General features: G+C 38.4%; 3 protein-coding genes and 1 long non-coding RNA gene across 5 annotated transcripts; 1 reads left to right on the top strand and 3 right to left on the bottom strand.

The window, feature by feature from the left end:
* Positions 1-34527: 34527 nt before the first annotated feature.
* Positions 34528-37074, bottom strand: LOC119734896. The gene is made up of 3 exons (XR_005272128.1): positions 36682-37074; positions 35141-35306; positions 34528-34553 (listed from the first exon to the last, which is right to left on the bottom strand). It is a non-coding gene; the product is annotated as an uncharacterized LOC119734896 (long non-coding RNA).
* Positions 37075-41753: 4679 nt separating this feature from the next.
* Positions 41754-52977, bottom strand: LOC119735007 (alpha-N-acetyl-neuraminyl-2,3-beta-galactosyl-1,3-N-acetyl-galactosaminide alpha-2,6-sialyltransferase-like). 2 transcript variants are annotated; one of them, XM_038208684.1, is made up of 6 exons: positions 52382-52977; positions 47554-47970; positions 46941-47076; positions 46497-46718; positions 45828-45935; positions 41754-44940 (listed from the first exon to the last, which is right to left on the bottom strand). In XM_038208684.1, exons 2-6 carry the CDS (start codon positions 47957-47959, stop codon positions 44757-44759), a joined length of 1056 nt encoding a protein of 351 aa, XP_038064612.1. In that variant the 5' UTR covers positions 47960-47970; positions 52382-52977; the 3' UTR covers positions 41754-44756. The 2 variants fall into 2 exon arrangements, with proteins under 2 accessions (XP_038064612.1, XP_038064611.1); XM_038208683.1 differs by lacking the exon at positions 52382-52977 and adding an exon at positions 48258-48828.
* An 81-nt stretch (positions 52978-53058) lies between these two features.
* On the bottom strand, positions 53059-88208 carry LOC119735005 (tuberin-like). The gene is given in 38 exon segments (XM_038208681.1): positions 53059-54675; positions 55410-55501; positions 55730-55808; positions 56482-56495; positions 56498-56620; positions 59045-59231; positions 60500-60586; positions 60860-60938; positions 61579-62378; positions 62722-62837; positions 66241-66517; positions 66966-67338; positions 67460-67768; positions 67999-68157; positions 68355-68446; positions 68924-69026; positions 69371-69464; positions 69683-69872; positions 70342-70476; positions 70828-70950; positions 71345-71480; positions 72367-72473; positions 73002-73124; positions 73926-74084; positions 74639-74794; positions 75291-75476; positions 75863-76003; positions 76319-76462; positions 78792-78918; positions 79366-79439; positions 79858-80032; positions 80454-80540; positions 81106-81216; positions 81385-81464; positions 81994-82104; positions 82424-82510; positions 82650-82818; positions 88099-88208. Coding segments are annotated over 37 exon segments (5799 nt in total). The 5' UTR covers positions 82788-82818; positions 88099-88208; the 3' UTR covers positions 53059-54450.
* A 5119-nt stretch (positions 88209-93327) lies between these two features.
* LOC119735006 lies at positions 93328-95995 on the top strand. The gene is made up of 3 exons (XM_038208682.1): positions 93328-93859; positions 94648-94792; positions 95233-95995. The coding sequence occupies exons 1-3, from the start codon at positions 93817-93819 to the stop codon at positions 95369-95371; spliced, it is 327 nt and encodes a 108-aa protein (XP_038064610.1). The 5' UTR covers positions 93328-93816; the 3' UTR covers positions 95372-95995.
* The last annotated feature ends 13101 nt before the right edge of the window (positions 95996-109096 follow it).

Raw genomic sequence — 109096 nt, 5'->3', positions numbered from 1 at the left:
ATATCATCATTTTTTTCATACTCATTATATATTTCTCCTTATGAATATTCATGGTTTCCTGGTGAATATTCAGTGGTGAAACCACTGTTCAGCTATATCATCATTTTTTTCATACTCATTATATATTTCTCCTTATGAATATTCAGTGGTGAAACCACTGTTCAGCTATATCATCAGTTTTTTCATACTCATTATATATTTCTCCTTATGAATATTCAGTGGTGAAACCACTGTTCAGCTATATCATCAGTTTTTTCATACTCATTACATATTTCTCCTTATGAATATTCATGGTTTCCTGGTGAATATTCAGTGGTGAAACCACTGTTCAGCTATATCATCATTTTTTTCATACTCATTATACATTTCTCCTGATGAATATTCAGTGGTGAAACCACTGTTCAGCTATATCATCATTTTTTTCATACTCATTATATATTTCTCCTTATGAATATTCAGTGGTGAAACCACTGTTCAGCTATATCATCATTTTTTTCATACTCATTATATATTTCTCCTTATGAATATTCAGTGGTGAAACCACTGTTCAGCTATATCATCATTTTTTTCATACTCATTATATATTTCTCCTTATGAATATTCAGTGGTGAAACCACTGTTCAGCTATATCATCAGTTTTTTCATACTCATTATATATTTCTCCTTATGAATATTCATGGTTTCCTGGTGAATATTCAGTGGTGAAACCACTGTTCAGCTATATCATCATTTTTTTCATACTCATTATATATTTCTCCTTATGAATATTCAGTGGTGAAACCACTGTTCAGCTATATCATCAGTTTTTTCATACTCATTATATATTTCTCCTTATGAATATTCAGTGGTGAAACCACTGTTCAGCTATATCATCAGTTTTTTCATACTCATTATATATTTCTCCTTATGAATATTCATGGTTTCCTGGTGAATATTCAGTGGTGAAACCACTGTTCAGCTATATCATCATTTTTTTCATACTCATTATATATTTCTCCTTATGAATATTCATGGTTTCCTGGTGAATATTCAGTGGTGAAACCACTGTTCAGCTATATCATCATTTTTTTCATACTCATTATATATTTCTCCTTATGAATATTCAGTGGTGAAACCACTGTTCAGCTATATCATCAGTTTTTTCATACTCATTATATATTTCTCCTTATGAATATTCAGTGGTGAAACCACTGTTCAGCTATATCATCAGTTTTTTCATACTCATTACATATTTCTCCTTATGAATATTCATGGTTTCCTGGTGAATATTCAGTGGTGAAACCACTGTTCAGCTATATCATCATTTTTTTCATACTCATTATACATTTCTCCTGATGAATATTCAGTGGTGAAACCACTGTTCAGCTATATCATCATTTTTTTCATACTCATTATATATTTCTCCTTATGAATATTCAGTGGTGAAACCACTGTTCAGCTATATCATCATTTTTTTCATACTCATTATATATTTCTCCTTATGAATATTCAGTGGTGAAACCACTGTTCAGCTATATCATCAGTTTTTTCATACTCATTATATATTTCTCCTTATGAATATTCAGTGGTGAAACCACTGTTCAGCTATATCATCAGTTTTTTCATACTCATTATATATTTCTCCTTATGAATATTCATGGTTTCCTGGTGAATATTCAGTGGTGAAACCACTGTTCAGCTATATCATCATTTTTTTCATACTCATTATATATTTCTCCTGATGAATATTCAGTGGTGAAACCACTGTTCAGCTATATCATCATTTTTTTCATACTCATTATATATTTCTCCTTATGAATATTCAGTGGTGAAACCACTGTTCAGCTATATCATCATTTTTTTCATACTCATTATATATTTCTCCTTATGAATATTCAGTGGTGAAACCACTGTTCAGCTATATCATCAGTTTTTTCATACTCATTATATATTTCTCCTTATGAATATTCATGGTTTCCTGGTGAATATTCAGTGGTGAAACCACTGTTCAGCTATATCATCATTTTTTTCATACTCATTATATATTTCTCCTTATGAATATTCAGTGGTGAAACCACTGTTCAGCTATATCATCATTTTTTTCATACTCATTATATATTTCTCCTTATGAATATTCAGTGGTGAAACCACTGTTCAGCTATATCATCAGTTTTTTCATACTCATTATATATTTCTCCTTATGAATATTCATGGTTTCCTGGTGAATATTCAGTGGTGAAACCACTGTTCAGCTATATCATCATTTTTTTCATACTCATTATATATTTCTCCTTATGAATATTCAGTGGTGAAACCACTGTTCAGCTATATCATCAGTTTTTTCATACTCATTATATATTTCTCCTTATGAATATTCAGTGGTGAAACCACTGTTCAGCTATATCATCAGTTTTTTCATACTCATTACATATTTCTCCTTATGAATATTCATGGTTTCCTGGTGAATATTCAGTGGTGAAACCACTGTTCAGCTATATCATCATTTTTTTCATACTCATTATATATTTCTCCTTATGAATATTCAGTGGTGAAACCACTGTTCAGCTATATCATCATTTTTTTCATACTCATTATATATTTCTCCTTATGAATATTCAGTGGTGAAACCACTGTTCAGCTATATCATCATTTTTTTCATACTCATTATATATTTCTCCTTATGAATATTCAGTGGTGAAACCACTGTTCAGCTATATCATCAGTTTTTTCATACTCATTATATATTTCTCCTTATGAATATTCAGTGGTGAAACCACTGTTCAGCTATATCATCATTTTTTTCATACTCATTATATATTTCTCCTTATGAATATTCATGGTTTCCTGGTGAATATTCAGTGGTGAAACCACTGTTCAGCTATATCATCATTTTTTTCATACTCATTATATATTTCTCCTTATGAATATTCAGTGGTGAAACCACTGTTCAGCTATATCATCAGTTTTTTCATACTCATTATATATTTCTCCTTATGAATATTCAGTGGTGAAACCACTGTTCAGCTATATCATCAGTTTTTTCATACTCATTATATATTTCTCCTTATGAATATTCATGGTTTCCTGGTGAATATTCAGTGGTGAAACCACTGTTCAGCTATATCATCATTTTTTTCATACTCATTATATATTTCTCCTTATGAATATTCAGTGGTGAAACCACTGTTCAGCTATATCATCATTTTTTTCATACTCATTATATATTTCTCCTTATGAATATTCAGTGGTGAAACCACTGTTCAGCTATATCATCAGTTTTTTCATACTCATTATATATTTCTCCTTATGAATATTCAGTGGTGAAACCACTGTTCAGCTATATCATCAGTTTTTTCATACTCATTATATATTTCTCCTTATGAATATTCATGGTTTCCTGGTGAATATTCAGTGGTGAAACCACTGTTCAGCTATATCATCATTTTTTTCATTCTCATTATATATTTCTCCTTATGAATATTCAGTGGTGAAACCACTGTTCAGCTATATCATCATTTTTTTCATACTCATTATATATTTCTCCTTATGAATATTCAGTGGTGAAACCACTGTTCAGCTATATCATCAGTTTTTTCATACTCATTATATATTTCTCCTTATGAATATTCAGTGGTGAAACCACTGTTCAGCTATATCATCAGTTTTTTCATACTCATTATATATTTCTCCTTATGAATATTCATGGTTTCCTGGTGAATATTCAGTGGTGAAACCACTGTTCAGCTATATCATCATTTTTTTCATACTCATTATATATTTCTCCTTATGAATATTCAGTGGTGAAACCACTGTTCAGCTATATCATCAGTTTTTTCATACTCATTATATATTTCTCCTTATGAATATTCAGTGGTGAAACCACTGTTCAGCTATATCATCAGTTTTTTCATACTCATTACATATTTCTCCTTATGAATATTCATGGTTTCCTGGTGAATATTCAGTGGTGAAACCACTGTTCAGCTATATCATCATTTTTTTCATACTCATTATATATTTCTCCTTATGAATATTCAGTGGTGAAACCACTGTTCAGCTATATCATCATTTTTTTCATACTCATTATATATTTCTCCTTATGAATATTCAGTGGTGAAACCACTGTTCAGCTATATCATCAGTTTTTTCATACTCATTATATATTTCTCCTTATGAATATTCAGTGGTGAAACCACTGTTCAGCTATATCATCATTTTTTTCATACTCATTATATATTTCTCCTTATGAATATTCATGGTTTCCTGGTGAATATTCAGTGGTGAAACCACTGTTCAGCTATATCATCATTTTTTTCATACTCATTATATATTTCTCCTTATGAATATTCAGTGGTGAAACCACTGTTCAGCTATATCATCAGTTTTTTCATACTCATTATATATTTCTCCTTATGAATATTCAGTGGTGAAACCACTGTTCAGCTATATCATCAGTTTTTTCATACTCATTATATATTTCTCCTTATGAATATTCATGGTTTCCTGGTGAATATTCAGTGGTGAAACCACTGTTCAGCTATATCATCATTTTTTTCATACTCATTATATATTTCTCCTTATGAATATTCAGTGGTGAAACCACTGTTCAGCTATATCATCATTTTTTTCATACTCATTATATATTTCTCCTTATGAATATTCAGTGGTGAAACCACTGTTCAGCTATATCATCAGTTTTTTCATACTCATTATATATTTCTCCTTATGAATATTCAGTGGTGAAACCACTGTTCAGCTATATCATCAGTTTTTTCATACTCATTATATATTTCTCCTTATGAATATTCATGGTTTCCTGGTGAATATTCAGTGGTGAAACCACTGTTCAGCTATATCATCAGTTTTTTCATACTCATTATATATTTCTCCTTATGAATATTCAGTGGTGAAACCACTGTTCAGCTATATCATCATTTTTTTCATACTCATTATATATTTCTCCTTATGAATATTCAGTGGTGAAACCACTGTTCAGCTATATCATCATTTTTTTCATACTCATTATATATTTCTCCTTATGAATATTCAGTGGTGAAACCACTGTTCAGCTATATCATCAGTTTTTTCATACTCATTATATATTTCTCCTTATGAATATTCATGGTTTCCTGGTGAATATTCAGTGGTGAAACCACTGTTCAGCTATATCATCATTTTTTTCATACTCATTATATATTTCTCCTTATGAATATTCAGTGGTGAAACCACTGTTCAGCTATATCATCATTTTTTTCATACTCATTATATATTTCTCCTTATGAATATTCAGTGGTGAAACCACTGTTCAGCTATATCATCAGTTTTTTCATACTCATTATATATTTCTCCTTATGAATATTCAGTGGTGAAACCACTGTTCAGCTATATCATCAGTTTTTTCATACTCATTATATATTTCTCCTTATGAATATTCATGGTTTCCTGGTGAATATTCAGTGGTGAAACCACTGTTCAGCTATATCATCATTTTTTTCATACTCATTATATATTTCTCCTTATGAATATTCAGTGGTGAAACCACTGTTCAGCTATATCATCAGTTTTTTCATACTCATTATATATTTCTCCTTATGAATATTCAGTGGTGAAACCACTGTTCAGCTATATCATCAGTTTTTTCATACTCATTATATATTTCTCCTTATGAATATTCATGGTTTTTTGGTGAATATTCAGTGGTGAAACCACTGTTCAGCTATATCATCATTTTTTTTCATACTCATTATATATTTCTCCTTATGAATATTCATGGTTTCCTGGTGAATATTCAGTGGTGAAACCACTGTTCAGCTATATCATCATTTTTTTCATACTCATTATATATTTCTCCTTATGAATATTCAGTGGTGAAACCACTGTTCAGCTATATCATCATTTTTTTCATACTCATTATATATTTCTCCTTATGAATATTCAGTGGTGAAACCACTGTTCAGCTATATCATCATTTTTTTCATACTCATTATATATTTCTCCTTATGAATATTCAGTGGTGAAACCACTGTTCAGCTATATCATCAGTTTTTTCATACTCATTATATATTTCTCCTTATGAATATTCAGTGGTGAAACCACTGTTCAGCTATATCATCAGTTTTTTCATACTCATTATATATTTCTCCTTATGAATATTCATGGTTTCCTGGTGAATATTCAGTGGTGAAACCACTGTTCAGCTATATCATCATTTTTTTCATACTCATTATATATTTCTCCTTATGAATATTCATGGTTTCCTGGTGAATATTCAGTGGTGAAACCACTGTTTAGCTATATCATCATTTTTTTCATACTCATTATATATTTCTCCTTATGAATATTCAGTGGTGAAACCACTGTTCAGCTATATCATCAGTTTTTTCATACTCATTATATATTTCTCCTTATGAATATTCAGTGGTGAAACCACTGTTCAGCTATATCATCAGTTTTTTCATACTCATTATATATTTCTCCTTATGAATATTCATGGTTTTTTGGTGAATATTCAGTGGTGAAACCACTGTTCAGCTATATCATCATTTTTTTTCATACTCATTATATATTTCTCCTTATGAATATTCATGGTTTCCTGGTGAATATTCAGTGGTGAAACCACTGTTCAGCTATATCATCATTTTTTTCTTACTCACTTATGAATATTCATGGTTTCCTGGTGAATATTCAGTGGTGAAACCACTGTTCAGCTATATCATCATTTTTTTCATACTCATTATATATTTCTCCTTATGAATATTCAGTGGTGAAACCACTGTTCAACTATATCATCATTTTTTTCCTACTCATTATATATTTCTCCTTATGAATATTCATGGTTTTTTGGTGAATATTCAGTGGTGAAACCACTGTTCAGCTATATCATCATTTTTTTTCATACTCATTATATATTTCTCCTTATGAATATTCATGGTTTCCTGGTGAATATTCAGTGGTGAAACCACTGTTCAGCTATATCATCATTTTTTTCTTACTCACTTATGAATATTCATGGGTTTCCTGGTGAATATTCAGTGGTGAAACCACTGTTCAGCTATATCATCATTTTTTTCATACTCATTATATATTTCTCCTTATGAATATTCAGTGGTGAAACCACTGTTCAGCTATATCATCATTTTTTTTCATACTCATTATATATTTCTCCTCATGAATATTCAGTGGTGAAACCACTGTTCAGCTATATCATCAGTTTTCATACTCATTATATATTTCTCCTTATGAATATTCATGGTTTCCTGGTGAATATTCAGTGGTGAAACCACTGTTCAGCTATATCATCATTTTTTTCATACTCATTATATATTTCTCCCTATGAATATTCAGTGGTGAAACCACTGTTCAGCTATATCATCATTTTTTTCATACTCATTATATATTTCTCCTTATGAATATTCAGTGGTGAAACCACTGTTCAGCTATATCATCATTTTTTTCATACTCATTATATATTTCTCCTTATGAATATTCAGTGGTGAAACCACTGTTCAGCTATATCATCAGTTTTTTCATACTCATTATATATTTCTCCTTATGAATATTCATGGTTTCCTGGTGAATATTCAGTGGTGAAACCACTGTTCAGCTATATCATCATTTTTTTCATACTCATTATATATTTCTCCTTATGAATATTCATGGTTTCCTGGTGAATATTCAGTGGTGAAACCACTGTTCAGCTATATCATCATTTTTTTCATACTCATTATATATTTCTCCTTATGAATATTCAGTGGTGAAACCACTGTTCAGCTATATCATCATTTTTTTCATACTCATTATATATTTCTCCTTATGAATATTCAGTGGTGAAACCACTGTTCAGCTATATCATCAGTTTTTTCATACTCATTATATATTTCTCCTTATGAATATTCATGGTTTCCTGGTGAATATTCAGTGGTGAAACCACTGTTCAGCTATATCATCATTTTTTTCATACTCATTATATATTTCTCCTTATGAATATTCAGTGGTGAAACCACTGTTCAGCTATATCATCATTTTTTTCATACTCATTATATATTTCTCCTTATGAATATTCAGTGGTGAAACCACTGTTCAGCTATATCATCAGTTTTTTCATACTCATTATATATTTCTCCTTATGAATATTCAGTGGTGAAACCACTGTTCAGCTATATCATCAGTTTTTTCATACTCATTATATATTTCTCCTTATGAATATTCATGGTTTCCTGGTGAATATTCAGTGGTGAAACCACTGTTCAGCTATATCATCATTTTTTTCATACTCATTATATATTTCTCCTTATGAATATTCAGTGGTGAAACCACTGTTCAGCTATATCATCAGTTTTTTCATACTCATTATATATTTCTCCTTATGAATATTCAGTGGTGAAACCACTGTTCAGCTATATCATCAGTTTTTTCATACTCATTACATATTTCTCCTTATGAATATTCATGGTTTCCTGGTGAATATTCAGTGGTGAAACCACTGTTCAGCTATATCATCATTTTTTTCATACTCATTATATATTTCTCCTTATGAATATTCAGTGGTGAAACCACTGTTCAGCTATATCATCAGTTTTTTCATACTCATTATATATTTCTCCTTATGAATATTCAGTGGTGAAACCACTGTTCAGCTATATCATCATTTTTTTCATACTCATTATATATTTCTCCTTATGAATATTCAGTGGTGAAACCACTGTTCAGCTATATCATCAGTTTTTTCATACTCATTATATATTTCTCCTTATGAATATTCAGTGGTGAAACCACTGTTCAGCTATATCATCATTTTTTTCATACTCATTATATATTTCTCCTTATGAATATTCATGGTTTCCTGGTGAATATTCAGTGGTGAAACCACTGTTCAGCTATATCATCATTTTTTTCATACTCATTATATATTTCTCCTTATGAATATTCAGTGGTGAAACCACTGTTCAGCTATATCATCAGTTTTTTCATACTCATTATATATTTCTCCTTATGAATATTCAGTGGTGAAACCACTGTTCAGCTATATCATCAGTTTTTTCATACTCATTATATATTTCTCCTTATGAATATTCATGGTTTCCTGGTGAATATTCAGTGGTGAAACCACTGTTCAGCTATATCATCATTTTTTTCATACTCATTATATATTTCTCCTTATGAATATTCAGTGGTGAAACCACTGTTCAGCTATATCATCAGTTTTTTCATACTCATTATATATTTCTCCTTATGAATATTCAGTGGTGAAACCACTGTTCAACTATATCATCAGTTTTTTCATACTCATTATATATTTCTCCTTATGAATATTCATGGTTTCCTGGTGAATATTCAGTGGTGAAACCACTGTTCAGCTATATCATCATTTTTTTCATACTCATTATATATTTCTCCTTATGAATATTCAGTGGTGAAACCACTGTTCAGCTATATCATCATTTTTTTCATACTCATTATATATTTCTCCTTATGAATATTCAGTGGTGAAACCACTGTTCAGCTATATCATCATTTTTTCATACTCATTATATATTTCTCCTTATGAATATTCAGTGGTGAAACCACTGTTCAGCTATATCATCAGTTTTTTCATACTCATTATATATTTCTCCTTATGAATATTCATGGTTTCCTGGTGAATATTCAGTGGTGAAACCACTGTTCAGCTATATCATCATTTTTTTCATACTCATTATATATTTCTCCTTATGAATATTCAGTGGTGAAACCACTGTTCAGCTATATCATCATTTTTTTCATACTCATTATATATTTCTCCTTATGAATATTCAGTGGTGAAACCACTGTTCAGCTATATCATCAGTTTTTTCATACTCATTATATATTTCTCCTTATGAATATTCAGTGGTGAAACCACTGTTCAGCTATATCATCAGTTTTTTTCATACTCATTATATATTTCTCCTTATGAATATTCATGGTTTCCTGGTGAATATTCAGTGGTGAAACCACTGTTCAGCTATATCATCATTTTTTTCATACTCATTATATATTTCTCCTTATGAATATTCAGTGGTGAAACCACTGTTCAGCTATATCATCAGTTTTTTCATACTCATTATATATTTCTCCTTATGAATATTCAGTGGTGAAACCACTGTTCAGCTATATCATCAGTTTTTTCATACTCATTATATATTTCTCCTTATGAATATTCATGGTTTTTTGGTGAATATTCAGTGGTGAAACCACTGTTCAGCTATATCATCATTTTTTTTCATACTCATTATATATTTCTCCTTATGAATATTCATGGTTTCCTGGTGAATATTCAGTGGTGAAACCACTGTTCAGCTATATCATCATTTTTTTCATACTCATTATATATTTCTCCTTATGAATATTCAGTGGTGAAACCACTGTTCAGCTATATCATCATTTTTTTCATACTCATTATATATTTCTCCTTATGAATATTCAGTGGTGAAACCACTGTTCAGCTATATCATCATTTTTTTCATACTCATTATATATTTCTCCTTATGAATATTCAGTGGTGAAACCACTGTTCAGCTATATCATCAGTTTTTTCATACTCATTATATATTTCTCCTTATGAATATTCAGTGGTGAAACCACTGTTCAGCTATATCATCAGTTTTTTCATACTCATTATATATTTCTCCTTATGAATATTCATGGTTTCCTGGTGAATATTCAGTGGTGAAACCACTGTTCAGCTATATCATCATTTTTTTCATACTCATTATATATTTCTCCTTATGAATATTCAGTGGTGAAACCACTGTTCAGCTATATCATCATTTTTTTTCATACTCATTATATATTTCTCCTTATGAATATTCAGTGGTGAAACCACTGTTCAGCTATATCATCAGTTTTCATACTCATTATATATTTCTCCTTATGAATATTCATGGTTTCCTGGTGAATATTCAGTGGTGAAACCACTGTTCAGCTATATCATCATTTTTTTCATACTCATTATATATTTCTCCTTATGAATATTCAGTGGTGAAACCACTGTTCAGCTATATCATCATTTTTTTCATACTCATTATATATTTCTCCTTATGAATATTCAGTGGTGAAACCACTGTTCAGCTATATCATCATTTTTTTCATACTCATTATATATTTCTCCTTATGAATATTCAGTGGTGAAACCACTGTTCAGCTATATCATCAGTTTTTTCATACTCATTATATATTTCTCCTTATGAATATTCATGGTTTCCTGGTGAATATTCAGTGGTGAAACCACTGTTCAGCTATATCATCATTTTTTTCATACTCATTATATATTTCTCCTTATGAATATTCATGGTTTCCTGGTGAATATTCAGTGGTGAAACCACTGTTCAGCTATATCATCATTTTTTTCATACTCATTATATATTTCTCCTTATGAATATTCAGTGGTGAAACCACTGTTCAGCTATATCATCAGTTTTTTCATACTCATTATATATTTCTCCTTATGAATATTCAGTGGTGAAACCACTGTTCAGCTATATCATCAGTTTTTTCATACTCATTATATATTTCTCCTTATGAATATTCATGGTTTCCTGGTGAATATTCAGTGGTGAAACCACTGTTCAGCTATATCATCATTTTTTTCATACTCATTATATATTTCTCCTTATGAATATTCAGTGGTGAAACCACTGTTCAGCTATATCATCATTTTTTTCATACTCATTATATATTTCTCCTTATGAATATTCAGTGGTGAAACCACTGTTCAGCTATATCATCAGTTTTTTCATACTCATTATATATTTCTCCTTATGAATATTCAGTGGTGAAACCACTGTTCAGCTATATCATCAGTTTTTTCATACTCATTATATATTTCTCCTTATGAATATTCAGTGGTGAAACCACTGTTCAGCTATATCATCAGTTTTTTCATACTCATTATATATTTCTCCTTATGAATATTCATGGTTTCCTGGTGAATATTCAGTGGTGAAACCACTGTTCAGCTATATCATCATTTTTTTCATACTCATTATATATTTCTCCTTATGAATATTCATGGTTCCTGGTGAATATTCATTAAATCATTCTTTTTCCTTATTTTAAGCTATTAACATGCATTACTATTTCAGTCTTGGACAAATGCTAAATAAAGTGAACACACAAGGTATAAAAGCTTTTATTTCCATTTTGTTTCTCTTTATTTCTTCAATAATCACATCATTACTCTGACAAGTTCTTGAATTTTAAGCACCAAAGCACAAGGTAAAAACACATTTTTATCCAAAATTTACAACGGTAAGGGGTTCGCCTTGCATTTTTATCAAAATGGGGCAAAAACACATTTTTATCCAAAATTTACAATGGTGAGGGGTTAGCCTTGCATTTTTATCCAAAAGAGGCAAAAACACATTTTTATCCAAAATTTAAAACGGTAAGGGGTTAGCCTTGCATTTTTATCCAAAAGAGGCAAAAACACATTTTTATCCAAAATTTAAAACGGTAAGGGGTTAGCCTTGCATTTTTATCTAAAAGGGGCAAAGACACGTTTTTTTATCCAAAATTTAAAATGGTAAGGGGTTAGCCTTGCATTTTTATCCAAAAGAGGCAAAAACACATTTTTATCCAAAATTTAAAACGGTAAGGGGTTAGCCTTGCATTTTTATCCAAGAGAGGCAAAAACAAATTTTTATCCAAAATTTAAAACGGTAAGGGGTTAGCCTTGCATTTTTATCTAAAAGGGGCAAAAACACGTTTTTTATCCAAAATTTCAAATGGTAAGAGGTTTACCTTGCCTTTTTATTAAAAAGGGGCAAAAACACGTTATTATCCAAAATTTAAAACAGTAAGGGGTTAGCCTTGCATTTTTATCAAAAAGGGGCAAAAACACATTTTTATCCAAAATTTAAAACGGTAAGGGCGGGTTAGCCTTGCATTTTAATCAACAAGAGGCAAAAACACATTTTTATCCAAAATTTACAACAGTAAGGGGTTAGCCTTGCATTTTTATCAAAAAGGGGCAAAAACACATTTTTATCCAAAATTTACAACGGTAAGGGGTTAGCCTTGCATTTTTATTAAAAAGGGGCAAAAACACGTTATTATCCAAAATTTTAAACGGTAAGGGGTTAGCCTTGCATTTTTATCCAAAAGAGGCAAAAACACGTTTTTATCCAAAATTTAAAACGGTAAGGGGTTAACCTTGCATTTTTATTAAAAAGGGGCAAAAACACGTTATTATCCAAAATTTTAAACGGTTAGGGGTTAGCCTTGCATTTTATCCAAAGGGGCAAACACACATTTTTATCCAAAATTTACAACAGTAAGGGGTTAGCCTTGCATTTTTATCAAAAAGGGGCAAAAACACATTTTTATCCAAAATTTAAACGATAAGGGGTTAACCTTGCATTTTTATTGAAAAGGGGCAAAAACACGTTATTATCCAAAATTTAAAATGGTAAGGGGTTAGCCTTGCATTTTTATTAAAAAGTGTCAAAAACACATTTTTATCCAAAATTTACAACGGTAAGGGGTTAGCCTTGCATTTTTATCCAAAAGGGGCAAAAACTCATTATATATTTCTCCTTATGAATATTCATGGATTTCCTGGTGAATATTCATTAAATCATTCTTTTTCCTTATTTTAAGCTATTAACATGCATTACTATTTCAGTCTTGGACAAATGCTAAATAAAGGGAACACACAAGGTATAAAAGCTTTTATTTCCATTTTGTTTCTCTTTATTTCTTCAATAATCACATCATTACTCTGACAAGTTCTTGAATTTTAAGCACCAAAGCACAAGGTAAAAACACATTTTTATCCAAAATTTACAACGGTAAGGGGTTAGCCTTGTATTTTAATCAAAAAGAGGCAAAAACACATTTTTATCCAAAATTTACAACGGTAAGGGGTTAGCCTTGCATTTTTATCAAAAAGGGGCCAAAACACATTTTTATCCAAAATTTACAACGGTAAGGGGTTAGCCTTGCATTTTTATTAAAAAGGGGCAAAAACACGTTATTATCCAAAATTTAAAACAATAAGGGGTTAGCCTTGCATTTTTATCAAAAAGGGGCAAAATCACATTTTTAACCAAAATTTAAAACGGTAAGGGGTTAGCCTTGCATTTTTATCCAAAAGAGGCAAAAACACGTTTTTATCCAAAATTTAAAACGGTAAGGGGTTAACCTTGCATTTTTATTAAAAAGGGGCAAAAACACGTTATTATCCAAAATTTTAAACGGTTAGGGGTTAGCCTTGCATTTTTATCCAAAGGGGCAAACACACATTTTTATCCAAAATTTAAAACGGTAAGGGGTTAGCATTGCATTTTTTTTTCAAAACGGGGTAAGCGTTAACTTTTGATCACAAAATCAAAACGGAAATGGGTTAGTTAGTGCAAGTTAGCCTTGCATTTTTATCAAAAACGGGGCAAAAAAACCTTTTTATCCAAAATTACAAACGGTAAGGCGTCAGCCTTGCATTTTTATCAAAATGGGGGAAAGCTAAGTTTTTATCACATATTCAAAACGGTAAGGGCTAATGAAGGGGTTAGCCTTGCATTTTTATCAAAATGGGAGAAAGTTAACTTTTTATCACAAATTCAAAACGGTAAGGGCTAATGGAGGGGTTAGCCTTGCATTTTTATCAAAATGGGGGAAAATTAAGTTTTTATCACAAATTCAAAACGGTAAGGGGTTAGCCTTGCATTTTTATCAAAATGGGGGAAAGTTAACTTTTTATCACAAATTCATAACGGTAAGGGCTAATGAAGGGGTTAGCCTTGCATTTTTATCAAAATGGGGGAAAATTAAGTTTTTATCACAAATTCAAAACGGTAAGGGGTTAGCCTTGCATTTTTATCAAAATGGGAGAAAGTTAAGTTTTTATCACAAATTCAAAACGGTAAGGGGTTAGCCTTGCATTTTTATCAAAATGGGAGAAAGTTAAGTTTTTATCACAAATTCAAAACGGCAACAAACAGGGCAAAATTTTTTTGATCACAAATTCAAAGCGGTAGCGGATTAGCCTTTCATTTTTATCAAAAAGGGACAAAAAGAATTATTTATCACATATTCAAACCGGTTCGTGGTTAGCCTTGAATTTTTATCATAAACTGGTCAAAAGTTAACTTTTCATCAGATATTCAAAACTGTAAAGGATTAGCCTCGCATTTTTATCAAAAAGGGGCAAAAACAAACTTAGTTTTTATGGTAGTTTTTATCAAAAAATAGCACGAATGTAAATTTTCATCAAAATTTCAATACGGTAAGGGTTAGCCTTGCATTTTTATAAAAATGGGGAAAGTTAAGTTTTTATCACAGATTCAATACGATAAGGGCTTACCATTTACTTTTTATCAAGACATGTTCAACTTATGCCTGTGCAAATCCGAAGGTAAAAGTGGCGAACAAGACATTGTTTAGACTTACCACTTAGACGACTTGCATGATGTCAGACTTCTTGGGTGTATTGTTTCAAAATGAATGTGTAAATTGCAAGTTTGCATCGACAGGTCTCGCATATGACCAAGAAAAATTACCGCAAATAAATGTTTAACTGGAAAATACAAAACTACCTAGTCGAGCCTTAAGCTGAACTGTTTACAAAATCAGTCACAAGTCATCACAAGTCAACCAAGAGTCATTCAGTCTCAAATCTATTCAACGTGACTGATCTGATGACATCTTTGCCCAAAACAGCCAAGTCCAGTTCTGCCCTCTGCAAATCTTGGGTGTCGGCAAGCTCACCTTGGCCCCCTCTCCAAGTCTCTTGTCCAGTTTTTCACACTCCTTGTTGACAATGTGATCAACCTCATTCTCATCAATCTGAATGGAAAAAAGAAACAAAAGTTTCATTTAAAACAACATTTTCTCTGTATCTCTGGTAACTGTGATTTTACAAAACTTGCCACAAATTTGTTTCCATGTGATACTTCAAATGCTTGGCACTGAAAGCTTAGTTCTTTATTTTTCTGCTCCTGTAGTATTGAATAGTTATCTTTGGTTCAAGTTAGGGCACATCTTAAAAGTTAAAATGTTCCAATTCCATAAGCTTCTTTTTGGAGCACTGTGTGTTCCCAATGTGGTCCCAACTGTGGCCTAATTACAGACGTTTATTTCTGCACCAGGCGATTTTGACTTTGACTCAACCATGTGTCCCGTCCGAAATTTCAAGTTAGAATGATTTGCTCTTCTTTCGACATTGACCTTCAATACTTAAAAACATAAATCAAATGGCCATTTGTGCTCGTTTTGTTTTGGCATGGTACAAAAACCTGGCTACACTTTTAAAACAATTTGGAACAGCGACTCAACTTCTAAGTGGCATTTGAAAGGACCATGGCACATCTTGATTTTAGACGTAAATCCACTCATGAGCTAGTATATAATATTTGAGCAGATTCGCTGATTAATTATGCAATACCTCTAGATTTTGACCAATCAGAGGGCCCTTTCTATATCAGGCCTTCGGTCATTCACCCATTATCGCATCATACATCATTAAAAAACATCCAGACACGACATGGGATACGCTGTGAATTGAGCACACAAAGGCTGTGGTCATGCACTCTGTGTTATGTTACGCATTACACCCCAAGCTTGTCTAGATTCTATAGATCAATGCCCGGCCGTTGTTTTAGTATAAAACACTGCATCGGAATCAACCAATCACACTTGTACATGTTGTCAAGATTTCGGAATGAAATTACGTCCTGATTTAACGTTGACTCTGATTGGCTACCGTAGCTCATGGCACAGCACACATTTGCATTCCTAGACGTTTGAATGGATTTAGGGCTAGAAGGGGTGATACTCAGACTACTCATGAGCTGAACCTACATGTAATGCAAACTGGTGCAAATCTACAGCAGGTTTGCCTGTCTGAGACATGAGGATAAAATTACGACTGTTGGATAAAAACTCAGTTTTGAGCCGCCATCTACACTTTTAGTGTAAAATTTGTTTGGACAAACATGGTCAGTGATTGGTAATTATCTGTTCAATGGTAATTTCACCTTTGTGAAATGAAAATCTAGTTGGGCTTACTGATTTTTGGGATGGCTTGACTCTTGATCGCCAGTCGGAACCATGTGGATATAAATTGCCAAATAAACACAAGATGTGAGTAAACTTACTTGTTGAGTTCTCTGGGCATGTTTGCCCTTTCCAGCAACTGGCACAGCAATGGTTCCATGTTGCTAGACTCCAGCCCATCAAGCTTGACGTCGATACACAGCAGACTGTTCAAGATCTCCCTCCCTTCCAGAGCCTCAAACTCCGCCCCCTTCCCGAGCCCTCCCATGCCTACAACAAAGAGTAGCCGCCGAAGAAGCGTAAGTAAGCACTGGAGTCATCATTGATGCATTGGACATCATCAATTACTATCAGCGGGGCCGTTTTGGTGTCTAGTTGGGTGTCTTGGACGAAACGACTCAGGAGACGTTAGAGGATTTAGTGCGCCCTGCTGGGGAGAGGCTTGCGACGGACTCATGAGAGAAAAGCTGGGGAGAACCAAAAAGGAACACTCGGTGTCAGGTGGCTTGGAATTTATGCTAGCAGTAACTCTGCATTTGGGTTTCTAATAAAGCAGTTTAACCCATTCATAAAGACATGAATGATTTCAAGGGAATCGATCTGGAGCAAAACATTACCTAAACATGGGCACAACAAGCCAATAACCTATAATGAAATTGAGTACAATCAAATCGTCTTTTACTGAATCAAATACGACTCTTCTGAAAAGCTATTTTAACAGGTTTTTAAAAATAATGTTAAAGGCGTATAGGATCATTTGCATTTAATCAGATCAGACTGGTTTTTAAACGTGTACATACCGGTACAAACATGTATACCGTACAAAATTTTCTTTTGCTGTAATTTTCAGATATAGAAGGATTTGGGGGGTAAGTATTTAATAGCAAGTATTTTAACACTGACCTATTTAAAGTTTTGTGTTCATAGATGCTGGGAAAACCAAGAAAAAAATGCTGTTCTTGTCTTGTAGTATGGTTTCCTCACCCTACTTCAGACAAAACAGAGCAATTTATAGGCGTCAGGGAATTGTACCGATAGGGTCAGGGAACCAGACTAGCTGGCTTTCTCGCACTCACGGATGTGTAACCGATTGCAAACAAAATGTGTACTAACTATAATTGGCAAATTGGGGGCAGTATTGAAAACAGTCAGGTTTTTCCAACGATGGTCGTCCGACAATCATTGGAAATTGATACAAAAATTCCACTTTTCTGGAAAATGACAGCACACCAGGTGCCATGATTTCATAGGACACTTGAGACTATTATTCACTGAAATTTCATAATAATTTAGTAATTTTGTTTTTTGATGTTTGCAAATGTTGCATACCGCGGTATTAAGTTTTACACCCCACAAAATAATTCCTTTTGTCTTGCTGTCATTTAGAAAACCGAGTAATGTAGGGGATTTCCAACGATCAGTCAATCGACTCATTTTTGAAGAAAGAGTTACAAACACACAAATTATGTTTCATGATCAAAAGGTTGAGCACTTTTCTTTTCTTTTTTTTACTGTTTTCTAGGGGGGGAAATGGTATCACTGAGCTGAAACTTCAATAGGTTAGGCATTCAACATTCTTCTTTTGATTTTGAATGGTCTTATTATTTGAAAACGAACAAAAGTCATGAATATCAAATGATCCTATATGCCTTTTAAAATAAAGATCTTCCCTTTTTTTACAATGACCTTTTTATTTTCTAAACGGACTTTCCTACAATGTAGGTGATATTATGCCCATTTGAAGTTTGTAAATTTAACAGAGATACAGCTTGTTAAATTTGTTGGTTATGCGTTCTTGAACTGCTACACAAATGGAATCACTTACTGTCTCGCATTCCCTTGATGATCAACAGGTCATCAGCTTGCCGTAAGGGACGTCAATGACTTCATCAACCCTCAGTCGCTGGACGATGACACGGTCCACCTCGGGGCTGGTCAGATCCTCACAATTCCAGTGAACATTGGCAGAAAAATCATCATCTATGGGAAAAATTACCAAGACAACAATTGTGCAAGAGAACTAGTTCCAAGCAAGATAATCACATGGGAATGAAGCTGGTAACCGGCATCTGCTAAACAATGAACAAATTCTATTCTTTGCAGCGTTGTAACGAGACACTGAATGTTGTGACTTGAGTCGAGTCGAGTCATTTTAAGGAAGTGACTTGAGTCAAATCCAGTCGAATGGAGTAACAGTGTGTGGTCGAATCGAGTCAAGTAGAATCTGTGCTCTAGTCAATTTAAAGCCGGCCTCAGGTCGACCTTGCGACTGACACAGATCAGTCGACGACCGACTTTTCAGGATCAAGCTGTGCCTGAGCTACCACCGGCGGGAAGATTTCAGTCGCCGATTTTTTGCGACCTGAGTGTAACTGCGACGATATTAAGACGATCGGAATTAGTCGGGTCTAAAAAAAATCTACAGTAGCAAGAGAAGAAAAATTTCAACTTCTATGACGACGTTGCGATCGTGTGCGCATCAAGATCATCCTTTCCAATTGTTTAGCCAATTAGCACACTACTCTGGCACTCCACACGTTCTGCGCAACATCACGTAGTACGCAGCACGCGTGCGTCAATCACCATATAAGGCGATTGTTTACCTACTCACGAGAGGATATTCCATACCATAGCTAGAGGGGTGTTTAGAAAAAAAATTAAATAAAACTGTTCAACAAAATCATCGGAAATGTATAATTGTTTGACTTGTGCCGATTTTTTGACTCAAAGCTATTTGTGAATGGGAATACCACAAGTACATTTAAGACCGTATCAGGGGAATGCGCGCTGGTAATGGCTCGAGCCGAGCCAGCCAAACACATATTTACTCCCTTATTGGTAAAGTCTGTCTATGACTGTCTATGCTGTGGAATCGTGGTGGATCGTCGCGTCAAGGTGACCATTTCACAATTTAAAGCCACTCAATATTTGTTTTATATAACTGACATATAGATCCTTGTCATTTGATATATTTGAACTTTTTTGGCGATAGAAAACTGAGGGAAAATGTATTTCTCTCTTCCAAATACCCCTTCACGAAAATTATTGAACCCAACGCTGTAGCGCTGGCTCTTTGGAACAATACGCGCTACGCGCAACGCTGAACGCGCACACCAGCATGCATTTGCACACAAATACCGCCTCATGATCTTAACTGTTGAATAGTATTTCCCATTCCCCATGGGCGGATAGTACTTTTTGAGCCGCGGCGTGAATGGGAGCAATAACGAATGTCACGTGATGTGAGTTCCACCAATCAAATGACTAGGATATATGTCAGTTATATAATTGCGATTACAGTGATGTAGTGCCTTGATGCTGGGCCTTGGCCTTAAGGCTGCCTTAAGGCTGGATTTTGGGGCCAAGGCCTTGAGGCTTGAGGGCAAAAGCCTTGGCCTTGGCCTTGGCCTTGAGGGATCACAGCCTTGCAATTTTGAGTCAAGGCCCTTCAAGGCCCATAGATTTTTGCATTTTCCAGATAAATCTGTTCGAAATTTTGCTGTTACCATTTTAATCGTATTACCATGGAGGAGGGAAACCCCTTGTAGATTTGTGTGTTGGGCACACTTCCACTTTTATAGCATCACATGTTGTTACCATTGTAGTAGATTTGCTGCAAAAATATTCTGTACACTTGTGGGGCTAATGAGATGATCACTTAAATTGCATACAATTATGGAATAGATTGGTCATTCCACCGGGTTGGGGAACAAAGTGTGACATATGACCATATTAAGAAAAGCATGAATGCCTTGCTAGCAGTTGCTCTACATAATATTTGTTGTTGGGTGTTTCACGACTGCAGAAAGTTTGAAATCATTTCAATGTATTTTGCCAAAAATATGAGCAAAAAATGTAATTTTGGATGTAACATTGACACCGTGTCAGTTTTACGTCCAAATATGACATTTGTTATCTTTTTTTTTTAATTTCTTCGAAATATTACCCAAATTTACTTCGCGTACTTCTTACTATAGATGCAACACAATAAGAGAAGCTTTTGTTATGGTAGTCAGACATCAAATGGAGCAGAAATGATAGCTTGTTTGTGTGGATGTAACATTTACACGGTGTAAACCCCAAATGTCACACTTCCATTGAGTGATTTTTACACCGTTACATCCACACTTGAGGTATTGTTTCTGCCATATTTGAACCCTGACTATACCAAAACAAAAGTTTGTCTTGGTGCTTAGGTGTCCAGTTGTAAATATGCAATGTCAGTTTGGGTAACATTTTACATACACGTGTAAAATATGGCAAAAAAAGAATTTTTGGATGTAACATTGAAACAGTGTCAATTATGTTACATCCGAATTAATACATTTTTGCTCATATTTTTGTCAAAGTACTTTCAAATGATTTCAAACTTTCTCAAATATTGAAACACCCTAAGACAAATATTATGTTAAGCAATTGTTTAGAATGCATTGATATTTTTAATAATATAACCAAATATATGGATGTAACATGCACTGCTTCCCAACCCGGTGGAATGACCCAGATCTGATTGGTTGTATGTCTCCCTGATAAGTGCTAAAGATTTGCATGTATCTGTTTTAGATAATGCTGATATTTCTGACCATGTTGGCACAGCAAATAAAAATTTCCCAATCAGTTTCTTGGATCCCCCTTTTGTTACACTTGGGAGAATTGTGCATCAATATAGAAGTAAATCTTTATTTTGTTTTAGTTAAACCACATTGAAGACCTGCACTTATACTTTAATAGATCTAATGCAGTCATAAAACGGTGTATGCGAGCATGTTGATTGCAATTTAAGACATGTTGTTCTTCTTAATGGGCGATTCGTGATGATGAGTCATGTGACTATAATTAGTTCTATATCAGTGGTCATTTTATAAAACAGGGCCTTGGCCTTGGCCTTGAGGATTAAGCCTTGGCCTTGGCCTCGAGGCTTGAAGGTCTAAGCCTTGGCCTTGGCCTTGGCCTTGAGGGTCAAAGCCTTGGCCTTGGCCTTGGCCTTGAAGGTTTAAGCCTTTGCTCCAACACTGTGCGATTATTTAATCGGGATGCCGCTTGTTCAAGAGAATCACACGATTTCTCAGTTTTGTGATCTTAGTATTATTTTTCTGCTTGATGCCGACGGTTCCGTCATGGCGCAAGCAAATCGCAGGTCGACCTGAGGCCGGCTTAAGTCAGTGATATTTGAACGACATCTAATAAATTACAGAATGGAAGAAAGAACACAAGGCACCAGTTTGAAATGAAAATCCAAAGACTTAAAAAACGCTGCATGGTACCCAAAAGACAGTTTCTGCTGGACGTTTCTACCAAAGATCTGCGTACCAATTAACATGAAGTGAACTCCGGTTTCATCTCTGGTTTGGATTCAGGTCTGAAATATTTTTTACGCTAACAAATTGCAACATTTGAAACTGTTTCTGATTATATAGAAAATATCAAACAAAATTTGAAAACATAAATTTAGTTGGAGTTTCATCAAGGGCTTAGGAAATCGCCCGAAGCCGAAGATGAAACCAAGAATTGGGAAAACTCTGGTTCCGGGATAGTAATTTGTGCGCTACATAATAATACAAGAGTTGGGAGTCCGTGATAAGGCCAAAAGAAAAAAAATAATTCTGCTTCCAATTACATGTCATTCGAAAATAGGGTAGGTACATGTAGGTAGGGACTTTTTTTTGGCCAATATTTTTTGGTACGATCATATGGAGGAGTCTGCGTGTAGTCATGGGTTAAAGGCAGAAATTGATGGTTTTTGGTTTTTGCCATTTTTCCCATAACAAGATTAGGGTAGGGGCTGTCAGAGGATTGTAATGGTTTTAATAGGCTGATGCATGTTTTTGCAAAAAGGGCACGACGGCCAAGGTAATTATGGGGCAAGGCAAAACTGGCCGTGAAGACAGGGATTTTTTGTGGGGCACCTCGGCCAGTAAGAAGGCAACGACGACACTGGCCGTCGTGGCCGTCGTTCAATTCAAGCCCTGTAGCCGTGGCTCTGGAAGCCTGTTTCGGACACGGCCTGAGGCGCCCGCCGAACGTCACGTTGGCAGCTGTGTTCATTGTATGGCCTTATGGGATACTTACCCAAGTAACTGGCTCGGTGAGTCGGTTACTTGGGCCAAGCTTGAGTAAGCACGAGAAGTCACGTGAGAGGTAAATCGAACGCTGTCGTGCTTGCACGAGTAAGCGTGGGGGAAGTAATCGAACGCACTCAAATTAAGCAAAGCTTACCTGAATAACCCTTAAGCACTGAAGAAAGATCTTTTGCTGTTAATCCCTCAACCGTTTTAAAGTACAGTATGATTTTCTCTTCAAATATAAAAAGTCTTACTTTGCAGTACTTCGAGTCTGTTCCATCCTTGTGAAGCACCAGCAAGGTAGTGATGTGTACTTAGTGCGGTCCTTCTCCTGGGCCGCATAGTGCTTCTCAAGGGAGCTCTGTTCTGAGTCTCTTCCATCCCTGCGAAGCACCAGCAAGGTAGTGATGTACTTGGTGCAGTCCTTCTCCTGGGCCGCATAGTGCTTCTCAAGGGAGCTCTGTTCTGAGTCTCTTCCATCCCTGTGATGAAACACCAGCAAAGTAGTGATGTGTACTTGGTGCAGTCCTTCTCCTGGGCCGCATAGTGCTTCTCAAGGGAGCTCTGTTCTGAGTCTCTTCCATCCCTGTGATGAAGCACCAGCAAGGTAGTGATGTGTACTTGGTGCGGTCCTTCTCCTGGGCCGCATAGTGCTTCTCAAGGGAGCTCTGTTCTGAGTCTCTTCCATCCCTGTGATGAAGCACCAGCAAGGTAGAGATGTGTACTTGGTGCGGTCCTTCTCTTGGGCCGTTTAGTGCTTCTCAAGGGAGCTCTGGTCTGAGTCTGTTCTCGCCATGAGAAGCAGTCCTTCTCCTGGGCCTTATAGTGCCTCTATAGTGCTTCTCAAGAGAGCTCTCTGATGTGAAGAGAGCTGGTAGAACTGCCATCACCTGGTCAAGAAATTTCAATATTGTCAATTTGGGAAAAGTGTTTGATATTGCTGTCTGTGTGCCAGACGACGGCTGAGTTACGTTAGTAATTCTGCACTGTCATTGGTCAATTCACAACGGGTAATGCATAATGCATGTCTACCAAATCGGTAGACAAAATGTAAGGAAAAACATAAGCATTCTCCACGAGATGGTAAAGGCCCTCGCGGCTTTGCCACTCGTGCTAGTCTTTTTACGTGTCAGCATCTGGGGTGCCTCACGTGCCGGGTAAGCGCGTGGGACTTGACTAAAGGCTAAGCGCTGCGTGACTGACAGCTAACTAAGCACAGTCGATATATCGATATATCAATTTTATCGATATTGGTTTGATATCGATATCGCCGATAACGACTTATCATGCTTGCCTGTTACCATTGCCATGGCATGTTGGAATTTGGTTACATTCAAACGTGTACAAACCAGCCTCCAAACTTTGCTCTGGAAATTGTATGAAAATTGGACGTCTGAATAAGGGTTATTTTGCTATTTGCTTGTAACAAAGTGAGTGTGCATCCAAAGCATAATTAAACTAGCAACAAAGTCTGTACATGTATTTGAAAATAGAAAAAAAAATCCAAGAATTGTCTGTATAACTCAGCTCTGTGTATTATAATTGATCCGTCAGTCTTTAGTGATCTGTCAATAATAAGTAAAGCCTCTGTGATCCACTCTCATTTTTTTAACGATAATTTTAAATAGTTTTACACTCAGTTTTAATCAGCAATGTCTTATCTAAGCAATCTTTAGAAGTCTGTTAATGATAATGAATAATTTCTCCCGTTTTGATTTGTACCTTTTAATTTACAATTTAAAGATGTATTGATTGTATTCTAATTAGTTTTTAAGTAAAATACACATTGTAAATTTGAATGTTTTCAGCCTATGGCCTGCTTTTAATTCAAATAAATAAATAAACCATAATAATAATACATATAATAATAATAACAATAATAATAACTCAATTAAGTCCAGTTAAGAAATGGGGGAGTTTATGTACAGCCTGGGCAGACAAGTACATTTGTATTTTCCAGTTTTCGAGCTGAATTTGATGATAGCCGAGTCCTATAAATACTGATTGGCAAATTGGCATGGTTCAGAGAACTCTTGGGGTTTTTAAGAATGAATTATTGTTTCACTGTAGAAAAAGCGTCTAAAAAAAGTTGCTCCCTTAGGCCTATTAGTCGCTTAGGTCCTATTTGTCCTTGTAGATAGGATAGGAGGCCTGGTTGTATATGGGTGTTTACATAAATGTGGAGGCCAGTGGTATAATGCACATGTATGTTCTCTCCTTACAAGGGCCATTTCCATGTTAAAATAACCAGCTTGCTAATATTTGTGTTTTTACTTCATTGCATTATTTTTTTAGAGGCTATCTAAAAAAATCACGGCCCCTTTAGGGTTAAAATATAAGTAGTGACATATCAAAGGTTATTAATATCACTCAAGCTGAAAATAAAAAAAGAAAACAAAAATCCCCCATTTGCTTTATTCTCAATTAGGCCCTCAAAAAACTAGTCATGCATCAATTTTGATCTATTGCATCATTTCTTAAAAATTTTCGCCAGTACCTACAACAGTGCCTTTTATTGCCGCACCGCCTCAATTTTTTAGCACCAACACAAGGGCACCAAGGCAAATGATGAAACACCATATGAGAACTCAAACAAGCAAAACAGGACCACTTTGTCTGCACAATCCAAGCTTGGGAAAAAAATTGCAAAGAATATTTTTTGAAACGCATCACTACATCAATTACAGAACTCTGGTCTGACCAGATAGAGACCCACTATTTTTTTGGCTGTGCGCAATTCTGTCTCATGTTGGATGAATGCCCCATACATGTATATTATATTGAGAGTCCCAAATTTTCGGACCACATGTAGGTATGAACCAAATAGGCTACTCCTCAATTCCAACTAGGATAACTGAGATTACAACTTGAAATAAAAAGGAATCGAACCTAAAAAGAAACAAGCAGTAGGATCTGAACCAAAGACTTTTCAATTCATTCAAGGATTTAGGCTACACCTTGGAACAGAAGAGGAATTGAACCAAGGTCAAGCCCATACAGGACTCAAACTTGCTACTTACCTTATCATCAATGGTGTCAATCTTAGTCACCACAGCTCCGTCAATCAGTGGAGGTTGATCCATGTCTCAATGGTGTGCTCGATTGATTGCCTGGTCCACTGCTTCGTTACCACCCAAATAACTCCCCAACCAAGAGAACTAGTTGGTTGATTTTTATCACCTGTTTGAGCAAAAATAACAGTAATCATAAGAAAATGAGACATTTTCTGTCTTTGTGCAGTTCTCTCTTGAAGGCATTATGTTCAAAAATTACCAAAATTCAAAAAGGTGTCATTACATTGAGAGAAGTCTGCTTAAGGTTGACAACATCATTTTTTAGAAATAAAAAAATCCTTGATTCTAATTTGATCGAAACAAAACAGGGGCCCTACACAACTATACACGATTGCCAAAATGATGATACTGATAGACGACATAAATCTATGACTGCATGCACTGAGAAACATTCCCAATTGTGTTAGGAAAAGTAACTCAGCAATGACTTTCTTGACTCTCATTCATGTCCATAGACTTTATACACACACACCCACACACACCGTCCTTTTTTTTTGCTATGCTTCCGAGGATTGGCTTTGTGTTTTCCTTTGTCCCTGTAATATAACACTCTCCCATAGACTAAGCACACAAACCTGTGTTCGAGGACAATAGGCACCTTCCTTCGAGGATCAATGGCCCCTTTGTGCTCCTTTTGTTGTCTGTCCTCAGGCGTAATGCCATGCAGGAACACCCCCCCCCCCCCCACACACACACACTATCGCAGAAGTGGCATCAGCCATCAGGTTGCAAAATTTTTTTCCAGTGAGGCAAACACTGACATTTCATTGTTAACTACTTGCATTGGGAGAGTTGGTTGACTTCCCCCTGCACCACCATCTTGACATTGGCTCAACCAACAACAGAAGATAATCAAGCCCACGTGAAGGTTTGCTGGCGATCGTGAATTGTAGACCCCCTGTTTTGTTTTTATCAAATAAGAGTCAAAAATGTTTTTTATTGCGCAAAAATCACCTTTATCAAAAGCAAACGATCGCCGGTTTGCTAGACATGCCAGAAGTCAACCATGTCAACACGAGTCATCTAGATCTACATCTAGGCCCTACATGTACGCAGGTACTCAGCAAAGTCCACTTGATGTTAACGCTGAATATAAGTGATTGTCATGACTACGCCTGCGAACAGCCGAGTAATGTTGATAATGATAATGCAAGTGACTTTTTGTAATTATATCACCGCACCCACAGATTCTGTGTTTTTCAGTGGCCGAGAGTGTGCATCACATAGTATTTACTATTTTCCGTCTACATGTACATGGCTAAAAGGACTATGGCACCTTCCATTTTAATACTGACTACTTTGAGTGGCATAATCAAACTAGCCTCCTTGACCTGTTTTATAATGCCACTCGAAGTAGTCAATATGCAAGACTACATTTGTATAAGCATAGCCTGTAAAGTACTCTGATAGTAAAACAGATCTAAGATGGTAGTTAAGTTAAGGGGTAACGGGTAAGGTGCTTTCTGTCAATGTATTGTTGATCATTTCATTTTTGCATATTTACCATAATAAATGAACTTGGATAAGTGTATTAAGTATAATATATTGCAAGTACCCTTTAAAATAACTTCCTGTGATATGGCACGTTTGGCTTAACCAGTTCACATCAGACAACGTGTATACACGCAAGGTTTTGTGGTAATCGGAATGGATGATGGATAAACACGCAACAAGCGAGGCCCGAAATGTCTGTCAGTGGCCCGCTTGCAGCGAGCTACCCGTAGATGACAGCCTGAAGCCATCTGGCATCCAGATTCATGAAAACAATCCCAAGTCTTGGCCTGGTCAATGTCAAAATAGTCCAGCGCGAACTGGTTAAAACAATCTGCTGGGTCACATAAAATATTTACCTTTTAGACGTCATAGTTGGAAATGATGGCGTTGAACAGCGTGTACAAGGCATTCAACAAGTTAACAACCTGGAAAGTTAAGCGCAAGATGTAAAGGGTAACTCTGGTGACACTATTGGTTTGCAATTATTTTTGGTGCTACTGTAATTGGCGATTTGGCCCCTGTTGGATCCGGTTGAAATAAATAAATAAATAAATAATCTGAGTAGACAATTTGATCAAATTTGAGTGCATTTTATGTTTTGAACTTAAGCCACCTTTGAGAATATGATTGAAAAGTACTAGGCCCTACATGCCCTAGGTGCATGTATATCTAGGCTGATTATAAAAGATTACGTGCACAAACAGTAGATTGTCCCTTTTTGACAACTTTTGAGAGCCCTAGTTGGAGAGACGCATTGCGTGAATGTACTGGTACGCGCCCTTTCGTGTAATTATGTCATCATGCCAATGTTTGTGTTGGACATTCCTCACTAAATATTTGCATAATTTATATAACTGTAGCAAAATGCTTCCGTCTTCAAGTTAAATTTATTATCATTGCACTTCCGGTTACACTGGAAGTAAAGGTCAAATGGTATGCGCCCTGGACATGCTGGAACAAAATATTGCCAGTAGCAATGTCTGAAACAACAAAAAATTAGAATACTACTCTGTTCCGTTATAAAGTTATAGCCTAATTAAAAGTAAGCTCTCAAATGTTCATGTTAACCCGCTTGTAATTTGTTACCAGGTGATGTCATGATGACATCACAATTTCTTGTACATCTTCGGACCAGGGTTCAAATTCCATCTACATGTAGGTTTTATCGTCATCACGTGAACAGTTTGGAAAAGATGTGGTTCGTTTTGATTTTGAGGCTATTCTGTCTGTAATTTAAATTCACCCTACTTTGACCTTCCAGTAGACCCGGAAGTAAAGTTGACGGAGCGAGTTCACGTAGGTTTAGGAGAAAACCCGTAAAGAATTATTGTCCAGAATAAAAACACCAAAGAATAATTATTACCATTTCAAAAAGGTGATCGGGTCGCACCCGATCAAAAAGTCCCCCAAAACATTCAGTGTGATGAATCCTGCTTTTGACAGATTTTTCACTTTTTTCTGTCTTAGTTTTATTGTGCTGAGCATAAAAATCGGGCAAGAAAGATCTTTTGCTGTTACTCCCTCAACCATTTTAAAGTACAGTTAGAGCATTTTCTCTTCAAATATGAAAAAGTCTTACTTTGCAGTACTTCGAGTCTGTTCCATCCCTGTGAAGCACCAGCAAGGTAGTGATCGATGTACTTGATGGCGGTCCTTCTCCTGGGCCGTATAGTGCTTCTCAAGGGAGCTCTGGTCTGAGTCTGTTCCATCCCTGTGAAGTACCAGCAAGGTAGTGATGTGCGGTCCTTCTCTTGGGCCGTTTAGTGCTTCTCAAGAGAGCTCTGGTCTGAGTCTGTTCTAGCCGTGAGAAGCAGTCCTTCTCCTGGGCCTTATAGTGCTTCTATAGTGCTTCTCAAGAGAGCTCTCTGATGTGAAGTGAACTGGTAGATCTGCCATCACCTGGTCAAGAAATTTGAATATTGTCAATTTGGGAAAAAATGTTTGATACTGATTGAGACATTAACTTGTTTTCATTATTAGCTATCCTGCAAATTCGAGTGGAACTAGGTTAAAAAAAAATAGGTTAACCAGTTTGCGTCGGATAACGTGTATACAAACAAAGATTTTGCGGTATTCGTAGCGGATGACAGATGAACAAGCAATGATAGCTGAGTCCTATAAATACAGATGTCAAATTAGTTCCGAGAACTCTTGGAGTTTTTAAGAATAAATTATTGTTTCACTGAAGAAGTGTCTTTGCTCCCTTATTAGTCCCAGCCTTGTAGATAGGATAGGATGCCTTTGATACAAACGAATCCGGCAAATATAAATTTATTGTGACTTGGCATCATTACATCTTGCAAGATGACAGAAGAAAGTCCTGAATAGCGCTCTCTACCCCACCTCAACCGGCCGCAGCATTACATGACAAAAACAATGAAACAAGCTCATTGGTTTTACTTTAAACATGCCTTAGACTAAGGCTGAAACGATACACCTGTGTCACGATACGATACGTATCACGATACATATCAAACGATACGATATATATCGCGATATATCTTGGTATAAAAAAATAAATAAAATCAAAACAGATGAACTTAATCAGGGTCTAAGTCCTCTTTAATCTGTCTCTACTCGTTTCTGATAATACACAAATACAGTAAGGTACTACCGTAATTTTCGGAATATAAGCTGCGCGTCGTAGACAAAGCCGCAGCACGCAAAAATCTACAAATTAAGATCTGAAGTCAGCGTATAAGCCGCACCGCGCCGGCGTATAAAGCCGCACTGACCGCAGCGGTTCAATTTTGTAAGGCCTCTAAATTCTAGTCAAAATGCTCTGAACCAGTTCCATTTCCACTACAGAGCTATAAAAAGGGCCACAAAAGTTATATCAAATCATTTACAATCGATACTCTTACAAACAAATATGGACATTGATGATGAGAAATAAACTACCGGAATTGCTGCCGGCTGCCCCGTCCGGTCCCCGGCCTTAAAAGTTAATGCATGGCCTGGCAGCATGCGCCGGGGAATGACAACATTTTCCCGCTGCACGTGACGTGCATAGTGCTTTTGGCCGTGCACAGAAAGATAGCAAAATTAGAAAGTAACATGTGACTCGCTCTCGGCCAATCAAGACACAGAATCTGTGGGTGAGGTGTTATAATACGATATATCCACTCCACCTACAGCGAACTGCAGGGATACATTAAAACCCGCAACTGGAGTACCGACCAATTCCCCATCTGCAGAGGAATTTTTCAAGGCGACACGCTGTCACCACTGATCTTCACCCTAGCGTTTAACCCAATAATCAGCATGCTGAAACGCCATCAACATGAAGGAGTTTCCCTCACCTTGCCGATACCCAACTCCACCGCCCTACCACCTGAGGGTGCCTCCCTCTACGTCAAGTGGGATGATCAGCCTACAGACTCTGAGTGTGAGGATGCAGCGGGTTGGTACCACTGTCAGGTCAAAACACATGTGAACGACGGATCATCAATCATCCGCTATACCGACGGTTCAACTGAAACGGTGAATCTCCATGACGTGCCATGGCACCTCGCGTGGAAAAGAGACAAAATTTTGCGCGCCCCTTCTGAAACTCCACCGACAAGGAAACTCCCAGCGGTTCACAACCAAATGGGAAAAGTGAAATTCGCCAAGTCGGATCCAATCATCGCTCTCGCCTACGTGGACGATCTAACCTTGATCACCCGGCAACAGACTCCTCATCAGGATATATTGACTACTCTGAATGAGTCTTTCCAGTCCGTCGGTCTGGAAATCCGCCCGGATAAATGCACACACCTGCGCAAATCCGGTCCCAAACCTGTCAGATCTGCCTCAGTTACCATCAGTGGGCAGAAAATAACAAGTGTCTGTGACAACCCCACCAAATTCCTGGGTGCTGTAATAGGAGCAACTAACAGCGAGACGAAACGTTCATCAGCAGCCAACATTCGAGAAACAGTGCTGACAGCCATGGAAAACATCAACCAATGACCAGTGAAACCGGAGTATAAGACTTGGATTTACGCCAATTATCTCTGCCCTGCCATCCGATTCGCACTAGCCGTGGGATCCATGTCCACCAATCAGCTGAAAGTCCTCCAGCGCAAGGTCACACAAACACTCAAAAAATGGTTGAAATTGGTCAAGTGTACAACCCTGGCAGCGATGTTCCACACCAAAACTCTCAACCTTCCGTACCTTCCACAACTGGAACAAAAATGCAAAATCAACCTGAGTCTTTCCATTTTCAAGAATGGAGGAGATCCCATGATAACCCAAAACTTAACAGACTCGCTTTATAGCCGCACCACCTCAGATGAATGGGTAGGCGCTGTGCCCAAAATCTTTCGCTCTGCCGTCGACAAAGTCAGAGATTTGGTAAGCAGTGACCCGGCAACCAACCCTCATCCTCCCTCCCGGTGGATCAAACAACATGTCCGCACTGACCACGATGACCAGTGGGAGAGTCAACTCCAAGACCTTCAAGTGCAATCCAAACTGCTCGATATCATCGTCCTGGAGGATGAGTCGGAGGCATGGAAATGCGTCCGCTATTCCCTCCCTAGCGGCCAACTCGCATTCCTCATTAGAGCAGGCTGTGACACTCTTCCCTCACCAGTTAATCTTGCAAGATGGAAAGTTCAACACGACACTAGGTGTGGGCTATGTCATCAGCCAAGATGTACCCTAGCTCACATCCTCAGCGCATGCCAAAAAGCCCTCACCCTAGGTCATTACACCTGGAGACACGACTGTGTGCTGAAATGCATCGCCAGACACTTAGCCATAAACACCGAGAAGAGCGAGCAGGAACTCCTCCTGAGGGTTGACCTCCCAGGCATGCTCACGGAGCAAAGCACCATCCCTGCATCCGTCTGCACCACCAACTTACGCCCTGACATTTTCCTACAATGTGGGGAATCTCGAGGCATTGTCGGCGAACTGACAATCCCAAATAACAGCACCACCAACCTGGAAAATGCTAAAATTCGCAAGTCCACCAAATACCTGGGACTAGTGGCCGACCTCTCCGAACACTTCGAAGACGTTGATTTAGTGACACTTGAGGTGGGTGCTTTGGGTCACTATCATCCGCATGACCTCATGGCAGCAATGTCCATCCTCATGCCGGGAACATCAAAGCGGACGATCAAGTCCCTCCTAACTGACATAGTGAGAACTGTGGTTAATGCTTCATACACTGTTTTCTCCAATCGTAGAGTTGAGGATGACAAGCCCTTTATCTATTACCACCATGATAAACGTGTGTATGAATAACTGTATATTTTTATCCCTATTTGAATGCTATAACCATTAGCATTTCATGTGCCAATTCATATGTATTTTTATCTCGTATATCTGCATTTACAATGCTATAACCATTTGCAATTCATGTGCCCATTTTTATGTATTTCCTTGATGCTCGCTAAACATGTGCCTGGGTTGGTTTCCCCCCTCCGACCATCTTATCATTGTTTCTCCATATTTTTTACCATTTTTAGATCATGTAAGACATTTTTTTCCTTTTCTCTTATTGAATTTTATCCAGTAAGTCTTTCGATGTACAGTTCTGCCTATTTTAAAAGATAATTGTGTTTTCTTTTACAACCCATTACAGTAGGATTTTTTGTGCAGTTTTGATTTTATTTCACTGTAAACTCTCCCCCATACCCAAATCCTTCCCCACCTCCCCACCCACCCTTCCCTTCCCCCACCCATTCCTCCAGCCAGCCCCCTCCCCCCACCCATACCCCTATCCCTACCCTCCCATTCTCCCCTCCTTTGCTCTTCCCACCCCTTCCCCTTTTCATGATTTTCCCTCCAATTGGTGTATTTTTGTTGCCTTGCCAGGCCTCCTCAAGGTTTTATCCCCTTGTTTTTACGCCTGAGTCCTAGGTTGCTTGTTTGATTTGTGATGTCACCCTCCCACTGTGTAATTTTTGTATTTTAATGTTTTAACAACCTACCGAGTACTGTACATTGTATTTTATTTCTTTTTGTCATTTTAACTAAATGTCAATAAAGGTATTTCAATATAAAACTTAAAAAAATCAAAACCAAAGATCTTGTTCTGTAGCGCCGTAGGAAACGATGCGCTGCTGACATTTTCATGGGCGAATCCATTAATTTTGCAAGGGGTGATTCAGTCCCCTTTTTTAGTTTTACATCGTTTCTTGAATACATTTCAAGAACAAAATATATATTGTGACGTTGAACAACTCATTATTTAATAAAGAAATATTTCGAACACCATAACAAGTATTAGTCGTCATTTTTCTTTTTTTAATCAGCGGAAATATTGGTGATTATTGTTCCCAAGAAAAAACACCACCCCTTCATAACCACAAATGGTGTGGTCCGCTGGGGAATTAAGCATGCTCCATGGTAGCAGCTGCACTAGTCTCACGATGGAGGAATCCTCCATGGTATCACGTACGGCTGGTCGCAAGCGTCTAAGACAGCTTTCACCGTACTTTTTACCGCTCGGTTTTGGTTTCGGTTTGTTAATAACTTTATTAATTGATAATTCATTTCAGCAACACATCTCTTCTTGTACCAGTACATTAAATACACATGTGAATCTTATTTTTATTCTTCAAGGCTCGGCCTATAAGCCGCCCTGCGTATAAGCCGCAGGAGAGTCCGCATGAACTTTTCACGTGCGTGCGCTCGGAAAGGTGAGACTTCAACTCTTCGCACTATTATTTTTACATTTCGTGCTTCTCATGCATCGCAGTTGCTTGCAATTTTGTTTCAGTGTGCTGTCGCTGTTTTTTATTATATTATTATTAATAATATCGATATCAAACATTCGTACCGATATATCGTATCGTGAACGAATGTATTGCGATGCACCGATATATATCGATGTATCATTTCAGCCTTACCTTAGACCTTATACTTCATATTTTTTATACAATTTCCTTAAAACATAAGTAGTGAATATCAAAGGTTATTAATATCACTCAATCTGAAAATAAAAAGAAAACAAAAGTCCCCCACTTGTATTATTGTCCATTCAGCCCTAAAAAAATTGTCGTGCGTCAATTTTGATCTGTTGAGTTAATTTCTTTTTTCTTTAAAATTTCTGTAGCACAAGGGCACCAAGGCAAATGATGTAACACCGTATTGAGAACTCAAACAAACAAAGCAGTACCACTTTGCTATTTTTTCCCAAGCTTGGATGGTACAGACAAGAATATTTTTTTAAACGCATCACTACATCAAGTCCAGAACTTTGGTCTGACCAGAGACCCACTATTTTTCTTTTTTTGCCTCACGGCCTGTGCGCAATTCTGTCTCATGTTGGATGAATGCCCCATACATAGACTCCCCAATTTTCGGACTAGGCATGAAGTTGATGAACCAAGGACTTCTCAATTCCTACTAGGATAACTGAGATTACAACTTGAATTAAAAAGGAATCAAACCAAACAAGCAGTAGGATCTGAACCAAAAACTTTTCAATTCATTCAAGGATAACTAAGGCTACACCTTGGAACAAAAGAGGAATCGAACCAAGGTCAAACCCATACAGGACTCAAACTTGCTACTTACTTTATCATCAATGGTGTCAATCTTAGTCACCACAGCTCCGTCAATCAGTAAAGGTTGATCCATGTCTCAATGGTGTGCTCGATTGATTGCCTTGTCCACTGCTTCGTTACCACCCAAATGACTCCCCAACCAAGAGAACTTACTTAGACTGGTGGATTTTTATCAGCTGTTTGAGCAAAAAATAACAGTAATCATAGGAAAATGAGACATTTTCTGTCTTTGTGCAGTTCTCTCTAATACTAGTGTTTAAAAATTTCCAACATTCAAAAAGGTGTCATTGAGAGAAGTCTGCTTTAGGTTGACATCATTTTTTAGAAATAAAAAAAAAAATTGATTCTAATTTGATCAAAACAAAACAGGGGCCCTACACTACTATACATGATGATGATAAGATGATGATACTGATACTAACAACATAAATCTGGGACTGCATGCATGCACTGAGCATGCTGAGAATTAACATTCCCAATTGTGTTAGGAAAATAACTCAGCATTTTTTTTTTGACTCTCATTCGTGTCCATAGACTTTTACTTTAGGTAGTGGATATTTTGCCGGAGGTAACGCCGGCAAACTAACGTTTACTTAAGGTTTGCCGGCGGCAATCCATATCAACAGTGGGCGCTGTACTCTTTAAGATAGGGCTGAATTATAACATGTTATTAAATTCCCACCAAAGTTGTGTAGCACAGTTGGTGCAGTAGTTAAGCAATGGCTCTAGTGAGTGGGATGTCCCGAGTTCGAATCCTGAACCCCGCAACAATTTTAAGGGTTTTTTTTCCCATCCCCAAATAAATAAGAATATTTTTCTTTTATTATTTTAATATGTATCAAACATTTTATTGCCGAGTATTACTTTTTCTTTTTCAGATTTGTGGCTCTGGAGGATTTTTTTTTAAAGGGAAATAAAGTCCGAAATTAAAAAATGGTCTGATTCCCATCTTGTTAATACAAAAATACAACGATAATATTGGCATGGAGCCAGACTAAAATTTGTCAGCGGAAAATGTTTAAGTACAAAAAAACAGTAACTGCACATGTTCAGTGCATATCCGGCAAACTAACGTTTACTGAAGGTTTGCCGTCTCCAGCAAAATATCCACTGCCTTTACTTTATACACACGCAAACTCACCCATTCTGGAATTTGTATTCCTGTGGAGACATTTCTTTGTGCTGGAATTTACTACCGTACGGAGACATGAACACAATAGGAAACAAAAGATTGTATACGTCTCCACAAGAATTTCACGAAATAGATATATGGATTTTACTCAAAAACTAGGAATTTCCAAGGTAGGTTGATCTGTCGCAAATGGAAGAGTTTTAGAAAAGGGATATTTAGTCCAAATTTCAGCCCAGGAAATTAATTCTGGTTAAAATAAGAGCATTTTGAAACTTCAATTTCACACTCGAAAACTTTACTACACGAGAACACCCTAACACACATACACACACACAATCGCAGAAGTGTCGTCAGCTCAGCTCAGGATGCAACATTTTTTTCCAGTAAGGCAAACACTGACATCAAGGCAATTCTTCTACCTTGGGAAAGTTGGTTGACTTCCCCCACTGCACCGCCGTCATGACATGCGAAATGATGCGATCGGCGATGACATTGCTAAGGCTCATCCAACAACAACAGAAGATGATCATCAAGCCCACGTGAACATGGTGAAGGTTTGCAAGCTAGACATGCCAGAGGTAAACGCGAGTTCATCCAAAGACTCCTCAATAGTCCAAAGGAACGGAGAGACAGAGGTTTACACCATGTCTGCAGTCCTATGAATATTAGAAATACGATAATGAAATAAGAGCATGAAACTGGAGTGGGAGGGTCTCAACCAAAGACCCATAATCACAAACGCAGAAAAGTACACAAACTATCCACACCGCGCCGAGACAGCTGCGTGTTTGGCAATTAAACTGTGTTTGGCGCCCTCAATATTGAGGGCGCCAACACGTTTCATTGACTGCATGCACCAAACCCATGACCAAACCCATTTGATCTCCAAACACAGACCAAACCATTGTACACAGTCTGAGATCAATGGCACAAACCACCAAAGACATAAACGCATAAACCAAGCTGTGTAGAAAACATGTACCTGCGTTTCCCCAAGAGCGGATCCAAAACACAATTTATTTTTTAGGGGGGGGGGGGGGGGGCAAAAAACATTTGGTCCCCCAAAAAGTGACTAAAAAAATTACGGCGTGGGGTTCGGGGCCCTTAAGAGCCCCGAAAAACTTTTGGATTCTAGATGCTCTGTGGTGCGATTCGGAGGAAATTTCTGACCAGTTTAACCAACGTTTTAAGAGGAAAAGATGGTGGTGTACTCAGTGCCTGCTTTAATTGCGACGTCACATAAAAACAAAAACAAAAATGGTTACGTTTTGAAAAAAAAAAAACAATTTTGGTACCCCCAAAAGAGGGTCAAAAAATTACAACATGCCATATCTGCGTTTTCCTCACTAGCACTAGCGCATACGAGCATAGGGGCGTAGAAAACATGCATTAGTGCGTATTATATAACCGACATACAGATCCTTGTCATTTGATTGGTGGAGCTCACATCACGTGTCATTCGTTATTGCTCCCATTCATGCCGCGGCTCAAAAAGTACTATCCGCCCATGGGGAATGGGAAATACTATTCAACAGTTAGGATCATGACGCGGTATTTGTGTGCAAATGCATGCTGGTGGGCGCGTTCAGCGTTGCGCGTAGCGCGTATTGTTCCAAAGAGCCAGCGCTACAGCGTTGGCAGGCGCGGTTCTACGGGGGGCTAGGGGGGGCTGTAGCCCCCCAAAAATTTTGTCTAGCCCCCCCAAAATAAATTCCGTTTCGCCCTTGCTATAGTGTGAATGATTTTAGGATTTTATTGGCGCTCCCCATTGAAAATATGGCATGAGCTCCCCCCCCCCTATTGATTTTCGGAGGCCTAAGTGTCTGGAAAAAATAACCGGTCAACATTTCAGCACGCCTCCCTGAAAAAAATTCTGGATCCACCGTGCTAGCCCCCCCCCCCCCCCCCCCCCCCCCCCCAAATATTGGTTCTAGAACCGCGCCTGAGCGTTGGGTTCAAACATTTTCGTAAAGGGGTGGTTTGGAAGAGAGAAATACATTTTCCTCCAGTGTTGTATTGAAATAAAAGTTCAAATATATCAAATGACAAGGATCTATATGTCGGTTATATAAAACAAATATCATGTGAGTGGCTTTAAATTGTGAAATGGGAGGAATATTATCGCTCGGTAAAATCTTGACTTTCCCAGTACACTCGGCTTCGCCTCGTGAAATGGAAAAGTCCAGATTTAACCTTGCGATAATATTCCTCCCATTCCACGCTGAGCCACTCAATATTTGTATATCACTCGAGCATTAGTGAATTACTACACAGTCATGTTTGTATATGTGCATAATATGGTAGTCTGGTTCCCAATCCAAAAGATTCTGACCATTTGTCACCAGTTCTATTTCTGACGAATTGATGAAGGGGGAATTTATTTGCTTATTTCTCATATTATACACAAACTTTTATAATTATATCCAGTATGTTTTAATCCCATGCGAATTATATTTGCGTTTGTCCGATTGTTTGTATGTCTCTGTATTTGTCAAGTTGTCATTTCGGTTTTGTTTTGTCAAGGCATCGCCATATAAGCCCCCGGCTTCGGAAGATGCCCCCATAATTGCCTTTTTTATGGTCCTTTCTTGCTTAGATATTTCCATGAATATTTAGAATAATATTACTTTAATTATATTACTTATTAATTTATTTGTTACATTTTTTCGGTCTTGTTTTCTTTTTGGCATTATGGAAATAAATGTTGATTGATTGAACTCACATTTGTATGTCTGCATGTTTGCATGCTTCGACTCCGTTCAATAGTGCCCCTGTTGACTACATGCAATTCTGCATAATGTATTGATATAATTAAAACGGCACGAGTTTATTGAGTAGTTTCAAATCTTCAAAGAGCTGACATACCAACGAATAAACAAAAACCCTGTTTCGAGTTATTCGCATTTGAAGTTGGACATTTTCTGGGCGTCGTATTTCACCCTTAATAGTTCGATAATAACGATAATGTATATTCGAAATGAAATAGGAAACTTAATTTCAATCCAATGTGATATGTTGTTTTTGAGTTTTCGTCTCCACAAAGTGTGTCAAAGGAGACTCAAATTCGGAATGAAGTTTTCGTGATTTAACTGCTTTAGGCCTATTTTCTTTAAATCATATTAAATGTATTCTTTACAGTTCACACCAATTTTCAAACGGGTTGTGACAAATGTTATGGTTAATAACTGTCTGCAATTTCAAACCAATGCAATATTTTGTTCTTGAGTTATCGTCTCAAGAAAGAGTGTCAAAAGAGGGTAAAATTCGGAGTAAAGTTTAATTAAATTAAACGCTTAGGCCTATTTTTTCTTTGAATCATATTAAATGTATTCTTCCACGGTTCACGTCAATTTTCAAACGGGTTGTGACAAATGTTATGGTAAATAATCGTTCGCAATTTCAATCCAATGTGATATGTTGTTTTTGAGTTATCGTCTCCACAAAGTGTGTCAAAAGAGACTCAAATTCGGAATGAAGTTTTCGTGATTTAACCGCTTAGGCCTATTTCCTTTAAATCATATTAAATGTATTCTTCCACAGTTCACGCCAACATGATTTTCAAACGGGTTGTGACAAAATGTTATGGTTAATAACCGTTCGCAATTTCAAACCAATGCAATATTTTGTTCTTGAGTTATCGTCTCAAGAAAGAGTGTCAAAAGAGAGTAAAATTCGGAGTAAAGTTTTCTTAATTAAATTATTTATAAATGCTTAGGCCTATTTTCTTTAAATCATATTAAATGTATTCTTCCACGGTTCACGTCAATTTTCAAACGGGTTGTGACAAATGTTACGGTTAATAATCGTTCGCAATTTCAATCCAATGTGAGATGGTGTTCTTGAGTTATATCTCTCCCCAAAGTGTGTCAAAAGAGACTCAAATTCGGCATGAAGTTTTCGTGATTTAACCGCTTTAGTCCTATTTTCTTTAAATCATATTAAATGTATTCTTTTACAGTTTACGCCAATTTTCAAACGGGTTGTGTCAAATGTTATGGTAAATAACCATTTGCAATATCAAACCAATGCAAAATTTTGTTCTTGAGATATCGTCTCAACGAAGAGTGTCAAAAGAGAGTAAAATTCGGAGTGAAGTTTTCTTAATTAAATTAAACGCGGGCATATTTTCTTTAAATCATATTAAATGTATTCTTAAACGGTTCACGTCAATTTTCAAACGGGTTGTGACAAATGTTATTAAAAATAATCGTTCGCAATTTAAATCCAATGCAATATGTTGTTCTTGAGTTATCGTCTCAACAAACTTAGAGTGTTGTATTTTTGTTTAATGGGCAGATTGTGGCCGCGTGCTGACTGTGGTTGTGTAGGGCGCCCTCTTAAAGCGTTTCATTTAATTAAGAAAACTTCACTCCGAATTTTACTCTCTTTTGACACTCTTTGTTGAGACGATAACTCAGGAACAACATATCACATTGGATTGAAATTGCGAACGATTATTTACCATAACATTTGTCACAACCCCTTTGAAAATTGGCGTGAACCGTCGAAAAAAATACATTTAATATGATTTAAAGAAAATAGGCTTGAACGTTTAATTACGAGCAATTCATTCCGAATTTTAGTCTCTTTTGACACTCTTTGTTGAGTGTCTTGTAATTGTACCTCTAGGTAACCTTGAGTAAGGTCAGTACCCACACGCACACTGTATTTTTTTGGATAAATCATTGAGAGCATGTCCAAGTGATCATGCGCAGTCAGTTTAGTTGCGAATGTGAAACTTTTATTTTCTCTGTGTACAGAATACGTGCGTGTAAGTCCCATTCGTTCTAGAATTTGTTTTGAATTCCTTTACATTTTTTTGGTCATTTAATATTTCGAGATGACCACTGGTTTAAGGTTTTTTCACGCATCCCATTCAGTTAAGTTAGTGTGTTCTTATGACCGGTTGCGGTTGAGAATTATGAACAATCGTGCCCTTTAATTGCCCCCCACACGACCAATCTCCTGACTCGAGCATGCACGTGTATACAAACCAGTTCCTGCCCTGATTCTTGTTTCTGACTTAAGAATAATGTTCTCGGTATAAAACACGTAATCTCACTAATAGTACATGTAATGTAATCTCACTTTTTAACGTTTTTGTAGTTGGTAATTTTAATACAAAAGTTGGCTCTAAATAAAGAAGCGAAGAAGACCTCGATGCGAGAATATCTTGGAGTGCTACCCTTTGCACTTTTGATAAGTTAGCCTAGGAACGAGTGCGGACTTCCTTAAGTCATTTTCTCGTGAGAGACATTCTTAACTCCTTCTCGCAATCATTTTGCAAATGATTGCTCTGTTGGTACAGAACACGGAGTCCCCAGGTCACGCTTTGAGGAGTCGACCCGGTTCGATTCTTCGCCCGGCCTGTTCCTGCATGCTTCTCACCACCACCCCTCTCTGTTTGGACCACCGTTCGCTGGAATGTCAAAATGTACTAAAAAGGATTATAACAAATGAAAAGCTAACTGCAAAATAACAAAAAAAACAATTGTTTTTCAAACGGCTGCTTTATTTACTAATAAAGGACAGCTTCGAAAATATATTATGTACACTTTCTTTCAAGACAAAGTATTAAGCAGTGTCTTGTAAATGTTCGTTTGTAGCTGCATACGTGAACTAGGATCAATAAACTTTTGCTGCAATAGATGCCCTTCCCTTATTGTTGGACACAAATTAATTGTTAACATCAATTCAACATTTTCCAGTTATTTTAAACATACAAACAAAACCTACAAATAAAATTTCAATTTTAACTTTGCATTGTTTTAGCAAAATGTTACAGGTTGTAAACATTAACAAGTAGAGATGTCACTTATCACTTCAAGTTTATAGAGGAACATACAAGTTGATCAGTAATTATCTAATTTTTTAAGTCAAACTAAAGAATCCTTTCAACTACTTCACTTGCAAAATTGCAAAACTGCACAACTATGCATTGGGGCTACTGTGACTGATCAAAAGATTCAATATTACATAATGAAACCTAGCCTCCGTAGTTTGTTTTTCATTTTATAAGTAAAACCTTCAATACAAGTGATAGAGATCAGTCTGAGACCAGACATGGACAGAATGGAGACTCTGACACCGGAATAGATTATCCTTGTCCAAGTCTAGTACATGTATACAAACTAAAGTTGAAAAAAAAAGAAAAAGATCTTTAAGAATTTCGAAACTCTTAATAACACCAAAGTAAAGAGATCGAAAGAGTTCCATACCTTCACATCACTCTACACCCTATGTACAAACCCTATCAAACTATTCTAAAAAATTCCAGGTGTTTTGTTTTTCAGTACTTGCTTTCATATTTTCCATGCTAAATCTGACTTTTTAGGGCATGTTATCGCTTTCTGATGGCTGATAGGTCACTGCAGGGACAAATTAGTGATATCCACCTATGGAATTCTTCCCAAAGAGATTGCAAATATCATTAATGCAAATGGATAAACTAAACTGGCAAACTCTACCATTTTCATAACATTCGCAATATCTTCACTCTGATATTGTTTAAAATAAATATAATTTCATTAAAAATCTGCTTTGAGAATTGTTTGTAAATTGTGCAGTTATCTTTGCAAAAACAGTCATATTCACGCAACTGAATCCAAAGAATCATAGGCCACTTCTCCTCTGTAGTAGAGCAATAACACAAATCAAAGCTGAAATTTGCAAATAAAAAGGCAACATGCATGGGTTTCCTACAAGCATTGAACACATACTTGTATTTAAAAAAAAAAAAAATGTCTGTCAACGAAAGCAAACCATTCACCTATCATCAACAATTTATGATTACCAACGTTTCTGCAATAAAAAAAGATGATTCAAGGTTTTACTACAATTTGTTGTCAAAGAAGCTGCAGTCCATGAAATAAAAAGTACTGAAAATACTAATATGATGCTAATAACCAAGGTTCCACAACAACATCTTATTGGCTAAAAAAGTATTTTAAACTTTGTTTCTACATCTAGAATGCAATCAAAGTGTTATCCAAGAGCTGGCACTAGTCTAAACACTGCTAATACTATTTACACTATTTACATGAAACCCTCATTGTGCTTAGCACTTTTAGGCTTCAGATCATTTTTCACATTTTCCACAATAAATAATTTTTTCAACAAGTTTTGCAAACTTGCGACAAGAACTTGTTTAGACGGAAATACTGTTAATATTTCACACAACGATCAAGGCTTTATACAACTCATTAAAAGAAAAAATACAAAAACCAATAAGGGAACAGTTAAACAAAAATAACCAAAACAAACTTTAAAGGACAAAAAGTAACTCAATAAAATGTTCACCCCCCCCCTCCCAGAAAAAAAACATATTGCATTGATGTGCAGATTTTCAAAAAGTTAACCAAAACACAAGTTCTCTACTTTACGTCTTTCATACACACAGTAATGGCTGATTTCTTGCTCTCCAAAGTAATGACTTCAATTCAGAGGAATCAAAACACTGAGATTCCTTGACAATAGAGTTTTGTGAAAAACAAAATCTGGTGTAATGACTTGCTCAGAATGCTTGGAACATTTTAACTTTGATTTTGTCCAGACCAAAGACACTGTTGCTTATCACATGATTCAGGGCAAGCTCTTGCATAGTCTCGCAAATGGCTTATTAGTGGATGGAGCAGGATATACTGGCTAGTAATTTTCTGGTAAGTTCAGTGATGCAATGTTGGCAAATTAGGCTCTTCAAGATTTTCACCAGACTTGGTCCTTCTTTGGCATGATGAAGCTCAAGACATCAAGGCTTAACACAGCCCATGCATATCAAACTGTCAAATGCTGTGACACAGCAATGAGTTGGTATATGTACATGTATTTCAATACTGGTTGTTTTTCATTGGGCTTCAAGCGTCAATTAAATATAATTGTTTTATCGTGCGCTTAGATACTGTAATTTCATTGGTTTAGGGCAGCCAAACACTGAGGGTGATATTGCACAGCATTCACTGCGCATGTTGTGCATGCTTGTGGAACCTGCCAGCGCACTAGCTTTGCACAATGAGAACTGCAACATCAAACGCTCAGTTTCATGTCCAGCAGGACGAGTTATTAATTGATAAATATCGCCCTTTTTGCCGGCTTCCATTGGCCGATACCGAGACCCACGCCAAAACACGACGAGTGACGCTAATGAATATAATCTACCATACTCAGTCAACCATAGCGCACATCGCAGTGATACAACTTGTTTCTCACAGTTACTTGCAACCATTTATCTGTTTGAGTAAGCCAAAAAAGTAATAGTTCTGCTTCCGTTTACTCTACCTACCCTATTTTGCCAGCCCCTACCCTGCTTTTTTTGGGAAAAATTAAAAAACAACAACTAAAAACCATCAAATACTACTACCTTTTCCCCTTGACTACACACAGATACCTCTATATGATTGTACAGTGGGTTTCTAGGCCCCAACCAACATATGATTCAAGTAAATGAAAGCAATTATCAAAACAAAAGATCAGCTTGAAATATGAAATACCCAGTTGTTTATTTCCATGTAGGACTGTAGAAGTTGATGCTGTTTTTCTTTGCCCAGTTGCTGAAGACGCATCTCTCAGTTGCTAATCGTTGTCCTCCATGTTCAATATTCTCATGGTAGTCATACACCATACATTCTGGTAGTGATGGGGTCTTGAAGTAACTGTATGGGACTGTACTGTCCGGGTTCAACCTGAGACAGCAGTTGGGAGGCAAAATACAATGAATAATAAATAGCTGTTCCTTTCCTAGAAATTTGCTAGAATCTTTCTTATGAACATAACAGCTACAAATCTAAAGATACCATCCGTGCAAGAACTGTTCTTTGTCTGAACTCACAACCAAAGTTCCTCATGGGACAATACCATTGCAAGCACACCATCTGTTGCAAGCCTATCATATTGTACTCCCAGTCAGCACAGTCAAAGAAGGTCAACTTGTATGTAAGTCTATATCCACTAAGCTTCTATTCATATGCCGTACTAAACTTTGGAGATAAAAAAATGGTTGGTAGGAGGAGCTATCCTTGATTCTGCAAGATTTTCGCCAACAAATTACACAGAGCCATTGCAGACACGAGGACATGGGCACAACTAGGCATTGATCTGAATGACAGACTGGTGGAGGGTCGGCCAGCAGGACAGTGAAAATGTTTGTCTGTAACTCACTTTCAATTTCAATTTTGTATTTTTTCCATTTATTTGATGTCCTGTTCTGTTATTCCATTTATTGCCTTCACTATCCTGAGGCCCATTGTTGCCATTGTGTTGACAGCAAAAAATCCTATCCTGAACATTGTGCTGGTAGTGTATTTGGGTAGTCACAAAGACAGGCAAGTATCCTTTTCATGCATGGCTGAATATCAGTTTACTGACTATAGTCAATACCCAGACCAACTATTGGCTGAAGAGAGAAACTGGTAACATTTCCCGTTAAGTGGGAGATCGGTCATTTTTTTTACTCAACCTGTACAGTCGTAATTTTAAAACTTTGCTCTTTGCATTCCCATTTATATTAAATGTGGTTATGGAAACTTAACAACAGTAATTAAACATTTTACTCTCATCTTTTTAGACCCACCTGCAATAGTCTTGTGGTGACATCCCATAAACTTTAATATCACTACAAACATCCTTCATGATCTGCAGAGCATGAAAACCGGAAGAAAACTCTGTACCTGACGATATCCTAAAAACAAGGAAGAAAAGAATACTGTTAGGTTCATATTCATGACACCCTGTATCAAGTAAAAATGGAAAAAAAAAACATTCTGAAACAGCTCTCTGCAAATAGTTGACAAGCTTTTCAAATAAATATTCTTACAAAACTTGCAAAATAACATAGACTTTGCTTGTACTCAAAGTTTTCTCCACGTTACTGTTGGGATTTTAATTATTTGATATGACTAAGGAGCATGAATCTTATGAATCTTCATCAAATATTTCAGGGTTGAGATTGGAAGGAACTGACACATCACCAGGCAGAGGGGTCGAGGGTTACTAAGGGGGCCAGTCTGTGCTAGCATTTGCCTACAAAAAAATAATAATGAAAATAATGAGCATTTATAAAGCACCGGTATCCGCCACAAGCAGCACTGATGGCGCTGCACTGCATAACAAACAGAAAATAAGAATAAAGAAATGAATATAAGAACAAAAGCACCCCGATAAAATTGCTGAAATTAGAAAAAAGCCCAACAAATTTTCCGCTGAATAATTACAAAGAAAAAATACTTGGCAAAAATCTGACCTTGTTTTGCCGGTGTACCTCTCATAGTCGGCATTCATTTCACTGTTGACAAGACTGGAAGGTTTGTAGAAGTCTAGCTTGGGATACTTGCTGGACAGATGACTGACTAACTTTGGCAGAGAACCAAATGAGAAGACGTGATCAGGTCCATGGATGAACACAGTCGACAAGGATGGATGATTGTCCAATAGGGTACTTGCATTGGCTATAACCTCTTGCAGACTGAAATAAAGGCAACGTATAATGGTTAAACCCAAATGTTCTAGCACTGGTTCCAAGAAGTCAACAATTGTGAAAGACAGTCACTCCTGTCATGCTAACCTTATAAATGATGCTCTACATCCACAATGAACAATGAAACATAAAAAGAAAGCCAGCATTGTATGGCAGCTATCTCCAATCTTTGATGACAATTGACATTTTTCAGATATTGTTGTAACCTACCCTCCTTGGGATACAACTCTAGCAGTAGTCCTACGCCCCACATCCAGTTCATAAGCCAAGGTTGGTGCGGCATTTAATCTGAAGACACAATCCCCCTCATCAATCTCATCTCCTAGTCTAGAGCCGAGAATGTGACCTAGAATGGAATGCAAAACATTGATAAGATGCATTGTCAAAGAAGTTTTCCTGTCTTCATTTGACAAAATTATCAAACCCATTTTCCTGAAGAACGTTTATTAAGCACATTAAATTGAACAAAAATCCAACAATTTCGAAAAGTACAACAAAGAAAATTGACTGGAGTGGCGTTTAAACCAGCGACCTCTAGATAAGTGTTCCAATGCTCTACCAACTGAGCTATCTGGCCCTTTGTTGGCAGTTCCCCAATTGTCCCTGTCTTTGTTCAAGGGGAATTAATTAGAAGCCATAAACTTGTGGTTCAATTAAACAAATATCAAACAACATACATGTACTATGAAACCTGCTGAACACCAAGGTCATTTATTCACTCTCAGATCAACACATTCCAACATAAATGTCCCACTTCCCAACACTCTATTTAACAAGAATTGAGATGTGATACACTTCCTTCCATCAAATACATGATTCTCACCTGAATTTGAGACAAGGGAGCATGTCCCACATTGAAGCGTCTCTCCCCTGTTAGTCTCCTGCTCAAGCGAGGTGAATCTACCAGATTCATCAACCACCTGCGCCGATGAAGAATGCCGATATTCATTCAGAATTTCTCGTCGTGAGATCAGCTTGGGATGGTTGCTTTCTACTAGCAGCCTACGACTCTCGTATCTTTCACGCATTCCAAGGGGCATGGGATCGACTTCGTGGATGTGGTACGTCGGCCCACGAATTTCCTTGGTAGTGACATGGCGTGGGACAAGCTTGTGTTTGTAAGGAACGCTGGACTGAGCATAGATGTACATGTAGATGATGACATATTGAAAACACAGCACCACAAAGAACATGGAAACCAACTTCTTGATTCTTGATATGGAAAACATCTTGCCAGACACTGGAAAGACAAATGTGGAGGAAAAAATGACTTGTTAACAATAATCTAGAAAAAAGAAGAAGGATGGAACGCATCAAAAATCCCCCCCCCCCCCAAAAAAAAGGATCTGAGGCAGAAGGCAGGCATGCATATCCACAGCCGGAGAAAACTGTTGATTCAAGTTTCAAACGTTTGATTTATTTAATCAAATTAGGTTTTGCCCTTCAGTCACCGACGTTTATGATTTATTTAAACCTGAACACATTTCATAATCACAGTCAACAGAGCAAAGGACTCAATGCACAAACCATGGAGGTGGGAATAGCCATACAAACCAACCACCTCCATGAACCAACTGAAAAAGAACAACTATTATCTGAATAACTACTCTTGACAATATTAACCCAGCCCAGTTGTTAACCTCGGGAAATTTGCATACAACTGGATTACTCCCCACACCCAGCTAGCTGTGCACCCCACATAAACTGTGGACACTTCAATGCCTTGAGAAAGGGTGTCAAGTCTAGCCTCTCAATATCAACAATGGGGATTAGCTAACAATGGTCATCTACAGACAGTATTAAACTCTTATACAATAGAGCAAGGACCAGTGTTTGCTTATGCAAGTCTGACAGTGAGAGTGGTCTATAAAGTAGGCTACTCAAGTTTGTAACATAGCTTACAGGATCATTATATTGATGCTAGAAGATCAGATGAAATAAGTATATGCAGTAAGCCCAGTCAATTCAAGATTTGGTAGTGTTTATTTACAAATGGCAAAATAGCAAAGTCTGTGTTTGATGCTATTTTTTGCAAATAAATTATTCAACCTCAATACTTTTTCAAGAAAAAGATGTACATGTGCTACTAGTACTAGCCTAGGTAGGGTTTATTTCCCAGAAACCCAAGAATGGTTTTGTACTGACAATAAATAACTGCACCCCAGCCCTCACAGAAAACTATATTCGCGTTTTTTTTTTGTTTTCTAAAGCGCGCCAATTATTCACATGACCGAATCTGAGAGCTGGACTGAGAATGGCTGCTGGAAAGTCAGTCATGCAAACAGCACGTGTAGCCTACCGCCCTCAGCAGTACAATACAGGGCTAGCCAGCCAAGCCGGGATAGCTGCGTGATATTTCATCATCCATAACCCACACATCAAGGTCCCCACTCTCAATGCTTACACTCAGTAATGTATGCTATGCAGTTGTATTAGCCCAGGGCACATTCATTGACTGTGAAACATACAACCTAATAAAGGTTCTTTGTAAGTTCATAGAAGGTTACTGATTAAAGGATAAAATAATCTGGGCTCTAAAATATCCAGAACTAGAAAATAGACAATTCTTAGCAAAGTTAATAATATTGTGACTTCTAGGTGTACGTTCATGGAGCTAATTTATAGCTCCATTTATGGTACATTCAACTTTTTCCATTTCAGCTTGCACTTGTGTCAACATACTGACAAAGAAATTACTGATTTCAGCTCGGGGGACAAACACAAGAAAATAAAATCAGAGGTGAAATTCAAATCTGTGCAAGCCAAAAGTTGCTGGTTACCTTTGCCAGTAGGTCCTTATGGGTATACATTTGTACATGTAGACTGTAGTCAGCATGGAATCAGGCTGCCTGCTTGTATTAATGGGTACTGTTTACGTGATTGCATCATCATGCTTTGCTAATAGGAAGCTACAGTTAGTTCAATGTATTTCTTTAACTTTTTTTAATCTGTGTACTTATCTGTAAATTATTTAAGTGTACTTGATGGAATTTTAGATTTTTCTTACTTTATTGTGCCTAGGCCCGTAATAATCTTATGAGCTGTTGACAAAACAATTCTCTATAGGGCCTACTGGCATGACTGGATAATAAAGAGAACTGAATTGATTGATTTATATCAGTGACTTCAGTTCAGATTACAAATCTGGGAAAAACCCAGATTTAAATAGGCCCAGATTTTCAACTTTGTAACAATTTGTCAGAAGGCTTTATTTTTATTAGTAGGGTTCATCAGTATCAACATTTTCTTTCAACAATGAGTAGCAAATACATCTGTCACTTTGGCGCTTGAAAAAAGTGGTGGCCCAGTACCGAATTCTTTCCAAAGTACTTGCTGTATCTGGATTGACATGAGATTCTTGAGAAAGGTCTTAGTCTGGCCCTAATGTTTAGTAAGTACTAAGTAGGCCAAATTAAGGGAAATATGCGGCGAGATTTACAATCAGTAGGCCTAATAACAATTTTACAATTTAGTAAACAAATCCAGACAATACTTATAGTTCCTATGTTGATTAAGACTAGCCCATAAATGTGGCCAATTTACTGGACTACCTCTGTTATACCCAGCCAGTTTTGAGACAAATGAATTCATGGTCTGTGTTTGTAGCACTGCTACATGCTACAAGAAATAGTAAGTTGGGTGATATGTTGATGATTTATTCGAATGGGATGGGCAGAGCCACCGTTCGGTCAAAGAACCAGACCAGGGTGTTCACTGAACACACTAAAAAGTGCTACAACATTGACTTGTGCACAAATTAAATGCTACACAGTGCTAAACGCTAAAATGAAAGGGCGAAAAGGAAGGGGCCGCGGCAAGTAGCAAAGAAGTGCTACACCATTGACTTGTGCACAAATTAAATGCTACACAGTGCTACACGTGTTTGAAAGGGCAAAAAGTAAGGGGCTGTGCCAAGTAGCAAAAGTTGCTCCATATGACATCTGTAAATAAAGGCCACTTGGAACATGTTACAAAAACATGTACTCATGTAGGCCTAGGCCTAGAACTTTGTCATGTTTGTCAAATTTTGATTTTCACATTTAGGCTTAGTATTAGTTTGTAGTTAATATGTTTGCTTTAGATGCATACTCACCCTCTTAATAATAGGCTAATCAGAAAGTGCTGCCTTTTTCAGATGTCTCTTTTTCGTGAAATTTCCAGATTCGTTAGCACATGTTTGCGTATCAAAATTTCAACATGAAATTTCACAAAAAATTGACATCTGAAAAGGCAGCACTTTAAAGAGGATGGTGAGTATGCTTCTAAAGCAAAATAAACTACAAACCATTATTAAGCCTAAAAATGTGAAAATCAAAGTTTGACAAAGTGTTTTTGTAGTTTGTACATGTTCAGAGTCATGCAAGTGTGGCTGTTACGCCCCAACTATCGCATCAGTCCCAACTATAGTTGGGACTGTCCCAACTATAGTGCGGCAGTTGGGTCGGCCCAACTATAGTTAGGGCTGGAGTTACGCCGGATGCTTCATGCTTGATAGATCTTGTTGGATTAAATGTTCCGCGGCGCTGGCACCGTGTATTCATCGTGCATGCATGCCGCAAGGCTGGCCGGTCACATGGTACTACTGTCTAGTTTTTAGTTGGATGAGTTGTCCAGCTGCTGGGTTTTATTGTCCAGCAACATTTTGCAAAATTCAAAGATTGCCATGGCCGGCCAACTATAGATGGGCCCCACCCATAGCTAATGTCAAAGGTCCCAAGTAAAGTCGGACATGTAACAGAGCTGTGGGGAATGTTTTATAGTGGTACATCAAAGTAAACTATAGTTGGGACCGCCAAATAAAAATATTGCGGTGGCCCAACTTCAGATGGTCCCCACCCATAGATAATTTCATTGGTCCCAAGTAAAGTCAGATGTGTATTAGAGTTGTAGGGAATGTTTTATAATCGTACAACAATGTACACTATAGTTGGGACTGCAAAATAAAAAGATTGGGGTGGCCCAACTATAGATTCTCCCCATCAATAGCTAATTTCAGTGGTCCCCAGTAAAGTCAGACGTGTATCAGTGCTGTAGGGAACGTTTTATAGTTGTACATCAATGTAAACTATAGTTGGGACACCACAAAATAAAAAGATCGGAGTGGCCCAACTATAGATGGGCCAGCCCAACAGTGGAACTTACAGTTGGGACTGTCCCAACTATAGTTGGAACAGGCCCAACTATAGTTGGAACAGGCCCAACTATAGTTGGGCCAGCCCAACTGTGGAACTACAGTTGGGACCGATGCGATAGTTGGGGCGTAACATGGCCTTTATTTTACATGTTTTACAGCACTACTGTCACGACTGTTTGTAGGCCTATAGGCCTACTCACACTATTGCATTGGTAGGATCAATAGTCCAGTAAACTGGCCACATAATATTCTGATTACGACCACAAACATGTTAAAATAATATTCCTAAAAAATAACTTTAATTATTCGTAGTAAAAAACTTAGACATTGTAGCACGGTAATGTCAAAACTACAGCCACCTACATAGGCCTAGGCAGTATACGAATCAGTTTGGGAAACTTGAAAAAAATTGAAAACAAAACATGATGTACCACTACCATGTTTGTGTACTAGGCCTAGGGCCTAGCAGTAGTATGTTGTACCAGGCTTCACTTAAAAACACATTTAGGGGGCCTACCTTTCTGTTGACGAAACAAACTGTATGAAATCCAAAGAGCAAGGCAGCGAAAACAACTTGAACAAGCACTAATGTCTTCCCGGGCAAAACATCAGCGAAAATACGAGCGGGAATGTGGGTTAGAATAGAGCGCGATTCCGTAGTAGGATATCATAAACGCACATGGCAAAATACCACAACAACACTCAACAGAGTGAATGGCACGCGTCCAAGTCGTGAACACTACGTGCAGTTAATTCTCCATTTATTACTTTCCCGCCATGTGTACATTTATCATAGGAGCGCAGCAAAATTACCTCAAACTATACCTACACAATTACAAAACAAAATGTGTTCATTTATTGAATATAATTTGTTTTTATTAACATTTTCGAACGGGCATATTGCATAGACGGATTGGGACAAGTTAGCCCATGTATACGTTATAAATTAGTGTTGTATAAAGTTGTCCCTCCGGTTGTTGGGACTATAAACCCCCGCTACAAACTGATGTCGCCCAGTGAAAATGATGCAATCAGTACATGAACGCAAGTCTTTTGCCAGTCGGCGCGTGTGCACGTCGTACACGCGCCCATCCTCACTCAATTGGGGGGGGGGGGGGGGGGGGGGGGGGGGGGGGGGGGGGGGGGGGGGGGGGGGGGGGGGGGGGCTGAATTCTGCTTATTGGAAACATACAGTTTTCTTATTGTCTCACCGAGTGTTATTTACTGACATACAACGAAACACTGAAAGCAGAACAATAACAAAAAAACATGCAATTCAGGTCACTTTGTATGCTGAAATGAGTGCACGCGAGTTTCTGTCTAGTAACATGCAGTTTTGTTCTTGCAAAATGGTACCAAAAAGCCCTCATAAGTGGCAATGAACATTAAAATAACTAAAATGGAACAGATTTCAAGGATTGCAATTAAAAACTGACGTACGGTGTGAAAGGGTTTAACCAATTTTATACCGACAATTCTGTCATATATATTCATGAAAAAGGCTTACTCACTGAGAAGCCAATTAACTTGCCAGGACAATGTTCTTCTTGCTCAATCACATATTACACATAAAGTCTTTTAAATTTTCAAACAAGATTTCTAAATTAGCAAAAAAACACCAAACACACCAACATATCCCCAATCAATCACTAGAACTACCAATTTGTTAAAAGAAACTTGTGTTACAAATTCATCAATGTTTTTAATTATTGATATGAACAGCATTCCAGTTTGACATTAACTTTGTTACAAGTTTTTAATTTCCTGAATATAATTAAATTTGTTACAAGTTAATTACTTTTAATGAATTGTAGTTTCTTACAGTAAGTGATATGGAATGTGAGCTTTAAACAGACCCAACAAGGGTAAGGCTTGCTAAAACCTTGGGAATAAGACTTGAACAATTCACATACACAGACTGGGAATTTAATTATTTCAAATCAATGGATATTTACTTCAAATGTATTTTTGGGGAAGGTCTTTTAATCTAACGGTGCACGGCATAAATGGATTAAATTGGTGAATCACTTGGAAAGGTACATGTGCCAGTTAAAATTCTGCACTGAATTTTACCAACAAAATTTGGTCAGGACTAAAGTGATGTTAAGTGGCATTGCTTCATAAAAGTTACATATACATGTAAATCAGTGGGCTCCAGGTGCAGATCTAGTTGGCAGGAAAGGTGGAGGGGTGATATCAAGGCAGACTGGGGGGGGGGTATAAGGCATGCCAAATGCACATCCTGCTAGGGAGTATAATTAGTGAAATGTCACTGATGATATTTCTTGTCTCCTGTGCTTTTAATTGACAAAACTAGAGAATATGCTTTTGTAAATGAATCACTATAGACAAATGTGGGTATATGATAACTGTAAATGCACAAACTCCCCTTCACTGAATGAAACCATTGTGTGTGGGATTTTACCAAGCAATCAGCCCTTGACAGACTATCTGAACAATAGCTAGCACAATGTTTTTGCCATGGAAGGACACCATTGTGATAGAGTTGACAACATGCTCAGACTGGTCCATAAAATAACAACCAATTCATATCATTGACATTAACTATTACAACACGACCAGCACTCAAGCATAATCAGTGAAGTCATCAAGAGTCACCGAAGATCCTTTCCTTCTTTCATGATGTCTAAGAGACGACGTGGCTGCCATTGCTGCTAACGTATTGGAGGGCGCCCCCTGGGAGATTTTGCCTCTAAGACGTTTGATTTGACGCAATCTTTCCAGCCAATTAGAGGTGTAAGCTTCAGCCAAGCTGCCTCGCATTTGGCTCTGGTAGATTTGAGAAGCAAGCTATTCAGGAAATAAAACTACGTATTACAAACATTTTTTGTGAACATTCAACTGCATGATTGAAACAAATAAAGAGATCCTGATTAATATAAAAGCAATTCATATTCCCAATACGTTAAATTTGAGAAACATTTCTCTAATGTCAACCACATCTTTAATAACTGACTTCCTCTTTTGCTACCTTTTGTTTTCTAGTCTGCACTTATACCCAATGCTGGCGACTATTGTGCTCCAAGCCTCAGAATGATAATTCCGCCACTTAGCCACTGATTAAGGGTGGATCAAAGGGGGTGGTCAGGCCAGGGTACCTGACCCTAACCCCCACCCCACACACTTTTGTTTATAAAAAGGCAACAAACAGTACATTTTCTGAAGATCCCTCAAAAACCTGTTCACTCATGTTGCTTCATCTTTGATTCATCGCTTTAAAATTTTGGGTTGTTTGATGCACTGAATGCAACACCTCACCCCTTGAAGGGTCTTGACTCCACCCGCCCCCCCCCCCCCCCCCCCCCGAAAAATCCTGAATCTCCAAATGACAATTGATTATATTACCTTACAAAGGCCATTAATTGTTTTAGAATTCATGATTCCTCCGCTGGATATTATAAAGTATAAAGTCACCATGGTAAGACTGCTTCTTTAGTGAAAGAAGGAAACAAGGACAATTATTACACAAAACTGAACCAAAATGTGTATTTCACGAAAGGTCGGCATGTCTGCAATCTACTCACATTGGCATGTAGTGCCATCTGACGCACTAACAGTGGCAGGTTCTTGTTGGTGATCATCCGCGGACCACGGCTTCCAATCATTGCCTCCAAGTCTGAAATAGGGGGATTTATGTAATTAAGTAATACTGTGAGAAATAATTACAGCAACAACTGACATCACCTGAGCACATTTAAGAACTTTAATTTTGAAAGCAATAACTCAGAACTAAGAGAACTGACTAAAATGAGATGTGAACATGCAACCTCCAGCATACTTTGGAACATTTCATCCATATTTACTTTAGGGTGCGTATGATTCAGTATGAACCTTGAACTCTGACCTTGTTTGGCTTGGACTGTGACCAGATTGCTCTCACTATCTAGTGGTTCAATGACAATCTCTGCAAAGTTGAACTGGCCCTGAAATGAAACAAAGATAGTACAAGCAGTGTTCAAATTGAGTCCCTTACAAGTCTGGTCCAAAGTTAAATACACTCCATTCAGAAGTCCAGTAAAAGGGATGAAGTGCATTTGAGTAACTTGTGACTTAATTGGAGGCTATGTGATTGACGTGAGGATTTCTTAAAACTAAGATTTATGGTTGACAATTGCTATATGTGCGAATATGTGTGAATTGTTTTCGTTTTGCTGAAAGAACGCACACCTTTTTTTGTGATCCGCGGACAGAACTTTAAAATGGTGGTTGTGTTTAGAACTCCGTAACTTGAAAAGTACATGAGTGATTCGAATGATTCTTGTACTAAAAGAAAGCTTATGAATTTGGGATTTCATATCCTAGATTTTGAAAGTGCTACATCCAGAGCTTCACTAAAACAATAGTCCCGACATATGAGTTTCGGTTTTTTCCCCTCACCCTGTAGTACAGGCTTCCCATTGAATTCAACAACTCATTGCTACTTAAAACTCACACTCAGAATCACAATTTAACACGAGCAGTGAATTACATTGGAATATTGGAATGCAATGTTGTATCAAAATACTACTTACCAATAAGAATGACGAATTTTAAATGAATGGCAGCCATTGGTGAGGTGTAAACATGTAAACATGTAAACAACAGATGGGTGCTCACCTTGATTGTTCCAGCTGGTATGGTTCTTTACTCTCGTTGTACACAATGGACACAAAGTCATTACCAATGTGAAGTTTCTTGCAGTTACAAGTCGGGTCTGATTCCTTATTGGGCATCAGAGTTGCCACATGGAAAATTACTGCAAAAAAAAATTCAAGATAAAATCAAAACCTGTTTTGAAGGTTTATTCATTACCGAGATAATTTTTAACTCATGAAATTGCCTGTTTGATCCAATGAAAATTGACATCAGTGCAGTTAACAATGATATAATGAAGAGATCTGCAATACATTATATGTCATTCAGTATTCATCTTATTCAGATGATATTATTCATGCCTTTCAAAGAGACGAAGTGGTAATGCAGGGTTCGACCTTAGCAGTGGTCCGCTGGCCAAATGCCAGTTGAATTGCCGGCGGACCAGCTGAAACACCTTGCCAAGTGGTCCGGCTGGCCAGCCAAAAAAATCTGCGTCGAAAAAATGCTTGTTGTATTTATTTGGTTTCTTACTTACATTCGCTATTTTTTTCAAAAGAAACCTCCGTTATTTTTACAAATTTGCTTCGCGATATGACTACTTCGCAACTCGATGTCACGGTGACTATAATCATGTGCGTAAACCCAGCTCAATGTGGCGATGACTGGTTCCCGCCGCGCCAATTTAGAAGACACGATGAAAATGCGGTAACTAGTCTGTGCACGGCTATGCGATCGATTACTCCTAGAACTATGAGGCTCCACGTAGTGGAGCCTCATAGATTAAGAACCCCGCAAAATTGTTTTCAGCACAAAACACTAATTAAGTACAAAAACGTCCATCAAAATGCAGAAATTTCCCACAGAACCGCTGCACAGTTTGCCCCCAAACTCCGCACCACACCTCATGACATACATCGCTGGATTTTGTCTTTTTTTTGGCTAAAATGATGAAAAATATGCCCTTTCCGCACTGAGCCAACCTGACACTTGAAACGTGCACGCATATGATCGAGCGATGATTTTCGGTTCGCTCGGAGCGCGCCGCGGGGGGTACGGTACAAGCACTTGTGCGCATGCGCATACTATCATTTCGCTTGTACCGTACCCCCCGCGGCGCGCTCCGAGCGAACTGAAAATCATCACTCGATCATAATTATGCGTGCACGTTTCAAGTGTCATGTTGGCTCAGTGCGGAAAGGGCATATTTTTCATCATTTTAGCCAAAAAAAAGACAAAATCCAGCGATGTTTGTTCTGCGCATATTTTGTGAGTATGTCATGAGGTGTAGTACGGAGTTTGGGGGCAAACTGTGCAGCGGTTCTGTTGGAAATTTCTGCATTTTGATGGACGTTTTTGTACTTAATTAGTGTTTTGTGCTGAAAACAATTTTGCGGGGTTCTTAACCTATGAGGCTCCACTACGTGGAGCCTCATATTTCTAGGAGTAGTGATCGATAGAGCTAGCATGGCTATGCATTGTGCAGGCGCCAGGCACGTGCTCTGTCAACTGGTCGGATTCGACATCGTAAAAATGCCAAGAAAACACCGATGGAGAAAGAACATTTTTTGCAAGTTAATTTACAGAATTGATCTAGCTTGTCTGTGTATGTATTTTCTGTGTTCAACAGTTCATTTTGAGATCGCACTACTCGTATTTGGAGTGATACATGCCGTGTGTTTCCCGAAATTTTTGACCGTAAAAACAGGTCTGTCGGCCCATGGTGGGCCGCTCGCCACACACGCACGCATCACACACCTCGGAGTTTCGGCCAGCTCCCCGCGTCTTGACTAGCGTTGTGCATATGGTGCGAACGACCTGAATTTTCCATTATTTTTTTAAATTATCGAACGTCAATATATTGACAATAATTAAAGGTAGGTTTTATTCACTTTTTGTTGCCATTTCGTGTATAGCTTTCGTAGTGCAATGAAACTAGTTCAGGCTAAAACTTCGCATATAATTGAATACCCCATTCAATCTGCATAAAAAATTGGCAAAAAAAAGAAGAATTTCCGACCGACCGACCCTATTTTTGAAAGGCATGTAATCGGAAGCAGAACTATTTTTTTTTGGCCTAATTAAGGTAGGTTTTATTCACTTTTTGTGGCCATCTTTTTGTGTATAGCTTTCATAGTGCAATGATAATAAAATCAGGCTAAAACTTCGCATACTGATGCCTAATTGAATACCCCATTCAAACTGCATAAAAAAAAATGGCCCAAAAAAACCCAAAAAATCCGACCGACCGACCCTATTTTTAAAAGGCATGTAATCTGAGGCAGAACTATATATTTTTTTGCGGCTCAGATCATGGAGGAAGAAAATAGACCTCTATTGCTCAGGTGACATGACGACATGGGTGTTGATGACTATAGTCTTGTTATGACTTATGTGAAACTGATTAACTGGTGGGTACACGCTGTTAAGACGGACCAGACAAAAACCTGGCGGACCAGTCAAAATTCTAGCCAACTGGTCCGGCTGGCCAGTCAAACAAAAAGGTAAGGGCAACCCCTGTAAAATAAGCCATACATTTGTGCCAATATTCTCAACTTTCTTAACCTGGAATCTTGACGAGACTCACCTTGCATTATATCATCGTGCCACCAGTAAGCAAACTTGCCATCACTTCCTTGATGATCTAGACCACCGGTGTACACCTCGTTAGGAGAGACGTCTTTGAGTGATATCAACCTACCAAGACCTCGAAGGAACTCTACATAACGAGTTGATCCGTAGACATTAGATAAGATGGCTGTCTGGTCTTTTGTCTGTGGGAGAAGGAGAGAGTTGAACCATAGACATTTGATAAGATGGCTGTCTGGTCATAGTCTGTGGGAGAGGGAGGGAGTTGAACCATAGACATTGGATTAGTCTGGTCATAGTCTGTGGGAGAGGGAGGGAGTTGAACCACAGGCATTGGATAAGATGGAGTCTGTGGGAGAGGGAGGGAATTGAACCACAGGCATTGGATAAGATGGCTGTCTGATCATCAGTCTGTGGGAGAGGGAGGGAGTTGAACCACAGGCATTGGATAAGATGGCTGTCTGATCATCAGTCTGTGGGGGAGGGAGGGAGTTGAACCACAGGCTTGGATAAGATGGCTGTCTGATCATTAGTCTGTGGGAGAGGGAGGAGTTGAACATAGACATTGGATAACTGGAGTCTGTGGGAGAGGGAGGGAATTGAACCACAGGCATTGGAAAGATGGCTGTCTGATCATCAGTCTGTGGGAGAGGGAGGGAGTTGAACCACAGGCATTGGATAAGATGACTGTCTGATCATCATCTGTGGGAGGGAGGGAGTTGAACCACAGGCATTGGATAAGATGACTGTCTGATCATTAGTCTGTGGGGGAGGGAGGGAGTTGAACCACAGGCATTAGATAAGATGGCTGTCTGATCATTAGTCTGTGGGAGAGGGAGGGAGTTGAACCACAGGCATTGGATAAGATGGATGTCTGGTCTTTAGTCTGTGGGATAGATATGGAGTTGAACCATAGACAATGGATAAGATGGCTGTCTGGTCTTTAGTCTGTGGGAGAGGGAGGAATTTGAACCACAAACATTGGATAAAATAGCCTAAGCTGTCTGGTCTTTAGTCTGTGGGATAGGGATGGAGTTGAACCTTAGATATTGGATAATATGGCTGTCTGGTCATGGTCTGTGGGAGAGGGAGTTGAACGGTAGACATTGGATAAGATGGCTGTCTGGTTTTTAGTCTGTGGGAGAGGGAGGGAGTTGAACCATAGACACTGGATAAGTTGGCTGTCTGGTCGTGAGTCTGTCAAAGGAAGAGGACAGAGCATGCTAGGCACTATAGGGTAGGTCCAAGAAAAGGTCCCCTTTCTGTCCCATACGTAACACCATGTTTCCTTTAATAACAAAATCATTGCAAAGACTAATAACTAACAAATTCTTATGGTTATTTTCCTGGCAGTAGAAAAAACACTGAAATCCATGAATAGATTAGAGGGTAACACTTTTGTTACATATGGGACATAGCGTACGCAAATTCTACTTAGACAATAACTACCTACCTGGCCTGATCCTACGTACAACACTCCTATCTTGTGTGTGTCATAGGGTGGAATTCTGTCTAGTACCTTGACTGCCCGCTGAGTCACCTGCAAATAAAATGATGAATTTTGGTTGCACATCCGAATGTTTGAGCAAGGAGAAATTAAACACATCAGGGAGTAGTTTTGTAGAGTAAATGTCACACACATAATGATTGTTTATGACTACAATAGTGATAATATTGGCATGAGTTGAAAGATGGATCTTCTACTCAACGAGGCGAAGCATCACCTGGCAGTTCCGATATTTCATCTTTTGTTGATCAGATTTATTAAGGTGTTGTTTTTAATACCCTACAATGAATGCTACAGGCAACACACCTGTGATAAGGGGAGAGCCATTGGTCTTTCTGTGTCATCAGAAAACATCGGCGAATAGTAGATCTGAAGAAAGATAAAACTAGGTGGAAAGAAAGATGAACAGGCATTAATTAAAAAACTGAGTCAAACGTATTACGAATTTGTAAGACTCACATGAATAATATCATTTGATAAGAAAATCAACTCTAAATATAGACTAAACCTACTTTGAGTCCATGTTTGTGTTCTATCAGCATCAAAATAGAAATGAATAGGACTGCTGCAAACTGCTTTCAGACTGGATTGACCTTAAATCTAAACAAATTACAAAAGGTGGCTTGACACCAACACATCTTCACACAATAAAAAAACATGTTTGGGCTCATCAATTCTACAATTGAATCTGAACTTCTCTTCGTAAATTACACAAATTCTGTACATTCTTTTAGGTCTCCTTGTATGTGGTTTTATTTTATTTTGTACTAATAACACCACTGAAATATCTCAAGGACATTGCTGTCATTGCCAAAGAAACATCCCAAGGGTTGTATTAACCACCACAAAACATCTCACATTAATACAACTACATAACCTATTGAAAGAATTGCTGCAATACACACACACACACATTGTGTTTGGTGATTTAGTGATCTTGCTCTTTGATTCAGTGATTCAGTGATCTTGTTCAGTGATTCAGTGATCTTGTTCAGTAATTTCTTGAAGAATGGAGTTGGTGTTACCTTGGACTGAGCCCCGTTCTGTTCATCACCCTTGGTCTGTTCTCAGAAGTTCTTCGTCTTCTTCCTGTATATTCCTCATTGGAAGCAGATGACACCATGGAAGCTACTGTGTGGCCTCTAGGACGTCCCACCGAATGTAGCTCTGTTCGCTGTTGCCTTTTTAAGGCATCCACTCCAACATAAGTCTGTTTCTTGGTATCTGATGTAGCTACATGTATTTGTAACTCCTCCCCATTGGTTTGTGGAGGTAAAGACACAGGTCTTGGTTTCTTTTGTCCTCCACGCCGTTGAGTCTGGTCTGGAGTATATGGTGAGACATCATCAGGTGGCACTAAAAACTTTGCTGATGAAGTGGCAGCAGCTGTTGATACCACTTCAGTTTGGAGCAAGTCTTTATTCATCAAGTCCACAGCATCTTGGAGTTTTGATTCACCTTCTTGATTTGTGGTTTCTTGGACGTTTACAGTTGGGTGAGCATCACTGTCTTTACATGCACTCCCAAAAGCGCTGTCCTGAAGAAGCAGTCTTTGCTCAAGTATAGACATCTCTTTGTAGGAGCTAGAGATAGGAGCTTGCTTCTGTTGGAAGCTCTTGACTACAGTCCTTGGTGATGTGCTCAACTCATCAGGATCCTCTGTCTCTGCTTCCGCTGATCCTGTTGATGTCAAGGTCTCCATGATATTTGGACATGAGCTAGATCGTGGAAAGATTCTACGGTCGGTTGTAGGATCTTCCACTAACTCAGTGATGTTTTCCAGATCAGTGGTTGCATCTTCAATGACTGTTGCCATGTCGACACTCTGAAACCAAAGGAATTATGGTAAGATTTGAAGGTTTACGTGGTGAAGAGAGAAATAAGAGTATGTTTACAGTTGCACCATGTAACTGATCTCTCTGAGACTTTGTGAGGTTCTGATAATGGGAAAGCACAAAACTGGCAACGGATCAGCAGTGTTTGTGTAAGTTTGGTATATAATTTATTCATAACAATGAAAGCTGTTGACATTCATTCAGTGAACTACACAATCAAAATGAGCCAACACTGCCCTGCCAAATGTTAGCAGCCAATGCTTACTGGGCCCATCACCACCCTGACTAAACAGTGAAGAGATGGATGGATTGTTTGTTGGTTGGTTTCCTGACCTGGTCTTCAGTATCTGTGTGTGCTGCAGTGTATCCTGGGAAGTAGGATATTCCATGGTGCACTTGAGGAGATTGACCTAGCTTGGGCTTGGAAAACTTGAAATCCTCATCACCATCTGAGAACAAAATGGGTCATGAAATGAATGAAACAAAGACAGATTTTGTCATTGCTGTCAATCATTTAAGCTTAACAATAAACTGAGATTTGATGTCAAAACACTGTTAATGGCTCAAACAATATACATAGTTAAACTTCGCAATTGATTATGCAGATTTAGAGAGACCAATCCTGGCTGATGATCAGGGTAGACATGGACAAAAATATCTAACTGAAATGAGATGAGATGATTAACAATGAAATGGAAGGAAACTATGAACACATAGGATGGTAAAATAAAAAAGCAATGAAATGGAGAGGTTCCACTTTCTCTCTCTGTGGGTTAAATGCTCTAAGCAATAAATGTATTTCTTATCCTTTGGTACTTGGGTAAGACATGAAGAATAAGGCCAGTAAGGACTGATTAGAAAAAGAATGTTGCAACCTGATGCTACTACAGCAGTTGTGCACAAAGTCTATGGAGGATCAAGACAATTTCTAAGCGTTTCCTAACAAAATTGGAAATGTTTCTCATTGCCAGATTCAATGTCTTATCATTTTTGCAATTACTGACATTCATTGAGATGATATATGAAGAAAAAAGCAGCGTCAGGTACGGTCAGCGTCTTTCCCTTGATTATTTGTTTTTCAAAGTTGAGATTTTGATTGTCACTATACAGCTCAATTCACCACTGTATCATGCAAACTTGGAAAAAGAGGTTTAGTGTCAATGATGCTCCACGAGCCTCCGTCATCTGTGATGGAGGAGATACAAATAAGATATCAATGAAAATCTAATGAACTTCCCTCTAAAAAGATGGGCCACTTTGACATATTTGAAGTTGCTAACCTTTACATATTAGCCAATTATTTTTTGGATTAACCTTCTTTTTAAGTTACATACTAATTTGCCAACCATCCCTTACGATTTTGAATAATAGAGCTAAGGCTATTTATTTATTTCTTTATTAATTATCCACATCCAACAGCAGAAAAAACCGCCAATTACAGGATTGGGTTAAAAATATAAAAACAAATATACTCAAAAAGAATCATTATAAAAAATATATATGTTGATAATATAAAAACAAATTAAAAACTAAAAGGAAAATATAGAAATGTCCATTGTCAGCTTATTGCCATGTATATGTACCTGTAATGAGTGAATACTAAGACAATGGCTGAAGACGTGACATTTGGATGTGGCCTACATGTATGTTGCTCTGCAAACATGATCTTATATTTTGGCCATTTTGCGAAAGTGAAAAATGAGCATGTGGTTGCCCGTGCAAGGTGCTCCTCTAGCCATGAAAATAAGCACATTACTATGGGGTCACTTCAGCACATTGTAAATGTACCACTACATAGCCATGTTCAAGTATAATTCTGAGTTTTGTGCCCAAGAACAGATCAAATAAACGCCGCAAAAACGAAAGTCCACGCTCATTGGAGGGGTCGTAATTTTGAATCTGATCGTCTTATGATGATGTCATTTATATAGACCCATGGGGAATTTGTTACCTACATTTTAATACCCATTTTCTACCAAAGACTGTTAATCATCAAAGACTGATGACGGTTTATGAAAAATGATGTACATGTAGTTGTTAAAGTTGCAAAGTTAAATGATTACATGAGTGGAAATTGTTGTGTGACAATGTTACACTGCCCCACAGTGCTTGTATGCATGGGAGCAAGCAGGCTACATGTATTTGAATGAATCATGCTTTGTCTGAGCACTGTGCAATCAGTAGGGGTAAATTACGGGCATGTGTGTTTGGTTACGCTTAGCAATTTCTGCTCGCGCAATTTTTTAAATTTGCAACTTTTTTGCAGTATTTACTATTATATTTATGAACTGCTTAATAGAGGCAAATGCTAACCATCAGAAAAACTGCTGCCATGGTAGATAAACGAAGGATCAACTACTATGGCAGGCCCCGAACCAAATGGCAACGGTACCATTACTGGAGGGAAGAACTGAGTTTCATCACCAACATCATTAATGCCAGCTGACTCTCCGCTAACATGAAGGTCAGGGGTCGTAGGGGAAAGGTTGTTAGCTGAGACAATCATTAGACATGCAAAAAGGAAAAAAATCAACTACCGGTACATATGTAAACAAAGTGAAAACAGCTAGCAAAGCAACATCAACATGCATTAAATCGGTGATCAGCAAACCTAACAAAGCACGGGACCAGTCAGATACATGTCGACTGTACACACAATCAGTATTTCTCTTACCCCACTGACATATTTCTTGTTCACTTCATGTACTGCTCTTCGTGTAAACATTCATGCTCATGCCTTCTTTAAAATATTTCCAAATGTTTCCAGCGTTTGTCTCTTTTCCTTCAACCCACATCATAAACAATTTTTCAAAACATTCTCATCAAAGCAGAGATGAGTTAATAAAATGGGTTGGCAACTGAAAACAAATACTATTTGAAAAATGTACATTGTATATGGAAACTATTTGAAAAGCTTTTATGGTTAAAATGTGATTCAATTGGACTTCAGGGGACAATATGTCCGATGTTACAAATTGTGCCATTTAGTAAAACTAACCACCCAAATATTGCATAACATTTTGACAGATAATTTCTCACAAAATTGTGTTAGTATGAACAACTCACCAAAGTCAAAACAACACACACAACACCATTAAACAAATGGGAAATTTGTGGTAACACCATGTGAATGATATCTCTTAGAGAGTTGTGTGGTTCTGAGAAGAACCAGTTGGTTTAACTCGAAGTTTTGAACAGCATGCCATGTTCATCATGAGGTGTCTCCTGATGATGAATGGAGCATACTGTTCAAAATGCTGAGGTACCGCATATCCACCATGCAATTCCACTAAGTCTCATTTAATGCCATTAAATAAAGAATAAGAGCTTAGCATGACAAAATGAAACAACACCACCACCAAATAGTGCTTAATTACCCCAAACATTTATCATATTATACAGGCGCAAATACTATCTGTTCAAGAGAACTCTCTGGATTGAATGTATTTGTTTATTTTATTTGCTGTTTTGTTCAGACAAACGTTTGATAAAAGGTTTCCTTTCCATGAATAATAAATGATAATGAAAACATACAGCGCGAGTATCCACCACATTAGACGCTCATGGCACATTCCACAACAATAAGCAATTAAAATTGTATCAAACTGAAGAAAAAAAACGTGAGATGAACACATTTGTCTTAAAGAGATGATTTGAATGACTGCAATAAAGAACACTGTTGTAGTTCAAAGGGAAGATTGTTCTAGAGTTTGAGAGCGGCGTCTGAGAATGAAAGATCCCCCGTGAGTGTTGGAAGTGTTTATTATCTTGAACGAATTTTAAGTCAAGAAAAATATTAGCATTTAACTATTTTGAGTGAGTGTATTCAAAACTTTCAGACATAAGTCTTACCTTGTTGCTTCGCAACTGATTGGTTGCTATGCTCCACATCCTTCTCCTGTGATCCCATCTTGCCATCTCCCTCAAGTATCATCTCTTCTGTATCATCTTTATCATCATCATCATCCTCAAACTCAATGGCATCGATCTCTAAATCCAGCTCTCGATTACGCAGCAAGAGTGAAGAGATATCTGCCAATGGGAAGTCCTGCGTAGTTGGGAGAAGGGCGCCCCCATTCTCAATCCTCATAATCCATGATGTGTTGCCAGTTGGACGTCTCACGTACACCTTCAATTCAAAAGCATCAATATCAAAATTTATTTCCCAAAAACTGTCCTTAAGCCCAGTTCATACTTCACGCGAAAGCTAGTGCAAAGCGAAGTTCATGTCGTCAACAATGGTGGACGCGCTTCGAATGTATTGTTGACGTCACGAATTTCGCTTCGCTTTCGCTTTCGCGTGAAGTATGAACCAGGCTTTAATCTATGTTATGTATTTGTCCATACACTCCGAACACACACAGACAGTACCGTCAATTCTAACACCTTCACTTGCATTTAAAAGAGAATTGTAATGTAAACAGGCCCTTCACTCAATAAAGAGAAGAATAGAAAATCTCCTGCAAACTGCTCAAATTACCGACTGATGAGACCTCAAGTCAAAATACTACGGTCGGATGTTTTAATTCTCTAATGCAAAATGAAAAGGGAACAGCTAAGAGGGGTCATTTACTCACCTCAGCCCACCCCTGACACCAACAGTTGCACTGATAGACATTAAGTGAGGATAGTTTGGCAGCTGAAGACTCTGCTCTCTCATGTAATGATGCTTGAACTCGTTCCATAAACTCCTTAGATGTCTCTGCTTGGGGCTTCAATTCACCTACTACTGGAGAACCAGCCCGGCCTGTACTACAAGGACTTGCTGCTCCAGACTTAGACTTGTGGCTATCACCGCTGGTTCTTCCAGACTTGGGAGGCGGTGGACTATTGGCACGAGATCCTCGTGTCTCAGACACAGACTTCTCAGGAGTTGGTGGGGCATTATACTCAAAGGATTTGGATTTGTCAGTGGGAAGTGGGGATGAGGATGGAGAAGTAGTCCCACGACTAAAAGAAAAAGAATATTTAGAAAAACAACATATTTATCAAATATCGTTGATTGATTTTCCAAGGACACATTTTGCTTTCCAACTCAAAGTGAGAGACTGAGCAGAGAGCATTGGCTTACCTTGATGATTTCTCTCCAGACTTGGACCGTTGCCTTCTGAGAAACCCCTTGGACAGAGCCAGCTGCTCCCCAGAAGGCTCATCAACAGATTTGCTGGATTCCCCTGACTTCCAGATGGTAGAGCTCTCTGTGCTGCACTGCTTTGGATCCTCTCCAGTTTCAAGTTTGATGAGCGATTGGCACTTCTCACAAATCCCGTTCTTCTGCATTCTGGAACTTCCACCACTTGTTGTTATGGTGATGATCTTATTGCCAAGCAACCAGGACTGTGATTGGCCACCAGCCAGGAGAAATTCTGCGACAGGGGACCTAAGGAATTGAGCCATATATAAAGAAGTACTAAATATGGAAGAAATATCACTTCAACATATTTTTTTTGGGTTTTTAATTGTTTTTTTTATCATCTTATTCCTTCTCCATGTGACAACTCACTTATTGAACTTTAAAATGTATAAGTATGCCCCAAAGTTCATAAAAGTTAGGAGCCTTACGTTTTCATCTTCGCCCAATCTGTTCAAACTGCTGAATTATCTACCCACCTCTTTGGTACTGTAGTGCAGTTGGAATGTGCATATCTAGCCATCATGTCAAGACATCCCTCAGTGAGTAATGAGTGTAACTCACTCAGTATCTCAGTACTCGCACGCTCAGATTCCTGAGTTTTCTCTTGGGATTTACCACCATCTTTCTTCGACAACCTGAAATTAAGGATGAAGTAGACATTACAATAACCATTCTGTCTTCTTCATAAAGCAATTTCATATAAAGACATTAACTTCCAAACTTTTGTTTGCGTTGTTTTTCATAACCATAATTTCTTGAAAACCTCGATCAAAAATCTCCCCCACCCTTAATCCTAACACACAATGCCTTGATGATTTGATGGTTGACTTACTGGCTAGTTTTCTCAGTCAAGCTGCTGCTTCTACGTAGTTTAACACGTCCCGGACTGTCTAATGACATCTTAGGTGAACTTGCTCTAAGCCCCTACAAACAAGATTAATAAGAAATGTTATTATAATAGACTGAATCAGAATGAATTCAAGAAGACAAATCAAAATTATGGCAAGGCCAAACAAAAAGTACAGCTGTGAACTGATCAATTCAATTTTTCATGAGAAGCTAGTGTGACTTCCTGAAACATCTGTGGTACAAATTTACAAAATCCAGCTTTGAGTCAACTTTGTAAATTCACATTCCAATTCTTTGCATTGTCATGAAAATATGAATTCACCACACTTCTCTCAGCAAGAAGATTGCAGAGTTTCAGTCTGATGTTTATTATGTTTAAATCCAAACAAACATTGCATGATAGAAGTGATTTGTAACTGACTTTAGCCATTTAAGCTCTGTAATTTGGTCAGATTGGAAAGTCATGATTGCAGATTATACAGTGTTTGATACATGTTCAAGTGAAAGCATTTTAGAATCGGACAAATTGTTTAAATGTCACTTCATGCTTACCCTTGTAATACAATTAACAAACTCTCTGCGGAATGCCAAACGGCATTTGATAAACCACATTGCAATGACGTGATGAGCCAGCGACACTACATACAATGAAAACCTGCCAAAAATCACAACAAATGTGTCATCATTATTGAAAACGTGATTACTACGATTAAACAAGGTCAGTTGCAACACAGACGGCTTTTAAAATAAGGCAAAATAAACTACAATTGTTAAACATTTATCAGAATACCAACAAGACAAATGTAACCATATGGTCTAGTATCCTGTCTTAACATCATTCAACAAAGCTGAGTTTCACCTGCACACAATAACACACATGCTTATTTAATGGAATCTAGGTTAGTACAACCAACATTTGTCCACCATTATTTGAAACAAGTGAATTGACAGAAAGACCATCATTTAGAGGGAAGAAACCAAGAGTGTTCTTTAACTTACTTGAAGGGGTTGGTATAGTGTAACGCCACAGCAAAGATGCTCATATACTGGTTCTCTACAAAACTGGTATATAGATGCGGAAACCAAATCAAACCTATCAGCATGGGAAAAAAACGAAGAAAACAAAATCATTGATTCAGTGAAAGCTGTGTTCAAAGTTGGAAGTTACATTGGTAAACCTAAACATAATAACAGCCATTTTTTACAAACTCCAAATGACTCTGCAAGTCATGAAAGTCCAACTGAGAAGGAATCATTGATAAGGGAGGAGGGACTAATAACCGGTCTTCCATCATCCATCTAATAGCTTACTTGATAGGAACTCCAAGACAGGGATGGCCATGTTAGGAGTGGCTGACATCTTAGACATCTCCAGGATGATAGAGGGCAGTATTTTGACCATTGTATTTTGCATTTCCATGACGCACAGCGTTAGCCCATCTACGCATTGTTGGGCACACTTCAGCTTCAGCCCAGCCTCCAGACATTTGATAAGGTCAACCTGAAATCCACAGATCAAAACAAATCATACACAACTGTTAGCAACACAGAAAATATCCCTGTCACCACTTTGATAGGGTATCTTAAATAATATGCAGAATAGTAGCCAGGCTTTGAAAAGGCCATTAGAGGAAGAAATTGAAGGAATATTTCCCCAAATGTCTGCAATATTTTCAGCATGGGAGGAGGTTATAAGAGAAGGGGCTAAAAATTCATGAGAACTCTTTAAAAACCAAGAAATGAAATATTTATAATCAATACATACCCTTACATTTCCAAGGACCTTCAAATTCTAAAGTCAGAGCCTTTGATTTCATACTAATTTCCATTAGCTTTATTGTTTGGGTTTTCCCCAATTACAACTACTTGGAGAAATACTAACAATTGATGTAGCCATTGCTCAGGAGGGCCATTTTGAATACATCCCTAAACTAAAATTAAGAGTTGAACACTAACAAGGCTGCCCTCACCTGTCGTCTGTTCTCAAGTTGAGTGTGGTAAGGCACTAGGGCTGTCAGAACACGATACACTCCAACATAGAAATCAGCTCTAGTGAATGTCTGCGGTGTGTGATGCAGTCGGCGAATGTGACTTTTATCATCAACCTAAGATGGCAATAAAAATATAGAGGTTACATTGTTTGGACATTAATAACTTCAGCACAAATTATATGTCAACAATGGATACATGGGTTATTTTTAAGCAGCCCAGGGGGCATGCATTCATCACTGGTTACCTATTACCCCTTTTCTTATCCAATATCAAGGCAATAAGGGCAAGTGACGGGCACCAACGTTCAGCTCACCCAGTTATACTGTTGATCTGTTTACATTTAGAACTGTATTTTGCCTTCCAACACAAGTGAAGTTTTTCCACCATCACTCAAGAACATTTAGACACTGGGGAAGTGGACAATGCTGAAGGGATGGGCAAATCATTAGGAACTATTTACGTACCATAGTGCAGAGTGTCAAACACAGCAAATCCAAGTTTGCATTGGATGCTAGGACCAGCGTTCTATTCTGCAGGGCTTTAGCCAAACTCTGTGACACCTTGTTCAGTACGTGCCAGTCTGTCTCCTGGTCACATGACAGAGAAGAAAGAGAAATCTCAAGTTGGATCAAATTTGAGATATGTACCAACATTCATTATGATTTGTGTTCTGAGGCAAATAACTTCAGGCAACTACCATATTGTGCACAATGTTACATCCTAGTTGAATCACTTTTCAATAGATTTAGGACCACTCTGTCCCATACATAATGAAAGTCAAACCCTCTACAAAATTCATAGATTTCAGTGTTTCATATTCTTCTGTTAGGCATCTGCAAGGAGAATACTCACAAGAATTGTTTATGTTAATTAGTCTTTGCAATGATTATGTAATTAAATAAAAAATGGCGTTACATATGGGACAAAAACGGGCCCTTTTCTTGGACTATTATCCATTAGTAAGGAAGGTTCAGCACTTACATATTTCAAGCAGGTCGTGATAACCTTGAAAGCATCAGCAAAGGGAATGAAGGTTGTCTTACAGAAACGTTCCACGATGGGAGGAGATGCACAAACTGAAGGTGGAGAGGTCTTACCAGTGATATCCATCTCAAGTCTACATAGAAAGAACACATCAACAACTTATAATCTGTTATTATTGTTACAAAGCACTGAAGTGGAACACATGTTACATGTAACTTTTTGTGTTTCTGGGAAGCTGTAAATGAAGTGGTTTTTGTGATTTTTGTTTTTTTGATTTGGTTTTTCTTTTGGTTTTTCAGATACCAACTTAAAACGATTCTGATTTGAGTCAAGTCTATAGTACTGACCAATTGAGTGTTTTTAATTCAATTTGGGGTGGAAGTAAATAAATAAAGTGAGATCAATGTTGACTTTAAATGAGCGCACTACCTTTACAGCTGTTGGAGGAAGCCAATTAGCAGTGAAATAAATTTGGCATTTTATATGGAAAGTAGATCGAATAATAATAATAATAATTAATTTATATTGCACAGATTCCACATTAGTGTTCAAGTGCGCAGTACATGTATACATACACAATGTCGTAAAAATCTAACTACCCAGATACAATTAAAATTCACGAGTGAAATTAAAATACCGGTACCCAAATAAACAATTAAATACACAAATATCCATTAAAATACACAATTATCCATTAAAATACACAGGTACAATGCAAGCAAAAGAAGAACTTGATGAAGATCTTGAAGAACTTGATGTAAAAACCTGTGTATACATAGTTTCTCTTGGTTTGTTTGGGTAGATAATGCCAAGAAAATGCAGACAAACACTTATAGTCCAAAAGGAATCTTGACACAGGAAAAAGAGAAGGGGTAAGATAGAAAAAATTGAGCTTGTTTATCATAGTGCTTGAAAGACTGTGGGTTATAGGATGGGAAGTAGGAATAAGAATTGGCCTCATTGCCACGGAGGGTGAGATATAATCATGTCTGTCCATATTATTACAATACAATCCTTACTTGTAATCACAGAGAACGTAGGAGCTGTATCTGATGTTTCCATCTTTGTCTGGGAGACCGATGTGATACATGCTGTCTGAACGAAGCATGAGAAGATACTCAAATACCTAGAGATATTAAGAAACAAAGAGAGCTAAGTAAGATTTGAGGCTTTGCATGGTGGAGAACTAATAAATGAAAGGTTTGCGGAAACACCGTGTGCGAATAATTTCTCAACTAGAGAAATAGTCATGCTATTTGTAATAACACAAAAAATGCTTCAAACGATTGTCCAATGATAAACATATGATAAACGATGTCACATTAAATGAAAAATATGTAGCACATGACAAATTCAATTTACATCCAAATTAACTTGGTTGTGAAACAAGGATCCCCCAAATTTTTAAGAATCATTTGCAAATGCAAAAAAAAAACACACACATTAAGAACAAATAAAAGAAACAAGGGGTTCATTTAGATTTCAGATTGAGGAAATATATGCTGTGTATGCTCTGGACAACTGTTTGACCACTTGTACTTTGATTTGTGTAGTCAATATCTACAGCTATTCTAATATATTAACCATTGGATTGACATCAGTCAATAGTCTTACAGGAGTGACTAATTGACAAACGAACACATTGAGGTCTTACCATGAGTCTGATTGTCCGAGCTGTGACTGAGTTGAATGTATGCTGGTACTGTGCCTGCATATGCTTCACTAACAGCTCAAAAGCAAGAACACAATGATTGGATGGTAGACGATACAACTTAGACTGGAATCAAGCGAAAAGAGAAAACATGTTCATCAGACTACCGGCCCTTGTGTGATGGACTAAAATGAGGAAATAGTTACAAATTAAACTTATTTCCAAAAATGCGAAGAAGTTGAGAATTAAGGGTGTCTGTATGTTTCACCAATCTAAGGCAAATAGTCAACACGGGCCAAGTTCCTGCAAGGACTATAGTTGACCAATGGTTAACTATCATCTGCCCGAACTCTGTCTAGTCGACGATGGTTGACTACGCTAGTCCACTATTTGGAACTAGACTACTGGGGTTGGTTGCTTCGCTGGTAACCAATAGCCGCGCGCATTCATAACGCTAGCAGAGAGCCAGGATCCACAAGTTTGCAATGACATTTTGACCAGCGTTTGACTAGAGACGTTCGCACGTTGCTACCAGTGCGCAGGCGTAAGGTACGTCACAAATCAACCACTAGTCGACTAATGGTCCTTGCCCGAACTTGGCCACGTATTGGGAAAATTTGTCTAATTCCATTCAACTGACCTACCTCCGTTTGCGGCTTAGCCACGCCTCTTAGACAACCCTATGGAAGTTTGTATGTTAAGATTTGTTTGTCTCAGATTTTGCGCATTCTGTGTCCATTTGTATATCATGAATTGGACAATATTTCACAAGCTGCATTTGTGCGATTCTCCCGCGATAGATTAATTCTCATATTCATCCTTCATATCAGTCCAAATCCCTCAATTTTTAACAGTATATATTTTGGAGAAATCGGGTAATGTCACACAGTAACAGCTTGAAAATGTTTGGTTTGAATTTCAACTGACCCTGAAGAGCTCCATGAGACTGAGCACAGCTGCTTTGATATCTACAAGATCTTCATCTGTCTCAGCGACTCTCTGATGCGGGACAAGATTCTTGGATGTATCAGTTGGCTCTAAGGTGATACCAAGACTTGCTTCGGTGTGCATGGGTCTCATGACAACCTAAGGTACAATTGTTGAGAAGTATAAAAATCACTCAGGATATTCATGATTCTTGTGAGATGATTATGTTGATGATGGTGATTGTGATGATGAAGGTGATAATACTGTGGTGACTGGCATTCAACAATGCCCTGAAAATTGATGTTCCGGATTTAAAGAACTACAAACCACGTTGTCTAAGGACCACACACTGCTATCATAGTCATGATGCCAATGCTCCGAACGAAAAAAACAAACAATGTTATTCTGTCATTTAATATTCTTAAGGAGTAGTTTGAAAGATGCAAAGAAATGGGCAAGACAGTTTTTGCAGAGAGGGCTATTATGGATTCTTCAGTCTGTTGCCAATTTCAGCTCTTATAGTATTTCTTTGGCCCGCCATGTATACGATTGTGATATTGAAGGTAATGATAAAAATGACAATGGTGACAAGGACAGACATGGCAATGACAACGATGTATAAAAGACGACAATGTAATGGAATTGACAACGATGATGACAGATATAACTTCAATGACAAGGTTGATGACCCTTGGGACACTGGTACCACCCACCTTCTGTATAATGTCCAGTATGTCCACACAGCGATGAGTTTGGCAAACTTGAGCCACGTCCATCAAAAGATGAACAGCAGCTTGACGGACGACAGGGTCGGGATCCTCAGAGATGTGGCCAAGCTGAGGCAAGACAACCATCTCAATCAAGTCATCCTGAAAACAAATACAAGCCAGTTACAACAATTCATGCTAAACGTACAAAAGATAATCAGACAACTTGTCAACACAGCATTGAAGCCACTTATTAGTAATTCAGGTAAGGAAAAAAAAACTTCAGTAATTGCTGGTCATGAACAAAATCATTCAGTACTGCCCCATGTCCTCTGAATATGTGCTCATAACAAGGGGCAGTCAAACAAAGAGTTGAGTAGAGTTGTTCCTTGACCCTCTCCTGCACCAAGGTTTATTTCCAGGCTCTCTGGTTTTCCTCCCTCTACCCACATGACTTTCAATTTCTGGTTTTGCTTCAAGATCAGACATGGGATGTATGGCACAGGCTAGGGTGCCTTTACATGCCTTTGCCCTGACCACGTTGTAGCTGCATCCCTAGCAATTCAGGTTCAGCTGCGAGTAAGGATGATTAGCCCCCAAATTATTATCATTATTAAACCAGTCAATGGAGGTTAATATTGTTGAGCCTTTCTTGTACCTCATACAGGTGACTTGTGGAGCTGAGAACTGATGACAAGACGCGCAGTGCTGCTTCCCTGATTGCTGTACGGTCTTCAGTTCTGAAATAACTATCCATCAATCCTTGAAGGTTCTGAATCCAATCAACTTTGGTAGGATGGATGGACTGGGCTCGGAATGACACCAATGTCAGGACGGAACTCTCCTGACAAAAACATTGCAAGGTCAGATTTAAACATCACAATAAATTCTGTCTGTAAAAATAAACTTAATAGAGTGAGAAAAAAAATTGGGGGGGGGGGAGATGTATATCACATCTTTTCATGGGTATCAAAATATTTTTCATGAAAGAAATCGGAAAACGACTTGAATTGATTCTGTGTAGGAATTGTTGAGGGCAGAGTTTGGCCAACTCATGAGAACCAAGCAGCACATCAAATGCCTGCAAAGCTCAATTGTGTAAATGTCCAAAAGTGCATCAAATGTACACAACTCATAGCATCTTTATGAGAGAAAAACAGTAATGCAAGTAGCAAAGTGGTAGACAGAGTGAGTACAGACAGGCAGAACTGATTACATATCATGGCTTACCGGTCTAATGTTAGCAAACTCCTCAACAATACCAAACAGCCTGGAAGCAGAACCACTGAATGATTTACTCTCATGAAGCAGCTCGGTTGTCGTCAACAGATCGTGAAGATCATCAGGCAAAAGCTCATGGGTAGAATAGATCTTATTTAAAAGAAACAACACATCTATCTTCAACATCAGAGGTATCTTTTAATAGAAAACAGCCTGCCATTTTTATGCAGAACTTTTAAAACCTTTTTGGCATTAGGATTAGGGCTCCCTCTCACGAAAAATAAAACATAACCAGTTACATTGCCAGTATTTTTACTGATATTAAGTTGAGCCAAATGTAAATTGAGCTGAAATGTACTAATTTTGGTTGAATATGGGCTCTAAATTCGAGGTCTGATGGGATCACTTATAATATCTCAGACTGCTTTATTTATTTTGAGGAAAACACAGGCAAATCCAAGTTACCTGTATGTTTCTGAAGAGGTCCTCAATAATGTCCAGCACAATGTCCCAAGTGACAGGCTGCATGTCCTTGCCATATTTCTTGACCAATCGCTGAAGGGAAAGAGTCACTTCATATGCTACTGTGGGATGCTTGCAACGTAAAGCCTTCAAGAAAAAAAGTGGTCAAATCCAATTTTTAGATCCATAGTGGCTATTCAGAATAACCAATGGTTTATATTTTGAATATGTTTTGACCCACCAACCCACCCCAAAATGCTGAATGACTATTCAATGTAATCTATACACTCAAGAACAACAGCCTCAAATGAAACAGATATTTGGGATCAATGCTCTCCCAGCTCAGGAGTTTTCAATGGACTATCCGGGCTTCCAGCATGCAACTTTTTAGCTGAAACAGAAGTAATTGCCAAGCACTCCAAACTTTGTACAATGTTTTTGCAGAGTCTGAAAGTGTTGTAGATCCAGAGGGGATCTAGCACATAACATGCTGCAGAACATGCTGCACTAATAATCTCCAATTCAAGCCTGTTTCACCATTGAGTGAATGCCTTTATGTTCTGGACTTTGTTGAGCTGCCGTATCGGCCTACGTGCGTTGTACAAAAAAAAACGATCATTACCAATTTGTATTAAAATCTACCTTAATGTTTATGCTAAACCCAACCTCTTCCCAAGATGCTGAAAGGGTCACTCACACGTTCCCCCCACCAATCTATCGTTTGAAGTAGGTGGACAATCGAGACACGGAGGTCGACTATGGAAACAAGGTTCACCAATGAAAACTAAACAGCACAAACATGACAGACATGACAGACAATCTTGAAGAGGCCGCCGCCTTCTTCTTTCTTTTTTTTCTATTACTTTAATTGAAAATTGAATTTTGATTTTCAGTTATTTCTTTTTACCCACCTACCCACTATTTCAAAGATGAAACAAATGAAGATTGATTATTCCGAATGGCCCCTTAGGGACTGGTGATAAACTGCCCCTCTTAATAGAATGCCTCACCCCTCCCCTGCTTGTCAATACCTTACCTTCTCCCCTGCTAGTCAATACCTTACCCCCTCCCCTGCTAGTCAATGCCTCACCCCTCCCCTGCTAGTCAATGCCTCAACCCCTTCCCTGCTAGTCAATGCCTCACCCCTCCCCTGCTAGTCAATACCTTACCCCCTCCCCTGCTAGTCAATACTTTACCCCCTCCCCTGCTAGTCAATACCTTACTCCCTCCCCTGCTAGTCAATACCTCACCCCTCCCCTGCTAGTCAATACCTCATCCCTCCCATGCTAGTCAATACTTAACCTCCTCCCCTGCTAGTCAATGCCTCACCCCCTCCTCTGCTAGTCAATGCCTCACCCCCTCCCCTGCTAGTCAATGCCTTACCCCCTCCCCTGCTAATCAATGCCTCACCCCTTCCCTGCTAGTCAATGCCTCACCCCTCCCCTGCTAGTCAATACCTCATCCCTCCCATGCTAGTCAATACTTAACCTCCTCCCCTGCTAGTCAATGCCTCACCCCCCCCTGCTAGTCAATGCCTCACCCCTTCCCTGCTAGTCAATGCCTCACCCCTTCCCTGCTAGTCAATGCCTCACCCCCTCCCCTGCTAGTCAATGCCTCACCCCCCCCCCCCCCCCCCCCGCTAGTCAATGCCTCACCCCTTCCCTGCTAGTCAATGCCTCACCCCTCCCCTGCTAGTCAATGCCTCACCCCTTCCCTGCTAGTCAATGCCTCACCCCCCCCCCCCCCGCTAGTCAATGCCTCACCCCTTCCCATGCTAGTCAATACTTAACCTCCTCCCCTGCTAGTCAATGCCTCACCCCCTCCCTGCTAGTCAATGCCTCACCCCTTCCCTGCTAGTCAATACTTAACCTCCTCCCCTGCTAGTCAATGCCTCACCCCTTCCCTGCTAGTCAATGCCTCACCCCCCCCCCCCCCCCGCTAGTCAATGCCTCACCCCTTCCCCCGCTAGTCAATGCCTCACCCCCCCCCCGCTAGTCAATGCCTCACCCCCCCCCTGCTAGTCAATGCCTCACCCCTTCCCATGCTAGTCAATACTTAACCTCCTCCCCTGCTAGTCAATGCCTCACCCCCTCCCTGCTAGTCAATGCCTCACCCCTTCCCTGCTAGTCAATGCATCACCCCCCCCCCCCCCCGCTAGTCAATGCCTCACCCCTTCCCTGCTAGTCAATGCCTCACCCCCCCCCCCCCCCCCCCCGAAAGTCAATGCCTCACCCCCCCCCTGCTAGTCAATGCCTCACCCCTTCCCTGCTAGTCAATGCCTCACCCCCCCCCCCCCCGCTAGTCAATGCCTCACCCCTTCCCTGCTAGTCAATGCCTCATCCCTCCCATGCTAGTCAATACCTTACCCCTCCCATGCTAGTCAATACCTTACCCCCTCCCCTGCTAGTCAATGCCTCACCCCTCCCCTGCTAGCCAATATCTAACCTCCTCCCCTGCTAGTCAATGTGATTGTTACCTTCAGGAATGATGGTAGGACAGAGGTGAAGTTGTGTTTGAGTGACTGCACTCTCATTGATCCCCAACGTGCCATACCAACGTAGAACACTGCTCCTCTGAGTAGAATTACATCGCCTTGGTTCTGCCTGTAGTCAGGAGATGGAAGTCTTAGGTTTGAAATGCAAATGATGACAAGTTAGACTACTCACAGAATGAGCCAAAAACAAGAAATCACACATTACTTCTCAAGAACAGATTATCCAGAATCCATGCCTAGAAAGACAGATTTACAGATAAGACAGACAAGTGATCCGCATATTGCATGTGTTGCAGTTGTGCATTTTAAATAGATGATCTTTGACCTCCACTTTCTGAAGACTTGTGATGAACCCCCACCCAAGGATTACTCCATCTCAAGTTGCTTGTAAATCCATCAAATTCTATAGCAGATTTGAACAATAATCTCTAATGACCCATACATGACCTTTGACATAAAAATGTGTGCACAGGAATGGCTCCCAGCATAGATGACATATTTCGAGTTCCGTTTGTGAAAATACATTAAGAACTTAGATGAACAAGCTGTATCTCACCCATTCTCCATGATACTACACATTGTATAGATTGCACTGTGACCTAGATGAGTTCCGAACAGATTTCGCATCAACTGTAAAACAAAAACAAATTTATCAAAATGTCATGTTTTGGTGCGATAGCACTGAGTATCTCTTCATTTTAGCAACTGAAACAATAGCAGAATCTGGCAACCAGAATTAGAAGCTGTTACTGCATTGGTGTCTCGCTCACGCGCATACTGCATGTGTTTTTTAAAGACAAGGCCTGCGTGCATATTGGTATTCTATTGGGTCCCAGGAGCCTGAAGTGCATGCATACTACCTTAGTGCGACTAGCATGAGCCTGGTGCCACTGCACAAAATGGCTGCTGCAGAATAGTCTACAGATAACCTTGATGTGTGCGCCCGAAAAATGTCCTTGTCTTTAATCTCCACGATCCCAATTTAGAATTTCCCTTCTTGAAAAATGTCAATGGTTTTTAAAACTATAGTTGTACAATAAAAGCACACCTTCCAACTGGCCTGAGCAAATTCCTGCACTCCAACCGTCCTACACAGTGCTGTCACAAAGTTGTAGAGTGCATCTGTAGGTAGACAGCTATAACAAACCACAGCTTCCAAGACCTTCAAAGACTGCTCAATGTCATATTCACGACCTGTACGACTACACACTGTACACGTATGCCTTGAGAGACAAAATGAGAATGTCTTGTTATGGCTTCAAACTAAAGTCAAGTACATACAACTGCTGCTGTTGTCATACTGCATCTTAATTCATGGAGCTATCAAGCAGATATTTTTCTTGACAAAAGAAGTATAAGTTAGTTGAAGGCCAGCGAATTACAAAAGTAACACTTTCGCTGGTGACCTGTTTGGTTTTTCAGCAAAGCACGTTTGAGCCCAGCTAAGCACGTTTGAGCTCAGCTAAGCATGTTTGAGCCCAGCTAAGCACGTTTGAGCCCTGCTAAGCATGTTTGAGCCCAGCTAAGCATGTTTGAGCCCAGCTAAGCATGTTTGAGCCCAGCTAAGCATGTTTGAGCCTGGCTAATTCTGGGGCTTTGCAGCTCAACTAGAGTCTTCTAAAAGAGAATCCAATTGAGACATACCTTACAAGTCCAGACACAATGTGGTCATCAAGGTAACAGGAGTTGAACTTGAAGACATTGACAAGAAGACCTAAAAACTCAGCAGTCCTGGTGGGTAAGAATATAATAGTTCCGTTTGTTTGCATAAAAAAAATGCTTCAACAGACCGTGGATTATTTTTTGGGGGTGGGGGTGGGGGGAGGGGGTGTTAGTCTATGGAATATCCCCTTGCAGGGCAAGGGTCTATGATATGCGAGCAGATTCAATGATTAATTATGTAAAACAAGACAGTGTCTTGACCATGAGATTCTGACAATTCAGTGGGCCCCTTCTTTCTCGGGTCTTCAGAAACCCGTTGTTTTACAGAAACATGGCATTCAAGTTTACCAATCAACAGCTTAGTCCATATTTCTGATCGAAATGATGTCACAGTTTCTAAAGTCTGATTACGACTGGCTAGCGCACGAGGTTGCATAAAATTTGCATGTTATGATATATCAAACTTGCAACCGTGGCTCTGCACACGTGAATGTCTGATCCTCAGACAAGAGGGTGGGGGGGGGGGGGTGTTGATTTACTAGCTCCGTAAATTCGGTCAGGTTTCCAATTTATTACTCAAGCATTACTTCCCAAGTTACAGAGACACAAATGCATCACATTGTGTAGGACTTACATGCCATAACTGATAACATCAGGCATCCAGGCCAATAGGAATGGTCCCATGTCCTCCTCAAAGTGAAGCAGGTTTTTACCATTGGCGCTGAGTGACTTCAAGACATCCAATCTAAATTGGTGATCACAAACACTGATTCAGGAAACCCTGTAAATTCATTCAATACAATGTTTGCCCTACCCAAATCCCCGTACACATACATGTATCATCATCCTACACTGTCCCTCTATCTTCACTCAATAAAGGTGTGAGCTGTACTCTTGTTGTAGTAAGTGGTACCTTTGAGGCAGATCTTCAAAGATTGAGTGCTTCTTGATAACCTCGAAGAATACTGCCCTCATGAGCTCAAGCCTTTCATTCTATAAATTTGAGACAAGAAAGTAACAAAAGAAAGAAGTATTTACTCATTTTATTTGTTTATTACTATTTATTATAATTATTTATCTATTTCTGGTAATGAACCAAAGATTCCTCATACATGTATGCACTCCAGGCACTGTAGCTTGCATACCTGAAGAACCATGTAGAGAGGAGACAGTGAGAAGAAATTAGAGTTTTAGAGGTGGGAGGAAAACACCAGATGAATATTCAGGGGAGAACCCACCGAACCAGGTAGGGACTGAAAACCCAATCCACATGTGGACCATGACAGGATTCGAACCCCGTCACAGCGATGGAAGGCGAGGAAAGGTACTGCTACGCCAACCTGACTCCCAAATGAGATCATTTGTTTTTAAACTGACGGAAAGACTAACGTAGTTGATGCCTTTAATCCCATTTAGGATTAAAAGAAAATGCAAATATGCACTCTGTCATAAATCAATGCTACTTCAGTGTTATTTGATTTTTGTTGGCACAAGGCAAGGAAAATATTGATTTTGTGCTCACCTGACCAACAATGATACATTTCATAAATGTCAACATGAGGTGTCTGTGTTCCATTGGAACCTGAGGCTCCAGGAAATCTGCTGTTGCTGCCCACAGAGCTTCAATCCCATTCTGATAATGGAAAAAACACATAAATTAATTTAAATGGCCACAATATTCAATACAGGATTTAAAAAAACCACAAATTTGCATTTATCTTACCGTTCAAATGTACAAATTGGTTAATCTGGATCACCAAACTTGGTGTATGACGTCATAGAAAATTCTGGACAGAATGTCTATGTTAAACTGGCCTTCCATACAGTAAGGTATGACAAGCAAAAAAAAACACAATTTTGGAAAGTCAATTCAATAACATTGATTTTGAACTGTGCTGTTTAATTAAAGGGTCCAAAAAAAGAATGGTTTCGAAAACTCAGAGACAACTCACATCTTCCAGTCTTTTGGTCGTCACCAATTCACATAGATCTCTTACTGCTTTGACCCTTTGACTGAACGGACTCTCCCTGTGAATCTCCTAAAAAATAAAATAAAAAAAGCCCACCACAGCAATGTCAAAACTGATGTCGCAAATTTTCAAATCCATGAAAATAAAACATCAAACTTCTTTTGGGTCAATTCTGGTTCGTTTAGAACACAAAAGATGAAAGACACACCTTGAGTAGAGCTGGAGTAATGAGGAACTCCTCAAATCTGGACTCGGTTGCTACATTGGGAATGTTAGCACTTTCCTTCCTGCGGAAGATGCTGGTAATCCTCTGCTTGAAGCTTTCTTTGGAAGCTGGCCGAGCCATTGTGAAGTTTAACACACAGGCTCACAAAAGACTGAACAACAAATTAAGGATACACAAATTATGCACAGCAATGAATTAAAAAATTGTGACTCGAGTCGGACTCGAGTTGAGTAATTGACTTGAGTCATTACAACTCTGCCTAGACCAGCCAACTTGTCCCATTATGCCAGGGTTTGTTTGAAAGGATTGAAGCTTTTTAAACAAATATGTATAATTTTTTGTTCAAATTTGTTGTTCAGATTTGTTCATTGTTTGTTCAAATTTGCTGTTCTCATCAAATCAAATTTACAACCATTTTTGCAGAATTCTGCCCGAAATCTGCCAAAAAAAAATCCATTCTTTCAAATTTTCTGTCAAACTCGTTTTTTTTTACAAAATTCTGACAAAGTTAGCCGAAAATGGGCTAAAACGGTCACCTTGGTACACATGCACCATTACATGTACATGTATACACACATATTGCACATCATGATTCAATCCGCGGGATACGGTGTGGTATGATACGTCCGGGAATTCGACTATGAATATGCATGTATTTGGGGTAATTATGCAACATATAATGCGCGCTACATACATCAGGCAACAGATGTGCGCGCATTACACAACCAATAGCAAGTACCCTAGACGTTGTTCTGACAGGTTCGTGGGTGACATTGGTTGGTCGTGATAGCGCCCTCTCGCGGTGGCCGTTTATAGCACGGTGGCCGGTTATCGGCGTAGCAAACAAGATCAACGTCTAGCCCCTAGACTAAGCATTCATTCTATGGTCCCCGTATCCTGAGTGCGATTCCATTACGGCGCGATGCATCGATAATGATAATGAGTAGACTGGATCACGTTTGTAAATACATGTTCATTTCGAACGATAATAGGGAGTCGGGAACTAGGGCAGATTTTATGGACGGAAACCGGTTCAAGCTACATGTACTTCCCGACTCCCTTTCATCGTTCAAAATGCATTTGTGTTTACTAACGTGATCCAGCATGTCCAGTCTGCTCATTATCATAATTGATGCATCGCGCCTGCTCGGTTGCATCGCATGCTCTCGGTAACGGAATTGCACTCGGGATACGGGGACCATCGAATGAACGCTGGGCATGAGGACCACATCGTAATTCAAACACAAGTCGGAAATTTAACGTGTTCACGGTCGCGAGGGGAGCTCTCGGAATTGAACATGAAATTTCACTTTTCATCCGGATCGTAAGTAAACTTCAGTACAACCATCTTAATTATCGATGTCCACTTGGACCTCAGGTGGCGTATCTAGTAATTTGGAGGCCGTTTTGCGGGTAAAATCTGATGTTTTTGTTGGGCAATGTTGGGTTTTTGGGTCAATGACAGAATTGTGTTGTTCGGCATATAACCATTAGCTTGGACCCCACTATCGCCAAACCATGTCCGAATGTTAAAAAGGCGATAAGTTGAGTCCAAGTTACTCGGACTAGTAATTTGTCATGTTTGTAGGCCATTTTAAGGGTGAAATCTGATGTTTTTGTTGGGCAATGTTGGGTTTTTGGGTCAATGACAGAATCGTGTTGCTCAGCATATATGGATTTGAGCACAACTATAGAATACAGGGCCACTCCACTCTACATCCGCACCTCCATATGAATGCGTGGAGCCGTGGAGCCGCAGTCGCCCTACCTCTGAGAATTGCGCCCTCTACCGGCGCGTGACTCTGCGACTCCAAGGCTCCGTGCTCCATGGCTCCAAGGCTTCGCGTCTCCCCTGTAGTCCTAGGATCATTCATATTGATATCCTACCGCTGAGATTTGCGCCCTCTACCGGCACGCGACTCCGCAACTCCGCGCCTCCAAGGCTCCAAGCCTCCATTAATATGGATATCGATGCTTCGTTCTCAAACAAAATGTAGTCCTAGGATCATTCATATGGATATCCCACCGCCGAGAATTGCACCCTCTACTGGCGCACGACTCAGCGACTCCGCGCCTCCCCAGCTCCGCGGCTCCGAGCCTCCATTAATATTGATATCGATGCTTCGTTCTCAAAAAAATGTAGTCCTTGGATCATTCATATGGATATCCCACCGCCGAGAATTGCGCCCTCTACCGGCGCGCGACTCCGCGCCTCCAAGGCTTCTTGGCTCCGAGCCTCCAGACAGTGCCCCGTCACAAGCATGCCCTATCTTCCTTGAGAAAACAAGTGCATTCGCTGTACTAAGCACTTTTTGCGCGTCTGCATATTATTGTACTTTATGCCCACTGACCCCAGTCTCGATCCAAGGCTCCAAGTACATAAAAAAAACCTTGCTTTCACGTGGCCCTGCATTTTATAGTTACTCCCGGATTTGCTTGGACCCATCACCAGACCATGTCCGAATGCTAAAACTAGTAAAAAGGCAATAGGCTAAGTTGGGTCCAAGTAGTTACTCGGACTACATTTTTGCAGTGACTGACCTTCATTGAGATGATATGTGAAGAAAAAAAGCAGCGTCAGGTTGCAACATTCGGTAATCCTAGCTGGAGTTACCCAACCCTAAATTTTATCATTATATGTTGTCATTTAGGGCTGGAGGACACTTTTCACGTAAACCAGCAGCGTTGGCAGGTCCCAAAAAAAATTGCGAAAAATGTTCAATTTTGTCCCCGTTACACACTAATTGCAACTGCAACTCACCCCAAATGGAATAACCATTACACAGGTCCTTGAAGTAAAAAACGATCCACGATGAAGATTCAGCCTACAATTGCAGTGAAAAAAGGAGGAATAACCTCTAAGGCCAAAAAAAAAAGTCTCCGGTTTCTGGTATGCGCGCGCGTCGCCGTAGCCATGCGCGTCGGCAAAATGAAAAAGTTTTTTTTTCAATGAAAGATGATGTCTCAAAACCGCCAAACTCACTGGTTTGACTGGAATCCTGCTTCTGCACAATTTTAACGTGTTTTTAGATGGGGTTATGATCGAGAATAAGCTTTATGTGGCCTCTCTGGACTCCCATATATTTGCACTAAGTTTAGTCGGGCACCATTTGCAATCATCAGCCGACATTTGAAGCAAAAAAGTCAGGTAAAAAAACAAAAAAAGCCGCGTCGCCGCACCACTTTTTGGACAAGCTCCATACCAGAAACCGGAGACTTATTTTTTTTGGCCTAACCTGACAACCTTGCAGGCATGGCGAGGACTGCAATTGGTTTGTGCACAAAAGAAAAATTGTGTACAATGAATGGCGGTCGATTACCATGCACAGCGCGCTGGTACTAGTCGTTTTTGCCGGCTGCGCTGGCTGTTGGCACATGACGTCACGCGGAAGCGTAACACCCGATGACTGTTTCTTGGAACTAATATGAAGTTTACCACTCGCATCACAGCGGCGGTACTGGAACGGCAACCGATAGTGCATGAAACAGTCATCGGGTGTTACCCTCTATTAAGAGGGTGAGTGTATTTTTAAAGCATAAATGAACTGGGTCTGAAGTCGCAATGTGGAAATCACTTTCAAAATTTCGCCGACTCAGGTTCCAAGATGGCGGCTGTGTGGCCTATGTTTACGGAGGCAGTCCAGTAAACTGGCCACATTTATGGGTCTAGGGTAACTCCAGCTATCTCTTTACCGTTTTTTGGGGGGTCTTTTTGTCCTCGTGTGGGTATGTGCACTATGCTACTGTGACGCCGTCACCAAAGTATGGCAAATCGGTGGAGCGTTTGTATGGAGGGGTACCAGTAATTCAACGCTCCACTCAGTATAGCCCCATAAATGTGGCCTATTTACTGGACTGCCTCCGTAAACATAGGCCACACAGCCACATGTACAAAAACTTGTCGACTTTGCCAAATTTTGATTTTCACATTTAGGCTTACTTTGTAGGTTTTTTTTGTTTTAGAAGCATTCTCACCCTCTATATAGGTAGCTGGAGTTACCCAGCCCTGAGTTTTATCATTGAGTTGTCATCTAGGGCTGGAGCGAGTTTTTCTCGAAAACGATAGTATAGGCAAAAAAATTTGGAAAATGTTCAATTTTGTCCCCGTTACACACTAATTGCAACTGCAACTCACCCCAAACTTGCCTGGAATAACCATTACACAGGTCCTTGAAGTAAAAAACGATCCACGATGAAGATTCAGCCTACAATTGCAGTGAAAACAGGAGGAATAACCGCTAACCTGACAACCTTTCAGGCATGGCCAGGACCGCAATTGGTTTGTGCACAAAAAAAAAATGTGTACAATGAATGGCGGTCGATTAATAGGCACAGAGAGCGATCGCTGTCAACTACTCGGTTTGCTGGCTGCGCTGGCTGTTGGCGCATGACGTCACGCGGAAGCGTAACGCCCGATGACTGTTTCATGCACTATTGGTTGCGGTTCCAGTACCAAAGCTGTGATGCGAGTGGTAAACCTCATATTAGTGCATGAAACAGTCAACGGGTGTTACGCTTCCGCGTGACGTCATGCGCCAACAGCCAGCGCAGCCAGTAAAAACGAGTAGTTGACAGCGATCGCTCTCTGTGCCTATTAATCGACTGCCATTCATTGTACACAATTTTTTTTTGTGCACAAACCAATTGCGGTCCTGGCCATGCCTGAAAGGTTGTCAGGTTAGCGGTTATTCCTCCTGTTTTCACTGCAATTGTAGGCTGAATCTTCATCGTGGATCGTTTTTTACTTCAAGGACCTGTGTAATGGTTATTCCATTTGGGGTGAGTTGCAGTTGCAATTAGTGTGTTACGGGGACAAAATTGAACATTTTCCAAAACTTTTTGCCTATACTATCGTTTTCGAGAAAAACTCGCTCCAGCCCTAGATGACAACCCAATGATAAAACTCAGGGCTGGGTAACTCCAGCTACTAGTATATAGGCTAATCAGAAAGTGCTGCCTTTTTCAGATGTTTAATTTTTGTGAAATTTCATGTTGAAATTTTGATACGCAAACGTGTGCAAATGTATCTGGAAATTTCACGAAAAATGGACATCTGAAAAAGGCAGCACTTTCTGATTAGCCTATATAGAGGGTGAGAATGCTTCTAAGTTCTAAAGCAAAAAAACCCTACAAAGTAAGTCTAAATGTGAAAATCAAAATTTGGCAAAGTCGACACGTTTTTGTACATGTGGATGTGTGGCCTATGTTAACGGAGGCAGTCCAGTAAATAGGCCACATTTATGGGGCTACACTCAGTAGAGCTAAGGCCTATGTCAATTTTGACTTTGACTTTTTTGAGTGTCATTTAGTCAACTTTTTTTGGTGAGTCTTTCCCTTCCTATATAGGATCGGGGTACTAAAAAAAGTAAGGATTACCCAACATTCTATCCCTCCTTTTAGTAAAATTTGAAATAGTTCGGAAGTAACTCACCTTAGCTTGTGCAAGGTACATGTAGGCCTCAACGAAACTTTGACTTCATGATGCAGTTCATGGAGGCCGCCATTTTGGTTTTGACTTCCCCAACGTTTAGATCGATAGAGGGCGCTTGAGACAAACTTTGCAAAATCCCAGCCTCGACTCCAGGGGTGCGTGCTCGTTCCTTACACTAACCCCTGGCTGTGATGATGACGTAAAATAATGACGCTGAATGGCATTTTTTTATGAGATATATTTTTCCCAAAGTTCGTTTTTACGAGATATATTTTTGCGAAGTTCGTTTTTATGAGATACATTTTCCCAAGTTCGTTTTTATGAGATATATTTTTCCCAAAGTTCGTTTTTACGAGATATATTTTTGCGAAGCTCGTTTTTATGAGATATATGTTTCCCAAGTTCGTTTTTATGAGATATATTTTCCCCAAAGTTCGTTTTTACGAGATATATTTTGTCGAAGTTCGTTTTTATGAGATACATTTTTCCCAAGTTCATTTTTATGAGATATATTTTACCTAGCCCGACTGCGAAGTTCGTTTTTATGAGATACATTTTCCCCAAAGTTCGTTTTTACGAGATATATTTTGTCGAAGCTCGTTTTTATGAGATATATGTTTCCCAAGTTCGTTTTTATGAGATATATTTTCCCCAAAGTTCGTTTTTACGAGATATATTTTGTCGAAGTTCGTTTTTATGAGATACATTTTTCCCAAGTTCATTTTTATGAGATATATTTTACCTAGCCCGACTGCGTCTGGCCGTACAGTACTATCGCAAGCTCTGTATGCAGTACATGTACGGCCAGACGCTCAATGCTTCCAAAAAGACTGAATTTTTTTCCCCGCTGATGTAGCGATTTTGCTACAGATTTTTATGCGAGCGTGCTTGGGTAAGATAATGAATATGCATCATAGTTTATGACGTTTGTCGGGCGCGCGGCGCGGCTGGCCATACAAACACGAGGTCATGATCGTAACAATCTAGTGTTTGAAACGCTAGAAAACCACGTTGACTTCCATTAGGATTGTATTTGTCGCAATTAAAACCCTGTATTGTTACGGTCATTATAGCTTGATTGTTTTACCTTTTCTTATGAAATCAAATCAGTTCATGTCAAACATAATGACCAATGAGTGCACGAAAATTCGTTTTAATGTAACTTGTGAGTTGTTTCCCCAAAACGAGTTTGTTCTGCATTTCAAAATTGAATATTCAGTGATTTGTCATAATGACTGTGTGACGTTATGAGATTTAATTTCATGAGAAACCATAAAACAATGAAAAAGAGCATACCCGAAACAAATACAGTAATTTAAACGTGAAAAAAAAAAAAAAAACCAAATGAAAATTGAAAAGTCAACGTCCATGGAAAAATAATAATAATAATAATACACTGGTTGTTTGGGCAACAACCCGAGCTCACCAGGTCAAGCTATATTAAGTTGTAAGTTCAGCAAGTGATCGGTCTTGATGTCTTACATTAGGGGATTAAATTTCGTGAGAAACCGTCAAACAACTAAAAAAATTCTTTCGAGAAAAGCGCGCTGAATAAAACTAGTGGTCTCGCACCGCCAAGACATTCATCCGCACGCCGTAGAATATTTTAAGTTTCGTTCAATAGAGGGCGCGCAACATAAATAGTGGTCTCAACAACACATCAACACGGATGCTGCAAAATTGAACAAAAAGAACATACTCGTTTCCGATGAACTACTCAAGAAATACGAAATGGTCACAATTGAAATTTGGTGCACTTGGTTTTCACGGCAAATCCGCTCTCTAAAACATGTCATTCGTTTCCCCATTGCACGTGGTGAATATGAGCCAATCTGCTCTATAAAACATAACATTACTGCGTTTCCCAATTGCACGTAGTGAGTATGAGCCAATCTGCTCTGTAAAAATGTCATAACTGCGTTTCCCCATAGCACGTAGTGAATATGAGCCAATCTGCTCTGTAAAACATGTTATTACTGCGTTTCCCCATTGCACGTAGTGAATATGAGCCAATCTGCTCTGTAAAAATGTCATAACTGCGTTTCCCCATTGCACGTAGTGAATATAGCCAATCTGCTCTATAAAACATGTCATTACTGCGTTTCCCCATTGCACGTGGTGAATATGAGCCAATCTGCTCTATAAAACATGTCATTACTGCGTTTCCCCATAGCACGTGGTGAATATGAGCCAATCTGCTCTATAAAACATGTCATTACTGCGTTTCCCCATTGCACGTGGTGAAAAATGTGCCAATCTGCTCTGTAAAACATGTCATTACTGCGTTTCCCCATTGCACGTAGTGAATATGAGCCAATCTGCTCTGTAAAAATGTCATAACTGCGTTTCCCCATTGCACGTAGTGAATATAGCCAATCTGCTCTATAAAACAAGACATTACTGCGTTTCCCCATAGCACGTGGTGAATATGAGCCAATCTGCTCTATAAAACATGTCATTACTGCGTTTCCCCATTGCACGTGGTGAATATGAGCCAATCCGCTCTATAAAACATGTCATTACTGCGTTTCCCCCTAGCACGTAGTGAATATGAGCCAATCTGCTCTGTAAAACATGTCATAACTGCGTTTCCCCATAGCACGTAGTGAATATGAGCCAATCTGCTCTGTAAAACATGTCATTACTGCGTTTCCCCATTGCACGTAGTGAATATGAGACTATCTGCTCTATAAAACATGTCATTACTGCGTTTCCCCATTGCACGTAGTGAATATGAGACTATCTGCTCTATAAAACATGTCATTACTGCGTTTCCCCAAAGCACGTAGTGAATATAAGCCAATCTGCTCTGTAAAACATGTCATTACTGCGTTTCCCAATAGCACGTAGTGAATATGAGCCAATCTGCTCTATAAAACATAACATTACTGCGTTTCCCCATTGCACGTAGTGAATTTGGGCCAATCTGCTATATAAAACATGTCATAACTGCGTTTCCCCATTGCACGTAGTGAATATAGCCAATCTGCTCTATAAAACATGTCATTACTGCGTTTCCCCATAGCACGTAGTGAATATGAGCTAATCTGCTCTATAAAACATGTCATTACTGCGTTTCCCCATAGCACGTAGTGAATATGAGCCAATCTGCTCTATAAAACATGTCATAACTGCGTTTCCCCATAGCACGTAGTGAATATGAGGCAATCTGCTCTATAAAACATGTCATTACTGCGTTTCCCCATTGCACGTAGTGAATATGAGCCAATCTGCTCTATAAAACATGTCATTACTGCGTTTCCCCATAGCACGTAGTGAATATGAGCCAATCTGCTCTGTAAAACATGTCATTACTGCGTTTCCCCATAGCACGTAGTGAATATGAGCCAATCTGCTCTGTAAAACATGTCATTACTGCGTTTCCCCATAGCACGTAGTGAATATGAGCCAATCTGCTCTGTAAAACATGTCATTACTGCGTTTCCCCATTGCACGTAGTGAATATGAGCCAATCTGCTCTGTAAAACATGTCATTACTGCGTTTCCCCATAGCACGTAGTGAATATGAGCTAATCTGCTCTATAAAACATGTCATTACTGCGTTTCCCCATAGCACGTAGTGAATATGAGCCAATCTGCTCTATAAAACATGTCATTACTGCGTTTTCCCATTGCACGTAGTGAATATGAGCCAATCTGCTCTGTAAAACATGTCATTACTGCGTTTCCCCATTGCACGTAGTGAATATGGGCCAATCTGCTCTATAAAACATATCATAACTGCGTTTCCCCATTGCACGTAGTGAATATGAGCCAATCTGCTCTATAAAACATGTCATTACTGCGTTTCCCCATAGCACGTAGCGAATATGAGCCAATCTGCTCTATAAAACATGTCATTACTGCGTTTCCCCATAGCACGTAGCGAATATGAGCCAATCTGCTCTGTAAAACATGTCATTACTGCGTTTCCCCATTGCACGTAGCGAATATGAGCCAATCTGCTCTGTAAAACATGTCATTACTGCGTTTCCCCATTGCACGTAGTGAATATGAGCCAATCTGCTCTGTACAACATGTCATAACTGCGTTTCCCCATTGCACGTAGTGAATATGAGCCAATCTGCTCTCTAAAACATGTCATTACTGCGTTTCCAATTGCACGTAGTGAATATGAGCCAATCTGCTCTGTAAAACATGTCATAACTGCGTTTCCCCATTGCACGTGGTGAATATGAGCCAATCTGCACTGGAAAACATGTCAATACTACGTTTCCCCATTGCACGTAGAGAATATGAGCCAATCTGCTCTGTACAATATTCAGTGATTTGTCATGATGACTGTGTTACATTTTGAGATTTAATTCCATGAGAAACCATCAAACAATGAAAAGGGCATATCCGAAACAAATACAGTATTTTACACGTGAAAAAAATACAATCCAAATGAAAATTGAAAAGTCAACGTCCATGGAAAAAAATAATACACTGGTTGTTTGAGCAATAACTGGCGAGCTCACCAGGTTAAGCTATATTGAGTTGTAGGTTCAGCAAGTGATCGGTCTTGATGTCTAACATGAGGAGATTAAATTTCGTGAGAAACCGTCAAACAACTAAAACAATTCTGTCGAGAAAGGAATAAAACTAGTGGTCTCACACCGCCAAGACATTCATCCGCACGCCGTAGAATTGTTTTAATTTTCCTTCAATAGAGGGCGCGCCACATAAATAGTGGTCTCAACAACGCATCAACACGGATGCTGCAAAATTGAACAAAAAAGAACAAACTCGTTTCCGATGAACTACTCAAGAAATACGAAATGGATTCAATTGAAATTTCGTGCAATTAGTTTTCACGATGTGTAGCAGAAGTCGTTTGAATGGCGTGAGAAACCGTGGAGCTATTAATATAATATGATCGTAACAATCTAGTGTTTGAAAAGCTAAAAATCCATGTTGACTTCCATTAGATTTGTATTTGTCGAGAATGAAATCCTGTATTGTTACGGTCATAATAGCTTGATTGTTTGACCTTTTCTTCTGAAATTAAATCTGTTCATGTCAAACATAATGACAAATGAGTGCACAAAAATTCATTTTAATATAACGTGTATTTCTTGAGTTATTGCCCCCAAAACGAGTTTGTTCTGTATTTCAAAATTGAATATTCAGTGATATGTCATGCACGGCAGTTTCACACATAAAAAAGTACGCCCTCTGTTGGCGAGATGGAGTTAGTGGTAATACCACGTGACATGCTAGCGCGATGTAAATAAACATTACGCGCAGCGATCCCTTTGTTTCGTTGGTGGATTTAAATACCCCGCGAAAGATATAAAGATTGATTGGTTAATTAAAATGAATATGCAACAGATTACCAAATAAGGCTCTACAAACATCAATGAAGCTATGTACGGTCGACAGTTGCCATCTAGCGTGCACAAATTCTGATAATGTGTGTTTTTTATGCAGCGTGTGACTTGTGACCTGGTTCGATTTAGCGTTTTTGTGCCGTCATTTCCACTTCGAGAAAACATCATTTTTAAACTAAAATGCAGTTTTGTGACGCATACTTGGTCAATCTATCAATAAATGGGTTATCTAGGTTCACGTTGATATAGACGAAAGGTTCGGGTCGACATGCTTTCGTGAGATTTTAGCCAATATTGAGGGTGAATAAAACAGGAATTCGTCAAGTCGCGACGTACGAAGTGTACATGCAGTGTCATGGCGTGACGAGTGGGGACCTTCGTGGCCATGTTTTGGCATGATTTCGGAGATTCAGACGGAAATCTCAAAGGTAAGCCTACAGATTATGTATTTACTCTGCTCAGAAGATGTAGTTTTTGTAGTTTCTCCTTGTTTTTAGCCTGCGACACAAGGATTTTGTGTACGTACGCCGCGCCATGACAGGAAGTCATTACAGTAATGTCGTACATGAAACAGTCGTAGCGTAGGCGCCTTGAGCTATCCCACAGCACGCACTTTTGGACGACGCAACGACTCGTGTATGTAGAAGACTTTCATCTAAGAAATATTTCTGCCCAGTGTGCCTTGCTAGTTGCAATTACCCAGAAATCGTATTCGTAATAAATAATCACAATGCATTCCATAATCCTAACAAGGAAATCTTCCAATTTCAATATGATTTTTACATTTTACTAAATTATAGCATAGCCCTACAAAAATGTAGGTTACATTGCCAGGGCCATCATTTCCTTTTCGCCCTCACTGTTCAGCTGTTTATAATTGTACTTTCATGACTTTGTAGAGTATTTTTTTTTCAGTAATTTCAAATTTGACCTGGGAAAATGACTTGAGACTTAGTTTAAATTGGACTGACTTAACATTTGTACCTGGGACCAAGTTGACCTGGAAGTGGAACTGACACGACTGAGTTGGCCATGCTGTCTCAGACGGTCAGACCCCGTCAGTTAGGGACCAAGTCGTTAACAGTCTTTTTGTGGTTGTTGGGTACGGAGTTTAGTCGAAACCCATGTAATGCATGCTCTTGTTCTTGTTGTGTACAAACACAAACGTCACGTAACTGTACAAGAACTTGAATGTGTACTTTAATTTGCCATCTAGACCTATTGGTTGTCTCTCGGACGCTGTGGAGGAGGTTGGCCTACATTTCTTCTTATGCGGAGTGTACGGCATTCCACCATGACACGCAGATGACGTACCCTGCCCTGACGAAGGATACCTTCAGAAAATTTGACAACTTTCATCGGTGAGCATCTTGATATTATTTTACTTAAAAATTGATCATAAAATGTATGTACATGTACATGCATGTACATACATCATGTACATGAATGTACATGTTTACATGTATGTCTGTGCCTATAGAAAAATATAAAATATGAAACTTTCTTATCTTCTATAGTTTTTAACACTCATATTCAATGCAAGAAAAATCCCAGCAAAGTTGTTTAAGATAAGACACAGACAACAATCTTGAAAATAACCTGGCAATAATTTTCAACAAAGACTTTTGAGACGTTTCCTTTTACCTGTCCTTTTCATTTTTTTTACGTCACATTTAACCTAATGTGCACATGTTCAAATTGACGTCAACACCAGAAAAGGACTGGTGTATTTGCTGCCACCATGCATCTCAAAGTATCCCATTAACTTTGTTCCATTTGTTATATTCTTGTTGGCTTTCAGGTTTGAAGAGTTTCTTCCTATTTCTGGATTGAAGATGGCAAAGACATGCATGGCCTCGTATAATGGACGAGCTTTGGATTCCTCCGCATCTGATCTGTACTACCCACCCATTGCGATTGAACTCCTTATCAGTTCCTGACCATGCCATGACATGGCCATGTTCATTCAAACAGCCCAACCCCCACTCTGAACCTTTCTAAATAGTCCATGGTGAGGAGTACATGTACATGTATTTTCAGTGTGATCTGAATTGGGAGTGGTAGGTGTAGTCTGTTCGCTGCCTCCCTGTCCCAGATGCTTGAATAACATAGTTGACGTAAACATTTCATAATGAATAACTTACTGCCGGGGGAATTGAGAAAGTTTGGGAATTTAGGAGATAACTGGAGGTAATCATTGATCAGGACAGTTTCTGTTTTGTCGTTTATGCCATTTCAGATGGTATATATCTTGTCAATGTCACCACAAACTGACACTTGCGCACACATGAGTGCGCTGCACGCGTGCGTATTTACAGATTCGGGATATTTTGGGTTTCACGAACTGACATCCTCCACAGTGCGACACTTTTAGAGTGCACCCATGCATTTTGGGTTTCACGAACTGACACCGATCTTAATTTTAACCAATTAAATCCCTTTTTAATGAAAAATTTGTACATGTTTAATCACACAAGTACACGGATAGATGTATTGCCGCATCATGCTTGGGTGTCAGTTCGTGAAAACAAAAATTGTACAAATATGCCTTGTTGCCTCTAAAAGTGCCACTCTGTGGGGGATGTAAGTTCGTAAAACCCAAAATATCCCGGTTCTGTAAACACGCGCGCTTACAGCGCACACACGGGTGCGAGAGTGTCGTTCGTAGTGATGATGACAATCTGTACCTGATTTCACGACACTTATTGTAACCTAGGATGCATCGTTGTATCCCTAGGATGACGCATCCTGTGATTCATTTCACAAAATATGCTGTAAGTGCGACACGTCGTAGTGTATTCAAAGGACAAACGGTGACTGCATGTACATGTACATGTATTTTCATGTTATGTATTTATTCAAAGAACAGTAAATAGTCGTCGAAAAGTCAACAAAGAATCGTCAATTGTACTTGTTAAAACTTTTCTAAAATATTTAACAAAATTGACGATGTATGATGCATTCACACTGGAAAAAAACTTCACAGTGGACTGTGTTTGCATCAAATTGCGAAGTGATGTAGTGCTTTGTAAATCTGGTGCAGGTCATCCAGGTACGTGTACACGTACATTTGTGAAAATTTAATAAAGCGAAAATTGAAACCTGAAATTTCCATCACCACCACTCATGAAATAGTGCAGTTGAACTGCAAGCTCCTTTCTCCAACAAAATATTAATAATAAATAAATATAAAAAAACCTTTACTGTCTTCAGGTGTGAGGGTATGCTTAAATCCATTTGCCCTTTCATAAAGTTGAATTTTTGAATCACTTTCTTGAATCTACTGCAACTACCCTATTTAATTTTTCAGACTTTTCATAGTTTTATCACTTGCCAAACCTGATTTCACAAGTTGAGTTCATGCATGCATTACATGTGCACTTTATTTACTTGTAAAATATGGCTGTTGTAAAGTTTCACTTCTGTAAATGAAACTTTTTTTTTTAAATGATATGGATTGGTTGTGAAATAAAGAATGCGTTTATTGCCAAACAAAAACCTGTTTGTTATTGTTTTGTTTAAGCTATAGATCCCATTAATTGTCAGCAACTTCCCCCAGAATATTAAGAGGATAGAGTGTCTCATACTGATGTCAAATTCATGCTTGGTTTTGGATTGTGCTGCTTTAATATGCTGTACAAGTTACAACACTCACTCACTCACTGTACATGTACAACACTAAACATTTGTGAATTTCGGATTGTGAGTTTATTTTGTCCACAGTGAGTGTTTTCATCTAAAGAAAGATGGTTCTTTATTTCTATGTAATCTGTTTTGCACTGTATGTATTTTTAAATTTTATTCAATGTCTTGCGATTGTCCGTAAAATCTAATTCTACCTCCATGGTTTTACGTACACATGTACATGTACATATGTGTACACGTTGTACGGCGCTTTTGTGTACGCAACACACGCGGCGCTAGGCCAGTTGGTACCCGCGCGCCAGTTTGCATGTATTAGTGGGATACTAGATCGTGAACCAGCGATGCAGCAGCCCAAATTCTCTGCGAAGCTTTGGAATTGTAGTCTGACTTTCAACGTCTATATTTTATTTTAAAATGTCGACCCGACCAAGAAAAAGTATGATTTGGCTATTTTCATAACTGAATAATCGTACCAACATAAAGATTTCTTCTGAAAAACTGCGTTTCGCTTTCTTGAAGGGCTTTTAAAAGTCTTCGATACGCGAATAAATTCATCCCGCATTGCAAAAATGTTGGCGAAAATTCCCCTAAAACACACCTTGGCATATAAATTATACCCTTTTCTCATTTATTTCCTAAAGAAAACATCATATCCCGTCATTGCCTGTCATTTATGATAATAAAACGTATTTCTAAAGTGTCTAATTTTGACATTATTTGGGACGAAACATCGATGTTTTTTTCTGTATGTGGACGGCGCCATGTTGTGTGACGTCACCGGCATCATTGGAGTTCACAAATACAGAACTAACGCATTACAGACACTTTGTGTGTGTGCGCGCTATGCATGTGGAACTGCCGTGCATGATGACTGTGTGACGTTATGAGATTTAATTTAATGAGAAACCACAAAACAATGAAAAAGAGCATACTCGAAAAATACTACGAAATGGATTCAATTGAAATTTCGTGCAATTAGTTTTCACGATGTGTAGCAGAAGTCGTTTGAATGGCGTGAGAAACCGTGGATCTCTTAATATAATATGATCGTAACAATCTAGTGTTTGAAAAGCTAAAAATCCACGTTGACTTCCATTAGATTTGTATTTGTCGAGAATGAAATCCTGTATTGTTACGGTCATAATAGCTTGATTGTTTGACCTTTTCTTCTGAAATTAAATCTGTCATGTCAAACATAATGACAAATGAGTGCACAAAAATTCATTTTAATATAACGTGTATTTCTTGAGTTATTGCCCCCAAAACGAGTTTGTTCTGTATTTCAAAATTGAATATTCAGTGATTTGTCATGATGACTGTGTGACGTTATGAGATTAAATTTCGTGAGAAACCGTCAAACAACTAAAAAAAATAATTCGAGAAAGGGCGCGCTGAATAAAACTAGTGGTCTCGTACCGCCAAGACATTCATCCGCACGCCGTAGAATATTTTAATTTTCCTTCAATAGAGGGCGCGCCACATTAATAGTGGTCTCAACAACGCATCAACACGGATGCTGCAAAATTGAACAAAAAAGAACAAACTCGTTTCCGATGAACTACTCAAGAAATACGAAATGGATTCAATTGATATTTCGTGCAATTAGTTTTCACGATGTGTAGCAGAAGTCGTTCGAATGGCGTGAGAAACCATGGAGCTATTACGGTCATAATAGCTAGATTGTTTGACCTTTTCTTCTGAAATTAAATCTGTTCATGTCAAACATAATGACAAATGAGTGCACAAAAATTCATTTTAATATAACGTGTATTTCTTGAGTTGTTGCCCCCAAAACGAGTTTGTTCTGTATTTCAAAATTGAATATTCAGTGATTTGTCATGATGACTGTGTTACATTTTGAGATTTAATTCCATGAGAAACCATCAAACAATGAAAAGAGGATACCCGAAACAAATACAGTATTTTACAGGTGAAAAATACAAACCAAATGAAAAATGAAAAGTCAACGTCTATGGAAAAATAATAATACACTCGTTGTTTGAGCAATAACCCGAGCTCACCAGGTCAAGCTATGTTAAGTTGTAAGTTCAGCAAGTGATCGGTCTTGATGTCTTACACGAGGAGATTAAATTTCGTGAGAAACCGTCAAAGAACTAAAACAATTCTGTCGAGAAAGGGCGAGCTGAATAAAACTAGTGGTCTCGCACCGCCAAGACATTCATCCGCACGCCGTAGAATTTTTAAAATTGTCCTTCAATAGAGGGCGCGCCACATAAATAGTGGTCTCAACAACGCATCAACACGGATGCTGCAAAATTGAACCAAAAAGAACAAACTCGTTTCCGATGAACAACTAAAAAAATACGAAATGGATTCAATTGAAATTTCGTGCAATTACTTTTCACGATGTGTGGCAGAAGTCGTTTGAATGGCGTGAGAAACCGTGGAGCTATTAATATAATATGATCGTAACAATCTAGTGTTTGAAAAGCTAAAAATCCACGTTGACTTCCATTAGGATTGTATTTGTCGAGAATGAAACCCTGTATTGTTACGGTCATAATAGCTTGATTGTTTGACCTTTTCTTCTGAAATTAAATCTGTTCATGTCAAACATAATGACGAATGAGTGCACAAAAATTCATTTTAATATAACGTGTATTTCTTGAGTTGTTGCACCCAAAACGAGTTTGTTCTGTATTTCAAAATTGAATATTCAGTGATTTGTCATGATGACTGTGTTACATTTTGAGATTTAATTCCATGAGAAACCATCAAACAATGAAAAGAGCATACCCGAAACAAATACAGTATTTTACAGGTGAAAAATACAAACCAAATGAAAAATGAAAAGTCAACGTCTATGGAAAAATAATAATACACTGGTTGTTTGAGCAATAACCCGAGCTCACCAGGTCAAGCTATATTAAGTTGTAAGTTCAGCAAGTGATCGGTCTTGATGTCTTACACGAGGAGATTAAATTTCGTGAGAAACCGTCAAACAACTAAAAAAAATAATTCGAGAAAGGGCGCGCTGAATAAAACTAGTGGTCTCGCACCGCCAAGACATTCATCCGCACGCCGTAGAATTTTGAAAATTTTCCTTCAATAGAGGGCGCGCCACATAAATAGTGGTCTCAACAACGCATCAACACGGATGCTGCAAAATTGAACAAAAAAGAACAAACTCGTTTCCGATGAACTACTCAGAAAATACGAAATGGATTCAATTGAAATTTCGTGCAATTACTTTTCACGATGTGTGGCAGAAGTCGTTTGAATGGCGTGAGAAACCGTGGAGCTATTAATATAATATGATCGTAACAATCTAGTGTTTGAAAAGCTAAAAATCCACGTTGACTTCCATTAGGATTGTATTTGTCGAGAATGAAACCCTGAATTGTTACGGTCATAATAGCTTGATTGTTTGAACTTTTCTTCTGAAATTAAATCTGTTCATGTCAAACATAATGACAAAGGAGTGCACAAAAATTCATTTTAATATAACGTGTATTTCTTGAGTTGTTGCCCCCAAAACGAGTTTGTTCTGTATTTCAAAATTGAATATTCAGTGATTTGTCATGATGACTGTGTTACATTTTGAGATTTAATTCCATGAGAAACCATCAAACAATGAAAAGAGCATGCCCGAAACAAATACAGTATTTTACAGGTGAAAAATACAAACCAAATGAAAAATGAAAAGTCAACGTCTATGGAAAAATAATAATACACTCGTTGTTTGAGCAATAACCCGAGCTCAACGGGTCAAGCTATGTTAAGTTGTAAGTTCATCAAGAGATCGGTCTTGATGTCTTACACGAGGAGATTAAATTTCGTGAGAAACCGTCAAACAACTAAAACAATTCTGTCGAGAAAGGGCGCGCTGAATAAAACTAGTGGTCTCGCACCGCCAAGACATTCAACCGCACGCCGTAGAATTTTGAAAATTTTCCTTCAATAGAGAGCGCGCCACATAAATAGTGGTCTCAACAGCGCATCAACTCGGATGCTGCAAAATTGAACAAAAAAGAACAAACTCGTTTCCGATGAACTACTCAAGAAATACGAAATGGATTCAATTGAAATTGCGTGCAATTAGTTTTCACGATGTGTAGCAGAAGTCGTTTGAATGGCGTGAGAAACCGTGGAGCTCTTAATATAATATAATCGTAACAATCTAGTGTTTGAAAAGCTAAAAATCCACGTTGACTTCCATTAGGATTGTATTTTTTGTGAATGAAATCCTGTATTGTTACGGTCATAATAGCTTGATTGTTTGACCTTTTCTTCTGAAATTAAATCTGTTCATGTCAAACATAATGACAAAGGAGTGCACAAAAATTCATTTTAATATAACGTGTATTTCTTGAGTTATTGCCCCCAAAACGAGTTTGTTCTGTATTTCAAAATTGAATATTCAGTGATTTGTCATGATGACTGTGTGACGTTATGAGATTTAATTTGATGAGAAACCACAAAACAATGAAAAAGAGCATACTCGAAAAAAATACAGTATTTTAAACGTGAAAAAAAGACAATCCAAATGAAAATTGAAAAGTCAACGTCCATGGAAAAATAATAATAATACACTGGTTGTTTGAGCAATAACCGGCGAGCTCACCAGGTCAAGCTATATTAAGTTGTATGTTCAGCAAGTGATCGGTCTTGATGTCTTACATGAGGAGATAAAATTTCGTGAGAAACCGTCAAACAACTAAAACAATTAATTTGAGAAAGGGCGCGCTGAATAAAACTAGTGGTCTCGCACCGCCAAGACATTCATCCGCCCGGCGTAGAATTTTTAAAATTTTCCTTCAATAGAGGGCGCGCCACATAAATAGTGGTCTCAACAACGCATCAACACGGATGCTGCAAAATTGAACAAAAAAGAACAAACTCGTTTCCGATGAACTACTCAAGAAACACGAAATGGATTCAATTGAAATTTCGTGCAATTAGTTTTCACGATGTGTAGCAGAAGTCGTTTGAATGGCGTGAGAAACCGTGGAGCTCGTTATATAATATGATCGTAACAATCTAGTGTTTGAAAAGTTAAAAATCCACGTTGACTTCCATTAGATTTGTATTTGTCGAGAATGAAATCCTGTATTGTTACGGTCATAATAGCTTGATTGTTTGACCTTTTCTTCTGAAATTAAATCTGTTCATGTCAAACATAATGACAAATGAGTGCACAAAAATTCATTTTAATATAACGCGTATTTCTTGAGTTATTGCCCCCAAAACGAGTTTGTTCTGTATTTCAAAATTGAATATTCAGTGATTTGTCATGATGACTGTGTGACGTTATGAGATTTAATTTGATGAGAAACCACAAAACAATGAAAAAGAGCATACTCGAAACAAATACAGTATTTTAAACGTGAAAAAAAGACAATCCAAATGAAAATTGAAAAGTCAACGTCCATGGAAAAATAATAATAAAACACTCGTTGTTTGAGCAATAACCCGAGCTCACCAGGTCAAGCTATATTAAGTTGTAAGTTCAGCAAGTGATCGGTCTTGATGTCTTACACGAGGAGATTAAATTTCGTGAGAAACCTTTAAACAACTTAAACAATTCTGTCGAGAAAGGGCGCGCTGAATAAAACTAGTGGTCTCGCACCGCCAAGACATTCATCCGCACGCCGTTGATTTGTTTTATTTTCCTTCAATAGAGGGAGCGCCACATAATTAGTGGTCTCAACAACGCATCAACACGGATTCATTTTAAATTCATTTTAATATAACGTGTATTTCTTGAGTTGTTGCCCCCAAAACGAGTTTGTTCTGTATTTCAAAATTGAATATTCAGTGATTTGTCATGATGACTGTGTTGAATTTGGAGATTTCATTCCATGAGAAACCATCAAACAATGAAACAGAGTATACCCGAAACAAATACAGTATTCTAAAAGTGAAAAATACTAACCAAATGAAAAATGAAAAGTCAACGTCTGTGGAAAAATAATAATTCACTCGTTGTTTGAGCAATAACCCGAGCTCACCAGGTCAAGCTATATTAAGTTGTAAGTTCAGCAAGTGATCGGTCTTGATGTCTTACACGAGGAGATTAAATTTCGTGAGAAACCGTCAAACAACTAAAAAAAATAATTCGAGAAAGGGCGCGCTGAATAAAACTAGTGGTCTCGCACCGCCAAGACATTCATCCGCACGCCGTAGAATTTTGAAAATTTTCCTTCAATAGAGGGCGCGCCACATAAATAGTGGTCTCAACAACGCATCAACACGGATGCTGCAAAATTGAACAAAAAAGAACAAACTCGTTTCCGATGAACTACTCAGAAAATACGAAATGGATTCAATTGAAATTTCGTGCAATTACTTTTCACGATGTGTGGCAGAAGTCGTTTGAATGGCGTGAGAAACCGTGGAGCTATTAATATAATATGATCGTAACAATCTAGTGTTTGAAAAGCTAAAAATCCACGTTGACTTCCATTAGGATTGTATTTGTCGAGAATGAAACCCTGAATTGTTACGGTCATAATAGCTTGATTGTTTGAACTTTTCTTCTGAAATTAAATCTGTTCATGTCAAACATAATGACAAAGGAGTGCACAAAAATTCATTTTAATATAACGTGTATTTCTTGAGTTGTTGCCCCCAAAACGAGTTTGTTCTGTATTTCAAAATTGAATATTCAGTGATTTGTCATGATGACTGTGTTACATTTTGAGATTTAATTCCATGAGAAACCATCAAACAATGAAAAGAGCATGCCCGAAACAAATACAGTATTTTACAGGTGAAAAATACAAACCAAATGAAAAATGAAAAGTCAACGTCTATGGAAAAATAATAATACACTCGTTGTTTGAGCAATAACCCGAGCTCAACGGGTCAAGCTATGTTAAGTTGTAAGTTCATCAAGAGATCGGTCTTGATGTCTTACACGAGGAGATTAAATTTCGTGAGAAACCGTCAAACAACTAAAACAATTCTGTCGAGAAAGGGCGCGCTGAATAAAACTAGTGGTCTCGCACCGCCAAGACATTCAACCGCACGCCGTAGAATTTTGAAAATTTTCCTTCAATAGAGAGCGCGCCACATAAATAGTGGTCTCAACAGCGCATCAACTCGGATGCTGCAAAATTGAACAAAAAAGAACAAACTCGTTTCCGATGAACTACTCAAGAAATACGAAATGGATTCAATTGAAATTGCGTGCAATTAGTTTTCACGATGTGTAGCAGAAGTCGTTTGAATGGCGTGAGAAACCGTGGAGCTCTTAATATAATATAATCGTAACAATCTAGTGTTTGAAAAGCTAAAAATCCACGTTGACTTCCATTAGGATTGTATTTTTTGTGAATGAAATCCTGTATTGTTACGGTCATAATAGCTTGATTGTTTGACCTTTTCTTCTGAAATTAAATCTGTTCATGTCAAACATAATGACAAAGGAGTGCACAAAAATTCATTTTAATATAACGTGTATTTCTTGAGTTATTGCCCCCAAAACGAGTTTGTTCTGTATTTCAAAATTGAATATTCAGTGATTTGTCATGATGACTGTGTGACGTTATGAGATTTAATTTGATGAGAAACCACAAAACAATGAAAAAGAGCATACTCGAAAAAAATACAGTATTTTAAACGTGAAAAAAAGACAATCCAAATGAAAATTGAAAAGTCAACGTCCATGGAAAAATAATAATAATACACTGGTTGTTTGAGCAATAACCGGCGAGCTCACCAGGTCAAGCTATATTAAGTTGTATGTTCAGCAAGTGATCGGTCTTGATGTCTTACATGAGGAGATAAAATTTCGTGAGAAACCGTCAAACAACTAAAACAATTAATTTGAGAAAGGGCGCGCTGAATAAAACTAGTGGTCTCGCACCGCCAAGACATTCATCCGCCCGGCGTAGAATTTTTAAAATTTTCCTTCAATAGAGGGCGCGCCACATAAATAGTGGTCTCAACAACGCATCAACACGGATGCTGCAAAATTGAACAAAAAAGAACAAACTCGTTTCCGATGAACTACTCAAGAAACACGAAATGGATTCAATTGAAATTTCGTGCAATTAGTTTTCACGATGTGTAGCAGAAGTCGTTTGAATGGCGTGAGAAACCGTGGAGCTCGTTATATAATATGATCGTAACAATCTAGTGTTTGAAAAGTTAAAAATCCACGTTGACTTCCATTAGATTTGTATTTGTCGAGAATGAAATCCTGTATTGTTACGGTCATAATAGCTTGATTGTTTGACCTTTTCTTCTGAAATTAAATCTGTTCATGTCAAACATAATGACAAATGAGTGCACAAAAATTCATTTTAATATAACGCGTATTTCTTGAGTTATTGCCCCCAAAACGAGTTTGTTCTGTATTTCAAAATTGAATATTCAGTGATTTGTCATGATGACTGTGTGACGTTATGAGATTTAATTTGATGAGAAACCACAAAACAATGAAAAAGAGCATACTCGAAACAAATACAGTATTTTAAACGTGAAAAAAAGACAATCCAAATGAAAATTGAAAAGTCAACGTCCATGGAAAAATAATAATAAAACACTCGTTGTTTGAGCAATAACCCGAGCTCACCAGGTCAAGCTATATTAAGTTGTAAGTTCAGCAAGTGATCGGTCTTGATGTCTTACACGAGGAGATTAAATTTCGTGAGAAACCTTTAAACAACTTAAACAATTCTGTCGAGAAAGGGCGCGCTGAATAAAACTAGTGGTCTCGCACCGCCAAGACATTCATCCGCACGCCGTTGATTTGTTTTATTTTCCTTCAATAGAGGGAGCGCCACATAATTAGTGGTCTCAACAACGCATCAACACGGATTCATTTTAAATTCATTTTAATATAACGTGTATTTCTTGAGTTGTTGCCCCCAAAACGAGTTTGTTCTGTATTTCAAAATTGAATATTCAGTGATTTGTCATGATGACTGTGTTGAATTTGGAGATTTCATTCCATGAGAAACCATCAAACAATGAAACAGAGTATACCCGAAACAAATACAGTATTCTAAAAGTGAAAAATACTAACCAAATGAAAAATGAAAAGTCAACGTCTGTGGAAAAATAATAATTCACTCGTTGTTTGAGCAATAACCCGAGCTCACCAGGTCAAGCTATGTTAAGTTGTAAGTTCAGCAAGTGATCGGTCTTGATGTCTTACACGAGGAGATTAAATTTCGTGAGAAACCGTCAAACAACTAAAACAATTCTGTCGAGAAAGGGTGCGCTGAATAAAACTAGTGGTCTCGCACCGCCAAGACATTCATCCGCACGCCGTAGAATTTTTAAAATTTTCCTTCAATAGAGGGCGCGCCACATAAATAGTGGTCTCAACAACGCATCAACACGGATGCTGCAAAATTGAACCAAAAAGAACAAACTCGTTTCCGATGAACTACTCAAGAAATACGAAATGGATTCAATTGAAATTTCGTGCAATTAGTCTTCACGATGTGTAACAGAAGTCGTTTGAATGGCCTGAGAAACCGTGGAGCTCTTAATATAATATGATCGTAACAATCTAGTGTTTGAAAAGCTAAAAATCCACGTTGACTTCCATTAGGATTGTATTTGTCGAGAATGAAATCCTGTATTGTTACGGTCATAATAGCTTGATTGTTTGACCTTTTCTTCTGAAATTAAATCTGTTCATGTCAAACATAATGACAAAGGAGTGCACAAAAATTCATTTTAATGTAACGTGTATTTCTTGAGTTGTTGCCCCCAAAACGAGTTTGTTCTGTATTTCAAAATTGAATATTCAGTGATTTGTCATGATGACTGTGTGACGTTATGAGATTTAATTTCATGAGAAACCACAAAACAATGAAAAAGAGCATACTCGAAACAAATACAGTATTTTAAACGTGAAAAAAACAATCCAAATGAAAATTGAAAAGTCAACGTCCAAGGAAAAATAATAATAATATACTGGTTGTTTGAGCAATAACCGGCGAGCTCACCAGGTCAAGCTATGTTAAGTTGTAAGTTCAGCAAGTGATCGGTCTTGATGTCTTACACGAGGAGATTAAATTTCGTGAGAAACCGTCAAACAACTAAAACAATTCTGTCGAGAAAGGGCGCGCTGAATAAAACTAGTGGTCTCGCACCGCCAAGACATTCAACCGGACGCCGTAGAATTTTGAAAATTTTCCTTCAATAGAGGGCGCGCCACATCAATAGTGGTCTCAACAACGCATCAACTCGGATGCTGCAAAATTGAACAAAAAAGAATAAACTCGTTTCCGATGAACTACTCAAGAAATACGAAATGGATTCAATTGATATTTCGTGCAATTAGTTTTCACGATGTGTAGCAGAAGTCGTTTGAATGGCGTGAGAAACCGTGGAGCTCTTAATATAATATGATCGTAACAATCTAGTGTTTGAAAAGCTAAAAATCCATGTTGACTTCCATTAGGATTGTATTTGTCGAGAATGAAATCCTGTATTGTAACGGTCATATTAGTTTGATTGTTTGACCTTTTCTTCTGAAATTAAATCTGTTCATGTCAAACATAATGACAAAGGAGTGCACAAAAATTCATTTTAATGTAACGTGTATTTCTTGAGTTGTTGCCCCCAAAACGAGTTTGTTCTGTATTTCAAAATTGAATATTCAGTGATTTGTCATGATGACTGTGTGACGTTATGAGATTTAATTTCATGAGAAACCACAAAACAATGAAAAAGAGCATACTCGAAACAAATACAGTATTTTACAGGTAAAAAATACAAACCAAATGAAAAATGAAAAGTCAACGTCTATGGAAAAATAATAATACACTCGTTGTTTGAGCAATAACCCGAGCTCACCAGGTCAAGCTATGTTAAGTTTTAAGTTCAGCAAGTGATCGGTCTTGATGTCTTACACGAGGAGATTAAATTTCGTGAGAAACCGTCAAACAACGAAAACAATTAATTTGAGAAAGGGCGCGCTGAATAATACTTGTTGTCTCGCACCACCAAGACATTCATCCGCACGTCGTAGAATTTTTAAAATTTTCCTTGAATAGAGGGCGCGCCACATAAATAGTGGTCTCAACAACGCATCAACACGGATGCTGCAAAATTGAACAAAAAAGAACAAACTCGTTTCCGATGAACTACTCAAGAAATACGAAATGGATTCAATTGAAATTTCGTGCAATTAATTTTCACGATGTGTAGCAGAAGTCGTTTGAATGGCGTGAGAAACCGTGGAGCTCTTAATATAATATGATCGTAACAATCTAGTGTTTAAAAAGCTAAAAATCCACGTTGACTTTCATTAGATTTGTATTTGTCGAGAATGAAATCCTGTATTGTTACGGTCATAATAGCTTGATTGTTTGACCTTTTCTTCTGAAATTAAATCTGTTCAGGTCAAACATCATGACAAATGAGTGCACAAAAATTCATTTTAATATAACGTGTATTTCTTGAGTTGTTGCCCCCAAAACGAGTTTGTTCTGTATTTCAAAATTGAATATTCAGTGATTTGTCATGATGACTGTGTTACATTATGAGATTTAATTTCATGAGATATCATCAAACAATGAAAAGAGCATACCCGAAACAAACGTGAAAAATACAAACCAAATGAAAAATGAAAAGTCAACGTCCATTGAAAAAAAATAATAATACACTCGTTGTTTGAGCAATAACCCGAGCTCACCAGGTCAAGCTATATTAAGTTGTAAGTTCAGCAAGTGATCAGTCTTGATGTCTTACATGAGGAGATTAAATTTCGTGAGAAACCGTCAAACAACTAAAAAAAAAATTTCGAGAAAGGTCGCGCTGAATAAAACTAGTGGTCTCGCACCGCCAAGACATACATCCGCACGCCGTAGAATATGTTAAGTTTCGTTCAATAGAGGGCGCGCCACATAAATAGTGGTCTTGGCAACGCATCAACACGGATGTAGTTTACATATCGTATGGCCAGACGTACGTCGGATCAGCGCGGTGAGCAGTTTTTGTATAGCGCGCCCTCTTTTGTAAGAAATTGTTGCATGACAATAAAATACGGAGTGTCCTTCATACTTCAATTTCCTTAAACTAAAATTGTAGAT

This window comes from Patiria miniata, unplaced genomic scaffold (genome assembly GCF_015706575.1).
Source record: "Patiria miniata isolate m_02_andy unplaced genomic scaffold, ASM1570657v1 HiC_scaffold_28, whole genome shotgun sequence".
NCBI lineage: Eukaryota > Metazoa > Echinodermata > Asteroidea > Valvatida > Asterinidae > Patiria > Patiria miniata.
Note: the sequence above shows the minus strand (reverse complement) of the source record. Positions and strands in the feature narration are given on the sequence as shown.

Coding starts and splice junctions, on each gene's coding strand:
- LOC119735006 (XM_038208682.1), top strand. CDS start 93,817: ATGTTTTGGCATGATTTCGGAGATTCAGACGGAAATCTCAAAG. Junction 93,860..94,647: donor TTCAGACGGAAATCTCAAAG/GTAAGCCTACAG, acceptor TTTGCCATCTAG/ACCTATTGGTTGTCTCTCGG. Junction 94,793..95,232: donor AAATTTGACAACTTTCATCG/GTGAGCATCTTG, acceptor GTTGGCTTTCAG/GTTTGAAGAGTTTCTTCCTA.
- LOC119735007 (XM_038208683.1), bottom strand. CDS start 48,297: ATGGAGGTGGTTGGTTTGTATGGCTATTCCCACCTCCATG. Junction 46,719..46,940: donor AGAGTTGTATCCCAAGGAGG/GTAGGTTACAAC, acceptor CCTTTATTTCAG/TCTGCAAGAGGTTATAGCCA. Junction 45,936..46,496: donor AGGTACACCGGCAAAACAAG/GTCAGATTTTTG, acceptor CCTTGTTTTTAG/GATATCGTCAGGTACAGAGT.